The sequence below is a fragment of the Megascapheus bottae genome, chromosome X, assembly GCF_031878675.1.
Source record: "Megascapheus bottae isolate mThoBot1 chromosome X, mThoBot2.hap1, whole genome shotgun sequence".
NCBI classification, from domain to species: domain Eukaryota; kingdom Metazoa; phylum Chordata; class Mammalia; order Rodentia; family Geomyidae; genus Megascapheus; species Megascapheus bottae.
This window is the reverse complement of record NC_143547.1, coordinates 9,140,829-9,285,007: the sequence shown is the minus strand read 5'-3', so window position 1 is coordinate 9,285,007 and position 144,179 is coordinate 9,140,829. Positions and strand designations below refer to the sequence as shown.

The following is a 144,179-nucleotide window of genomic DNA, read 5'->3' as shown; positions in this document are numbered from 1 at the left end:
CAGAAACTAAAGTGGATTTCTGCAAAACTACAAAAGGATGCTGGATTTGTGAAATCCTTGGAGGATGTGGGTATTAGCACATGGGAGTTTAAGATTTCAAAAAGAGGAATTCATTATTGCTAGTCTCTGGGAGCCAAAACAAATCATGTGAAGATGTGGCCATGAACAGATGGACCATGGGAGGTGAATGAGGCCCAGGGTCCTTCATGGTGTCCTCCACAAAGAAGCAGAGTCAGGACGCTGGGCCTTGCTACTATTCTTGCTAGAGATAGCAGACCTGGAGATCACCTGCCAGCATGACAAGATTCATTATTTATTAACCCACATTCTAAGAGGAGTCTACTTTTCCTTTGTTCTTTTCTCAGCTGCCATCCTCTGAGCAGACTTTCTACCTGTGTTACATTATAGATTCAAGAAAACTGCCTACAGGATATCTCAGGCCTATTTTTAAGAAAAGAACTTTTAGAGTATAAAGACACATTTTCATTTCTTTTAAAATCAAAAAAAAGTTAGGTAAAATAGGTATGGACAGCATAAAAATGAACATGGAATATTTCAATGTTCCTAGATGGTGGAATCATGGGGATATATTCTTTATGTTGTGGGAAAGCATGTTTTATTATAAGCAATAATAGTTAATTATTCTGAACAGTGCTTTCTTGATACGTTTTACTTCCCCCCCCGCCCCCAGTCCTGGGTTTGCACTCAGGATCTGGGCACTGTCCTTGGGCTTTCTCAAAGCTAGTACTGTACCACTTGAGCCACAGCACTACTTCCAGCTTTTTCAGTATATGTGATGCAAAAGAATCAAACCCAGGGCTCTGTGCATGCTAAGCAAGCACTCTACCACTAAGCCACGCTCCCAAACCTCTAGTCTTATTTTTTAACTAACAGAATAGCAACTTATTCTTTAATTTAAAACATTTTTGACACAAAGTCTCTAAGGGAAGCAGATCTAAAATCAGTTATTGTCTGACAATGAACAATGAGTAGAAAGGTTTCAAAATAAATTAATTAGGACCCAGGGAATCAGATGAAGAATCATATTTTATGATTCAGGACATGTATATGAAAATCCAATTTCAGTGTGCTGAAATCAAATCTTCCTGGCACCCTGGCCCATCCATTTGACTTCTTTGGAGTACCAGAGCTGAGTACTACCACTATGGCCTATAGAGCCAAAACTATTTATTAGGGCTGGGAAGGTGGCTTAGTGGTAGAGTTCTTGACTAGCATGCATGAAGCTTGGGTTCCACTCCTCATTACCACATAAGTAGAAAAAGGCGGAAGTGGTGCTGTGGCTCGAGTGGTAGAGTGCTAGCCTTAAGCAAAAGAAGCTCAGGTCAAGCCCTAGGACTGGCAATAAAAAAAACTATTTACTAGGTGGTCTAAACAAAACAAAAAATGACTGATCACTACATCTGAGAAACAGATTATGGGGAGGAAAGGAGAGAGGAGAGAAAATAATTCACTTGCAAACAAACTGGCCATGGATGTACAGCCATATTGCTATACAGGTCTACTGTTCTCAGTTCTCTGAGCTGTTCCAAGGTCACCAGCAATTATTCTTACTACAAAAGCATCAGGTTGGAAGAGAGATCATCCCACAGCCTGGAAGACACAAAAGTGGTGAGGAAGGATGCTAGAAATCATAGATATAGGACTGAACTTGGATAGGCTAAAAAAACACATTGCAAAATCAATGAGGAAGCTCCTTGGAGAAGAAGAAAATCTAACTAGAATATTGTCATAAAGAAAATTGTCTGGAAGACATCCAGCAAGGACTTTGCTAGATGCAGAGTGGAGCTTTGGGGATGAGCAGTACAGAAAGGTGGTGAGGAAAAGAGGGTAAGTCTGAAATGGTGCTGAAATATTTTTCCAAAATAATGAGGATTCCTGAAAATGTACTTCCCATGAGACATGGTCTCCTGAAGCAATGCTTTTTTGCTTGCATTTGTTAAGCAATCTCCTAAAACCTCGTGAAAATGCATTCTGCCGTTGCTGCTCAGTGGACCACACTTTGAGTAGTGAAAATACAGAGGGACCACACCCTTAGCTTGCACTTATCTTCTCAACTCAGTAGAGACCCTCCTAGAAATTGGATGTGATTGCTAGGTGACTGGGCACATTACAAAGTTATTTTCTATCTTCTCTGTAGGTCTCTCTTATTTAGAATATCATTGCTGGGCTTGAACAATTTACATCACTCTAAAAACATTCACAGTAGTGTCAAAGAAACATTTTCTCTCAAAGAATTAAGAGGTGCTGCCATGGAGAAACTTCAAACTGATATGCTGTGTCCTGAGAAAGTCATGAGCAGAAAAGAGTGCACATGTTTGTATATAAGCTGATTATTTGGGGCTTGGAATGTAGCCCTGGGTTCGATTCCTTGGAACCACATATACGGAAAAGGCTGGAAGTGGTATTGTGGCTCAAGTGGTAGAGTGCTAGCCATAAGAAAGCTCATGAACAGTGCCCAGACCCTGAATTCAAGCCCCAGAACTGGCAAAAAAAATAAAAAAATAATGAGATGATAATTTGATCCAATTGCTCATGGATCATGATTTAATCCAAGCTATTCAAGAGGCTGAGATCTGAGGATCTCAGATTTGAAGCCAGGCCAAGCAAAAAGCCACACATGGAGCTATGGCTCAAGTGGTACAATGTCAGTCTTAAGAAAAAGAGCTAAAGGATAAGTGCCCAGCCAGGCCTTGAGTTCAAGTCCTGGTCCTAGATAAAAACATGATCGCTTAGAAGTATTTGCAAAAGGGAACTCTATGATGACTTCACACATCGTAAACTGTCCCTTTGCATACCCATGAAATTGCCCTTCTACTCTTGAGTTTCAATAGATGGTGGTCATCTAAACCCTATGCACTGAGAAATCTCAAAGTGATTTTCAAGAGCCACAAATGCCATTACAGAAGTAGAAGGATTCATTTCACCAGAAAGCAATAAACTCATCTAATTTCCTAAATCTTTAGCCACAGAAAACATGGAAAGATGGTTTTCTCATTTTAGCAGAATTCTCAACCACACAACCCTACCTCTTTTCAAGTTTAATTACTGGGTTTCCCCTGCCAAAATAAACAGGGACGCCTGCATCCTGTATATGCCAAGGAACATTTCCAGGCTTGCTGCATTTCAAAGTGCATCTAGAATCTTCTAAGTATAGGGCTTGTTCCTGGGGATCTTGCAAGTTGATGGAATACTATGGATCGCGTGAGAAAAACTAAAAGGGCCAAAGAATCATTTTGAAAAGTCTAAAATTTTAGGACATTTCTTGCCCCTTTCAAAGATATTGATTCTTTTCTTCTTCCCTAGGAATCCTCTTTTATCACACAGACACTCTGCATACATTGTTCTCACCATGAGTCATTAAAATAATTGGAATCATAATACCTTTCAAACCTTCAGAGGAAAACCTGTTTCCTTCCATATTAATTTTTAAATCTATTAGAAAGGCAGAGTTAACATGTCATCCCATCAGAGGCACTGGATTAAAATAGACTTGAAGAATCCTATTAAAGGTGAATTGCAGAAGATGGATTTGTATTTTGTGCATTAAATTTCATGATTTGTCCAAGCAAACATGAACAAAAGTCAAATGAAAAGAAATTGCAGCGTGATTGTTAAATCACAATGTAAAGTTGCTCTTCACAAAATAAATGAAACTGTCTATGAATTCCTAAATGCTCTATTTATGAAATATAATACATGATTTTTTTGTTCTCTTTTTGCTCAGTGCAACCAAATGCCCTAGTCATTCAAACCCTTTCTACCACTTTGCCTCCTGGGTATACATTTAGTATACACAGAAAAGCCTCCCTTTTCATTTGCATATTTGATAAAAAAAAAACTAAAGATGCACTGTCTCCTAATGCAAGCAAACAGCCATGCACCTGTATTGTGAGGAGCTTAAAGCACAAAGAAGAATCTGGCCACATTCCCAGTTCCCCTGGTCTCCAACACTCCACTTACCTAGAAAGAGGATAGAGCCCAGCACAAGAGTGCCACCGATAAACACTGCCAAGGCGATTCGAGTGGCTCTGCTGGCTCCCTTTCCTGTCTCCATACGGCTCCCGGTTTCTGCTTCCATCAGTAGGACCGGGAGAGAACACTCTGGAAGAAAGTCGCTTTTCCTGGTTTGGTAGCTGGTCTCAAGAGTTTGTTAGGTGTTGACATCCAATGCTTCCTTGTTCTACTAATAGAGAGCTTTAAAAAAAATCCTGTCAGAAAACCTCTACTTGCCACCCTCTCTCAAATAATGCTTCACAAATGAAATAGAAGAAACTCAAAATATTGGTTGCCTTGGCTCTCCTCCTGCCTAGACAAAACAAACAGCGGTTTCTTTATCTTGGTGTTCTCCCTTAGCAAAGTCTCTCTCAACTGATTGTTTGGCAGGCTCTTCTGTCAAGCGTTCCGAGTATACATGTTTTACTAGGTTGCTGAACAGATGTTTTAGCTATTTAAATGTATAGTCACTTGGGGAGGGGAAACATTGTCTTTATCAACACTAGATTTTCATCAACCTCTCCCCAACCATGATATGTTAGGTGGCAAGGAACCTTCAGACCCACTTCAAGATCTCCATTTAGTCACAAAATTCTGCTGCGATCATCATTCTGGCTTGGCTGAATTGTGTTCATCAAAGATACTCTTTTCACTGCGTGAGTCCCTTTTTAAACCTTCTAAGACTTCCGAGGCTATCCTGAAGCATTTTATTTTAGGAACTTTGTGTATGATAGCATGTGCCAAAGATCAGAGTCATAATCCAGTGCAGGACAAAGTAGCAATTAAGACAACCTACACAGGCTGATGGTTTGGACTGGAACTTTTTTTTTTTAAGGAAAAAGAAAAAAGACACTTCCTCTTTTTGGTGCTAAAAATTGTACGAGGACACATACACACACACACACACACACACACACACACACACACACACACTCACACACACACGAATTAAGCTTGTTAGCTACCACAAATGTTATGGTGAAACAACATCTTTGTCTATACATTTTGATGAAAACTTCACTCGTGTATTTTGCCCAGGTGCCCAAGGCACATATTGGTTAGTATGCTTTTGTGTTTCCATAAAGTGCTTATTTCAGCTGACTCCACAAGATAAATTCAAAGGTATCTGGTTTTGCTGGAAAGACTGATTGATCACTGGGTCTTTAATTTCTCTCATTATGATAATGATGGAAGTTGCACAAATATTTTCTTCATGGGGCAGGGTACTGGTATTCTGATACCACTAAAATGATTTTGATGCTATTATGTAACATATCACTCATTCATTCATTCATTCATGACACGATGAATTTTCTTGTGCTGGAGGTCAGCAAGTGGTAAGAGTAGAAGTGAAGGATTCAGCTACACCTAGAAAGCAAGAGAACAAAACTTGGGCACCTAACTTTTGGGGTGGCATCAGATCTCAACAGGTGCCAGTGATCATGCCATATGAGCAAAACATCCATGCTTCTGTCTGGCTAGACTGGGTCAGGCCTTTGACCCAGTGTATGGGATTCTCCACAGTTTGGGAACTTAATCTAGCTTGCATTCTTTTCTGCACATTTCATGTTACACCAAACTCAGAAGGTCTCATGTGTTCATTGCCTGTTGATAACATTTTGATGCTGCGATTCAGTAACACATTCTACTAGGCTGCTGGCCCCTAGCATAGGATTTCTCCCAAGAGTCTTTGGACATGGCTCAATAAAGCATCATCAACTGCTGAGAGCTTCATGAAATCATGTTCAGTGCTCAAGCCCCAGCCATAACATGCTCCATCATTAGCCCAAGCCACTTGTCTTTAAAAACCAAACAGCCTCATGAGCCAGACGCCAGAGGCTCACACCTACAATCTTAGCTACTCAGGAGGCTGTGACCTGAAGATTGTGGTTCAAATTCAGCCCAGGAAGGAAAGTCTAAGAGACTTTTATCTCCATTTAACTAATAAGCAGAAGTGAAAGTATGGCTCAAGTGATAGAGACCTATCCTTAAGTTAAAAATCAGAGATAGCACCCAGATTCTTAGTCCCAGCCCCAAGACTGGCACCAAAACAAAGAAATACAAAGCAGCTTCAGGAGTCTGAGATGATGGCTCTTAGGATCTTTCTGCCTCAAAATTCTTTCTAAATGCTCAGCTAATTGTACCTTATATTGACATCACTTTTGTTTTCACCTCCTGCTAAACCTATACGTTAAATAGCAAAGTCAGTTTCCAGTTCACTGTTCTACAAATGAGCCTGAAAGGCCTCCGATGACATGGGAAAATAACACACAGGAACTTGGGAAATGCTATCACAGCCAAACACTATGTATCTATCTGCAGCCTGACAATGCTGCCAGGTACTAGAAGAGGACTACCATCCAAACACAACACTGCCCATATCTTCTTTTACAAAAAAAATATGCTGGTACTAGCCTGACACCTGTGGCCCATACACGTAATCCTAGCCACTGAGAATCATGGTTCAAAAGCCAGCTCAGGCAGGAAAGTCCAGGAGACTCTTATCTCCAATCAACCACCAGAAAACCAAAAGTGAAGCTGTGGCTTATGTGGTAGAGTGCAGGCCTTGAAGAAAAGGACTCCAATCAACCACCAGAAAACAAGAAGTGAAGCTGGCTTATGTAGTAGAGTGTTGGCCTTGAGAAAAAGAATGCAGGGACAGTTCCCAGGCCCTGAGTTCAAGCCCTGTGACTGACAAAAACAAATGCTGGTACTGGGCTTGAACTCAGGGACTGTATGCTGCTGTTTAGCTTTTTCATTCAAGAACAGTTCAACCACTTAAGCCACAGTTCCACTTCTCACTTTTTGGTGGTTACTTGTCAATAAAAGCCTCACAGACATCCCTGCATGGGCTAGCTTTGGACTGAGATCCTCACGTCTCAGCCTCCTGAGCAGCTAGGATTACAGGCTTGAGTCACCAGTATCTCTGGCTTCTTCCTCTTTACTTTTGCAAATATCCTCACATCCTTCAGTCTTTGGGATTCAGTACCTGAAGCTTTCACTCACTGGCTAGCCCTCAACTAAGCCATGCCTCCATCCCCTTCAGAGTCTTGACTGACATGGCAATAGTGGTCAGTTGAGTAGTCTTTTTCATCTTGTAGTAGCAATTTTCTCCCCTCCTTCCAAGAGGTAAAGGCACTTTGGGGCTTCAGTTATGCCTATCCATCACTGACAGTCCAGAATTCATTCCTGGCCTGAACATTTATCTCCTCAAGGAAAAGCCATTAAACTAAAAACTACTTCCAGGGATGGTAATCTGGAAACTAGGATGCATTCCATTCCAATCTTCAAAAAATACATAGCAAAATGTGTTAAATTAACAAACAAAGTCTAATAAATACTTTTGTATATTAAAAATAGTTTGCCCATATAATAAAGATTTTCTTTTTCTCACGAAAAACGTAATAAAAGATTAGAGTGGGTGGGATTGGTAGAGGATAGGTTGCGGGTGAATCATTCATTATCAGATGCATTCTTCATTCTGTCATTTTCTGCATTAATTTTTCAACCTTTTGGGAGATAATGATTATCTTGCACTTAAAATAAACTGCATTCAAAAATAAAGTAGGACAGAATTTTTTTAAACAACCTCTAGGGCAAAATAAAGAAATTCAAGTCACAGAAAAATAATGAATGCTCACTAAAAACTGAAGCAGGGAACTGCAAACCATGGATCAGCCAAACCTAACCCATGTTCTATTTTTGAAAAAAAAACGTATTACATCGATTATGACTGCATCCTTGTCACAAGGCGTTAAGTTTCACCAAAATGAGATTGCCACATGTTTGCTTTCCCCTTAATAAACTCTTTTCTGCCTGAACCATGTAGCAGTCTCCTTTCAGTGAACCTTACACAGGAGAAAGTTACATAGTCTTGCAACGAAAACCTCTTACTCTCTGGAGTACACTGTATATTAGTTGTCTACTGATTCCTGAATTGAAAAGAAACAAAAGCTGCTATTAGCTCTTGGGAATGGAGCTCTGGCTCAATTGGTGAATGCTAGCCTTGAGTGAAAAAGCCAAATGAGAGGTCTGAATTCAAGCCCAAGGAAACACACACACACACACACACACACACACACACACACACACACATGCTAGCTTTTCACACAAGCAAGTGACACACATATATACAAAGGCAAATGTCCATCCACATGAACCTACTACTCAAAATTTCTCAGCAAAATTAATGGATATATCTTAGCCTGAAACTAGAATATTAAAACTACAACAGATAGGTTTGGGAGCCAAACATCACTTTTTTCGTTAAGGGAGGGTTGCCCCACACAAAAAATTACCTACAAATTCTGTGGAGCTATAAAAAGAAGTTAACTGAACAGTTACTATACAAGGTAAACCTGACTGATCTGCACCCACTCAATTGTTTCAAAGACTATCCAAGACCAACTTGAGCCTTAACTGTAATCAATCAGTGAATCAAAATTCATTTTGAATGTTTCTCAGGGCCTGGCCCGAGGCAAAATTTTATGAAGGAAAATAAGAAAGCCCTGCAGAAGATCCAGGAATGATCAACATGACTCAAGCATGAAAATACATGAAATCAGCCAGGTATTGGTGGCTCATACCTGTAATCCAAGCTACTCAGGAGGCTCAGATCTGAGGATCACAGTTTAAAGCCAGCCTAGGCAGCAAAATTCCATGAGAGTCTTATTTCGAATGATCCACCAAAAAAATCAGAAGTGGAGCTATGGTTCAAATAGAATGCCAGCCTTGAGTGAAAAAGCTAAGGGATAGCACACAGGCTCCGACTCCCAGCTCCTGTATTTGCATCACCCCCACACCAAAAAGAGGAAAGAAAGAAAGAAAGAAAGAAAGAAAGAAAGAAAGAAAGAAAGAAAGAAAGAAAGAAAGAAAGAAAGAAAGGAAAGAAAAGAAAGAAAAGAAAGAAAAGAAAGAAAGAAGGAAAGAAAAAAGCAACATGACCACAGAATCTACCCTAAAGCACACAAACCTGGCCATAAGAGCAATAAACATGGATAAATAGGAATCTGTGTGGTAAATTCGTTGGAAATACTTCCTGAAAGAAGAGCTGGGAGAATGGGCAGCTTGAAGGCAGAAAAGACATGCATCCAAATAGGCCAAACTCTACCTTCTTCTGGGTCTTCCTAGCACTTCCTGTTCTCCCCGTGGCACTCACTGGTAAGGTTATTTATCTTGAGATCACTAAATCCAGCTCTGGCTGCCACCTGCCTGAGGTGACAGGTAAAACTTGTCTTGTGCTAGGCAGGAATACATCTGGTCATTATTTGAATGTGCAGGGTCTTCTGTCTTGAACAGTAAAATCTCATGTGGGCTATCATTTCAATAAGAAGGAAATGATTCAAATCCTTAAAAATGTTTGCCTCCAGTCACTGGAAGGAGAAGGAAAGGAGAAATAAGGATGGGGAGCAGACTTATCTGGTGAAATCTGGGGGCTGTGGGGTGGTTTGATCATTTTAGACTAGGAGAGTTCAAATTCTAAGCCTTGCACTAATGAAAAACATTACTTATATCTGATTGTTTTAAACATATCTCTTAGATATGTGTTCTTATCTCCTTTTACAGATAAAGAAACTGGAGTTTGGAACTATTAAATGATTCACTGAAGGTCAGAAGGCTTGGTTTGTCTTAAGAGCAGAATGGTCCCAAATTCCAAACTCTTGTCTCTCGTACAAGTTATCTGACAGGTTTCCTTATCAGGTAATTAGTGAGCATGGGTATAGCTTCTCAAAATGACACCTGAGTGAAGAAAAGTGATAAACTGGGCTTCTTTTAATTATCTTGTTTACAAGACTAATTATCAGGTTTTATTTCCCTAACAGGGACAGAAGACATTATTGAAAATAGAGAGAAACAGGTTTTCTGTTGGGGAACAAAAGCAGTATATAAAATATCTCCTGAACATGAGAAAGGGTATCAATGTATGTGAAGTAATACACCTTCCATCTGGCGAATGTAATGTAACCCTTCTATTAATTACAATAAAAATATATGGAAAAAATATCTCCTGAGTTGTTGGTGCTGGTAACTGAAAGTTAAAATGGATACACAGCTGGGCACCAGTGGCTCATGCCTGTAATCCTAACTACTCAGGAGACTGAGATCTGAGGATCATGAGTTCAAGACCAGCTTCACCTATATAATGAAGTCTAGTCTCAAAGACTCAAAACACATACATACATACATACATACATACATACATACATACATACATACATACGCACGTACATACATACATACATACAAAAAGCAAGCCAAACACTGGTAGCTCATGCCTGCAATCCTAGCTACTTAGGAGAATGAGTTCTGAGGATCCCAATTCAAAGCCAACCTGGGCAGGAAAGTATGTAGATTATTATCTCTGATTTGTCAAGAGAAAAGTAGAAGTGGAGCTGTGGCTCAAAGTAGTAGAGTGTTGGACTTGAGCCAAAAAAAATTCAAAAGACAGTGCCCAGGCCCTCAGTTCAAGCTCCAGGATTACAAAAATATATTAAAATTAAAGCCAGGTACTGGTGGCTCACACATTGTAATCCTAGTTATTCAGGAAGCTGAAATCTAAGGATTGCAGTCGATGCCAGCCCAGGAAGAAAAGTCCCCCTGAGATTTTCTTTTTTTTTTTTTTGGTGGGTCATGTGTCTTGAACTCAGGCTGGGTGCTGTCTCTGAGCTCTTTTTTTTTTGCCAGTCCTGGGCTTGAGCTCAGGGCATGAGCACTGTCCTTGGACTTTCTCAAGGCTAGAGCTCTACCACTTGAGCCTCAGCACCACTTCCGGCTTTTTTCTATGCATGTGGTACCGCGGAATCGAACCCGGGTCTTCATGCGTGCTAGGCAAGCACTTTAACCACTAGGCCAAACTCCTGGCCCATGTTTCTGAGCTCTTTAGCTCAAGACTATTGCCCTACCCTTGAGCCAAGCTCCACTTCCTCTTTTCTAGAGGTTATTTGGAGATAAGAGTCTCAGATCTTTTGTGCCCCGGGTGGCTTTGAACCATGATCCTCAGATCTCAGCCTCCTGAGTAGCTAGAATTACAGGTGTGAGCCACTGTACCCAGCTCCCCTGAGACTCTTCTTTCCAGTAAACCACTAAAACACTGGGAGTGATGCTATGGCTCAAGTGGTAAAGCGCTAGTCTTGATCACAAAGAGACTCAGAGACATCTCCCCGGCCCTGAGTTCAAGAGTCACAAATGAGCAAAATATTAGCAGGAATAGTTTGAAATCATTTCAGGAGGTTCTGGTCTCTAGGCATGGTTTCTACTGCACTGGAACTCAATACAAAGATAGCTGGGAATGGAAAGATAGAATCCTAGACTGTAGGAGTTTAGTAACTGGAAGAAAATGTGAGGTATGGACTTAGGATTAATTGGTTCAAATATCAAAGGTAGCAGGGCACAAGCAAGCCATTTGCTATTTCTGGGAATTAGCGTCTACAAGGTTGAAAGATGTCAAGTATCATAAAACATTAGAAATAAAAAACATGACTAATACAATTACAAATTCATAATATTTTTTTTGTTTTTTGTTTTGTTTTGTTTTGCCAGTCCTGGGCCTTGAGCTCATGGCCTGAGCACTGTCCTTGGGTTCTTTTTCTCAAGGTTAGAGCTCTACCACTTGAGCCTCAATACCATTTCTGGCTTTTTTCTATGTATTTAGTACCCAGGAATCGAACCTGGGTCTTCATACATGCTAGGCAAGCACTCTACCACTAAGCCAAACTCCTGGCCCCGATAATATGTTTTCAAAGCATTACACTGTGCCACTGTGTAACACTTTTTGTAGTGCACTCACTGGACATCCGACCAGACCCACTGTGAACCCTTGGTTAGACTAATGTGTACGAGTTTTCATGCATTTGATTAGTAACAGCAATTGTTCTAAGGGAACTTATTTGGAGGCTTATGAAAGCTAGAGATTTAGGGAGTCCTCAAATTGCAGCGGGTAACAGAATCTCTTGGAGGGCTAGTTAACACACAGATTTCTGGTCTCTAGTTTTAAGGGTTTTTCACTCAGTAGATCTGGGATGGATTGAAATTTGCATTTCTAACTGTTTCCCAAATGATACTACTGCTTCTGCTGCTCCAGAAACCACATTGTGGAAACAACTTGCTTAGAGCAGCCATTAAAACCTCTATAAAAGCCTAAGAAGGTGGCCTAATGGTAAATTTCTTGCTCAGCATGCATAAAGCCTTGGGTTTGATTCCTCAGGACCACATATACAGAAACAGCTGCAAGCAGCACACTGGCTCAAGTGGTAGAATGCTAGCCTTGAGCATAGAGAGGCTCAGAGACAGAGCCGAGGCCCTGAGTTCAAGCCCCAGGACAGGCAAAAAAGAAAAACTCTATGACGTATAGCAAAAGGAACTGAAGAAGAATCAAAGTAATATAGTGAAACTAATGATGACATCCAAAACATTTAACAACTAGTATGGCAACCAGGCGTTATGGTTTAAGTAAGAATGTCCCAAAGAATGTTAGCCTTGTTTCCCAGTCATAGGAGATGGTGGATCCTTTAAGAAACCGAGCCTAATGATAGGTTTTTCAGTCACTGGGACTGTGTCCTTGAAGGAGGAAGTAGAACTGTGGCCCCTTTTCAGCTCTTTTTTTGTATTCTGGCCATTGGGCAAACAATTACATCAGCTATGATATTTTGCATTACCACAGACCCAAAGTAATGGAGACAATCATGGATTAAAACTATGAACCAAGCTGGGCTCATGCCTGTAATCCTAGCTAATCCAGAGGCTGATATCTGAGGTTTGAGGTCCAAAGCCAGCCCTGGCACTAAAGTCTATGAAGACTCTTTTCTTCAATTAACCACCAGAAAAGCAGAAGTGGCATTGTGGCTCAAGGGGTAGGGCAGTAGCTTTGAGCTGAAGAGCTGAGACAGCGCCCAGGCCCAGAATCCAAGCCCCATGACTGACTAAATAAATCAATAAACCCATGAACCAATCTCGGTTTTCCTTTTTTTTTTTTAAATTTATGATCTCAGGTATCCACTTATAGCAATGGAAAACTGACTCCTACAATACAGGAAGCAATTTTGGTGGCCTCTGCTGTGCCAGGCACTATCTCTTAGTAGAAGCTGGAGGATTTCAGGGGAAGGATGGAGTCGAGGGTGCTGAAGGGGGCCCACAGCATCAACTATCCACAGCGTGTAAAACGCTATTTCAACATTTCACAATAGCTACAGCTAAACTGGTAGGAGCCCTTGGAACTGCAGGTCTGAGTCAAATTTCAAATCGACTTTTCACAGTGCTTTAAACCTTTCAGTGGTCGCTGTCAGCTTTTAGGGAAAACATGAAAATGCTTCACATAGAGTTTCTGCATAATCAACCAATGTCATCCTCTAAGCTCCTGAATTTACATTCTACACCCCAGGAATTCTAAACCCTTTCACATTCCCAAATGCAGTAGGGGTCTCTCAACCCTGTGCTCCTTGGGGAAATGACGAGACTTCTCATTTTGTCTGGAGAATGACCTTGTCAGAAAACTTGAATTCATCTTTAAAGATTCAACTCAGGTTTTGCCTCTTCAGGAAAATCTTTCCAGCCCTTTATTCTTACCAAGGCCACAGGGTAATCCTTCAAATCACCCCAAGTATATTACAATAGTCCCTTTGTACAAGGTAGCCGTCAATGAACCACGGGTATGAGGAAGGCATGTAGTATAGCTTGTCATTTTTTTTCACATCTCTAGAATTAGGCTGCGCCTCACAACTGGTTGATGTTGCACAATTTGACAGCATATTTCTCTTTCTTAATGTTTGTGTATTGTTACTAAGACCAATTCAGAGCCTGGGTACTTTCCCTTCTCTTTTGTTCAAAGCTGGTGCTCTACCACCTAAGCCAAAGTTGCACTTCTGGCTTCTTGGTAGTTAATTGGAGACGAGACTCTCACTGACTTTTTCCTGCCTGGGTTAGCTTTGAACCATGATTCTCAGATTTCCACCTCCTGAGTGCAATAGCTAGAATTATACGTGGAAGCCAATGGCAACTGGCTACATGTTTTTCTTAATGGTACTTGATATTGTGGCAATCTTAATAAATTGTATCTTAGATTCAATGAAATAAGTGATCATCCTCTCTCTTTCCTATATTTCCTGAATGGTTATGATATGCTTTGGCATATAAGCCCCACTCAAACTTCTACTGTATTTAATGTATGGTTGGAAGCCCACAAACTATTTCCCAGGCTCCCTGGCCAGCTGTTCCTGTTATATTCTCAGTGAGATGTACTGATGGGAAATTATTAAAATTTTTATTATAAATGTGATGTACAGAAGGGTTACGGTTACACAAGTCAGGTAATGAGTGCATTTCTTTGGACAGTGTCACCTATACTTCCACTCTCCTAATGAAAGATTTTTAATTTTTTTTTCATTAAAAAGAATAAGAAGTCAGGTGGCTAGTAGCTCACCCCTGTAATCCTAGATATTCAGCAGGCTAAGATGTAGATTGTGGTTCAAAGCCAGCCCAGACAAAAACGGTGAGACTCTTATCTCCAATTAATGACCAGAAAAGTGGAAGTGGTACTGTTGCTCAAATTAGTAGAGTGCTAGCCTTGAGCAAAAGAGCTCAGAGATAGTGGTCAGGCCCCGAGTTCAAGCCCTGGGACTCACAAAAAAAAACACATTAAAAATAAACCAGGATGAATGTGGAATCCCCATTCAGGTTGTGTTATATCTGCTCGGTCTCTCCAGGGCTCAGAAAGCAAATAGGAATTCCTACCACAGGGACAGCAAGTGGAACAGGGGTGGGCAGCATACAGGCTTCAGATGACCATAGAGTCCAACAGCATCAATAAGACCCCAGCCCCTGGAAGTCCATTTGGCAGCCACATCTTCGAGTGAATGTTAAGGACTTTCAGTAGCAGTGTTTGCAGTCACCAAGTTCTGGGTAACTGCATCTCCTTTATTCCTTTTGCTCTTCCACTACTGTTGGAACTAATGTTCTGTATTAAATACACTCTGAATTGCCTGCATCAGTTTCTGCATTCCACACTAATAGCTAGAGTTCCCCTCCTCTTTTCATTTCCTGAAACTCCTGGCTGTTCTATTTATGTTAATGTACATTCCTATGCCACTAGGCAGGCTGGCACATGGTGACAGTAATGAAGGACATCATATTTGAGAACAAACTCCCTGGGTTGGATTCCTAGCCATGCTCCTTATGATGGTGTGACCTTAAGGAAATTGCCTGTTCTCTCACAATCCCAATTTTGTGTTTTGACAAAAGAGACACAGTAACCATCTGTATACAGCAGTTCTTAGAAGATGATGGACTTAAAATGTTGCCTAGAGAAAAAAAATGGTAGGCATGATTATTGCTGTGCACATTAGCATTGTATGTGATGTATCACAGAAAGATAAACTTGTAGATATTTCGCATTTTTTAATTCTCATGGAGGACTGTCTATGCCTTTAAGAGGAATTCCAGGCCAGACACAGGTGGTTCATTCCTATGCTAGCTACTCAGGAAGCTGAGATGTGAGGATCTTAGTTAGAAGCAAATAACCAGCAAGTAGAAGTGTGACTTAAGAAAAACCAAGTGAAGCCAGGCGCAGTGGCTCACGACTGTAATCCTAGCTACTCAGGAGGCTGAGATCTGAGGATTGTGGTTCAAAGCCAGGCTGGGCACTAAAGATCTTGAGACTCTGATCTCCGACTAACCACTAGAAAACTGGAAGTGGAGCTGTGGTTCAAGGGTTAGGGTGGTAGCCTTGAACTGAAGAGCTCAGGGACAGTGCCCAGGCCTAGAGTTCTAGCCCCATGACAAGGGGGGAAGGGGGGATTGAAAAGAAAACCAAGGAAGAGCAAGAGGCCCGGAGAAGACCCCACAAAACAAAAACAAAAACAAAACAACTGTAGATCCTTATCCCCTAACTTTGCAATAGTAAATCCTTCCTATACACCTACCCATACAGATTTACACCACAAGAAATGTCTTAAAGGAAAAATCTTCCGGGTATTGGAGCCTTAGTACTAAATAAAAGACAAGAAGTTTTCAGTTGTGGTTTCTTAAAGAAATTTATGCAAGCTCATTTCTTTAAGAAGACATGTTTTTCCACATGTCAATTTCTGGGAATATTTTTTGTGTTATTATTATATAAAATACATTACATGATATATGAATTTCAAAAATGTAATACATTTTGCCAACAGAAAAGACCATTCATCTTTCTAAGGAGGTGATAAATACTCCATTATATAATATGCTGCCTTGCTCATATTATTAGCCATGAATTCCATTTGAGTTTACTACTCTTCTCAAAAGCTTAGCATTATTTAACTGTAATAATTCCCAATCATAACAACTCAGATGATTGATTCTGTTTAATCACGGATGTTCCTACAATGCTAAAAAGCCTGTATTATTTTTGTTCAAAGCTAGCACACCAAGTCCCACAGTATGGTATAATTAAGAACAACTGTTTACTTTTTCTTAAATTCAACACCCCTCACCCCCACCTCAAAAGCTAGACATTAAAGAACTAAATATAATGATCTCGGTAAACCAAATTGCTATGTTACTGGCAGGCCTTCCCTGCTGTTTCCCTTAAACAGTTCTATTTGAAATGATGATGAAGAGGAAAAGAAAGGGGGGAAAAGGGAAGGAAGAAAGAGATCAGGAAAGCAAGAGAAAAAGAAGAGGAAGGAAGGAAAGAAGGAAGGAAGAAAGGGAGGGGGGAGGAAAAGGAGGGGAGGGAAAGGAGGGAAGGTAGGGAGGAAACTAAAGAAAGCAAGCTAGTAAAATATACATCTCTCCCTCATCTGTACTGACAACCTAATACTCAGAGTTTCTGTGGCAATGCTGCTAAACATTCTCTTTTCTCTCCCGTTTTGGCCATTTTAGATGTTTACTCGTATTATTGTAAATGCCATGGGGTACACCATGCATTATGAAAGCAGCTCAATTTTATGTTAGTCTGTCTCCCCAAGTAGATGGAGAGGGGGTATTCTTGAGAACACTGACCTTCAGTCCCTTCTGTGACCATACCAAGGCCTAACATACAGGATATACCCTGGATACTATTAAATCAATAAAGATCTTTTGTTCTCTACTGAACTATGTGATGCAGGTGTGCTGACATTATTGTACAAATATTCAGGCTATTACCTAAGGGATAAAGGAAAATATAAGTGAATTTTATGTTTAGACTTAGGTCTCATCTGTAAAATATCTCATGTATATTCAAATATGCAAATCTGAAAAGGTTCAAAATGTGGAACATTACTGGTCCCAAGCCATTTGGATTGAAGCACCCAACCTGTACTAACAGATACTCTGTTATCTCCAACAGTCGTGTTAACTTCTTATGACAGAAAGTCTACATATAACATCCTAGATGACGAGCCAGGAGTTTGGCCTCGTGGAAGAGTGCTTACCAAAGACCCAGGTTCAATTTCTATGTATGTACCACATACATAGAAAAAAGTCAGAAGTGGTGCTGTGGCTCAAGTGGTAGATCTCTAGCCTTGAGAAAGTCCAAAGACAGTGCTCAGGCCCTGAGTTCAAGCCCAGGACTGGCAAAAAAAAAAGAACCATATGATGCTGTCCAAATCCCACTGGGTATAAAATGGAATGTAGAGAATGTGCAGAATTTAGTAGAAGTCAAGCTCTTGGGAAATATTTTCCCCTCTTTTAATTGTGATAAAGGTGATATACAAAGGGGTTACAGTTACATAAGTCAAATAAAATGTACATTTCTTAGGCACATCTGTAATCCTAGCTATTTAGGAGATTAAGATCTGAGGATCGCCTTTCAAAGCCAGCCTGGGTAGGAAAGTCCGTGAGACTCATCTCCAATTAACCCTCAGAAAAGCATAAGTCAGTCGTGGGGCTTGAACTTAGGTCCTGGGAACTGTCTGTGACCTCTTTTGTTCTAGGCTAGTGCTCTATCACTTTGAGCCACAGCCCCATTGCTGGTTTTCTGGTGGTTAATTGGAAATAAGAGCCTCATGGGCTTTCTTTTCCTGAGCCGGTTTCAAACTGTGATCCTCAGATCTCAGCCTCCTGAGGAGCTAGGCTTACAGGTGTGAGCCACCAGTGCCCAGGTGGGAAATCTTTTTAAGATCCATTTTAATTACACTTTATAATCATGAAGAGAGTAGTCTTGGCTACATGAAACTGAAGAGAGATTGCACTAGGACCTACATAGCTCCAGTACCCATATAGCACAAATGAATGGTATACAGTGTCACCTTTCCTTGGCTTATTTGCTGAGGTAAGATCTCACTGTTTTGCCTGAAATAGCCTTGAGTCATGATCCTCCTGACCTTTATTTACCTCCTGAGTAAGTGAGATTCAAGTCATGAGCCCCCAGTGCCTGATCATGAATAAAGACAGATAAACACACACTTATCTGTGCATCGTCTGTGCAATCACACACACACACACACACACACACACACACACACACTGAAAAGCAGGCTTTAAAAAGGTTTCTAGGGCAGGTGCAGTGGTTCATGCCTGTAATCCTAGCTACTCAGGAGGTTGAGATCTGAGGATCTTGGTTCAAAACCAGCCCAGAAACTGAATAATATGAGACTCTAACTTCTAATTAATCACTAAAAAATGGGAATGGGAAGTGGGCTGTAGTTCAAGGGGTAGGGCGGTGGCCTTGAGCTGAAGAGCTCAGGGACAGTGCCCAGGCCCAGAGTTCAAGCCCCATGACCCACAAAAATAAAACGGTTTGTAAAACACAACATAATGAATAGAAACCATAAGGAAACAGACTTATAAGTTTGACTATGTTAAAGTTAAAATACCAAAAATATTAATAAAAGCAAGGTAAAGAGTAGGATTAATAAGAATTATTAGTACAGAAGGGTCTAGGAATGCGGCTTAGTGATAGAGTGCTTGCCTAGCATGCCTAGAGCCCAGGGTTTGATTTCTCAGTAGCACATATGCAGGAAAAGCTGGACGTAGCACTGTGGCTCAAGTGGTAGAGGTCTAGCCTTAAGAAAAAGAAGCTCAGGGACAGTGCCCAGGCTGAGTTCAAGCCCAAGGACTAATAAAAAGATTTAAAGGAAACAGAAGGAGAAGGAGGAGATGAGAAGAAGAGGGAGGAGATGGAAGGGGGGAAGGGAGAAAGGGGAAGGAAGCAAGGAGGGAGGACACAAAGAAAAGGAGAGCCAGAAAGGAGAGGAGAGGGAAGAAAGATAGGCCTATAGCCAAATAGAAGTACAGGCATTTTTTAAGACAAACATTTTACTGGTCAATCAACTTCTTAACATGTGCTCACCCCCATTAGGACGCAGCTAAATGAACACTGAAACCATAAAAAATAACCATCTAGACTGGCAGAAATTGTGGAATTTAACAATCACAAGTACTGGCAATGAAGCAAAGCAGCAACACAAGCTCTCAAAACCCTAGTCTAAGTGTACTAATGGGAATGCCACTTTGGCACCATCTAATCAACCTGAAGTCCAAAAAAAGCCAGGTGAAATAGCACTGAAAGAACTAGGTTTGTTTTTAAATAATTTCACTGAGGTGACCTTCTGAAGGGAATTGCAGATTTGAAGGCCAGGAGCTGGGAAGTAGAAAGCAGCTCTCAGGAAAGGACACCATTTTAGGTTACCTCTGATGAACTGAACCAAGTACCTTTGCAATTTTAAACAATTTGTGTTTATTAGCCCTTCACATATAGTGACCTTTGTGGCTGGTGGGATGTTTTGAAAGAGTTCTTCGGCACCTTACAAAAACCCATAGCAAGGTGAACATTTTTCAACTTCTCTATTTTTTTTGCCAGTCCTGGTCTTGAGCTCAGGGCCTGAGCACTGTCCTTGGACTTTCTCAATGCTAGAGCTCTATCACTTGAGCCTCAGCACCACTTCCAGCTTTTTTCTATATGTGGTACCGAGGAATCGAACCCGGGTCTTCATGCATGCTAGGCAAGCACTTTAACCACTAAGCCAAACTCCCGGCCCATCTTCTCTATTTTTTTAAATAGTAACATTGCTGTAGAAGGAGCCAGGAGTTTGGCCTAGTGGTAGAGTGCTTGCCTAGCATGCACAAAGCCCTGGGTTCGATTCCTGGGTACCACATACACAGAAAAAAAAACCAGAAGTGGTGCTGTGGCTTAAGTGGTAGAGTGTTAGCCTTGAGAAAGCCCAAGGACAGTGCCCAGGCCCTGAGTTCAAGCCCCAGGACTGACAAAAAATTACTGTAACAGTCTGATTTTGCCACAAGGAAGCTGACAGTCTCTAAATTCCAAAGCCTGCCGGGCACTGGTCATGCAGGCCTGTAATCCTCGCTTCTCAGGAGGCTGAGATCTGAGGATCATGGTTTAAAGCTAGCCCAGACAGGAAATTCCATGAGACTCTTATGTATTTAATTTTGCCAGTCTTGGGGCTTGAACTCAGGGCCTGGGCACTGTCCCTGAGCTTCTGTTGCTCAAGTCTAGTGGCTTACCACTTTACCACTTAAGCCAAACCCACTTGCAGATTTTTCTGTTTATGTGGTAATGAGGACTCAAACTCAGGGCTTCATGCATGCAAGGCAAGCACTCTACCACTAAGCCACATTCCCAGACCTTACAAAGCCTTTAAACAGCAGTTAACTGTAATCACTGTTAAATCAGGTGCCAGTGGCTCAGATCTCAGGTGGCTGAGATCTGAGGATTGCAGTTTGAAGCCAGCTCCAGCAAACTCTAGAAGATTCTAATTCTCAATTCAGCACAAGCAAACTGGAAGTGCAGCTGCAGCTCAAGTGGTAGAGCATTAGCCTTAAGTGGAAAAGCTCAAGAACAGTGTTCAGGATCTGAGTTCAAGCCCCAGTGCCACCCCCCTCAAAAAAAAAGTGTAAGCAAGTAAATTAAAGACCACCCAACCCTTTTTTCAAATATGTCCTTCCAGGACATGTCAAGAGCACCTAGCATCTGTACTGTTCCTCTTAATTATCATTTAACATAGCAAGCCAGCTTGGATATGTGGAGAAACTGAAGAAGTACAGAATATTTGGGGGGAATAAAGAAATAGGTTCATGATCATGAACACTGAAGAGGCAAGGCTATTAAAATTTTCCAGATCCCACTGCCTCCCTTCATCTAAAAGCAGCCACAGTACAATAGAATAATAGGCAATGTGGCTGCATGGGTTTAAACTGTAATGTCCTTTCACTCAAAATTTTAAAACCTGACATTTGCTAGAAAACAATAAATGAGACCATTTGAGCACTTAAGCTGTGCCAGGCACCAATCTAAACATGGATTCTTTCACTTGATCCCCAGAATAATCCAGATGGTGACGCTCTTATTATTCCTACCTTACAGATGCACTGACAGGAGCCAAAGCCAGAGCTGGAAATGTCATCCATGGGATTTCAGGCCAATGTTCTGAATTGAGAGCCTCTGCTCAAAATCACTTTTCCATTCTGCATCCCAGTAATAGTCTTTGAAAGAATTGGTGTTGTTTTGGTTGTGATGATTACGCTATAACATCACTAAGTATAACATAAGTGCTACTTTTATGTTTCAAAATTTAGACTTTTTTAAAAAAAGAGGTGTACAGGTACTTGGGCTTGAACTCAAGGCCTCTCATTCTTGCTTTTCCTACTCATAGCTGGTGCTCTACCACTTGAACCAAGCCTCCAGCATAGCTGTTCACTAGTTAATTGGACATGGCATGTCCTAGATTTTTCTGTTTGGTTTCAAACCATAATCCTCAGATCTCAGCCTTCTGAGTAGCTAGCATTATAGGTGCGAGCCACTGGTGCCCAGTTCAGAGATGCTTTCTTAAGTCTGTCTTAACCTATCCCCTGCAGGTAAGGAGAGAAGAACCAATGCTAACTGTAACTGTTATCTTCTGTATCCAAGAGCAGAATACAACTTGGTCTTCTGCCCCATACTTAACAAGTGAGTTTGATTGCCCAACACCATGTTCGCCGAGTTTCCAGAAAGTGCTCCTCTCAAGAGAGCCACAAACTTTGGCATGGCATGCCAATGAAAAATATCTGTACGCTTGACCATACTAATTTATAGATGAAGTGCCTCTTAGTGCTTTTAATTTCCTCTGTAGATTTTTCACATCTCTTTACTAATTAAGAGGTCATCTGTTGAGTGTTTTGCTTGAAGTATGAACTAAAAGGCTGAGTCCTCACTGGATTTGTTGAACTCAAGCTAGACTGCTTTTATCTCTGAGAAAGGAATTCTTATTACCTTCCGCACCATTAGTTGTTTTGAATTCAGGGCATTAAGTACTCTTATGGATTTTAGATTGAAGCCTCAAGTCAAATGTGGTCGACTGAATTCCTTTCCCCAGTTCTTCATTCTACTATCCCTCATGCCATACCATTAACTGCATGACTGGCAGATTTCCCTGAGGCTTCACCCATGCTCACATCATGACGCTTGTGCTCTTACACCCCTGCCTTTCACCAGGAGAGCAAATCTCAAAGGGCCACGGGTCCAAGGAGAATGAGACATGCGTGGAGCAACCTTGCCCCATCACACCACTTAGAGCATAGATCATCCCGACTCAGCTGAACCCCAGCCCAGCCCACAAATGAGTGAAAACCCAACACCTGGTATTATAAGCTAGTGAAATTTCAAGTTCCTTTGTTGGACAATGTTATTGCAGCAATAGATGCTATATGTATTCTCTTTCATCACTAGGGATTAGTCAGCTTCACGTTACTACAAGAAAATACCCAAGATAAATAACAAGGTTTACTTTGGCTCACCGTTCTGGAAGCTCTAATCTGAGATAAGTTAGTCTTATTGATGTGGGAAGCACAGAGTAAGAAGACCAGTGGGATCTTATAACCCCTTTTGAGGTCAGCCCCTCCCCCCTGACCTAAAACCTCTCTAGGCTCCACCTCTTAAAGGCCCATGCACACCACTTCCCAATAGTGCTATCCTGGGGACTAAGTCTTTAATCCATAGACCCACAAATGCTGTAACAAAGGACTATATCACAAAGTACTATAAATTCAGAGAATTAATCAACTAATATTTTCTATCTCATAGTCCTGAGACCCTTTGGCTGGAAAATGACATCATTCTATGCTGGAATCTCCCCTTTATTGTGTGTTGGTCCTGAGTCTTGAGCTCAGGGCCTGGGAGCTGTCCTTGGGCTTCATTTTGCAAAAGGATAGAGCTCTATACCTTGAGCCATAGTCCCATTTCTGGCTTTTCTTTTTGGGAATTTATTGGAGGTAAGTGTCCCACAGACTTTTCTGCTCAGACTGGCTCTAAACCATGATCCTCGAATCTCAGCCTCCTGGGTAGCTATGATTACAGGTGTGAGCCACAAGCACCTGACTGGAATCTCTCCTTTTAAAATGAAACATAACTGATAAGTTAAATTCTCCTCTATCCTATTTTAGCCCATGTCCTTAGAGGTAGACACTATTGCTTTCAGCCCTTTAAGTACATTTGGATGGGGGTGGGGGTTTGGCCTAGTGGTAGAGTGTTTGCCTAGCATGCACAAAGAACCAGGTTCAATTCCTCGGTACCACATACATAGAAAAAGCCAGAAGTGGTTCTGTGACTGAAATGGTAGAACTCTAGCCTTGAGAAAGCCCCCAAACAGCACTAAAGCCCTGAGTTCAAGCCCCAGGACTGGTAAGAAAAACTACATTTGCATGTATATATGTTCTCATAAAATTATAGTCAAACATTTTCAATGTACTACAGATTACACAGACCCTCCTATGGGAAGTAGTTGCTATTTTTTCTCCTGTTAAAACCAGGAGCTGAGGGCGAGGGATGTAGCTTAGTGACAGAATGTTTGTCTAGCATGCATGAAGTCCTGGGTTTGAGTCTTCAGTATCACATAAACAGAAAAGGCCTGAAGTTGCACGGTGACTCAAGTGGTAGAGCGCTAGCCTTGAACAAAAAAAAGCTCAGGGACAGTGCCCAGGCCCTGAATTCAAGTCTCAGAACTGACCAAAAAACCCAGCAGGATCTGGAGGTGTGGCTCAAGTGTTAGAGCACCAGTCATGAGCAGAAAAAAGCCACGCAAGTGAGAGGCCTCGAGTTCAGGCCCCAGGAGCAGCAGAGTGCACAAGAATATAAGTATGTGTGCATGCATGTGTGTGCGTGCACACACACAAACTGACCTACTGAAAAAAAAAGACCATTTTCTAAGGATGTAAGTCATGTCAGAAAAGGTCCACCTAAGATTGCCCAGCCATGGACACTAGGGAGTTATAAATTTAACATCTTTTGGAGGAGTGCAATTCAACCCATACCATTCCCGATTGCTTTCTGGGGATGAAGAGAAAAAGAATAAGACTAAATAGGTTTGATACCTTTTCTGGTTAATGGGAAACTAAAAAATTAATCTTCTTATATAACAGTGGCAGGGCTAGATAGTATTAGATTTGCAGTCTTTTCAGTGTTAAGTGTTTTATTGGGCACTTATAGTAAATCACCTCCACTCCTGCACACAAGTGCTTTCTTTACTGTCTTCACCTTATTAAGCCTGCCTTTCTCTTCCCGCAGTGTTACAAATGCCCCGTGACTTGTGGCCGCTGTTTTCAGCTTCCTGTCTCTCCCACCCACATTAACAGGCTACCCATGTGTTCTCTCTACACATTGCCCCAAATACATCCCAGGCTGTCTCCTCTGACTCCCTACACAGAAGCTGCAGCAAACGTGGCGTGGAAGTGCTGTTGAGGGCTCTTCTAGTACTTTGGAATGGAATCATGTAGTCTTTAATCTCTTATTATTCTTTGTATCTTCAATCAACCTGCAAAAAGACCCAAGCATGAATTGAAATTTGGTCCAGTTTTTACACTCCTCAGAAATAAATAAACTCACCTAAACCCATGAAAGCCAAAGTACCATTCAGGCTCCAGTAAACTGCATATTTGGTTGAGCAAAGAGTATAATCCTTTTATTCTTTGCTTAGACCTCTTGGTGTGTGATGTTTGCAGCCTGAACAGGGTCTGCACAACCTTTTTTGAGTCTAGTAGATTGAAAGCGATTGTACTGCTCATTGCTTCCAAGTCTTCAATAAGGCAACACCATGCACCACTGCTGGGGTTTTGGGGTTTTCTTGTTGTTGTTTGTTTTGTTTTGTTGTTTTTTGTTGGTCATGGGGCTTGGACTCTGGGACTGGGCACTGTCCGAGCTCTTCAGCTCAAGGCTACCGCCCTATCCCTTGTGTCATAGCCACTTCCCATTTCCTAGTAATTAACTGGAGATAAGGGTCTCAAGTTCTTTAGTGCCCGGGCTGGCTTTGAATGGCCAGATCTGAATCTTCAGATCTCAGCCTCCTGAGTAGCTAGGATTACAGGCATGAGCCACCAATCCCTGCCCACTGCTGTTTTCTTAAGCTTTCAAACGTTGGGAGCATCCCTGCCTTTTGATATGTACTAGGAAGTTATTTACACTAGTGCCCCCAGATTAATGGCTGATCAAATTCTCAAATGTTTTTATCTACTGGGAATAAAACCCAAGACTTCACACATGCCCTACCATTGAGCCACACCCTCAGCCTTTCTTATTACCAATCAATCAGGAATTCATGTTACCAATTACTGTGGCAGCACCTACGGCGTCTTGAGACCTCTTATAACATACTGATATTTATAACACTTTAATTCAGCAGTGATTCTTGTCACAGCTTCCTGCATTTTTTTGCAGTCCAACTCATCTGATTTTCTACTGGTTAGTACTGACCCTATATAATATTCCATTGGCTAGTGGCTAGTGCAGTCTACATTAGCCACATCAGCATCCACCAATAGATGGCAGGGCTCTATTTTCACAAGTTTCTCAAGTTATTGTCTTACACGGAAGCGCCTTCCTAATTTTCTCTTCCTCTTTCCAAATGACAGGACAAGCTCTATTGCAGTAGAACCCTCACTGCTTTTCATAGAAAACTGAAGCCTTTTTTTGCCAGTCTCAGGGCTTGAGATCAGGGCTTGAGTACTGTCTTTGGGCTTTTTTTTCTCAAGGCTAGCTTTCTGCCACTTGAGCTACAGCACCACTTAGAGCTTTTTTATGTATGTGGTACCAAGGAATGAATCCGGGTCTTCGTGTATACTAGGCAAGCACTCTACCACTAGGCCAAACTCCCAGCCCCAACTTTTTGTGGGAATCCATTCTTGTTTGAAATATTACTATGTATGTTCTTTCTCTCAGACCTTTGTTCTGTCTCTCCTTTCAGCCATGTATCTCAGGGGAAGAGAACAGAATATAAAACCATGCTCAGCAGTACCTTAGCAGCTCATGCTCTGGCACAAACAACAGGAAAGGCAGTGGTCTGAAGCAAGATTCCTTCCCTGGAATCTTTGATCTTCAAGCCAGCAGGAGACATTAGAGTGTGAGAATGTAAGGCCAACTGCCATACCATTCTCTTCTTCTTACTGGGTGTCCTTTTAATAAATACAGGATTCTGCACTAATGGCTCATGATCTCTACGGAAGCACTTAAGGTGCCACAGAGGTTCCCTGATATTTAGCCCTGTTAGGTTTTCAATATCAATAAAAAAAATGGTTAGCATGGTCCATTAAATAGATAGGAATCCAACCAAGGCCTTAAATATCCCTCCCTCCTGTGTTGTTTTAAATATTTAACATTTGATTTGGAAGTAACTCCAAAAGTAATCTGGGCACCAGTGGCTCTTACCTGTACTCTGGAAATCTGAGGACTGCAGACTAGCAGACACACCTTCAAGACTGTTTCTGAATGGCTCAGAATTTAGTATGCTGCTTAATTCTTTTAACACATAAACCCTTCTGCATTTATCAACCTTTCTGCCCCTGGAAGCCAGGGGGCAAAGTAGATGGAACTGAAAGCAAGAAGCCCAACTGAGTTGTAGGCCAACATCCTGGTCTCTGGATTGGTTGGCATTGGCATCTGAGCCCTAGATCGTCCTAGACCATGTAGAGGTTGGTGTGGGTGATGAATAGTCATTATAGGGTGATGTCAGCGAAGAGCAAATGGAAGAAAAAAGACTTAGTCACAAAAATGGCTGCCATTCAAAAGAGCTGCCTGGGGATCTGACATACTTCCAGTTTTCCAGTGGACTGCCAGACACATCCTGAGTTTCTGTTCCTTTGCAGCTAGTGGAGGCACCAAGAAATAGGAGAGGAAAATCTAGGCTTGGAACATCCCCCTTCAGCAGACAATTGAGTCTTTCACCAGTAATGGGAATGAGTGCTCATTTCAGGCTACACCACATCCTTGAAGCAGACTGTTTTTCTTCTTCAAGACCAACTCTTAGTAAGTTCTCCAAGTCAGCCTGTTTCCTCTGTGTTCTAACTTGCAAAAGAATTCCACTTAGCTGGGCGCAGTGGCTCACACCTGTAATCCTAGCTACTCAGGAGGCTGAGACCTGAGGATCTCAATTCAAAGCCAGCCCAGGCACTAAAGTCCATGAGACTCTTATCTCCAATTAGCCACTAAAAAAACAGAAGTGGTGCTGTGGCTCAAGGAGTAGTGTGGTGGCCTTGAGCTGAAGAGTTTAGGGACAGATCCCAGGCCCGGAGTCCAAGCCCCACAACTGATTTTTAATGCCTTTTTAATGTGCATTTCCACCTCCAAAGGACCTACTCCACACATATAGCATGGTCCCAAGTGAGTCGACCCCCGGGATCGAACTCAAGGCCATCTGAAATACTTGCACTGAACTTCCTGTTCATTGCTCTGCCTCCACTTCAATCCAGGTGTCTATTCCTTTCTACGAACATACACTTTCTGCAATAGGTTTGGAATACAGTAGTGTGTGTAACACTACTTAATATACCCATGGAGAATAATCCAAAGACATAAAAAAAATGTGCCATATATTGATTTCTCCTCTTAACATTGGAAGGATAGAAATAAGAGGTGAATTTTCAGATTTTTTTAAAATTTTTTTTAGTCAGGATAGTGTATAGAGGGGTTACAGTTACATTCACCAGGTAGTAGGTGCATTACTTCTCACACATTGATACCCCTTCTCATGTTTTTGTCCCCATTTCCTTCTGAAGGGACTCTTTAGATTTCCCCCTAAAATAGAGACTCCTTTGAGATCCCTCTTCTATCCTCTACAGGCATTTCCGGTTCTCATGACCAACAGTACTTGACTTGCTGAACATCAAGCTGTGGGCTGTAAATTCTCTAACAGAGCTCAGATTACAGGAGCAGCCCGACCAGGTGGAGCAACCAGAGCTCCTCCCCCACCTCCACCCCCCTTTGCCTGCCAGGGTAAGGAAAGCCCCTCCCCCTTTCCTATGTTAGTAGAGCGGTGATGATAAGTGGGCTCAAACAGCAAAGGTGTCAGTGGTTGCCCCAGCCATCACTGAAGTATGTTGAGATTCCATTGGCCACCTGTGTATGGCCAAGCCCAACCACATGGCATACCCAATGCGATGGACATGGTATTGGAAATAGAGACACAACTACATAGACATAAAAATTTATGACTATATGGGGCTGAGAGTTTGGCCTAGTGGTAGAGTGCTTGCCTAGCATGCACGATTCCTTGTTACCACATACTTAGAAAAAGCCAGAAATGGTGCTGAGGCTCAAGTGGTAAAGTTCTAGCCTTGAGAAAAATCCAAAGACAGTCCTCAGGCCCTGAGCTCAAGCCCAGGACTGGCAAAAAAATTATGATTATAGACATAATGTTTTATCACATAGATTAACATGTAGCTATGACATATAAACCTTCAGCCTAATTTTAATTATGTTCTAAAATCTAAGTGCCAGTGATGGTATATGGAGATTCCCTTCTTGAATATTTGTTTAACATGTCATTTGAAATATGATGTAAAACTCAATGTTAATAAATTCTTTAATAACAAAAAGAATAAGACTATGTAGAAAGCAAAGAACAAGAAATACACTAGAGGACAGCAGTAGTAGAGCTGGTACATGCAGTCAAAATCAGTTAGCATGAGCTAATCACTAATTAAGATAGACAAGCTTTAGAACACTTTTAGAGCAAAGATTTCCTGCGTTGGCAGGCCGAGGGTAGGAGGATCATAATCAGAAGCAAACAGCCAGCCTCTGAGAAATAAACTAAATCAAACAAACAAAAAAGAGGCTAGAAGGATAGCTCAAGCGAGTAGTTGCCTGCCTTGTAAGCAAAAGACCTTGAATTCAAACTCCAATTACCACCAAAGAAAGAAACAAAGAGGTAGAGAAAAGAATTCTTGTATAGTTAGAACTATGAATGAGCTGTGATAAAATTAACTCTAGGGTCAAGGCCTGTATCTGTAGACCTGCCCTTTCAAGTCTTAACTATTTGGGGCTTTCTATTTCTGTTTCACCAGGTGAAACAATCCCACAATCCCTCCCCCCATCTGGATACTGGAGGTCTTTGTCAGTAGCCTTCTTACTCAGGAGGTCCCAACTCATTTATTGTATTACATTCCCGTGTGAAGTTGCAGAGGGGGGCCCACTCCCTAATGTTTCATCATGAAAGAATTGACCACTGAAATGATCACGATTGGCTGCTACTCAGGAAACCTATAAGCAGTAATGAACCAGCCTAGGGGGTCCCTGTCCAGGCACATTAATCATCTGATTTCCCAGAGAAATCACATCCAAGACTATTTTTTTAAAGCTTTCCAAATGCACTGGGCTATTCTGTGCTCATGTTCCATTTCCCAGTTTTGAAATAATGAGTAAAGCAGAAATCAGTGGAATGGCTGCACCAGGTAATTGAGATTTTAAATGGTTCTGGCTGAGAAGAACTGGCCTGCCAGACTTGATTTGAGGTTCTGACAGAGGGGTGAAAGAACCTGCCTACTTTCCCCCACCACCCAAGTCCAATAAAACAATGGAAGCATGAAGGTCATAGGTTCATCATTTAGCGTCTTGCCAAAATTCCGTGCAACTATTAACTTGGATGGGAGAACATCTGCATCATGAAGTTCGCTAACTTCTCACATTTAGCATTTCCCTTATGCACAAACATAGGTGACAAGCCACGTTAACATTAGCCTTTCCTATGACTTTGTCAACAACAGAAATCAGACACCTGATCACATTTCAGTTGCCACAGATCTTAACAATATACTTCTTCAGAATTATAGCATTTGCCCTATTACATGATCCACCTACATAACAAGTTAATAAGACAGCAAAAATATTAAATCATAAATTTAGGGAAAACTAATAAAAACCGTGTAATCCCACCTACTTGATGTATTAAAACATGAGTCTGAGAAAGAACTCACATGTTCTTAGGCAGCTCCCAAGAGTCAAATATAAAGTGAAGAATTTCCTCCTCCACATGGGAAGCTGAGAAATATGGGGTCAAGGCTACAACCTCACCCCACACCCACCACCCCACATCCCAACTTGTCATACTGGGGATGCAGGCCTATTTAGTGATATCTAATAACTCATTCACAATGCTGCTTTAAGATCATGCTGGAAATGAGCATAGCTTAGTAACCATGTTATTACAGGTGAGCTGGCACCAAAAATATTCAGCAACGGGGTGATCAAAGGAGGGCAGGTGTTACAAGGTCACATCACTGCCGTCTACTAGCCAGGTAGCAAATAATGCTGACCAACTGGCCTTCTATTCCAAGAAGATATGGGAAGGAGTTTTGTGCCCCAGTGCAAATCTGCACTCCATTGCTCCTGGAGCAAGTGTCACCATGAGAGAAGTGCTTAGAAAAACAAAGCACCAGTTGATTGGCTACACTTCACAGCAGGCTCGAAATCAAGGGCCTCAAATAGAGTCAATGACATAGGACACAACACCCATACACACAATTCCCTACCCTACCCCAAGAGTCACAAGACAGAATCACATGGATCAATTTATTGACAGATGGTAGAAAGAATGCCAACTCTTGTGTCAGCAATAGTTAACGCAAACAAGGACATGACTATTCAAACTGCTCAGGAAGGAATAGCACATTTATATTTTGACATCAGTAGTGTTGTAGCCCATTAAAAAACACTGCTGACCTACCCTCCCTCTAGCCCAACTGGATCATTATTTATCAAGTTTTACAAATATTCAATCACTTTTCCAAGAGAAAGCAACATTTCATTTTTTGTCAATCCTTGGCTGGGTGCAGTGCCTCATCCCTGTGATCCTAGCTACTCAGGAGGCTGAGATCTGAGGATTTCAGTTCAAAGCCAGCCAGGGCACTAAAGTCCATTGAGACTCTTATCTCCAATTAACCACTAGAAAACCAGAAGTGGTGCTGTGGCTCAAGGGGTGGGGCAGTAGTCTTAAGCTGAAGACCTCAGGGGCAGAGCCCAGGCCCAGAGTACAAGTCCCACGACCGATAAAAAATTAACAACAATAATAATAAAATAAATAAATAATTTAAATCTTTGATAACTAATGTGTTAAGTAGAATTTAAACTATAGTCAGATTTATCTGGTTTCTCATTAAAAAGCAGCTATAGGACATACTAAAGGAGACTTTTCACACTATATAGTCATATAATCATTAAGGTAAAATAACAGTGTTAATCTTTTAATAATTATCATTAACATTTCTCTTTTTTTTCTGGCCAGACCTGGAGCTTGAACTCAGAGCCTAAGCATTGTCCTGAGCTTCCTCTGCTCAAGACTAGCACTCTATCATCTGAACCACACTTCTTTAAAAAAGAAGCAGAAGCAGAAGCAGAGCTGCTTTTCAGTTGTCCCAAGTTCAGTTTACATGCTTTCATTTGGAAACAATAGCAAAGATATTCAAAACAATCAAACATCAACCTTTCCCTAATATAAAAGAAATGAGCCAGGTCAGAATTCACTCCTACCCTCCAAGACAAAACTCGTTCCACTCATCTTGTCCCCTCGACCCTGATGAATTCCTTTACTTTCTCCTCAATGTTGCTTCCATGGCCTGGCACAACCAGACCACTTTGTCTGTCTACCTTCTCTCTGTACTTTTTCTTTTTTTGTGGGTCATAGGGCTTGAACTCTGGGTCTGGGCACTGTTCCTGAGCTCTTCAGCTCAAGGCTGCCACCCTACCACTTGAGCTACAGCCCCACTTCCCCTTTTCTAGTGATTAACTGGAGATGAGAGTCTCACATTCTTTAGGGCCCAGTCTGGCTTTGAACCACAATCCTCAGATCTCAGCCTCCTGAGTAGCTAGGATTACAGGCATGAGCCACCACTCCTGGCTTCTCCATACTTTCTTAACCGTGGATCTGTTACCTTGGCCTCAACTTAGTCACCAAATACAAGGTCACAGACATACTATGAATAGCACGTATACAAGTAGCACATATACTTGAGTTTGTTTCTAAAATAAGAAGCAAGCAATTCTATTGCCCCTGAACAGTATTCTAGCAATATCAGTGAAATCATTTGCAAAGCATTATAGAAGGATGAGGATGGCCTACATAGACTGATGAGCTATACAGGTACAGAAATATTTCAGTTTAGTCTAGTTTTAACATGGCTCTCTTAACTCCCTTTGTTCTACCTTCTTATTTCTCCTATGCTAATCTAACAAAAAAGGATAGAGTAAGTATACAATAATTTTTAAAGCGGTACAGGAAGTATACTATTTGTTCCAAACATGGGAGGAAGATTTTTCTATTTTGACCCTAATTCTATCTTGTCAAATAGCTTTGTTGCCTGCCTTTTATAAAAACAAAAAGGACAAGCCCATATTAGCTAACAATTCAATATAAGCTCACCATTCATGTAGACTATTACCCATAATATAATAACAAGTTGGTAGTTCATACACTTCCTTAGAAGAGTTCTCTACTTCTAGTTTTGCTCCATAGGTCTCTCTAGAATGTCTACTGTGTATCTATGCTACACTACAATCAACTTCATGTTTCATAACAGCTATCCCAAACTATCTCTATGACATCTAAAACACCAAAACAAGAATAAGAACACAAGTATGATTTTGGCTTTCAACTTTATACTCAGGTAACAGCTTTTGTTATCTCTGGTCAACTTTATAATACAGAAAAGGCTATGCATTATTTACCACAGTGGGTAAATAAAGTCACTACTACTGTTCAAAAAGGCCCCAAAGTCATCCATTTTTTTGTATATGGGTACCAGTTCTGAGGCTTGAGCTTAGGGCCAGAGAGCTGTCCCTGAGCTTTTTTCCTCAAGGCTAGTGCTCTAACATTTGAGCCACAGGTCTACTTCTGGCTTTTTAGTAGTTAACTAGAAATATGAGTCTAACAGACTTTTCTGTGTGGGCTAGCTTTGAACCATAATCCTCAGATCTCAGCCTTCTGAGTAGCTAGGATTACAGGTGTAAGCCACTGGTGCTCAGACAGCAATCTCATTTTAAAGAGCTAAGTGATAGTGGGTGCTGTAAAGGAACTAAGAAAGTAGTCCATGAGATAGGTTTGTTCAAGGCCGTCAGAGGTAAGAAAAGAGACCAGGCTAAAATAAAACAAACAACACATGAAATTTATCTTTTGCAATTTTAATTGAAGCATTCCTACTCATTTTGAACTCTTTCTCTTATAAGCACCAAATTTAATACCTACGTCAGTTTTGTGGGAAAGAACTTCCCTCCAGAATAAAACAAATATGCTCATTCCTCCAAATGTCCAAATTGAAAATCTGCCAAAACCAAAACAAAACTAAACAACAAAAAACCCACACAGAAATAAAAAGTAACAAAAATCACATTCTAGGGGGTCAGTGCACTTCGAAGTCTTTGCTTTGCTGTCTAATTGTCCTTCAACTGACTTGCAAAAAATTAACGCCCTAGCTCATCAAAATATACATTTTTCCATTGGCTTTTTTAAATTAAAATAATTACTAAAAAGAGAAAACTTGAAGGAATTCACAATTAATTTGCCTGACTCATTTAGATGACATATATAGAATATGGAGGTCAGGAAGGCTATTCGCAGCAGATAAGGAGGTTCGTCTTCAAGGTTTAGCTTTCTTCCAAACAGTGTAAAATACCCACCTGGACAAGGAGTCAAGGAATGAAGCAGGCCATACCAGGCATCATTTAACATAGAGGCATCATTTAACATTTGCACTGGAAGATGGACAGGAGGAAGGGGGAAGAAGCTTCTGTGGCGATGGGAATGAAGGCCTTTGAATAAGGCCACTTTACAGCCAGGGACACTTACCTCCTGGGACTGGTGAGGGGATCTGAGTAGACAAAAGGCAAAAGGAGGGGCCGAAAGTGTTGCCTAATGGTAGAGTGCTTGCCTAGCATGCATGAAGCCCTGGGTTCAATTCCTCGGTACCACATACATAGAAAAAGCTGGAAGTGGTGCTGTGGCTCAAAGGGTAGAGTGCTAGTGCCAAGGCCCTTAGTTCAAGCTCCAGGACTGTCCCCCCAAAACTAAATAAAAGGCTAAAGGAATAGGTTTTTCTACTGCTCCCAAGACCTAACAAAATGTTTGAAGAAATAGCAGGAAAGGAGAGAGGAGCAAAGGAGGGGGACAGGCCATTCTGGGATCTGGAGAAATGTGACTCCTCCCCTCCAGGCCCACACCTTGCACTGCTCTCACCAACAGCTATATGCATAGAGAGTTACCCCAACAAGATACTCTTCTCTACAGTGGACCTAATGAGGTGTGTTTGGTTTGGTTGGTGGTAGTGCTTCTGTTGGTGCGTTTTTGCTTCTAGCCAGATGTCAGGCCTCAGTGGGCAGCCTGCCTCTGCGGGCACAGCCTCAGCAGTCACTACCTAATAAGGCAATCCCAGCCTTGCTGCAGGTTAGCATCAATTCCACTCTCCCTTGAACCTGGACTTTGCTGCAGATAAGAGGCTACTCACTGCACACTCCAGCCTGTAGACCTTTCAGAAGAAAGGATGTATTGATTCTTAACAGCACATTCCTTTTAAGTCTTTTTTTTCTCCCCCTTCCTGGGGTTTGAACTCAGGGCCTGAGCTTCTTTGTACTCAAGGCTAGCTCTCTACCACTTAAACCACAGCACCACTTCCAGCTTTCAGAGTAGTTCACTGGAGATAACAATCTCCAGAGACTTTCCTACCTCAGAGCAGTTCAAACCACAATCCTCAGATCTCAGCCTCCTCAGTGTCTAGGATTACAGGCATTGAGCTACCAGTGCCAGGCTTCTGTCCAGTCTTCTTTATTTTCTAGACCTACTTTATTAAATAGGCTAATTGGGAATGCCAGGGTTAACTCAACTCCCCAGCTAGTATTATTATAGTTCTTAATTTGAGCTGCAAATTAGCATCAAGTAACATATATAGAAACTAGCATTAAGCCACAGCTCCACTTTCAGTTTTCTGGTGGCTAATTGGATTCTCCTGAACTTTCTTTCCCAGGCTGGCTTTGAATCACAATCCTCAGATCTCACCCTCATGAGTAGCTAGGATTACAGGTGTGAGCCATGAGGACCTGACATATATGGTGCCACTTTAATCCATGGCTTCCAGTTTCTATTGTGCATATGTCCTCCAGAGGACTGGTAGAACAGGCCACTGTGCCCCACCTCCCATATTCCCGATTGGGTATCAAGTCAGGATGAGGCTTGACAATTTGCATATCCAGTTCCCAGATGATCTGGCTGATTGCACAGCTTTTAAAAACCACTGCTTTGGATCAGTCCTATTTGCTTATTAAGAGCACTCAGGAAGCTATGGAAAGTCGCAACTCAAGAGTCTCTGGGAAAGGGACCCAGAGATCACTCATTTTTAAACCTTCCAGTGGTGGTCCCAGCCAACTTTGAAAACCAGGACTTTATAGACTCCCGAGTTAATTCTAAATATTATTAGTATTTAAAGTATGAAACCAGTATAGGAATGATTTGGGTGTGATAATCTCGCAACATAATGTCATGGTCAAAGGATACAATTCCAAGTATGAAGGAACACAGACAATCTCCTTGGAGAACTCCACAGGACAATACAGGCGCCCAAGCTGTTCTTCATAGAGTGACAGGGCTTCGGTCAAATTGACACAGTTCCCCTAAATCAAAGAGAGAAAAGCGAATAATGGCATTCGTAAGTCCTACTCATCTGAAGGTCTCTAATAAATGAGAACAATTCTAGCTAGAGATAAAATTCATCTTCAAACATGAGATAAAGCCTCTGTGCTGTCACAAATTGCATTGAATTCTATTTATAGATTCATTAGTTCTTTCTCCTTCTGCCTCATTTACCAAGTGATTTCAAATTATTAAGAGTATGAAGCAATAGAAAGCAGTCCATTGTAACCACACCATGCAGTTCAGCAAAGATTTATACGCATAACCCATTCAAAGTAAGTTTTTTCAATAACTGTCACCACTGTGTTGAAAATGAAGTATGAAAATGATGACATTCTTAATTTCCAAAATGGTTTCAAACTACAGCCCTCCTGAGAGACCTCATTCTCTCCCCCAAATCTGTGATTAAGACAAAAGACAACAAACATTTACTTAAGATATACATACTAAAAATATCTCAGAGCTACAGTCATTATTAAAAACTTTCTTTTGACTTGTTACAACTATTCTCTAAATTGTATGGACAACTTTTCTAGCCACCCCCACAGCTGGAGTCAGCTAAGCTTCTGAATACTCAAAGATTAGGGACCTCTTTCAGCTTAGAAAATGGATGTATCATTTGGAAACAAGGCTACCACCATGTAACCACGAGGAAAATAGTGATGAGAACCAGAGAAGCTGAATGCATATGAGGCGTTTCTCCATCATTAAGATGTATAAGAAAACACAAGATATCATAAAATGCAGATTTTATTCATTAGTATGAAGTTGGGTTTTATGATCATTTTAGCAGAGTCCCAGGTACTTCTCATTTTAGATTTAAAAAAAGCAAGGTGAATATTTAAAACCATTTCTTTCTTTTTTTGTGTGTGTGCCAGTCGCAGAGTTTGAACTCTGTGCCTGAGCATTGTCCCTGAGCTTTATTTGCTCAAGGCTAGCACTTAACCACTTGTGGCAGTTCTACTTCCGGTTTTTTGGTAGTTAATTAGAGATAAGAGTCTCATAGATTTTCCTTCCTGGGCTGGCTTTGAATCACGATCCTCAGATCTCAACCTCCTGACTAGCTAGGATTACAGGCATGAGACACCACCTCATCTTTTTTTTTCTTGGCCAGTCCTAGAGCTTGAACTGCACCTGGGCACTGTCCCTGAGCCTCTTTGTGCTCAAGGCTAGCGCTGCTGTACCACTTGAGCCACAGTGCCACTTCCAGGTTTTTCTGAGTCGTTTATTGGAGATAAGTGTTTCATAGACATTCCTGCCTCAGCTGGTTTCCAATCTTGATCCTCAGATTTCAGCTAGGATTACAGATGTGAGCCACTGGTGCCTGGCTTCACCTTTTTCTTTTTAACTACTGAAATTATATACTCAGAAGACTACCGGATCTAGTGTTGATTCTATTTCTTCTGCATAATAATTCTATTAATTTGCCTTGAAATAGCCAATAGATAAAACAATGTGGGAAAAAATTCTTTGCAAATCAAAGGCAGACTATTATACTAGAACTTTGCGAATAGTATTTCAAAACCAATCAACCAGCATGCTATGGACAGGAGGTTAGAACTAATCCAAGAGTATGTCTTGGTTTTAACTTAGCACATTCACTTAGCATGACGTCGTCCTTTAGTGCCAGCCTGTTTAATAACCCATCATCTAGGGTCCTAGAGTGGGATTTGGCCAACGTGCCCTTCCCAGCATATAATTTGGTTTCAACATCAAGTTCATCATGAGAGCATATAAACACCACATGTGTAATTTACAATTCACAAATAGAAAACGCTGCCCAGTTGTTTTTAGAATACATCACCCCTGGGGAACTTCTATAGAAGGAAAATGGCATCAAGGTGCAAAGCTAAATGGTTTTCTGCCATCTTCAAACTGATGCCCTGCTCTTTCTTTATAGAAGGCATATGCGATACTTGGGCTTCCGTTCAGACGATGTGGTAAGGAAATGGGAAAGTTTCAATTTGTCTTTTCCAACATGGTCAAGGTGTTTTTAAAAAATAAAAAGGAGAAACTCTGTAAATAGAAATCTACTAACAAAAGTCACAGGGGACACTATACTTTTCTATATACTAAGATGAAACATTTCGTGTGTGTGCTCACATGCGCGCCATTCCTGGGGCTCAAACTTGGAGCTTGGGGTGATATCCATGAGATTTTTTCCTCAAAGCTAACACTCTACTATTTGAGCCATGGCTCCATTTTCAGCTTTTGGGGTGGTTAAGTGGGTTTTCCTCCTTAGGGTGGCTGTGAATATTGATCCTCATATCTCAGCCTCCTGAGTAGCTAAGATTACAGTCATGAGCCACTGGTGCCTGACATTCCTATTTCTTTTTAAGAAAGACACATGATATAGATACAAACAAAAGTCCATTAGCAAAAAATATCACCTATTAAAGATGAGACAAGGGGGTTGGAATATAAATAAAGGTTGAATCTCAATTCAGTAGCTTTAGTCCCAGAAATTTTTTGTGGCCCTTGTTAGCTCTAAGTCAATACTACTTTGCTCTTTTACTTTATAGATTTCTATACTGTTTACATCTTTTAAATTGACATTAGTATATATTATTTTCCTGCAATATAGAAACTTAAAGGCTCAGTGTCAATGGCTCAGTGTCAACACCTTAGCTACTTGTGAAGTTGAAAAAGAAGGATCATAGTTTGAAGCCAGCCCAGGGCAGTAAAATACATGAGGCTATGTCTTCATGAAAGGAACATAGATAACGGTGGTCCACTTATGATCCCACCAATGGAGAGAAGCCTAAAGTGTGTAGCCTGCAGCTCAGAGGTGGGGATGATTGCAATACAAGGCTTCTTTCAAAAATAACCACTGAAAAACATGTCTGAAGATATATAGTTCAGTGGTAGAAAGCCAGCCTGGCAGTGAAGGACTCTCCAAATCCTGCGTTCAAATCCCATGACATTCCCCTCCTCAAAAAAGGCAAAATCCACCTTGCTAGGCACCAGTGGCCCATGACTAATCCTCCCTACTCAGGAGGCTGAGATCTAAGATTGCCATTCACAGCCAGCCCCAGGAGAAAAGATTCACTCTCATCTCCAAGTAATCATTAAAAAGTCACAGTTGAGAGGTGGTTCAAGTGAAGGGGACTAACCCTGAGTGCAAAAGCTAAGAGAGTTGGGCTGGGACTATGGCTTAGTGATAAATAGTGCTTGACTAGCATGCATGAAGCCCTGGGTTTGATTCCTCAGTATCATACAAACTGAAAAGGCTAGAAATTGTGCTGTGGTTCTAGCCTTGAGCAAAAGAAGCTCAGGGTCAGTGGCCAGGCCCTGAGTTCAAGCCCCAGCACACACACACACACACACACACACACACACACACACACACACACACACACACACACACAAGAACTGTCATACTTCCTGACAGAATCATACACTACAAATTGGTTCAGGATTTTTTTTTTATTGTTTTTGGCTAAAGACCCCAGAGCTACACATGCTTCCTCAAGCCTGTGACATGTCCTACTTAAAGAAATGTGATCTCTGATTATATAAAATACTATTTATTGAAATGAACTACAAGAAAGGGAAACAAGGGGGATAAAAGTGAAAGAGTTAAGTACCAGTGGCTCATGTCTTTAATCCTAACTACTCCAGAGGCTGACTGAGGAAACCAGCCCAGGAAGGAATCTGTTTCAGTCTTATCTTAAGTTGAGTTGTGGTTCAAGTAGTAGAGCACTAGCCTAGAGCAACAAAGCTCAGCAACAGCGCCCTGAGTTCAAGCCCCAGTACCGCCCGGCCACCTCAAGTAATACGTGTGAAAGAGAAACAATGCCACAGGTGTGCCCTACTTATGGAATACTCAGTTGTCAAAAAATAAAAACCAACTCAGTGGATCAGGGCTGCTTTTAGAATAAGAAGCCTTTGAGCAGGCTTCACCGTAGGTATAGTATAAACCACAGGTCAGCAAACTTCCTCTGTAAGGGCTGGGCAGGAAATATTTTAGGCTAGGCAGACCATACAGCCTCCCCCATAAATGTCTACTGGCAATGTGGCAGGAAAGAAGCCATAGACACTATGTAATGAATGAGCTTGGCTGCGTGCCAAGCAAATGACAAAAAGAAAAAAAAAAGGCAAAACAGCACATTTGGCTCATAGTTTATAGACCCCTCTACTTCAAACAGAACCAAGTCTCAACTGTGCTAAAAACAATCATATCTAAATATCAGAGGAAAAAGTATCCACTTGCAGACAGCTATTTACTCCTCAAAATTCTACAACACTTTCACCAAATTCAAAGTCCAGGTTGATTCTCCACCTGCAGGTTTTATAGACAGGAGGAAGAGGAAGAAACAGGACAGGTTAGAGCTGAAGTCAAGGTTATCCTGCAGCTGCTAAATTTTCAGACTTATTCACTTTAAAACCCCTAAAATGCCTAGGATAGCATAAGGTCTGCTGGCAAGAACCTCTTTAGGAGAATAAAGGCCTCATAACGACTTCATACTTAAATACACTAACATCTAATTTTTTTAAATACATTAACATCTAATTTTTTAAGGTTAAGCTAAGTGACTTGTGCCTGTAACCCTAGTGATTCAGGAAGGTGAGATCTGAGGATCACAGTACAAAGTTAGCATGGGCAGGAAAGTCTATGAGACTTACCTCTGATTAAACACCAAAAAGCCAAAAGTGGAGGTGGGGCTCAAATGGTACAGTGCTAGCCTTGAGCACAAAAGCTCAGAAGGAGCGTCCAAGCCCTATTTCAAGCCACAGGATCAGTACACACACGGACGCACATGCACGCCCATGCGCACGCGCACACACATACGCGCGCACGAGTGCACACAACCAAAAGGTTCAAGTATGGAACTGTAATTGTATACTGCATAAGTTATGTACAAAAGGTAAACGCTTCAAGTAAGGATTTTCAAATACAGAGTTAATAGTATTTTCCCCCTGCTGGGCGCTGCGGCTCACATCTGTAATCCTAGCTACTGAGGAGGCTGAGATCTGAGGATCAAGGCTCAAAGCCAGCCTGGGCACAAAAGGAACTGAGACTCTTATCACCAATTAACCTCTAGAAAACTAGAAGTGGGGCTTGGCTTGAGGGTAGAGCAGCAGCCTTGAGATGAAGAGCTCAAGGACAATGCCCAGGCCCAGAGTTCAAGCCTCATGATGCACAAAGAAAAAAAATGTATTTTGGGTGGGAGTTTGGCCTAGTGGTTAAAGTGCTTGCCTAGCATGCATGAAGACCCGGGTTCGATTCCTAGGTACCACATATAGAAAAAAGCCGGAAGTGGTGCTGAGGCTTAAGTGGTAGAGCTCTAGCCTTGAGAAAGTCCAAGGACAGTGCTCAGGCCCTGAGCTCAAGCCCACGACTGGCAAAAAAAAAATGTATTTTGCCCCTGTCCATCATGGGGCTTGAACTCTGGACCTGGTCACTGTACCTGAGCTCTTCAGCTTAAGGCTGGTGCTCTACCACTTGAGCCACAGTGGCCACTTTTGATTTTATGGTTGTTAATTAGAGATAAGACTCTCATGGATTTTTTGTGCCTGGCAGCTTGAGACAGATCTCAGCCTCCTAATTAGTTAGGATTATAGGTGTAAGCTACCTGTGCCCATTAATTATAAATGCTTTAACCTTATACACTATACAAATGCACACATGCAATTCAACATCACATTAATTTGTGCAGTTTGTTTTACATATCATCTAAAAGTTATATTTAAAACTTCTATTAAATAGTAGCATATATAGTTTATATAGTTTCTTGGGGGATAAGGATTATAGAAGCAGTGTTGGGTATGGAGTATTGCTTATGATTGAATAAACCTTCTCTGTCACCCCAAGAAAGAAATTTGGGGTAGTAGGTGTCATATGTACACTCACTCAGAACACAGAGAACAATGTGCTAAGTTAAGTGCTACAACTATTTTGCCAGTCCTGGGGCTTGAACTCAGGGCCTGAACACTATCCTTGCACTTTCTCAAGGCTAGTGCACTACCACTTGAGCCACAGCACCACTTCCAGCTTTTGTATGTATGTGGTACTGAGGAATGGAACCCAGGTCTTCGTGTATGCTTGTCAAGCACTCTACCACTAGGCCAAACTTCAGGCCATTTTTTTTTTTAGTGCTACAATTTTTTTTTATCAAGTAAATGGACTGGATTACCCACTAGTTGCCACTGTTGTCATTTTCGGGATTTAATTATTAGGATTTGTATATATTTTGTATAAATATCAAGAAATAATCCAGGCACTGGTGGTTAATGTCTATAGTCCTAACTAATCAAGTAGCTCACATATGAGGATCACAATGCAAAGCCAGCCCCAGCAGGAAAGTCCATGAGACTTTTATTTCCAGTGGAACTGTGGAGGACTGTAGAGGACTATCCTTGAGCTTAAAAAATCCAGGCTCTGCACTCAAAATGAATGAATTAATTAATTAGTTAATAAAGCAAGCTCAAAAACAACACCAAGCCCTGATTTCAAGGCCCAGGAACAACAAGCACATACCTCCAAACACACACACACACACTAAAGCAAAACAAAACAAAAAAAACCACCTTCACATTTTCTTGGAAAATAAGCATCCTCTAGAATGGAGTGGACCCCACAGTTTACTTCCACCTGGTGGCAGAAACTCTTACTACAGGTAAAGCTGTTTATCAAGTGTGTATCACTAAATGAGTTTTGCAATGAAGACTGCTTTTGTTGGGGGGGGGAGGGGAGAGAAACATGGTCTTTGTCGCCATCTTGTGGCCCAATTTCAAAATACTGCCAAAGACCAGACAAATCAGAATATTGTCTTACTATACAAACTTGAGATATGTTAAGTAATGAGAATTACCAGTTGAGCGAATATAATCTAATGCTGTTATATCATTAATACAATAAAGTTTTAAGTATAAATATGAACTTCAATTTATTAATTCTTCAGTGCCTTGTGGCAGGCGGGGTGGGAAGTGGGGGGGTTGTTACCTTAAGTAAGCCTACCTGTGTAAAGTACTTCCCATCTTGTTTCAGTACTCTCATTGAAAGGTCAAGAATCAGTCTGAGAAACTCCCATGTGGAATCTGAGTATTTAAAAAAATAAGTTTTGAATGGATACAGAAAATGTGGTATATATACACAATGGAATTCTACATAATCAACAGACAAGATAAAATAATGGCATTCACAGGGAAATGGATGAATCTAGAGCGAATCATGTTGAGTGAGACAAGTCAAGACCTAAGGAACAAAAGGCTCATGGTATCCTTAATACGTGGCTATTAAATCCAAAGAGTACAAGAGCGAGGACTCAATAACTGCATACCCAAAGCTATGGACATGGTAATGGAAATATAAACATAACTATATAGACATAAAAACCTATGACTCTGTAGACATAATGTTTTATTTCTTAAATTAATGTTTCTATGACATACAAACCCTTAGCCTAATTTTGATTAAGTTCTAAATATTAACTCCCAGTGATTGTAAATAGAGATTCTCTCCTTGAACACTTGTTTGTTAAACTTGTCATTTAAAATATGATGTAAAAATCAACATTAATAAATTCTTTTTAAAAAAAGTTTTATATTTATGAGTTTGCATGCATCAAAATACCTATCTGCAAACATTCACTCTAATACACAAAGGTCTCTCTCTCTCTCTCTCTCCTCTCTCTCTCTCTCTCTTTCTCTCTCTCACACACATACACACACACACACACACACACACACACACACACACACACACAAACAAGACCTATGAACTGGACAGTGTGTTCATGAACAATATTAGTGACCCACACAGAAACACCTAGGTCAAAATATAATAGCACCCAAATTAGCCCAGCTTGGGGATGTAAGACTCAGTGTTGCAACATGCTTGCCCTGGTTTATGCCCCAATAACCTCCCCAGGGAAATATTCAAGCCAAAGGTGACCTGAAACAAAACTGCTCCAGTGGGAAAAGAACTGTCCTAGAGAAACCACAATGCATATCAGATTGGGGCCCATTTTGTAAAGCAAGCAAGAAGGGAAGTTTACAGAGAAAACATTCACAGAGAAACCAGGAACCAGTAGATCTGGGGCATGTGAATTAGGGAGAATTGTCTAAGTTGCAGCTTAGAAACATCCCCAGAGTGTCTTGCTACAGGCAAAAAAATTATCAATTAGTCTTAATGATGTGATTATAAGTCCTTTTGAGTGAGTTTCAAATAAGTGAACAGAATAGGATTTAAAGTCAAATCCAAATCCAGCCATTTTTCTACAATGGGCCTCAGTTTAATACCATTTTTTTAAAATGAAAGAACTGCCCAGTGCTAGTGGCTCATGCCTATGATCCTAGCTAGTCAGGAGGCTGAGATCTGAAGATCATGGTTCGAAGCCAGCCCAGACAGAAATATCTGTGAGATTCTTACATCCAATTCACCAGCAAAAAAAGCTAGAAGTGGAGCTGTGGCTCAAGTGGTAAAAGCACTAGGATTGAGAAAATAAAAAGTTCAAGAACAGGAGAGAGGGAAGGGGGAGGGGGAGGAGAAAGGGGAGAGGGGAGAAGGGAGAGGGGGAGAGAGGAGAGAGGAGAGGGGAGTCAGGGTCGGGTACATGGCCTAGTAGTAGAGTGCTTGCCTAGCATGCACAAAGGCCCAGGTTCGATTCCTTTGCACCACATACATAGAAAAAAGCCAAAAGTGGAATGTGGCTCCAGTGGTAGAACTCTAGTTTTGAGAAAGCCAAGGACAGTGCCTAGACCCTTAGTTCAAGTTCCAAGACTGGCAAAAAAAAAAGAAAAGAAAACTGAGATCTCAGAATTGAGGTTTGAAGTCAGCTCAGGAAGGAAAATCTGTAAGACTCTCCTCTCCAACTAACCACGGAAAACCTAGGAGAGGATCTGAGGCTAAAGTGTTAAAGCACTAGCCTTGAGCATAAAGGCCTGAGTTTAAGCAGTAGGATTGGCACAGGAGTGTGTGGGTATGCACAGGCACATGGGCACACACGGGCGCGCTCGCACACACACACAAACATACACATACACACACACACACACACACACACACACACACACACAGAATGAAGAAAAGGAAAAAAATGGGTCATTCAAGACACAGATGCACTGAGGAAAATTTCCTTGAGCAATTATATAAACTAAAACTATGATACAAAACTGTTAGAGTATGGGAGTGGGGGTGACATTGTCCAAACAGTTAACATACTCTTTTATCTGATTTATGGAAATACAGCCTCTCTGTACATCACCTTTATAATGACAATAAAAAAATTAAATATGATACCTTCTTCTGGAGATGTGGAGATTGGAACTGCTGTCAAGTCATTAATCACATAATCAAACTCTCTCCCTTCTTTGGCGTACCTCTTCAGTACTGGAATACAGTCCTCTATTAGAACCTGTTACCCAGAAAAAGGATTATGCACATGATATAACACATATGGATGCAGTTATTAACAACAGTTACCATGGAAGGGGACAATGCCAGCTGGGGCCAAGATTCATAGCATCTACCACACACACACACACACACACACACACACACACACACACACACACACAAATTCTGATATACTCTACCTGACTTATGTAACTGTAACACCTCTGTACATCACCTTTATAATAACAATTAAAAACAAATTTTAATGCCGGGTGCAGTGGCTCATACCTGTAATCCTAGCTACTTAGGAGGCTGAGGTCTGAAGATTATGGTTCAAAGCCAGCCCAGGCTCTTATCTCCAATTAACCACTAGAAAACTGGAAGTAGCACTGTGGCTCAAGGGGTAGGGTGATAATAGCCTTGAGCTGAAGAGCTCAGGAACAGCGCCCAGGCCCATAGTCCAAACCCCATGACTGACAAAATAAAATTTTAATTCTGATGGTTTGTTCATGTTTCTACCTAATCTCTGTACTGTACACACACTTATATAATCACAAGTGTGTGTGTGTGTGTGTTGCAAATTTGGTATTTTCATCTAGCATTTATCCATGTAGTAATATGTATTTTTAATATCACACTATTCCACTAAAAAGCATCGTAGCCAGGTGCCAGTGACTCATTCCTGTAATCCTAGCTACTTAGAAGGTTGAAATCTGAGGATTAAGGTTTGAAGCCAGCCTGTACAGCAAACCCTGTAAGACTCACCTCCAGTAAAATACCAAAAACCAGATATGGAGTTGTGGCTCAATTGGTAAAGTACTAGCCTTAAGCAAAAGAAGCTCAGGGGCAGCACTTGAGCCCTGAGTTCAAGCACTAGGACTGGTGTACACACACACACACACACACACACACACACACACACACACATACACATTCTAGCTGGATGCTGGTGATTCACATCTGTAATCATGGCTACTCAGGAGGCGGAGATCTGAGAATTGCAGTTCAAAGCCAGTCCAAGTAGGAAAAGTCCATGAGATCCTTATTTACAATTAACCATCAAAAAGCTAGACGTGGAGCTGTGGCTCAAATAGTAGAATAACACTAACCTCAAGCAAAAAAGCTCAGGGACAGAGCCCAAACCCTGCGTTTATACCCAAGGAAAACAAAACAAACAAAAAATAGAAAATTCTATTCTTGGGCTGGGAATGTAGCTTAGTGGTAGAGTGCTTGCCTAGCATGTGACAAGCCCCGGGTTCAATTCCTCAGTGCCACATAAACAGAAAAGGCGAGAAGTGAAACTGTGGCTTAAGTGGTAGAGAGCTAACCTTGAGCATAAAGAGGCTCAGGGACAGAACTCAGATGCCGAGTTCAAGCCCTAGGACTGGTTCAAAAAAATGTATTCTAGTCTTCAGTGTTTTAAATTCTTGTTTTTTCTTTGGTGGGTTTGGGCAGGGGGCAGTTCTGGGACAGGAACTCAGGGCCTCATGGTTCCCTTAGCTTTTCCACTCAGGTCTGGGACTTCATCACTTGAGCCATACTTCCGCATCTGGACTTTTGCTAGTTAACTAAAGGTAAGGGTTTCCTGAAATTGTCTGCAGGGGCTAGACTTCAACTATGATCTTCAGATTTCAGCAATCTGAGTAGCTAATGGCACCTGGCTAGTTTTCAGTTTTAATAACAATTTGTGTCCCTACCAGCAATGCATGCAAAGCAGCTGGTTTCCTTTCACTGTCCCTAGGATTCTTCAGACCAGTTCAGGTTCCCATGACTTGACTCTTATCTGTCTGGTATCTGTGTCTCATTTCCTATTTGACTACTGTATCCTACAGTAACTTAACCAATAGGCTAAATCTCAAAACTAAGTTTTCCTGGTTATTTTCAAATATTTATTTTTACAAATGAAAAGCTAGGCTTAGAATAAAACTGATTTCTAATGTTTTCATGAAGTATATGCATACATATGTAAGTTGAATTATGACATTGATTTCCTGTTCCCTGATTTCCTTTCAAATTATTCAGCATTTAGCAAAGTGTTTTTAGGCTTCACCAAATTCTCATGAATCCAACTAATTGTTTAGATAAGTTTCTTACATTTTGTGAGCATACATATCACCTGTAATTATTTTAATATGTATGTTATTCTCATCTTCCAACTTTATATTTGCAGCCATATGAAACAATGTGAATGGGCCGGGAATTTAGCCTAGTAGTAGAGTGCTTGCCTGTATTCCTAGCTCTATTCAGGATGCTGAGATCTGAGGATTGAAGTTCAAAGCCAGACTAGGCAGACAACTGTGAGAGTTTTATCAACAACCACCAAAAAGCCAGAAGTGGAGATATAGCTCCAGTGTTAAGAGTTCTAGCCTTGAGCAAAAAAGGTCAGGGAGACTGTCTTGGCCCCAAGTGAAAACCATAGGACTGATTCACATGCTCACATATACACATGTATGTAAACACACACACACACACACACACACACACACACAAAATGATGCTTAGTCTCAAACTGCTTACTTGCTTGCTTCCATCCTTCCTTTTTATTAATTTGTGCCAGTCCTTGGGTGCTGCCTCTGAACTTTTTTACTCAAGGCTAGTGTTGTACCAATCGGGGCACACCTCCACTTTCTAGCTATTTGGTGGCAACCTGGAAATAATCTCACAAGACTTTCCTGGCATGCTGGATTCAAATCCCAATCCTCAGATTTCAGTCTCCTGAGTAGCTAAGATCACATGTAGGGAACACCGGTGTCCAGCAATGGAACATTTTTTAAACAACTGTTACTAATAACTGGCTATAAAACAGATACAAAAATAAAGTCTGGAGGCCAGGAATTTGGCCTAGTGGTAGAGTGCTTGCCTAGAATGCACGAAGACCCGGGTTCAATTCCTCGGTGCCACATATATAGAAAAAAGGCAGAAGTTGTGCTGTGGCTCAAGTAGTAGAGCTCTAGCTTTGAGAAAGTCCAAGGACAGTGCTCAGGTCCTGAGTTCAAGCCCCAGGACCGGCAAAAATAAATAGTCTTTTCTTAGGGGGTGCAGGTACGGAGGAGTTGATCTCAGGACCTGGGCACTCTCTTTTTTGCACAAGACTGATGCTGTAGTACCTAAGCCACAGCTCCACTTATAGCTTCTTTGCCTGTTAACTGGAGAGTATGAGTCTAATGGACTTTTCTACCTGGGCTGGTTTTGAACCTAGATGCTCATATCTCAATCTCAGTATCTACATACACATACACATACACATACACACATACTATAAAGGTGGTAGAGTATATGCCTGACATATGTAAACTTGAGTTTGACATGTGCACCAAAAATTCATTACATTGACACAGTTAATCTAGGATTTCTGATTTCTATTTTATCATCTATACACATCCATCCTAAGTATAAATATGTGAGTTAAATGTTAAATACAAATGTAATTTAATTCACATAGAGAATCTATCACCTTAACCACATAAATTAATATCTATTCTAAGAAGATATATTCTGGTCAATAACATAGTTTTGGCATTCATGTTACCATGAAAACAAAATTACCTGATAGCAGTCTCCTTTAAGATTGTCTAAGACGTCACCACATGTTTTTCGCATGAATTTCTTACAACCATCAATCACCATTTGGTCAATGTTCAAAAAAGGTTAAGGAGAATTTGAATACACCTAATAATTCTGAAGAATAACACTTAAGAGAAAGTCAATACAATCATAAAAGTTTTATAATACTAAATTGAATATGTTTCAGAAATTAGCATGATAATTTTCACACTAAGGAAATTCAAAGGGAATTGAATTTTCATTTGTTCCTTAAAATTGTTTCAAAAAGCCATTTTGACAAATGCTACATAATCATAGATAGGGTATCAAAGTTAATTGCTCTTTAATATCAGCTACACTGTGTTTGCTTCTCTGAACAAGAGTGATGGTCTTAAACTGAAATGTTTGTTCAAGGCAGTCCATATAATGGATCTGCCTGTAGTAATTGTGGCATAACTCGCGTGTGTGTGTGTGTGCATGTGTGCGTGTGTGTGTGTGCACGCGCGCCAACCTTAAAACTTAAACTTAAGGCCTGGGTGCTATGCTGAACATTTTTGCTCAAGGCTAGCACTCTAACACTTGAGCCACAAATCAACTTCCAGCTTTTTGGTGGCTAATTAGTGATAAAGATTTTCATGAACTTTCCTGCCAGGGCTGGCTTAGAACCATGAACCTCATATCTCAGCCTCCTGAGTAGCTAGGATTATAGGCATGAGCCACTGGCACCAGGCTTGTAAAATTGAATCTTAAGATTAAAAAAAGAAGGCCGGGTGTGATGGCTCATGTCTGTAATCCTAGTTACTCAGGAGGCTGAGATCTGAGGATGGTGGTTCAAACCCAGTCTCACTAAAAAGCCTGTGAAACTCTTATCTCTAATTAACCACTAGAAAATCTGAAGTGGGGATGTGGCTCAAGGGGTAGAGCAGTAGCCTTGAGTCGAAGAGCTCAGGGACAATGCCTAGGCACAGAGTTAAAGTCCCATGACTGACAAGGAGGAAGAGGAGGAAGAGGAGGAGGAGGAGGAGGAGGAGGAGGAGGAGGAGGAGGAGGAGGAGGAGGAGGAGGTATGGAGGAGGTGGTGGTGGGCATAAGCAAAAGAAGCCCACGGAACGTGTTCCATTACACAACAAAGGATATCTCTACCATAGTGACCATCTTTGGTTTCAGTTTGACTATCTCACACAATATGCCTCCATCTCCACCTCCCAGAATCAGTACATCTTTGCCAGTGTAATCTTCTTTGCCACTTCCCATGATGGCCTGGGTATACGCAAAATCACTCTCTGCCAAATCTAGGGAGGAAAAAGAGATACAAATGTTGATGCCACTCAGACATACAAAACCACCTGACATTTCCACTCTACAAAGCACTGGAATCTAATTTAAAATGTATATTTTTGTTGTTTGCTCGAACTCAGGTCCTGAGCACTGTCCTTGGGCTGCTTCAAAGCTACAGCCCTACCACTTGAGCTACAGCACCATTTCTGGATTTTTTTCTATATATGTAGTACCAAGGAATTGAACTTCATGCATGCTAGGCAAGCAATCTACCACTAGGCCAAATTCCCAGGCCCCAATTTTTTAACCTTTAAAAACTTTCACCAGATGCCAGTGGCTCATGCCTATAATCCTAGCTACTCAGGAAGCTGAAACCTGAGAATCATGGTTCTAAGCCAGCCCTGGCAGGGAAGTCCCAGCCTCGACAGTGAAAGCCAATTTCCAATTAACAAGCAAAAAGCCAGAATTAGATGTGGTGTTCAAGTGCCTGCCCTGAGCAAAAAAGGTAAGAGGGCTAAGCCCTCATGACTACATTCCCCTCATTACTGTCCCCCCCCCCCAAATCTCCACAATGTGCAAGGTTATTTTAACACTTTTTCATCAGTATTGTTCATCTGATGCCTATTACTAAAGGACATTAATCAGTGAGAAGAAAACTCAGTTTTAACTATGTGATAAAAACGCTAAAGTATCACAGATGAAATATGGCATCGGGGAGCAGCTTCAAAATGACAAGAGATGGAACTGAAGGTGCTTAAGTGGTAGAGCATCAGCTTTGAGAAAAAAAATAATAATGACAATGACAAGGTGATCTGGGGTTTATCGGAAACAAGATTGACCAGGAGTTGATAACTTGATTATATATTCATGGTGAATATATACTCATCACATTCATTTGTTTATTATGGTTTTAAGTTTTTCTATAAGAAAGTGCTTTTTTTAATAGGGAACTCAGGATCTAGCACATGTTATGCAAATGCTCTACCACTGAGCTACACGACCCCAGCACTACATGTGGTTATTTGAAGTTTAAAAAAGTAACCATAGGCCAGGAATGTAGCATAGTGGTAGAGTGCTTGCCTAGCATGCACGAAGCCCTGGGTTCAATTCCTCAGAACCACATACACAGAAAAAGCCAGAAGTGGTGCTGTGGATCAAGTAGTAGAGTATGCACCTTGAGAAAGAACAAGGACAGTGCCCAAGTGTTGAGTTAGTTCAAGGACTGGCAAAAAATAACAATAAAATTCAGCAAGGAAAGAGGTTATATTGTTCAAAAAGAAATGTACTCTTTAGCTGAGTTTTACAACTATAACCTCTCTGAACATCACTTTTATAGTAATAATTTTTAAAAGTTTTAAGAAATAAAACCCACCCACTGACCACAAGGAAAAAGAAGTTTACATAAAACTTCAGACAAGGGCCAGCACGGTGGCTCATGCCTGTAATCCTAGCTACTCAGGAGGCTGAGATTTGAGGATCAAGGTTCAAAGCCAACCTGGGCAATACAGGGCAGTACAAAGCTAAGAGACTCTTATCTCCAATTAATCAGTAGAAAACGGGAGGCAGGGCTGTGGCTCAAGGGTTGGGTGGTCGCCTTGAGCTGAAGAGCTCAGGGACAGTGCCCAGGCCCATGGGTAGGGCCGTAGCCTTGAACTGAAGAGCTCAGGAACAGTACCAGGCCAGAGTTCAAGCCCCATGACCAAATAAAACAAACAAACCAAAAAAAGAAAAAAACTTCAGACAATGGCTGGGAAGTGGCTTAGTGGTAGAGTGCTTGTCTAGCATGTATGAAGCCCTGGGTTCAATTCCTCAGTACCACATACACAGAAAAAGCCAGAAGTAGCACTGTGGCTCAAGTGGTAAAGCACTATAGCCTTAGGCAAAAGAAGCTCAGGGACAGTGCCCAGGCCCTGAGTTCAAGCTACAGAATTGGGGGAAAACACACACATACACAGACAATCTATAGGTTAAATATGATTGTGAAATTTTGGGTTTGTCTGTGTGTGTCAGTATTAGGGTTTAAACACTGGGCCTTGACCTCTTGCTTAGCTTTTTCTACCGGCACTCTACTACTTCAGCTTTTGGTCAATTAGTTAGAGGTAAGAGTCGAAAAGACTTATCTGTCTGGGTTGAGTTTTTTGCTTTGTTGTTGTTGTTGTTTGTTGTTGTTTTGACAGTCCTAGGGCTTGAACTCAGGATGTGGGCACAGTCCTTGGACTTTCTCAAGGCTAGCACTCTACTCTTGAGCCACAGTACCACTTCCAGCTTTTTTGTGAATGTGGTACCAAGGAATCAAACCTAGGGCTTCATGCATTCATGAGAGGCAAGTACTCTATCAGTAGGCCATGCTCCCGATCCCATGTCTGGGTTGGTTTTGAACTTCAGTCTTCAGATCTCAATCATCTGAATAGCAAGGATAACAGACATGAGCCACTGGCTCCAGGTGAATGAATTACTAGTGATAGCAGTAAGAACCAAACTCGGATTCTATAACACTAACATTTTTTCAGAAAAACACCATTATCCTGCTGGTGTCAGTTTGCAATATTATTGGGGCAGGGATACAATACTTACTAACATCCCCACTAAGAATGAGAATATTTCCAAACTGCTTTGAGTGCAGAATTTTAATATTCTGATAAGGTGAATCTTCATCATACACCACTTCATCTATGTCATACTCAACCAGGCGCCCATCAGCAGTGGGCCAATATCTGTCAATGGCTCCTCCTCGAACAATGGGTGGTAATCTGGAAAAAGAAGAAACAGGAATGAAGATTTCAAGAGCAGTGCCTCAGTATGGGATCTAGCCTGAACAATGTGTGAAAGAAAGCTTCACTCTGCAAGCAGACTCCCTAAGAGCACACATGAATCCACAGTTCGACCATTTATTTTTATACAATCACAGCCACTATCAAATTTCAACAGACAAAGAGAGGAGATAGGGTTTTTTTGCCAGTCCCAACACTTGAACTAAGGGCCTGAGCACTGTCCTTGGACTTTCTCAAGGCTAGAGCTCTACCACTTGAGCCACGGCACCACTTCTGGCTTTTTTCTATGTATGTGGTACTGAGGAATCGATCCCGGGTCTTCGTGCATGCTAGGCAAGCACTCTACCACTAGGCCAAACTCCCGGCCCATGAGAGGAGATACTATTTTAAAACCCTTTTTGATATGTCTAAAAGATTCCCTAATAAAAAGCAGAATGAGCAAGTGGCCACTGTAGACATCATACATCAGCCTTAAGAACATCACTGCCACTAAAGATTTATGTAACCACATAACCAGTACCACAGTCTCAAAAGTTCATGTGGACAATACCATTATCTAGTACAAGATCCATCTTCAAGTGTCCCCAGTATCCAAATATGTCCTTTATGACTGGTCTGCTTTAACTCAAGGGTCATATACTGCCATCTGCTGTATTCTTTTCTGTGTGTTTCTCTAAAAAGTTCAGATCAGACATTCTGCAAAATAATCCCTTCTCTGGGTTGACCTGATCACTTCTGATGGGAATCAGATTGGTGTATATATTTATACAGACATAAAGCAGGAATGTGGAAGCACATTTCTGCTATTATTTTTATTTGTGCTAGTATTATTGGTGATGGTAAGTGTGTGACCACTTGCATTACAGTGATATTTGCCAATTATCTCCATTTGCGAAGGTACTTTCAACCCCTTGAAACCTATGAAAAATCTGGTACGTGGTCCTCTCAAAAGGGGTAATTTGACATAAATCTTCACCAGTTTCTTTTGGCAGCTGGAATGGTTTTTGCCTATACCAAGTATTATTGGGGTGTCTGCTCAATGGTGATTTTTTTCCATTTATGCCTTTGTAAATACAGTGGTTTTTGAGAAGAGTGAATATACTTGAAATTGCCAGCAGAGGACACTAAATGACAATAGCAAAGAGACTTAAGAGTTTGGAAAAATCTAACCCAAGCCCAAAGAAAATGAGAATGTACTACGCTTAACAAAAGAACATAGGAGCTGGGCATGGGTGTTTCATATCTGTAATTCTAACTACTCAGGAGGCTGAGATCTGAGGATTACAGTTCAAAGCCAGCCTAGGCAAGAAAGTCTGCAACACTCTTACTCCAATTAAGCACCAAAAAGCAAAGTGAGGTTGTGGCTCAAGACAGAGGCTAGGCCCGAGTTTAAGCCCCAGGAGTAGTACAAAAAAAAAAACAAAAACAAAAGTGTTTTAAAGAATATACAAAAGCCAGATACTGGTGTCTCATGCTTTTAATTCTATCTACTAAGGAGGCTGTGATCTGAGGATCCCAGCTCAAGGCCAGCCTAGGCAGGAAAGTGTAAGACTCTTATTTTCAATTAACCACCAAAACAAACCAGAAGTGGAGCTATAGATGTGGCACCAGTGGTAGAGCACTATCCTTGAACAAAAGTAGCTCAGGGGCAGTACTGAGACTTGGAGTTCAAGTCTCAGCACCAAAAAAAAAAAAGTTGAAGCTACAATTAGAAGTCTTGAGGGAGCAGAAAACCAGGATCTTACTTAAAAGAAGCTGCTTCTTCTATGGGCTGGAAGCTTGCCTAGTGGTAGAGTGCTTGCCTAGAATGCACGAATCCCTGGGTTTGATTCCTCAGTATCACCAGAAGTGGTGTTGTGGTTCAAGTGGTAGAGTGCTAGTCCAGGCCCTGAGTTCAAGCCCCAGGACCAAGAAGCTTCTTCAGCCCCAGCAGGTGGTGGCAGCAAATGGGGCCATGTAAGAGAATGAGCCTGCCACCTGGCAATGAATATGAAGAAATGGAGTTCAGGGGAGGAAATTCACCTCTGTTTGACAGGCAGCCTGCTATACAGCATATTGAACTAGACATAAATCCACAGAAAATAAACTATTATTCTCAACTGTGTCAACAGTACTTTGGTTATCTTGAAGAGCTCTCTTCTTTGCAACACAATAGTTCTTAAAGACAAGCAATGGAATAAGGATTTCTAACAGGATATGAAAGCTATTACCTTGATGAAGTTCTCAACCTAGTATAAACACTATCTCCCTATAATGAGCTACCAGGAAACACTGTGGAGCCCAGCCCCAAATAAACTCATTTCAACCTTTGCTGATGAAAATCAAAAATGTATTTCAGAAAGTCAGGTAGAATATGTTCTGGTACACTATAAATAATGTGGTGTTTTTAACTGAAACATACAAATGTGTTTCCTTATTGCTTTTCATTTGAATGTACAATACAGAAATACACTTTCAAAGCTGGACCTGCGATCCTAGCTACTCAGTAGGCTGAGATCTGAGGATTGCGGTTCAAAGACAGCCTGGTCCCTAAAGTCCGTGAGACTCTTATCTGTAATTAACCACTAGAAAACCGGAAGTGGGGCTGTGACTCAGGTGTAGAGCTCAGGGACAACGCCCAGGCCCAGGGGTGCCCAGGCCCAGGGGTACGATGGTAGCCTTGAGCTGAAGAGCTCAGGGACAGTGCCCAGGACCTAAGTTCAAGCCCCACAGCTGACAAAAAGAGAGAGAAAGAGAGGGAGGGAGGGAGGGAGGGAGGGAAAAGAAATAAACTTTCAGATAAATTCCATGGCTTCTCACTCTTACCCTCTTTATTTTTTTCTAGGAGGGGAGGGAATGAAAAAAAAACTATGATAAAACAAGGATACTTTGAAATAAAAATGTAAGCTAGACCCCAATTTCACTTAGAAAACTCCTTTACCAAAATAAATAAATAAAGCAAGGCAAAACAAAAGAACCAGACTGCTCATAAAACCCAGATAAAATCAAGAGGAATTGTGGCTCATTGTGGCTTGTGGGCCTAATTATTCTCTAAGAGTGGGAACCTGTTCAATTCAGATAGTCATAGATAAGGAAAATTACAAGTAGGAACAAATGAGATGTTCAGAAAGTGGTGCAGTGTACATATGTTTTTAAGAACAGAAAAGTGAAAGAGACATGGCTGAGGACGCCTAAATTGAGTTTGAATGGAATGAAAAAGTCTTGAGTGTTCAGATTTCACCTATTTTCTGGCATCCCTTTGGCTTTCCTTTCTAACTACTAGAGGTTAAACAATTACCTGGCTATCTTACTATCTTACAGCTGCCCTGAGGAGCAGCTCACAAAATTTAACAGGGTGAGTCACTAAGTATTTAAACATCCCAGCAGCTTGCCAATAAGGATTCCCTATTCTAGAAACTATTCTAAGACTGGAGAAACAGGTATCACAATCCAACGACAGTGATTAAATAACCTTTGGAAATACCTACCAATTGTGTCTCTTTTATCTATAAGATGACCTTAATACACAATGTACAGATATGCCTCCTATACACTAGAATCTAAGGACAACCCCACAAGAGCAGACTGCTGAGAATTAAAAGCTATGTATTCAAACTTAGTTCTCCTGATTGCAGGGCCAATCCTCTCCAACAAATATCCAAACTACTACCTCTATCAAAGTTCCTTAAAGTCTGATATCACTGGCAGGCACTTTAGCATTGTCCAACACAGAAGTGCATTTCAACATATTGACATCAAGCTAATGCAAATGAGTAGCTCAAAATCACTGTGTGTATGTGTGCGCGTGCGCACGTGCATGTATCAATTCCTCAGGAGTAAATATAGGATTTGGGCACTAATCCTGCCTGAGCTTTTGTGACCACAGTCAGCATTCTACTCCATCAGTCACACACTCTACTTCTGGCTCTTTGTGTGTGTGTGTTATTAATTGGAGCTAAGAGTCTAATGGACTTTCCTCCCTGGGCTGTCTTCGGATCTCAGCCTTCTGAGTAGCTAAGATTACATGAAATGAGCCACTGGAGCCAGGTTTAAAATGGTTACTAATTTTCTTATTTCCATTTCCTAGAGTTCATTTCCATAAATATTATCCTTCTTTGTCAGTCATGAGGCTTGAACCCTGTGCCTGGACGCTGTCCCTGAGTTCTTCAGCTTAAGGCTAGCACCCTACCAGTTTGAGCCACAATGCTACTTCCAGTTTTATGGTGATTAACTGAAGGTAAAAGTCTCATGGACTTTCCTGCCCCAGCTAGCTTTGAACCCCAATCCTCAGATTTCAGTCTCCTGAGTAGCTAGGATTATAGGCGTGAACCACCAGCGCTCAGCATAAATATTGTCTTATATGATTACAGGCACAGAGGCATTGCCTACCCCTGAGAGTATCCTACTTTGGTTTCACTGTATGTGAATATCTAAGAAATTGTTACTTTTTAAACTTAAAGTAACTACATGTAGTGCTGGAGGTGTGTAGCTTAGTGGTAGAACATCTGCCTAGCACATGCTAGATCCCGAGTTCCACACACAACACCACAAAGAACAGTGAATAGTGAACAGCCCACATGGGGACAGAAAGAGCCTCAGGTTTTTTCATCACCCATTAAAAAGAATGTACTTAGCAGCTGAAAATGGGGATCCTCTTGGCACCTTGGGAAATGTTCTAACTTCAGAGCTTTGAGGCAAACTTTTATCACTCCACCCTGTCAGTAATCTCTTAACATTGTTTTTGTGCCCCCCAACCCCAGTCCTGGGGCTTGAACTCAGGGCCCAGGCGCTGTCCCTGAGCTTCTCTATGGTGAAGGTTAGCACTCTTAATCACTTAAATCACAGCAACACTTCTGGCTTTTTTGAATAGTTTATTGGAGATAAATTTCCTGCTCAGGCTGGATTTGAACTATGATCCTCAGATCTCAGCCTTCTGAGTAGCTAAGATTACAGGTATGACAGGGCCGGGAGTTTGGCCTAGTGGTAGAGTGCTTGCCTAGTATGTGCGAAGACCCGGGTTTGATTCCTCGGTACCATATACATAGAAAAAAGCCAGAAGTGGTGCTGTGGCTCAAGTGGCAGAGTTCTATCCTTGAGAAAATACAAGGACAATGCTCAGGCCCTGAACTTAAGCTCAGGACTGACAAAAAAAAATTACAGGTATGAGTCACTGACACCTATCTTTAAAACTGTTCTAATTCTACTCTGGAGCCCAGAGTCCTGAGCAGAAACATGTGTCCTTTCTCCTTTGGGGAATGGTAAGTCTGGCTTCCCTTTCACTGAAATCGCTCAACCTGGGTTTCTGCTTCACATAATGCCAGCTCCTTGCAATTCTATTTCGCCTTTCTGTTTCCTTGCATGCAGCCTTCCACTTTCCTTACCCCTGAAGGTGCTTGTTTTCGCACATTTTGTCCTGTTTCAAAGTTACAGGCCAGCGTTGCCAGAAGATTTTGATCTTTTTGACATGTTAATAAGCAGACAGTAGTGGGGGCAACACTACCACTCTGATTATTTTATCAATTAAACAACTATAAAAGGACCTTCATGAGTGGGCTCACCGTTTCACCCGATCAGAGCTGTTCTGACTCAGTTCTTTCATTCTTTCTTCTACTTTGTTCAGAAGCTACAATTAAAAGAAACAACATCAATGGGCTTATAGAATAAGCTGCATAAAACAGCTAAAAACAGAGCAGAGGCATAAGGCCAGGTCACTGAACTTGGGATATTAGCCCCTCCACCTGCCCCCTCCAGGCCTTGCCTAATTCTAAATTTTCCTGTCAACTACTCATCCCAGGAATGCCTAGCCCTAGCCTAAATTAGCATCAGAATAATTGGAAAGCATAAGACTAAAGGATATTGCAGGTACAATATCAAAGCTAAAGGTATTATATTCCCTCCAATGGAAGGTAAAATTATTCATACACAGAAAGTCAAAAGGAAGGCTGAAAGCCAGGTTCCTCAAACCAATGGAGGAACACTATTTTCTGAAACTACTTATCTGCAGGAAGTTTAAAACTGAGATAACTAAGAACTCAAAAATTAAGAGAAAATAATTTTCACATCATTAAGTATGATTCATAAAAGATTAAAATATTTAAGGTCAATAAAAGTAAAACCAACACTGTCAATTTCGTCTTTGCCCTGTGCATCGCTGTCGTAACTCTGAAGGTCCAGCAACACCAATCCATGTGGATAAATTCTCAAGTTGGCAAAGCTACAAAAGAAAGCGTTAATTTTAGGGTTAGAAATTACATCATAATTCTCCAAAGGAAAAAAGAGACCACCTCAATTAAAAGAAAGACCACACAGCTCTTTATTTCCCTGAATTACTCTTACTGCGATTTTCATTGTGTGGTCTCTTTTGAAAGAAAATTCAAATGATTTATGGAATACTTAGGAGAGAGGACAGTTCTGAACACTAAAGTTTTCAGTACTGCTTCTTGCTTCGCATAGGGTACACATCTATAATTTCAGCCCTGGAAAAGCTGAAATGGGAAGATCATGAGTTTGAGGCAAGCCTAGACAGAAAAGTAAATGACATTCTTATCTCCAATTAATCAGCAAATAGTCACAAGTGGAACTATGGTTCAAAGTGGTAACGCGCAGCCTTCAGCAAAAAAGCTAGAGGAGAGTTTGAAGTCGTGAGTTCCAGCCCCAGTAATCACACAAAATAAAATTTAAAAGTAAAGTAAAAACTGTGGAAGGGTGCTTCTGGCTTTAGAGCTGACCCACTTTGATGTCTATTTTCCTCATACAGGTTCCTATTACTTTCTGTTAGAAAAATTCAACTGTGGAAGATAGGCCTTGGCTACAATGACTCTTGGGAAATAGTAAAAGAGAATTTTTGACCTGGGAGAGAAGTCTGGCAACTTAGCAGAGTTCCAATCTGCAGTGATCCTCGAAGGATGGACCACAGGAAAACTAGTGTAAAGTGGATAGACAGTAGCTGAGTGCAGGTCTGCCTACAAGAGACAGTAGGCTGGGGAGGGTAGCTGGAGCCTCTCTGCCTCTAGGAGCTCCTCAGTTACTGGGTCAAAGCATGAAGCAATCATTTAGACAACATTTGATGTAGCTTTTACACATACTCAGAGAGTTTGGTCACATAGTTAGAATACAAGTCTAGGCTTGGCCTTTTCTTGGAGAAGTATCAGAAAAGAGAAGAGTAATTAATACCAAAGGACTTCAGAGACACTGGAAGTTCAGAAAGGCTCAAAAAGTAGTTTTTAAACTCAGAACCAATGGTTTGCATCTGTAATATTACCTACTGAGGAAGTTGAGATCTGAGGATTGTGGTTTGAAGCCAGCAGTGGCAGAACAGTCAACAGGACTTTTATGTTGTTATTATTATTGGTTAGTAGAACTTGAACTGTGGGCCTGGGCGCTGTCGCTGAGCTCTTCAGCTCAAGGCTACCACCCTACCCTTGGGCTTGGGCATTGTCCCTGGCTCTTCAACTCAAGGCTACTGCCCTACCCTTGAGCCAAGCCCCACTTCCCGTTTTCTGGACATTATATGGAGATAAGAGTCTCAGGTCCTTTTGTGCCCAGGCTGGCTTTGAACCTTGATCCTCAGATCTTAGATCTCAGCCTCCTGAGTAGCTAGGATTACAGGTGTGAGCCACCATGCCCCGACCAGAAATCTGTTTTAACCAATGTCCAATCATGGCCTGTAGTTCATATTGTTTATGCAGCCTTTGGTCCTGACCACACAGAAGAATCATAAGGGATTTTTTGGAGAAATACAGATGTCTTATCCAGGTGCTGGTGGCTCAGGCCATTAATCCTACTCAGGAGGCTGAGATTTGAGGATCACAGTTCAATGCTGGACTGGGCATGAAATTCCAAAATTCAAAATTCTGTGAGACTCTTATATCCAATTAACCATCAGAAACCAGAAGTGGTGCTGTGGCTCAAGTGGTAGAGCACTAGCTTTGAGGTGAAGAGCTCAGGGACAGTGCCCAGGTCCAGAGTTCAAAGGCCTATGACCAACCAAAAAAGAAAGAAATACAGAAATCCAGGTCCAGTAGTCTCAATCACCAGGGAAATGCTTAAGTAGGGCTATTTTATAAACGCTCTTCCAAGAGATTCTGTTGCATGGCTAGCATTGAGAAGCACTAAATCTAAGCCTCTCTTAGGAGAAAGAGGAGGAGGAGGAGGAGGAGGAGGAGGAGGAGGAGGAGGAGGAGGAGGAGGAGGAATAATAATAATAATAATAATAATAATACTTGGGCACCATCCTTAACCCACACTTGGTCCCTATCCCTATCTTTGATCTTAAGAACCCAAGTCTAATGAAGAGTCCTCAAGTCAACTCACCTGCCATTTTTGTTTGTGTATGTTGCTAAATAGCCATGATCCTGCCAGGTATGCACCGACTCTGCCATTCCTTGCTCCTGGAAAATGGACTGGAGACCTTTTAGGATAGTTTCGCCATCAGCTAGAAGACAGAAAAAAGAAAAATGGTCAAGGAAGAGACATTCAGAAGGAAAGAAAACGGTTCGGGGTGTAGCATGCTGATAATAAGAGTGCTTCCTTATCATACATGAGGACCTGGAAAACAACCCTAGTGCAACAAAAATTATAATAATGGGCTGGGAGTTTGGCCTAGTGGTAGAGTGCTTGTCTAGCATGCACGAAGACCTGGATTCAATTCCTCGGTACCACATACATAGGAAAAAAGCCAGAAATGGTGCTGAGGCTCAAGTGGTAGAGCTCTAGCCTTGAGGAAAGACCAAGGACAGTGCCCAGGCCCTGAGTTCATGCCCAAGAACTGGCAAATATATACATATACATATACATATACATATACATATACACACACACACACACACATATGTGTGTGTGTATATAATTAATAGAGAATGGTAAAAATAAAAAAAAAAAAACAAGAAAAGAAATAACTAACAGCTCAGCAAATAAGGAAAAGGTGCCAGATGCCGAGATCAGGTCCCAGTCTTACAACAGTCAGAAAGACAGAAAGACAGACAGACAGGACAGACATGCATGCATACATACAAGGAGGGGAGGGGAGGAGAAGAGGAAAAACTAGGTGCTAGTGGCTTGAGTCTGTATTCCAAGCTTTTAGGGGTGCTGAAATCTCAAGGTTGCAGTTCAAAGTTCACCAAAGAAAAAAAATTCAGAAATAGAACTATGGTTCAAGTGTAGAGCTCTGGTCTTGGGAGAAAAAGCCAAATAAGAGCTCAAGGAACAAAGTACAAGCCCCAATGATGGTGAAGGAGGGGAGAGAGGAGGGGGGCGGGGGGCAAGGGTGGAGGAGGGGAGGAGGAGGAGGAGATGGTTATAGTTTTATTTTCCAGACATTAAGGATGCTGTGCCACCAGGCATGGTGGCTCATGCCTGTAATTCTAGCTACTCAGGAAGCTGAAATCTGAGGATCAAGTTTCAAAGCCAGCCTGGGCACTAAAGACCGTGAGACTCTTATCTCCAATTAATCACTAGAAAACCAGAAGTGGTGCTGTGGCTCAAGTGGTAGGGTGCCACAGCGCACAGGCCCAGAGTTCATGCCCAACAACAGACAAAAAAAAAGATGTGCTGGTAAAGTCAGAGATTCTTATCTATAATTAAACACCAAAACCCAAGGTGGAACTGTGGTTCAGTGATACAGTGCTAGCCTTGCACAGAGAAGCTCGGGGACAGCATCTAACCCCTGAATACTGCCTCCCTCACCCAAAAAATACAGTCTGAACAGGTATGGGGAATCTAGAAGACATAAGGACCTTTTATTTGTGCTGGTGCTGGGTCTTGAACTCAGGGACTTGGGTGCTGTCCCCGGGTTTCATTGTACTCAGAGCTACCACTAAGCCACAGATCCATTTCTGGCTTTTTCTTAGTAGTTTATTGGAGATTATCTCGTGGACTTTCCTGGCTGGGATGAAGATTCTTAGATCTCCATCTCCTGAGTAACTACAATTTTATAGGCATGAGCTATGAACAATCGCCTAGATACAATAATTTTGTACAGAAGCATGGTCCTACTGTACCTTGAGCTCAGATTTCAGAACCATGGAAATAAATTAATGGGTTTTTTGTTGTTGACAACAACAGGCCCTTCAATTCAGGGCCTGGGCACTGTCCCTGAGCTTCTTTTGCTCAAAGCTAGCACTCTACCACTTGAGTCACAGAGCCACTTCTGGCTTTTTCTATGTATGTGGCACTGAGGAATTGAACCCAGGGATTCATGCATGCTAGGCAAGCACTCTACCACTAAACCACATTCTCAGCCCCCTAAAGTAATATTTTAAGCCATCCAATGTGTATAGTCCTCTGTTGTAGCAGCCCTAGCAAACTATTGCACCTACCAAAAATTCTTTCTTCAGCTTCAATCAACAAATAGCAAAAGGATGATAAAATGGCAGGGGAAAAAAATCTCTATTTAAAAACAAATCTAGGGGCCGGGAGTTTGGCCTAGTGGTTAAAGTGCTTGCCTAGCATGCATGAAGACCCGGGTTCGATTCCTCGGTACCACATACATAGAAAAAAGTCAGAAGTGGTGCTGAGGCCCAAGTGGTAGAGCTCTAGCCTTGAGAAAGTCCAAGGACAGTGCTCAGGCCCTGAGCTCAAGCCCAGGACTGGCAAAAAAAAAAAAAACAAATCTAGTGGGGCCAGAAGTGAGACCTAGTGGTAGAGTGTTTGCCTAACATGAACAAATCACTGTGTTTGATTCCTTGGTACCACATACACAGTAAAAGCCTAAAATGGCACTGTGACTCAGGTGGCATCTTTGAACAAAAAGTGTCCAAGGACAGAGCCCAGGCCCTGAGATCAAGCCCCCAGAGTGGCAAAAAAAATCTCAATTGTCAGATGCCTTGATTAGGAAGGATACTTAAAAACAGGAGGACAGAGTGTATCCCCAAACTTAGGTGAACATGTTAAAAAGATAACTGGGTCACAGTCCCAGGAATCATGCGAGAAAAACAGAGATAGTAACAGGGACTTCACACAGCACTGAGATCAAGAGGATACCTTCAAAAAATCACCAACAGCTGTCCAGTCCCAAGGAGAGGGCTTTTTCCCCCTCAGTGCCAGAGCTCAGGACAAAGCTGCAACCACAGACAGAATCAAGGTAGTTAGTGTATGACAGAAAGATTAGGTGACATGATGGCCAAAATAAAGGAACTGAGGCCACTTCGAACAAAAGCCCACCAGGGAAAATTACTAGCACAGGGCCAGGAGTTTGGCCTAGTACTAGAGTGCTTGCCTAGCATGCACGAAGATCCGGGTTTGATTCCTGGTGCCACATACATAGACAAAAGCCGGAAGTGGTGCTGAGGCTCAAGTGGTAGAGCTCTAGCCTTGAGGAAAATCCAAGGCCAGTGCTCAGGCCCTGAGCCCAAGCTCAGGACTGGCAAAAAAATTACTAGAACAGAATCCATATCACATAGCCATCCCTACATAAGCATCCTACAATCACAAGCTGAAGCACAATGCATCACTGAATTCTCATTTGCTCCTAGCAAGACGTTACCTTTGGGAAACTCATTTGGAAAAAAAAATCTAGCATGCTTTGTTCTTCTGAAACTAATTTCAAGAAATTAAAAGGGAAGGGCTATTATTTCTCCAGAATCATGGCATTTAATAGCATTTAAGAATGCCTCTCCCATCCCCCCAAAAAATTCTGATGTTAAACTTGATTAAAACAAACTAACCATGCTTGCTTCAGTTTGTGTTTTTCACTTAAGCCTGGTGGTTCAGCCTACCGTGCAGGTGACTGAGCTGAGTACAGGCCAGTAGGGAAAAGTACACCCAGCTCAGCAGAACGCTAAAAGTGAAAGCTACTAGGTCATTATACAATCCCTCCCTGGCTAGACCAGATGTTTTCTGTTTTGAAAGTGTATAAAACAAATCATCACTCTTGGTAAGTGGCCTCAAGACTGGGTTCTCTTGGCACATTATGAAACAAAACTGAAGTCCTTCATGCTGATGAATGGGGCAATCCAGACAAGGTCACCCTGTGTGGAACTCAACAGGATATGTGGCAGACCAGTAGCCTGGCCCAGAGGCCTAAGCTAGGGGCACCTCTGTTGCTTGGGCCAGGGAAGTGTGATGCCTTTGATCCATGCAAAGGCCTTGACTACAGGCCAAACCCAGCATGGCAGCCATCCCCTTTTTCTCACAGCTACAATTAGCAGAAAGGCACCATATGGGCTAAAGGAAGCCCTCTGGCCAGGTTTCAAGTGACCAAACCATAAAAAAGAAATCCAATTTAAACATTACTTATTTCTTCACTATTGCATATCTCCTCAGCCCCTGCTTCCCCATAAAAAAAATAGGCCAACTCTGAATGTATTCCAGCAGCCAGATTAGACTGTTCATTTACTCACATGCTCAGTGCATGTATGCAGCTTATTCCCTATGAGAAATTAAGAGTGCCAGCCCATGGGACCGGGAGTTTGGCCTAGTGGTTAAAGTGCCTGCCTAGCATTCATGAAGACCCGGGTTCGATTCCTCGGTACCACATACATAGAAAAAAGCCAGAAGTGGTGCTGAGGCTCAAGTGGTAGAGCTCTGGCCTTGAGAAAGTCCAAGGACAGTGCTCAAGCCCTGAGCTCAAGCCCAGGACTGGCAAAAAAAAAAAAGAGTGCCAGCCTTGCCAAGACAGGCTGCAGAGGGGCTATTAGGATCATGTCATTGTGTTCACTGTCTGCTTCAGATTCACCTTTCTCCTGGTGTAGGGTCTTCCCACATAATCCCTACTGTTCCCCTTTAGAAATGGGAGACAGAGCTAAACTAACTCCCTAGCATCTATTTTCCAGAATCATTTCCTTTTGCCAGTCCTTGGACTTGAACTCAGAGCCCTAGTGCTGTCCTTGAGCTTTTTATTTTTTCCCAAAGCTACCCGTCTACACTTGAGGTACATCTTCATTTCCGGGTTTTTGGTAGTTAATTGGAGATAAGTCTCAGGGACAACTTGAGCACAGGGATAGGAGAAGGATTAATGAAGGAGAATGATGCAACGGGTGACATAGCTCAAAATGCATTGTATACATAACGTAGCATATGAAACTCTAATGTCTTTATCCAACTATTTAATAATAAAACTTTTTAAAAAATTTTTAAAGACTTTCCTTTTAGCTGAGTGCCAGTAGCTCATGTCTGTAATCTTAGCTACTCAGGAAGGTGAGATCTGATGATGGTGGCTCAAATCTAGACTGGGTAGGAAATACCAAGTAGACATATATATTAAATTAACATACTACTACATCAAAATTGGAACATTTTAATTTTTTAAGAACTTTCAATTTCTCTTTAGAACATTTAATTTCTCTTAAGACTACATTGATAGGAGCTGGTGGCTCATGCCTGTAATCCTCACTACTCAGAGAACCATGGTTAAAAGCCACACTGGGAAAAAAGGCCTGTGAGATTCTTATCTCCAAGTAGAGGTGTGCCTCAAATTTAGAATACTACTCTTGAGCGTACCCAGGACAAGACCACAACCAACAAAAAAAAATTAAGACTACATGGGAAGATGCAGAAAGGGAGGGAGGGAGGAAGGGTGAGCAAATGCGATCATTCTATGTGGAAAATGAATTGGCTTGTGGGCAGGGATGGGAGGGGGACAAGGATTAATAGTGTCCAAAGAAAGAAATATGCTGGGCACTGCTGTCTCACTCCTGTAATCCTAGCAACTCAGGAGGCTGATGTCTAAGGATCACAGTTCGAAGCCAGCCTGGGCAGAAAAGTCCCCATGAGACTCTTATCCTTAATTAAACACTCAAAAAACTAGATATGGTACTATGGCTCAAGCACTAGAGTGCTAGTCTTGAGCATAAAGAGGCTCAGGGACAGTGACAGACCCTGAGTTCAAACCCCACAACCAAAGGAAAAGAAAAAAAAAGATTGTATTGCCCAGGCTGGCTTTGAACCATGATCCTCAAATCTCAGGCTCCTGAGTTCATTCAATTTACAGACTGAGCCACCAGTGCCTGGCTCAGAATTAGAGTTTTAAGACTAAAAACTGAAAGTCGAGCATGGTGGCTCACACCTATAATCCTAGCTACTCAGGTGATCTGAGGAACACAGTTCAAAGCCAGCCCAGGCACTAAAAAGTCCATGATGCTCTCCTGAACTGTTGTCACTATGGCCCATTACAAAGCCGCCGAATGGAAGCGTGAGCAGTTCCAGAGATACTTGGAGAAGTTGGATGTGCTGGACACCCTGACCAAAGTGTTGGTAGCCTTACATGAAGAACCAGAGAAACCTAATAGTGCTTTGGATTTTTTAAAGCATCGCTTAGGAGCTGCCACCCCAGAAAATGCAGAAATACAGCTGCTTCGCCTAGCATTGGCAGGAATGAAAGAAAAATATGAAGCTACTGTAGAAGAAAATAAAAAACTGAAAGCAAAATTTGCTCAGTATGAACTACCTCAGGAGGAGAAGCGTGCTGAATAAGATTCTTCTCAGTTGAAAAGACATTGAAAAATGGTTTTGTATGACTTGAATAGTTTGTATAGTTTATAATCTTTTCTGGACAGATGCTATAAAGCTCTTTTAATATGTTGAGTTCACTTATCACAGTTTGTTATTAACACACATATTTAGAATCACTAATAAAAATTCAATATTACATTGTTTGGGTCTTAAAGCAGGAGAATCCAAAGGACATTCTGAAAAAAAAACTATACCGCCAACCAATTAATTATCTTAAAGGATATTTTCAGTCTGATTGGGAATGATGGTACTAGTTGTGATTTAACCAAGGAATTGTAGCATGGAGCTATATTTCTTGGTTGGGCTCAGGATATACGCATAGGTACAATCATTCTTTACAATGATGATGACAGTGGTCATGTTTCATTCAGCAGCAGAAAAGATGTGTGATGTAAGATGCTTTTGTATGAGTTGCCAAGAGCCTTCTGCTATTTATATAAACGCAAAACAAATATCTCTGCTTTGTTACCACTTTGCCTTAGAGAACTCTGTGTTTCAGTGTGAATTCTGACACCACATTTCCTTTCTATGCAATCATGCCCTGTCACATATGATGGCTTTCCTGTGCTTTAGTGAATTCTAGCTGTATTATCAGCCTTTTTTTCAGTTTGCCTAATAATGCAGTTACCATGATTGCAGCTTATGTAACTTTAAACATGACCACACTGATAGGCTGCCTTACCTAACTGCTATGTTGAACACAAAACAAAGTTAATATAATTGTGGGTCCAGGCACAAGCTGGGATGGGAATAGGAATGAGCTATATATCACGGAAAATTATAGTTTGTGAATTTAATTCTGAAGTACTTTTTTCCTCTCTCAAAATGTTTTTCTCACCTTCAGTTCATTTTATCTTTATTATTCCTGTGAAGTAGGTAGGGCAAGAATGAGAGGAGTTCAGGGGGGTTAAATTTTATGCCAAAGACTAGTATTTAATACAAAGTAGTTTCTATCCTTGGCACATTGGTTAGCAACTCTATGATTCCCTTTCCTCACCTGTTAAGTGAGAAGACTGTGCTGCCTACCTCACAGGGTTGTTGTGAGGGTCAGATGAGAATGTATGTGTAAGATCTGTAAACGGTAAAGCACTAAAAAAAAGTCCATGAGACTCTCATCTCCTATTAACCACAAGAAAACCCAAAGTGGCACTGTGGCTCAAGGGGTAGGGGGTAGCCTTGAGCTGAAGAGCCCAGGCCCAGAATTCAAATCCCATAAACCATCAATAAAATAAAAAGATAACTGAATGCCAAAACTCAGAGCCCCAATAGGCTTAAAGTAGTAACTTTTGCTTAGTCATCTTGGTATCTAGTACTCAGTAAGTATTTCATGGGCAAATGAAAAATAAAATACTTGAGTGGGGTGGAGTGTGCGGGGAAGTGGGAGAAAAACATGGAAAAGGATAACAACATTCAAGAAGTAATGTACCCAACTACATGATGAATGTAACTGTAACATCTCTACACATCACCCCAACAATAAAAAAAAATAAAACCTTCATTTGGTTCAATTAATCTCTGCAAAGTGTCTATAATATCTGGACCAGTAATTTTCAATCCAAGCTGAACATTATAAATCATCTCAGGAATATTTAAAAACTCCAATGTTATATATTAGATCAGTTAAATAAAATTCTAGGACTGGGTGCTAGTGGCTCACATCTGTAATCTTAGATACTTGAGAGACTGAGATCCGAGGATCAAGGTTCGAAGCCAGTCTAGGCAGAAAAGTCACTGTGAAACTCTGATCTCCAATTAACCAGTCAAAAACTGGAAGTAAAACTGTGGCTCAAAGTGGTAGAGAGCTAGCCTTGAGCAAAAGAGCTCAGGGACAGTGTCTAGGCCTTGAGTTCAAGCCCCACAACTGCCAAAAAATAAATCTAGAGTTGGACCCAGATATCAGTATTTTTTGAAATATCTATGAAATTGCAATGGGTAGTTATGGTTGAGGAACCACTAACTGAAACCACACTAAGTGAAAATTCCGAAAGAGCTGGGAATGTAGCATAGTGATAGAACATGAGCATAGAATGAGTTGAACCCCCTGAACAAGAAAATAGAAAAGAAAAATCCCCCTACTATCCCCATACTGCATACAAGCAAGTCCAAAAGTTATTGAAAACATTCAATAAAACAGGTCTGAATTGAAGCCACAGATTTAACTCACAAGGGCCCCCAGAAAAGTGCTTTGCAATTATATTAACATTTTTAACCCTACATGCCTGTTTAGTACAAAACATGTAACAAGACTAAACAAAAGGGACTTGCTCTACAACTGCTCCTCATTACTGGAGCAGTCATTGACAAGGTTGTCTGAAAGACTATTTCCTCACAATACTCTGTCAACCCCAGCCACATCCACTAAATATCAATGATGCCATGTCAAAAAGTACACGTCTAGGGCTGAGAATGTAGCTTAGCCATAGTGTGCTTGCTTGATATGCATGAAGCCCTGGGTTCAATTCCTCAGTACCACATAAACAGAAAAAGCCAGAAGTGGCACTGTAGCTCATCTAGTAGAGTGCTAGCCTAGTTGCCTCAAGGACAACAGTAAATCCAATCCCCTGAGAACTACAGGTGCTCTACACTTAGGGAAAGAGCCTGAAATCGGAGCATGCCCAAATTTGGGAACAACAGCAGTCAGAAGAAAATGTGAAAGCAGATCGGAACAGTAAGAGATAAATGAACTGCTTTCAAGTAGACATGGCAATCCAAATCCAAGTCAGGAAAATGTTGCTTGGCAAATGTTCTTAGAAACTGGCTTCAATGGCTAGGCAAGAATGATATATTATAACCAGTGCTCTGAAACACAGTGACCTCTCCCAGAGAAAATGTGTCCTTTTTCCATTCAACACTGTTTCCAGACCACTGCCTGCTCTGATTGTTTGACAATAACTTACAATGAATCAATCAAGTTGTTCAAATTACATATACCACTACCAAAAGGGAAAAAAAAGACTCAAGACCCAAACTTCATTTCTCTGCCTCATTTTTCTCTGGTAGATCCAGTTAGAGGCCTTACTTCAAGGATCTTGTTCCTCAAACCCTAACCATCAAGCTCCAGAGGGCCTAAGTCCAGATCTGTGGGTACTGCTAGAACCTGCCCCCAATGAAACTGTGTATGCATTATTCCAATCCCAAATGAGAAATCACAATCAACTTCATTACTTCTCTTCTTCACTGTTCATTGGACATGAGATGTAGCTCCCTAATCTGAAAGCCTGAAATTCAAAATGCTCACAAATGTGCAACTTTTGAACACTGATATGATACCACAAGCAGAAAATTCCACACCTGACTGATGTGACAGGTCACAATCAACACACAGGTGCATTAAACATGTGGTACAAAGTTAAAATTTACCTTTGGCCTATGTATAAGGTATATATAGAACACAAATCAATTTCCAGTTTAAACTTTAAACTTAAGAGTCTATCTCTAAGTTTCATTATGTGTATACACATATCCAAAGGTCCCCCAAAAAAGTGCAAGCTGAATCACTTCAGGTCTCAAGCATTTCCAATAAGGACATAGCACTTAAAATACCTCCAAAATGGCCAGGCACCAGTGACTCAAGCCTGTATTCAGAGCTACTCAGGAGGCTGAGATCTGAGGATTACAGTTTAAAGCCAACCCAGGCAGTAAAGGCCATGAGACTTACACCCAATCAAGCACCAAAAACTCAAAAGGGAGCTGTGGCTCAAGTGGTAGTACATTAGCCTCAAACTAAAAAAAAATGTTAAGGGCACAGTGCCCAGGTCCTGTGTTCTTGCCCCAGGACTATCACACACATATACACAAAAGATACCTCCAAAATGATCCCCTACCAAAAATTTTCCCAGCCTTTCTGATACAGTCAAGCTCCCTAACATAGACAGATGTCACTTGTGAAGTTAGATTTAAAATACCTAGAATCTAGGTGCTGGTGGTTCATACCTGTAGAGTGCTAGCCTTGAGGGGAAAAAAAAACCTCAAAAGACAGCACCCAGGCCCTTGAATTCAAGCACCAGGACCAACACACACACACACCAGAAAAAGAAAGCACTGGTAGCTCACACCTATGATTCATGCTACTCAAATGTCTAAGATCTTAGGATCCTGGGGCTTGAACTCAGGGTGTGGGTATTGTCCCTGAACTTCTTTTGCTCAAGGCTAGAACTCTACCACTTGAACCACAGAGCCACTTCTGGCTTTTTCTGTTTATGTGGTACTGAGGAATAGAACCCAGGGCTTCATGCATGCTAGGCAAGCACTTTAATCCTAGCCATATTCCCAGCAACTTAAGGGTATCTGTACAGAGCCCAATATCAAAGTTGTTGCTTGCCTTTCTTCCTAGTCCTATACTGCTTTGATGGTACGTACAGTGGGCATCCCTACATGCATGTCTATATTAGCTATATGACCCTAATCTTCTATCCCAGCGAAATCACAGAAGCATCCTACTACAAACCCAAGACCTTAAGTACCTTGACAGAAGACAGAAAAAAATGCTTCTCTAATGTAGACCATTTTTGCCTTCACAAAGCTGAAATATTCACTACCAAACTCAAATACATTAGGGGCTGTCCTAAGGAAACAAAACAATTATGACATATAAAGGAAGGAAGGTATCATCTCTTGTGACCTTGGTTTATAGTAAACTATGTTAACCTGTGACCCTGATGCATCTTTTTAAGCTTTTTTAACCTCAAGAACTTCAGCTAGCTGGGCACCAGTGGCTCATGCCTGTAATCCTAGCTACTCAGGAGACTGAAATCTGAAGATCGGAGTTTGAAGACAGCTGGTTGGGGAAGGAAACATTTTCAGAATCTTATCTCCAATTAACCACCAAAAATGGAAAAGTGAAGCTGTGGCTAAAGTGGCAGAGTACTAGCCTAGACCACAAAAGCTCAAGGACAGCACCCGGGCCCTGAGTTCCAGCCCTAGGACAGGCACCAAAAAAGGAGAGGAGTTTGTAACGAAAAATTGTCTGCATTCCTTTCATATCTCACACTGAAGCAGCACCTGCCTTCTGAAATTAAAGGATAAATTTATATTCTAAACAAGGATATTTTTAACTAGGAATGGTGGAAATTCCACACTTCACCATCAAACCCCCACACCCATTGCTTTGCCTGCTAGATTTCTCTTCCACATCAGGGTGGCTTAATCATTGCATAATTTGTCATGCAGAAGTGATCCAGCCAAAGGCAGAAGCTGATTCCAGCCCACAGTTTCAGCAGCTGCAGGCCCAGTCACTCCTCAGATCCACCCACACCCTCAACACTGAGATGCTCTACAGCTTCCCTTGAACAAAATGCAGCCATCCTTTGTCCAAACCCCAGATTCCAATGTCAGAGAACCAAAAGCCTGGCTTTGGATGTACAAGAGTTTCCTTTTAATAGACAAACCAGTTTTCTGGCTTTCCTAGATGGAGCCATAAGCCCAAAAGAGGCAAAAAGAGACACCAAGACCACAATCCTCTTTGAAGTCATTCAGGTACCTGCTTTAAGAATACATCTAGGGATGGGCCAGGAATTTGGCCTAGTTTCAGAGTGCTTGCCTATCATGCACTAAGACTTGGGTTCCATTCCTTGGTACCACATACATACAAAAAGCCAGATATGGTGCTGTGGCTCAAGTGGTGGAGCTCTAGCCTTGAAAAAGCACAAGGACAGCACTCAGGTCCTGAGTTCAGGCAAAGAAAATACATCTGCTCATACTTTATAAATTGTACCTTTAAAAATGGTCTGACTTGGGCCAGGAGTTTGTCCTAGTGGTAGAGTGAATGCCTAGCATGCACGAAGACCCACCCAGGTTCGATTCCTCGATACCACATACATAGAAAAAGGCTGGAAGTGGAGCTGTAGCTCAAGTGGCAGAGTGCTAGCCTTGAGAAAAGCCCAGTGCTCAGGCACTGAGCTCAAGCCCAGGATTGGCAAAAAAATTTAAAAAAAGGTCTGGCTTAGGGTTGGGGGGTAGGAGGCCAATTGGTAGAGTACCTACCAAGTGAGTTCAATCCCCAGTACAGACAAAAATTTCAGAAACATTCAGAAACCTAATGAACTTCCAGTGATTAATGTGAAGGTCAAACAGGTGGTTTTGGGTATGCCTTACTTGGACAGCTTGGTTTCAGATTCCCAAATCCACTCCTTTTTACAACAGCTATGTAATTTTATCACATCAAACCAAGCTAGCATGAATGTGCAGATCAGCATGACTAGTAATAGGCAAGAACTAGAAGCAATATAAGAAAAGGTAGTGTGCCCATACCCTGTGGTTATTTGGCCATAAAAGAAACTGCCTAATGCCAGGAGCTCACACCAGTAATCCTAGCTATTCAAGACGCTGAGATCTAAGGATCATACTTGGAAGATAGCTGGGCAGAAAAGTCTTCATGAGATTCTCATGTCCAATTAATCACTCAAAAACTTGAGATGTACTGTGGCTCAAGTCGCAGAGCAATACTCATGAGCAATAAAGAGGCTAGGAAAAAAGTCCAGTCCTTGAGTTCAAGGCCCACACTGACCAAAAAAAAATTTAAGGGGCTGTGGGAATGTGGCTTAATGGTAGAGTGCTTGCCTATCATACATGAGGCCCTGGGTTTGATTCCTCAGTACCACCTAATAATAATAATAGTAATAATAATAATAATAATAATAATAATAATATAAAAAAAGAAACACAGTATCACTGGGTGCTGATAGCTGCTTGAACCCCTAGCTGAGATCTGAGAATCATTGTTCAAAGCCAGGCAAAGGAGGAAAGTCCATGAAACTTGTTTTTTGTTCAGTCATAGGATTTGAAATCAAGGCCTGGGCATTGTTCCAGAACTTTTGTGCTCAAGGCTAGCACTCTACTGCCTTAAGCCACAGCTCCACTTCCAATTTGGGAGGGATTAATTGGAGATAAAGAAAGTTTCATGGAACTTTCTACCCGGACTGGCTTGGAACCATGATCTTCAGTCACCAGCACTCTGCTTCGTGAGAGTTCAAGCCCCATGACAAAGAAAAAAAAAGCAAAATATTGATACATGCTACTACATGGATACCTGAAAACATGATGCTGAAAGAAATCACACTTCCGCACCCACACACACACCACAAATCCACAGAATGTATGTAATTCCACTCACATGAAATGGCCAGAAATGGTAAATTCAGAAACAGAAAACAGGCTACTCATTTTCAGAGCCAGGGACGAAAATAATTGGATGAGAAGAAACCAGAAAATGGAGAAGGGAAGGGACATAGGATTTCTCTCTGGAACAATGAAATGTTCAAAAGTTCACAAATCTATAAATTTACTGAAAACCACCAAACTGTGGGTAACATAGTTATTAATTTCATTCCACATGAAATCATAACTCTAAGATTCTCTCCTCAAAAACAATAAAACACTACAATCTAAACCTTCAGATTGCTGCTTACTCTATAGTAACCAGAGCTTCCCCCTCTCCCAGGTTCAGAGACAGGTGGAACACATATCAGATTAGGGGCTAGATGGTAGTGGGATGATCTTTACCATTCCTGCCCAACAGCACTAGCATGTGTCTAAGTGGCTGTGATAATGCACAGGCTCTCTCCCAGGCACTAGAGACATTGTTGAAAAGCTAATAGAGGCTCCCACTCAGCTTTCCTGCCACTAAGTGCTTGGAGTCATTTAATCACAGCAGTGAGGTATGGCTGCAAAATGCAGAAAAGAACAACTAAGAAAATGATTTGAAAGGCTTACTGTTAGAACATAGGTTCTGGTGTTCATAAAGAGGAGGAAACAAACCAGGAAAAACTTCCGAAAAAAAAAAGCAACAAGACTTACTGAAATGAAAATGAACAGCCAGGCCAACACTAACATAGAAATCATATCCAACCACTTTTCATGCAAATATGCATTAAGATAAGCCCAATGGGAAGGTTTATTGAGTATAACCACGATGACTATGTCTTAAAACTCACAATGCATTGTCACAGCAAAATGGGAATGCACTGCTAATTATTTCATGGCTCTGTCTTCCCCTAGCCAACAGAAGGGAAAGCAGTTAAAGTGGACATTTCCCAAGGACATGGAAGGGCCAGCATGTAGTCACCCTCCTTTAACCTCTACTGGTGGACAGGAGGAGCCCAGAGCTTGGCTTTAACACCGACTTAGGTTCTCCATGAGCCAATCCTCTTGTAATTTTAATTAAGGCTCATACAAAAGTAATTTATGACTCACAATCCTAAACCCTCCTTGGTTTTGAATCAAAATGATAAACATTGTTGCCATTCCTTCCCAATAGGACCATTTATTTTCTCAATAAGGTTAGAGTTTCAAAAGGAGAGACAAGACCAGTCCTTGATTTACCCTCACTATCTGTGCTTATCCAGGCACCAAGAGCCACATAGCATTTTGTTTGTTTGTTTGTTGTGCCAGTCCTGAGACTTGAGCCTTGAGTGGCAAATCCACTTCCAGCTTTTGGGGTAATTAATTGGAGATAAGAATCTCATGGACTTTTCTGCTTAGGCTAGCTTAGAACTGCCATCCCCACATTTCAGCCTCCTGAGTACCTAGGATTACAGGAATGAGCCCCGGGTGCTCAACCAGCATATTGTTAAAAGTCATCAAATGACCCAAACTATGTACTGTTCTCACCATTCTAATTTAACCCATGTGAAAGTCTAACCAAAATTTAGAAAATAACGCATTAAAAACAAGAGAGTTTGCTAAAGCCTTCCTTTTCTCACTTGGGGGTAAGGTAAATGATGTTATAAATCATGTCTGTGGTTTTCTACATTGAACAACTAGGTCATTTGACATCCCCTGGAAGAACTCACTCAAGCAGCATAAGGCATCCTACAACACAACATGGGCCCAAACATAAGGAATGTATCTTCAGAGAAGATAAAGAAGTGAACTCTGGCTAGAGGACAAAAACTTGATCAGGCCCCATAAAAAAGCCAGGCGGCAGAGTCGGGGCTGCAATGAACCTACAAACAAACAGGAAAGAGAAGGTAAATGAGTGAGGCTGGGTACAGAGCAATATAATGAAAGCCAGGAAGCTATCAAGAGGGAACGTGAATGTTTGAGGCTAAAGGACAGAAGATTTAAAAGAAGGCATCTGGAGCAGGTCAAATCCAGCTTTTCCTTTCAGGTTATCATAGTATCCTCAGTTCTCTTTGATGTTCAGGGAGGGTCCCCAGGCACCACCTCCCCTCACCCTCACCTCAGAGTGTCTGGTCTCAAGCTAGCCTACTGACAGACAAAAAAAATGACAATTCTCTTCATCTATATCCACAAGGGAGAAAAACTTCTTCTCCCTAAGTGGATCATGCAAGATTGCCATTTTTTTATGCAAGACAATGATTTTGATGACATGATAAATTATCTAGCTTTTTTCCCATTAACTTTAGGTTGACAGAACCCACTCCCTACCTACTGCTATTTGTGTTTCCATAAACAATTTAAGGGTTTGTCTGAGTGCATGAGCCAGACTGGTAATCAACAATGAAATAGCATTTACAACAGTTTGGACTTTACAAACTTTGCAATAGCAATAGCCACCTTTACATCAAAGCTGTTCCTTAAAATCCCCTCACCTTTCCCATTGTCTGTCCTTGCCAAAACCCTATCACATCTGGATCCCTCAGAACTGACCCCCAGGATTACACACAGGCTAGGGGGCATATGCAAGCATATGTCATGAAAAAGCCCAAGCAGTGCTTAGGCAGTGAATTCAAGCTCCAGTACTGGCAAAAATAAATAAATAAATGCCATGGGACTACAGCACAAAGATAAAAGACAAAGGACACAAGTCAAACCTGTCTAAACAAGGAGGGCCATGTGCTATGACAGATTCCAGATGACAAAAGGCCATGTGGAAAGCCTGAGAATCTGTACTTGAAATGTTTTCCAGATGGCTCACAACAAAACAACCAATATCACTGGGTTTTAAAGGTTGAATAGTAAACTTGTTTTGTAAAATGCCACAAAGGCTGTGCACTGGTGGTTTAGGCTTGTAATCCTAGCTACTCAGGAGTCTGAGATCTGAGAATATCAGTTCAAAGCCAGCCCAGACAAAAAAGTAGGTAAGACTGTTATCTCTACTAAACTACTAAAAAAGCTGAAAGTGGAGCTGTGGCTCATGTGGTAGAATACTTAAGCACAAAATCTCAGGGATAGCTAGGCCCACCGTGGCTCACACCTGTAATCCTAGCTACTCAGGAGACTGAGATCTGAGGATCAAGGTTCAAAGCCAGCCTGGGCACAAAAGGACCTGAGATTCTTATCTCCATTTAACCTCTAGAAAATGGGAAGTGGGGCTTGGCTCAAGGGGTAGCCTTCAGCTGAAGAGCTCAGGTTCAGCACCCAGGCCCAAAGTTCAAGCCCCATGATCCACCAAAAAAATAAAAATAAAACAAAACTCAAGGACAGCACCCAGGCTTTGAGTTTTAGCCCCAGAACTGGCAGCAAAAAAAAGGCCAGAAATGGGGCTATGGCTTAAGTAGTAAAGCATCAGCCTTGAGCAAAAAAAAAAAAAAAAGCCAAGCCAGAGCCTGAGGCTCTTAGTTCACATCCAAGTACCCCTGCACTCACACACAAAAATAATATTAAGCCAGGTGCTAGTGGGTCATGAATGAAATCCTAGCTATTCAGGAGGCTGAAATCTGAGGGTCATGGTTCAAAGCCAGCCTGAGCAGGAAAATCCATAAGTCTCTTATCTCCAATTAAACATCAACAGAGTGAGCCACTGGTGCCCAGCTAGGACTTCTGCTTTTTAAGGAATATGCAGAAGTCACGACAGTAACAACAAATGAAAACTTACTCACATTAGAACACAGGAGTATTTAAGAGTACCAGTCTCCATTTCAAAGTCTCAAATCATTTATCTGTACTTCTACACTAGGAACCAATAAAAACGCACAGGAGAGTAACTCAAGTAAAAGTACGAAAATGTAACAGAAATCAATGAAACTGAAAACATGAACTATTTTTAAAATGAAGCAATCGGGTAGATTTTTTTAAATGACTAATAAAATGTTTTAGGTATAGAGCGCTAACCAATGAGCAAAAGGGGCAAGTACCAAGTTCAAGTTCCAGTCTTGGACCTAAAAAAGGAAATACAATAAAATAATAAACTTAACAAGGTGGGAGGGGGAGAGACACATTGGCAACATTGGAAAAGCAAGAGCTATTGGTTATTGTTACAGACTCTACAGACACCAAGTGGATACGAAAATACCACAAACAACAGTACAAATTTGGCAACTTACAAATGAAATGGACCAATTCCTCTAACATCGCTAATAACCACAACCCAGCTAATATGAAACAGGGTAACTCAACAGCCCTAAAACTCAAGGAAATTGATTTTGCAATTTAAAACTGAAAAATAAAATCCAAATGTTTTTGCTGGTGAATTCTACCAAACATCTAAAGAATTAACAGCATTCTTCCACAAAAACAGCAGAGGCCTCCCAGTTTTACAAAACAGCATCATAAACCAAAAGCAAGAGAAGATAGTCTAAGAAGAAATGTACAGTCCAAATTCCCGCATGAATACAGACACAAAATCTTAACCAAATAGGACTCAATAATAAAGAAAAATACATACCATGACCAAGTAAAATTTACTCCAGGTACACAAGGCTAGCTCAAAAAAAAAAATTTTAATTTGATCCACTTCATTAAAAGGCTAAAGAAAAATCACATGATCATATTAAATAAAGCCAAAAAAAGTATATGCTAAAATTCAATATCCATTCAAGATAAGAGACACAGGCTAGGTGCCGATGGCACCCACATGTAATCCTAACTACTCAGGAGGCTGAGAGCAGAAGTACATGATTCAAAGCCAGCAGGAGCAGAAGTTCTTGGGATTCTTATCTTCTATTACTTACACACACACACACACACACACACACACACACACACACACACTAGAAGTTAAGCTATGGCACAAGTGATAAAGCACTAGCCTTGAACACAGGCCCAGAGTTAAAGCCCCAAGACAAGCAAAAAATAATAAGAAGAATTTTAATTAAAAAATAGACATAAAGGGCCAGGAGCACAGCCTAGTGGTAGAGTGCTCCCCTAGCATACACTAAGCCCTGGTTTTGATTCCTTGGTACCACATACACCAAGAAAGCCAGAAGTGGTGCTGTGGCTTAAGGGATAGAGTAGTAGACCTGAGTGAAATGTGTCCAAAGACAGTGCCCAGGCCCCGAGTTCAAGTCCCAGGACCGGCAAAAAAATAGACATAAATAAAATTATGTTTTAATAGTTTGGGAGTAGCATTAAACCAAGCCTTCAATTCACAAGCTTTCCCATTATTTTCCACTTCTTTTGCCAACCAAACTTTCCAACTGTTTCAGGAGTTAAATTCATACTTCTTTTAACTAGGGCATCTTTGGCCACTGGCACAATCTCAAAGCATTCTGTCTTTAAGTATTACAATTAGTGTTAAGCATTTTATGTATCATTTGACACCTTTCCACACATATTATTGGCCATCCTACCTAAAAACACAGTGTGTGGGATTTTTTTTTCTATCATTAGCACCTTCCCAGGGAGAGAGAAATGAAGGTGAATGTGTCAGCTCAGGGATCTAAGCATATGCAATTCCTTTCTATCCACTCCTTTCAGTGTTAGGCTTAGTACTTAAAGTACTTGTTACATGTATTGCCACTAACTCAGTAGTCTGTACTGGAATACAGACTACAATACTAGCACAATAAATTTCAGGCCCATCACACCTTAAGGCAGTAGAGTTGTTTTTGTTGGAGTCTGGAAAAGTGCAGGGCTGTAAGGGCTTAAAAGAGCATTTGTGCATGGTTTACATACTTGGTTTATATATTCAGTTGAGGAGGTTTCCTTGCTTTTCAAAAGCACTGGGCCTGTAATTAAACTCCCATGAAATGGTGGTTGGAGTCACAAGGCACACCAGCAGGCTTGGGTTACAACTGCAGTAAAATGGTGGATTAAAAATGTGTGGAAGGCCTGGGAACATGGCTTAGTGGTAGAATGCCTGCCTAGCATGAAAGAAGCCCTGGGTTCCATTCCTCAGTACCACATACATGGAAAAAGGCCAGAAGGAGTGCTATGGCTCAAGTGGTAGAGCGCTGGCCTTGAGAAAACCCAAGGACAGTGCTCAGGCCCCAAGTTCAAGCCCCAGGACTGGCAAAAAAAATTAAGGCATGGAATAACTAATGACTCTGCAAAACCAAACTCTGTAGTGGCCTTATTGAACACATTTTTATATAGACAAGCACAATCTAGTAATTCTTACATGTTTTTGGATACAAGTTCTTACTATATAACCTAGTCAAGCCTCAAACTCTCCATCCTCCTGTCTCAGCTTCTGGAATGGCTGGTATGAGATGTGCCACCCCATAACACTCCAGTAATTTCTATAATTAATCCCTAACCTCCAAAGTGTTCTTAAAATTGAGTTCAACTGCTGCAATTTAATGATACAGCTCAGTAATTCCAAATCTTCCAGATACTAAGTTCAAAGCCTAAAGCTCTTTCAAAGCTCCTAAAGGCCACAGCACTTCAATCTCCATCTCCTAAGAAGCAAGCTAAGGCTCGCAGCTGCCAATTCAAATACAATCAACTTAATGGTATACAGAAAGGATAAGAAGTTTCCTCCCAAGCAAAACCAAACCAGCTTTCTCGCCTCAAGAAAACAAAACAAAAGAACACAGGACTAATTGTCTACCAGTTATTGAACTGGAATCAGCCCTCCTGAATGTTTCACACAGGCCTTCAAGCTTCCCTGTAAACGCATCACTTCACTGTTAAGCATCTCTCTCCCCTTAGTGAGGGTAGGGGGGGGGTGTTAATAGCTAAGCCTTGCTTAACTCAATCAATTTGTTCAACAGTTTCCTTCTCATGCCATTTAAATCAAAAATTACCCAGTAACAATTGGAACAGGTTGTTTATACAAGATACTTTTATAAAATAGGCTATCCCTACTGGCATAAAACAATGGACACTATCCATGTACCACAATTTATATAGTTTGAACAGTTGTGCTTTTTAATGGCAAGCTCACAGAACAAATTCCAGCATAAGATTATTCTGTCTGGAGAAAATCATAATCAGTGCAATTGAGAAGCATGATCAGGCCTGGCTCATGCCTCTAATCCTATCTATGCAGGAGGATGAGAGCTGAGGATTGCAGTTCAAAGCCAACTCAGGTAGGAAAGTTTGTGAGATTCTTATCTCCAATTAACCACTAAAAAAGCTACAAATGAGCTATACCTCAAATGGTAGAATGCTAGACTTGAGCAAAAGAAGGTCATGGATAGCCCCCAGGCCCATTAGTTTAAGCCCCAAGAGCAACACAGGCACAGACACATGAACATACACACAGGCACATTTTCAAACCCAATTAACATAGGATAGAAAAAGAAGCTTTTAATTAATTTTATTTTATTGTTAGGATGATGTACGGAGGGTTAAAGTTACATTCATCAGATAGTGGGTACATTTTGAAACTTGTTACCCCTTCCCATGTTTTTCTCCCACTTTCCCTTCCCCCCACCCCTCCCACTCATCTTGCTTTTCCCTTACCTTCTCATTTTCAAATATACAAATAAACGTGTGTGCAATATACCAAATAACAAAGTCAGATACAGAAATAACGTGAGAAAAACCTTAAAGGGGAAAAAAAGACTTGGAAAAGATATTATTAAGTGAAGTAAGCCAGACCCACAGAAACATAGGCTTCATCATTTCCCTCATTTGTAACAATTAGTATATGTTTAGGATAATAGCTCAAAAACATATGCATATATCCATATAGGATGAAGCTAAGTGAAATGAACTCCAAGATATGTAAACAAGAAAAAGAAATCTTCTCCAACGCAGTCAATTGTGGCCATTAAAAAGCAAGGAACAAAACTGAAAAACTTATTCAGGTTTATGTTGCAAGAAGAGGAAGAACTGGGTAGAGATGGATCTAGTATGTACTTATATGAAGTTTAGACTTAACTCATAAGGTAATGGGAACCCTTGGGAAGCTTTTAATATGAGATTAGGGTAGACTGGGTATATGGCTTAGTGGTAGCTCGCTTGCCTAGAATGCATAAGGCCCTGGATCAATTCCTCAGTACCACATAAACAAAAAATAAATCAAATGAGTTTAAGAGATCATGGGATTCTGTGAATCCAAGGATTCAGCCCTTACTTCTCCAAAAATGGTGTTATATAGTGACATTGTAGACAACAAATATAGCCAAAAACCAGGTGAACAATCTAAACAACTGAAAAGATGACTAGTGTTTGGGGGCAAAGTTGATGTTTCAAACATTTGTGATATTCTGTGGCTTATTTTTGTGTGTGTGACTGTCCAGGGGGTGAAGTCAGGTCCTGGCACTGTCCCTAAGCTTCTCCTGTGCAAGCGCTCTACCATTTGAGACACAGCTTCACTTCTAGCAGTTTGGTAATTATTGGAACTAGGAGTCTCACAGACTTTCCTGATTTGGCTGGTTTTGATCTGGGATCCTTAGGTCTGAATCTCCTGAACAGCTAGGATTACCGGTATGTGAGTCATCCAGTGCCTGCCAGTTTTGTGGTTGCTTTGTTTTTATGAAGGACCAATTAGAGTGGTCCCTCACAGGTTTAATAGCATCAGAATTAGTGTAAGAAAGATATTCTAAATGCAAATTTCAGAAACTCAAGCTCCTACACCCTGACAGATTCTATCTAGATTCAATGCAGATTGCCCTAGTTTGCATTCAATTCCCGCCCCTCCCCCCAAGGAGTTCCAAAGAGCAGAGATAGGTAGACTCCATAGAAAGGGCTACAGCACACATTAGTAGAACAAAGAGAAACAGAATTTAATGAAAGAGGGAATGAGAATGCTAAAGAAGCCCTCTTCTTTAGGACAAGAAAAGTGCTAAATGCAATCAAAACTTGACTTTAAAACTGCCAGGCACCCAAGGCTCATCCCTGTAATCCTAGCTATTCAGGAAACAGACCTGGAGAACAGCAGGGAAAAACTAGCTAAAAGGCTGGGCAGAAGGTGTCACTCAACTGTTAAAAGTACCAGCCACAGCCATTTTTGTCTTCAAGGCAGGAAAAGGTGAAGTCCCACCTCCCAGGTGAAGGGCGTGTCTGGATTCCTAGAGGCATGGGAGGGGACTTGAGACAATAGGTTACTGGACCAGCCAGTCCAGTATCTTGAACTTGGGAGAGTCTCAGTTTCCTGTGACCCTGAACCCGGAACTATTTAATCTCACACTACCTCAGGTACCATTATACCATGCCTCTTGTCTCTATTTCCTGTCCCTCTTCTGGTCATCATGGCATCCTACTCCAGTGATCCATTGGTTGATCTGGTTTGTTAGTATTGTTTTGTCTGCTCTCTGTTTCCAAACACTGTTAAGTGTATTAGAGGGGTTGCAGGTCTTTGAGACCCAAGTTCACCTCCAGGCAGCAGCTTTCAAATAAAGACTTCCAATTCGACCGCTAAAAAAAATAATAAATAAGTGCCAGCCATAAACGTACAAGCCCAGCAAATATGATTCCCTGAGTAGAGTCCCTGGTAATAAGGCCTTCTTTATATTTTAAATGAGAGAGAGAAGAGATAACACTGTCTAAAAAGAAATGCACTTGGAATTGGCACTGTGGCTTAAGAGGTAGAACCCTAACCTTGATCTGAAGAGCTCAGGGAAAATGCCCAGGCCCAGAGTTCAAGCCCCATGACCAACAAAAGAAAGAAAGAAAGAAAGAAAGAAAGAAAGAAAGAAAGAAAGAAAGAAAGAAAGAAAGAAAGAAAGAAATTCATTGCCCAACTTACATTAACTGTAAACCCTCTCAGTACATGACCTTTATGATAACAATAAAAATGCCTAAGCCCTGAGGCTCAAGCCCCAGAACTGGCCAAAAAAGAAAGTAGAAGACTGCACATCTGGTATAGTTGCACCTGTAATTTCAGCATTTGGAAGGACAGTAAAGAAGGATCACCAGGGTTTTGGTTTTTGTTTTGCCAGACCTGGGGCTGGGCAATGTCCTTGGGCTTTCTCAAGGGTTAGTGAGTGACAGCACCACTTCTGGCTTTTTCTGAGTATGTGGTTCTGAGGAGTCAATCCCTGGTTTCATGCATGTTAGGCAAGCACTCTACCACTAGGCTAAACTCTTAGCCCCATTCACCTCTAGTTTTTGAGTGTTTCATTGGAGATAAGAGTCTCACAGACTTTCCTGCCAAGGCTGGTTTGAACCACAATCTTCATACCTCAGTCTCTTGAGGAGCTAGGATTACAGACATGAGCAGCTAAACTCATTCATAAGGAATCTCTGAGGCAAACTGCCCAGCCCAAACACACACAAAATTAAACAACCATCCCATTAAAAGATGGGCCAAAAAGACTTAAAGAGTCTTCTCTTAAAATATTTTTTCAGTGAAAAAAAAAGTTGATCAGTAGAGCTCAGGGACAGTGCCCAGGCCAAATTCAAGCCCCATGACCCCCCCAAAAAAGTTGAAAAAAAAGTTGGAAAAAAAAATCGCAGAGCCAGTTTATTATCTTTAAAATAGCAACAAGACCTACCACAGACCCAGTAGCAATTAATAAATAGCCAATTGTAGCCAGTCGTATGTTTTCAATGACATAGAGGAATCAGGAAGGTTTGCATAGTAACTACTCCTAAGAGAAACACAATATACACAATGGGAAGTCCCAGCTCTCTCCTTCCAGATTAGGGTCCAAATTCAGAATCCAATGACTCTCAAGGGACCAATAGATCCAATTCAAGAGGCTTATGAACTTGGGTGGGACCATATATTATCAACTACTCCTAGGTCATTATCACCAATGAAATCAGATATATATATATATATATATATATACATTTTTTTTAAATCTGAGGCCTGCACTCAAACTCAGTGATGCTTTTGCTCACTGGCTAGTGCTCTACCAACTGAGCTATGCCTCCAACTCCAAATCACAGCTCTTCATCCTATACATCAGGATTAAAATACTGATTTGGGTCAATTCTCCATTAAACTCATGTAAGTTGTTAGCACTACTGCTACCTCTTGTTACTTCATGTGTTAATGAAGAAGCACATGTTACTTTGATGCGGGATCTTACTCTTAAACTTGTATTTAAGTAACTGTGAAACTATGAATTTCAAATACTGTCATCCAGATACCAGTGGCTAGTGCCTATAATCCTAGCTACTCAGGAGGCTGAAATCTGAGAATCTTCAGTTTGAAACCAGCCTGAGCAGGTAAGTCCATAAGACTTTTACCTCCAGTTAACCACCCAAAAGCCAGAAGTGGAGCAAACAGAAGTGATAGAATGCTAGCCTTGAGCAAAAAAGAAAGAAAAAATAGAGGGGGGAGGAAGGGAAAAGGAAAGGAAAAAAAGGAAGGAAGGGATGGCCTGTGAGGTGGTGCACCCCTGTAATCCTAGCTACTCAGGAAGCTGAAATCAAAACCAGCCTGGGCAATAAAGTCCATAAGACTCTTAACTCCAATTAACCACTGGAAAACCAAAAGTGGGGCTATGGCTCAAGGGGTAGGGCAGTAGCCTTGAGTTGAAGAGCTTAGGGACAATGTCCAGGCCGAGACCCAGGGGTAGGGTGGTAGCCTTGAGATGAAGAGCTCAGGTACAGCGCCCCATGACCCACAAGAAAAAAAAAAGGAAGGGAGACTGAGAGAGACAAACAGAAAGATGGGAGGGAACAGGAAGGTGAAAATGAGGGAGAAAATAACACTTCAAAAAGAAATGTACACGCTCTTACCTCTACATCACCTTTACAATAACATTTAAAAACAAAACAAAAACAGGGAAAGAAAGAAAAAAGGAAAGAGAAAGAAAGAGGGATACATTTTTAATCACATCATAGAACCACAGTATTAGGAAAGATTACTGACAATAGGGGGAAAATACTTGAATCCAGGCTCCACAGGCATTTGACTCACCCTTGAGTCACTTCCAAAACTCACATGCCAAGAGTAATGCCTTTTGACTCATTATCACCAATTAAAATAAATGTTTTCAGAGACCTCACACATAGATTTCTTACTAAGTATCCCTTTTATTGAAAATGAAAGGCATTTAAAAGATTCCAATCTAGAGAGATCTCTTATTCCCAACTGTGAATTTAGAAGAGGATGGCTGCTTCACCTCAAATGAAATGACCATAGTGATGAAACATCAGTTCTTCCAGAACATATTGTAAGGACTCAAGGGCCCATACAGCCCTACATGCTCATGCCTTTACCAAAGCTGTATCTTCAGTTAATAATACACTAGGAATTAAAATATTCAGTAAAATAGTCATTAACATATTAATTGAATATTAAATATTATTGTTTGATTTTTCCCTCCTAAGACTCTTCTATCCTGCTTTATATGCACACTCAACAAAATCATATATCCTCAATATTTATTTGTTTATTTATTTTGCCAGTCATGGAGCTTGAACTCAGGGCCAGGGAGCTGTCCCTGAGCTGTTTTGCTCAAAGCTAGCACTACACTACTTAGAACCACAGCTCCACTTCCGGTTTTTGAACAGTTAATTGAAGACAGAGTCTCCTGAGGAGTTTTCTGCCCAGGCTGGCTTTGAACCATAAGCCTCCAGATCTCAGATCTCCTCCTCCTGAGTAGCTAGGATTATAGGTGTAAGTCACCCGTTCCTGGAATCCTCAGTCTTTTTTACCTTACTTTCTTTGCACGAGTGCATTTAGATGCCTGATTCACATCTTTCCAACAGAGAATCTGACAGTTTTTCCTCCTGCCCTCCAAATTGAGTATCCATGGGTTCTCTTTTTGGAGCAGTGTAAGCCCCAAAAGGTGAAATTTTTCTTGCATGCTAAATCTCTCTAGCATGTTTAGTGAAATGTTCCCCCTCTTGTAGAATAGCATGGCAGAGGCAGCCCACTGGAGCCAGCACAGCAGGAGGCAGGTTTAAGGCTTCTAGGAAAGGAGAAAAGGAAGTATTGCTAGAATCTTCCCGGCCCATGCTGAGATCACTCTCAAGTCTAGAAGAAATGTATGCTGGATAAATAGAGCCGAATGTTCCCATGGTGCTTACCCCAGGGATACTTCCCAGACTCACCCCTTACCAGCTAGGTACCATTTCTCCAACAAGCCTCACTCTCCTCACCAATAAACAGAGCATGATAAAGCTGTAAAGTTGACAAGGCAATTCTCAACAAAGCACTCACAATCTTATACTCCCCACTCCAACTCCACCACCCAAACACTATTTCATCTCCACATTCTTTCCAGCAGTCTCCTTTCACCCTCACCTAAGAATTGTGATAACTTGAGAAGGTGTTGGTAGCTCAGAGCTATAATCCTAGCTACTCAAAGATGCTGAGATCTTCAGATCTCAGCTAGAAATTAGTCTGGGCAGACAAATCCTTCATGCTCTTATCTCCAATTAAACAGCAAAAACATCACAGAAGGAGGTAAAATACCAGGCTAGATTGAAAAAACTAAAGGAGAGCAGGGCATGGGTGGCTCATGCCTGTAAACACTAGCTACTCAAGAAGTTGGTATCAGAAGACCAAGGTTCAAAGCCAGCCCAGGCAGAGAGCCCCCATGAGTCGTGTATCTCCAATTAACTACTCAAAAAAAGCGAGGAAGCCGAACTGTGTCTCAAGTGGTAGAGTGCTAGCCTTGAACACAAAGAAGCTAAGGGACAGGGCCCAGGCCAAATTCAAGCCCCATAAACAACAAAAAAGCTAAGGGAGGGTGTCCAAACCCTCATTTAGTTCAACTCCCAGTACCAGTGTAGAAACTAACCCAGGCACTGGAGGTTCTTGCTTGCAATCCTAGCTGCTCAGGAGACTGAGATCTAAGGATTGTGGCTGAAGGCCAGCCTGAAAGGCATCCCCTAAAGACTATCTCAAAATCAGGAGAATGCTAAATTGAAGACATAGTTCAAGTGGTAGCGCACCAGGCACATGTGAGAAAAGGCATAGGCAGAGGGACCTAAGGGACAGAGTTCAAGTCCTAGTATCACCATCCTGGGGGGGGGAGACTGGGAACTAACTACAAGATACCTTTTCTCTAAATTACTTTTTAATGCCAGGACTGACTGAGACTGGAACTCAGGGCCTTAAGCTTTTTCCCCTCAAGACTGGTAATCTACCATTTGAACCACACCTTCACTTCCGGTTCTTTGCTAATTAGCTGGAGATGGGAGTCTGTAGGACTTGTCTGCCTTAGGCTGGCTAACATAATCCTTGGATCTCAGACCCCTCCTTAATAGCTAGGGAATCTGAGACCGGTTTTCAAGTCATTCCTAACTACTCACACTTGAGTTGCCTAACAATTCTCATAGTTTGCTGTTCCCATTCCTATGGCTTATGAGTGTGCACTTTTTGCTTTTTTTCCCCCCAAATAGAAAAGATGCCCAGAAAAGCCTTAATATCAAAGATCATATACATTGCCAGAGGAAAGGAAGGAATCGAAATCCAAGGTTTGCTTATAATTCTCTGTCTTTTCTTTATTAATCTTGTGCCTTCAAAGGTCCTTTGGATTTTGGAGGAGAAAATGCAGAGTCGTCAAGCTTAGAAATAAAGTGGATTTTATACAGTAACGGAAAAAGATGATTTTCATATAAGTGGAGAAAACAGTGAAAATCCTAGGTATGAGTAATGAATCTATGCATGGGGCGGGAATTGCAACCGACACAGGTTTAAAGGCCACCAGAAAAACAATTGGCAAATCCTATCCCTCCCGCCCCCAGCGTCCGCCCACGCTAGAGGCGCCCAAGTACAGAAAGAAGCCTGCAAAGCCCCCCTCCTCTTCAAAATCCCTGTGCACTTTCCACTTGCCCCAGCTTTCTGTGGTGTGGCCGGCTGTCTTCTGAGCCTCCCCTCATAATTCCCGCGCCCAGAACTCATCCCACTCCAACCTTAGTAATAATAATCGTTTCCTTTATCCGTTCCCCCCCACCCCTTTCCGGGGGCTCGAGCTCTTAGGCAGTAAGCTAAGAAGCTTCGCAAGCGCTATGCTGGGGTGCTTCTTTTCTCCAGCCAGAGCTCCCCACGAGGGAAAATCCCCGCCCCCCCGAAAGGGAAATTTACCCGCCTGTAAGCACAGGAAAAGGTGGCGCGGGCAACCCAGCTTCAAGCCGTGCACACCCCCAGCTCGGGGGCCACCGTTGCGGGGGTCACACCTCGCTCTCCACACTGCACCCCTGCTCCATGGGGGGAAGGGAGGGGAGAGAAGAGGTCCACCCTTGCCCAGAGGCCTGAAAGGGATCCCACTCCCTCTCCCCCCCCCCCGCCCCGCCACCCCGCGACCAGTCTTAGGGCAGCAGGGAGGGCTCAGGGAACAGCAAGTCCGCGTGGACCGATAGCCCAGGCCCAGAAGGGCGGTGCGCCTAGCGAACACAGACGGGGCCCCTCCAGGCCCCGCATTGCGGCTAGGACCGAGCACCGGGTGAAGCCAGGCGCGGCATGAGCAGCCGGGCCTCCGCCCGTTGCCGGTGCACGAGGCGCCGAAGCATGCCCGGAGCAGCAGCAGCAGCCCAGGAGACACAGGCGCCGCGCGGTCGCCCGCATTGTTTAGCCTGCCGCGCGCGCCCCGCCTGGCCCTGGCCCCAGCCCTGGCCCCAACCCCAGCCTCAGCCAGCCTAGTAGCGGGGGTAGCTGGGCAGGTGGTGGCCGAGCACCCTTTTACCTTTGGCGCTGAGCATGAAGTCGAGCGTGCTGTGCCGTGCTGCTGCCATAGTGAGGAGAGGCCCTGTGCCATGCCTGGGGGAGGCGGCCGCAGGAGACTGGGGGGCCGCACGGCGTGTCAGGCTGCGGCCGGCGGGGAGTGCTCGGCGCCGGGGGAGGCCAGGAGTAGGAGATGGGCGTGGCCGCGGGAGCGACCCAGAGAGCGGGGGCGGGGCCAGCGCGCCCCTGGGGAGGGAGCGAGAAGCAGAGACGCCTCCAGCCCCCGAACTTGGAGAGCTTGGGTGTGAGGCCTCCACTAATGGTGGAAACGTGGGCGCTATGCTCCCCAGTATGCGTCACTAGAGGCCGCGCCCTGTGCTGAGGCTCCTGGTGGGCTCTCCCGCCATCCCTTCGGTCACCTTAGCTTTAAACAGCGCTGCGCAGACTTCCGGGGAGCCCACCTCTTATATTTCCCCCATATACCTTCATCACCATCCCCAAGATTCTTCTTTTTGTCCTAGGCAAGAAAATAGAATGTCAGCACAGCGAAAATGCCCGTGAAGTCCAAAAGTAAAACAGCGTTTTCTTCTTTCTTGAATATGCTACGGTAAGAATCAATTGGGATTCTTATTGCCACTGTTATTAGTAAATGCCTTGCTTTGCATTTGTGGGCAGAACAGAATTCTTGCACATTTAAGTAATCTGCCTTTGCCCACAAAATAGGAAGCGAGGCAAAAAAAAAAAAAAGAAAGAAAGAAAAAAGACAAAGAGAGGATAACATTGTTGCTAACTTTAAATTGAGAATTTACAATTTTGCAAGCTCTTCTAGGGCCCCTTGTCCACGTCGAGTGTTTCACACCACCTTCTGTGGTGGCTTTATTCTTTTTACTTTAGGTCTGTGGCTAGTACGCCACAAGAGTAGACAGCTGAAATGTCTGTGGGCTAGAACCCTACTTTGTGGCACTAACAAAAACCCTGGGCAAATGCTTCCATCATTCTGCAGACTGCTCTATGGTTCTCCATGACCAGAATTGCTGCAATAAGTACACATTTAGTTCACTTCAACAGTAGGAAGAACCCAGATATTTTACTCAGCGTATCCCATACACCTCTCACAGTCCCTAATGGCAACTTTGTTGATTCTTTAACTGTCTTACAATAACCCAACACTATGCATACAACCCAATAAATACTAACCATTGTCAGGAGCCACCACAAAATAGACAAAGAAGGACTCTTACCTGGGGTTTGAACTCAGGGCCGGGGCACTGTCCCTGAGCTTCTTTTACTCAGGGGTAGCACTCTACCACTTGAGCCACAGCTCCATTTCTGGCTTTTTCTGTTTATGTAGCACTGAGGAATCAAACCCAGGGCTTTGTGCATGCTAGGCAAGCACTCTACCACTGAGCCACATTCCCAGTCCTTTAAACACTTTGAGAGAATAAATTCTATTTTTAGCTACCGAGTTTGTAGAAATCTGTTATGGTAAATATCATCTGTATGTGCAGCATTGAATTGCTTTGTCCTCTTTCTTTGCTACAGCAAATATGGAGGCTTCCTATTGAAATGGCAGAGTGAGAAGGAAGTAAGTCAGTGAGTCACAGAATAGAGACCAGTGAGACTGAAGTGTTAAATATGCCAGCAATTGTATTACTATGAGTGAGAAATAAAGCTTTCTAATGTTAAAAAAAAAAACCCAACACATGGCTCTCAGCTATAATCCTAGCTGCTTCTTCCTGTGATATTTTCCAGTTCTAGTTGTTCCTCTAGACTCAGGTCACTGGAATGAAGTGGTTCTTTTTCCTGTATGTAACCAGAAATCCAGAATATGAAAGGATACCTCTCCAAAATCTGTACTGCTGTGAGTCACATATCTACACTTGGTTTCATTATGTCTGACTTTTTAAAGTTTTAAAATTATTATTTTTCTGTTTGTGTGGTACTGAGGAATTGAACCCAGGGCTTCATGCATGCTAGGGACGCACTCTACCACAAAGCCACATTTCCAGTCCCAAGACTTTATTTTTTAACATTGAGTTCATTGTTATTTTGCAGCAGACCTGAAAATTAAGTAACTGAGCTGAGCACTAGTAGTTCACAACTGTAATCCTAATGGCTCAAGAGGCTGAGATCTGAGAATCGTGATTAAAACAAGTGGAGGCAGGAAAGTAAATGATTCTCTAATCTCCACTTAACCACCAGAACTATAGTTGTGGCTCAAGTGGTATAACACTACTGTTCAGCACAAAAGATCAGAGACAACACCCAGGTCCCCAATTTTTTTTGGTGGGGGGTTGCAGACTTTTATTTTCAGAATCTACAACAGTTAGCTAAACAATGTTGAGATGGTACAAAATAAGTCTCCTTTTGATAGGCACTGAGCAGAAATCCTACAAAACAGATGGGACCAGATTTTCAGGGTCCCTGTTCGGGCGCCAGTTGCCGGGGCCAGCCGGCAGCAAACCAGGGTTCGCAGATTGGGATTCCTGAAATAGGGGCAAGGACTAGGAAAAATTAAAAGAGAGACAAACAGATGGAGTTCGGGAGGACTACAGCCCAAGTCAGCAGTCCAAGAAGGCTGTGAGCTCCAGACTGCCGCCTGTTTATTTTAAGTTCCGACCTTAAATACTCTTAAAACTAGGGAACTGCCAGAGGCTACATTCATACAAAATAGTAAACAAGTCACATATAGGATAAATGAGAAAGGATTAACATTGCTTAAAGTTATCCTGATAAGAACTGATTGACATTGCTTAAAGTTATCCTGATAAGAACTGATTGACATTGCTTAAAGTTATCCTGAGAAGAGTTACTTCCTTGTGTATACAGTTGTGTAGGTCCAAGGTGAGGTCCAAGGTCATTGACCCCACAGTCGGTCCCCAACAGTATCTTGATGTCTGTGGAAGAGGTTTCATCCCATACCCACAATTCCCATATTGTTTTCCAAATAATGCAAATCAAACCCATTAACACAGCCAACTAGCCATTTTCAGTATTACTGATTTCTTCCCCAATCCCAGAGCAGGAAGAGGGGAAACGGGGAAAGGCCATACTTCAATGAGCACCAATGGTTGGCATGTAAGGGTGGGGATAAACCATCTAAGAGTAGTCTCAGTTCCTTCAGTGAGATGTGTTCCTTGGTGAACTTCCCATCAAATTGGATATGGGGTACCTAACTAGTGATGATTCACCACTCTCTGTCCCTCCAATTAAAACATGATAAACCCAGAAAGTTTGTTTGTTTGTTTGTTTTTAAATATATACCTTCAAAAATCCACTCCCTCTTGAAGGAATAACCTACTATGTCACCTCTATGCCAAGAACCACTTTCTTCCTTTGAATACTTGGGGCTCCCAGACTGCCCTCAGGTGGCCTACTGATTCCATTCTCAACTCATAAAATGACTTTTTTTTCTTTTTTTAAGAAATGGAGAAGTTAGCCAATTGATAGGAGGGCACTGAATAGACAACACTCCTTTCTCAGCCCTATGGAGTCCATCCAGCCCTCCTACTCAATACCCTGAAATCTCCAATGCTACCGAGTTCCAACCTGGGCCCAAGTGCCTCAAGTGCTTTCCTGTGATTCCTACATAAGCCATCATTCATTCACAGGGATCTGGGGGTAAAGAAGAGGAAAACACCCCACCACCCCCTTCCAAAGAAATCGCCATGGCCAGAGGGAAGTCTTCTGGAGAGGCGGTAAGCTTATATCGTGTAGCCAGACCTGAGACTAGCATCTCAGATCTTGGACTTTAATAATAATAATAGGGGCCAGGAGTTTGGCCTAGTGGTTAAAGTGCTTGCCTAGCATGCATGAAGACCCGGGTTTGATTCCTTGGTACCCCATACATAGAAAAAAGCTGGAAATGGTGCTGAGGCTCAAGTGGTAGAGCTCTAGCCTTGAGAAAGTCCAAGGGCAGTGCTCAGGCCCTGAGCTCAAGCTCAGGACAGGCAAAAAAAATAATAATAGCAGCACTTGATACATGGTAAAAACTTGGGGGTGACATAGGGGTAAGACAGACAGAGCTCCCAACTCTCTAGCACCCCCCAAAACACCCAACAGGTTTGCCCATTCTCCCCTCTGATCTTCCTTTTTAATTTTTTCCTTTCTTCTTCTTTTTTTAAAATTAAAAGCAGAGGTAGTCCCTGGAATGATTTAAAATAAAAAAAAAAAACAAAACAAACAACCCTACCTATTTTTGACTTAATGAAGCAGTTCAAAGTCTCCAGGAGTTTTTTTCTTTTTTTTATTAAAATAATTGATGAAGTTGAATAACGTAAAGATCAGGGGCCATCCCACACAGATGATTCGATTCTCAGGCTTTGGTATTCGGCCAGCAGCACAGCAGTATCGTCTCTCTTGGTTGCCTTGTCTTCAAAATGGCCGCTCTGTGACTGGGCCTGTGGCACAAACAGCCTTGGCAGATGGTTCTGTGGGTCAAGGAGACACCATCTAACAGGGGTAGCCTGAGATGGTCAGATGTCACAGGCAGCAGATTGCCCCCAGGGAAATATGGGAACTCTGATATAAGGCTTGAAAACCCCAGGCCCTCTCTCTCTCCAAATGTCACACAGCCAGGTGGCTTTGTTCATGTTTTTTCCTTGCACCAAAGAGGAAGAAAGGAGGGACACTAAGAAGCTCAGCCAGGCCCCAAATTTAAGCACCAGGACCAACACACACACACACACACACACACACACACACACACACAGAGTTTAATGAGAATGCTTCATGATGTTACCATAATAGAGATAAATGAGCCCAATATGGAATCAATGTTGTTGGGGCAATGTTAGGAATTACTGTAAAAATTTCTCAATGCATGCTAGTGACACAATCTTGGCAAGACTTAAAAGTAAGACATGGACAGGAACCAAAGGCTCAAGGTCTCTTTTAACACCTCCAGCTGGGCTATAAATACCTATTGAGGCTCCTTGCTTCCAGGGTTATTTCAAAACTAATAATCATTTCAGTTGTAGCAATTAGTTGTGTTACATTGCCATGTGCAATGTTATTACACAGCTATTTTCACATCACAAAATTCAACTCATCCTGCAACAAAAGACACAGGAGGGACCTGATCCAACTGATTTGCTTTGGATATGAAATAGCCCTCACAGGTTCATGCCTTAAAGGCTTGGTCCCCAATGCTAATGTATTATTTGAGAGGTAGTGGAAACTTAAATGGTGCTGCCGAGCTGGTTAAAGTAGATGTGCCATTGAAAAGTATATTGTTAGCCCAATGCCAGTGCCTAATCAGCCAACTGTGATTCAAGTGGTAGAGTGCTAGCCTTGAACCAAAAAATTCAGGGACAGCAACCAGGTCCTGAGTTCAAGCCCCAGCACTGGCACAAGAAAAAGTAAGAGAGCAATGTGTAGCTAACCATTTGAACTATTTATTGAAATGAACTACAGGAACTGGAAATAAGAGGTTTTTAAAAAAAAAATTGCTGAGGTTTTTGTTTTCTGGTCTTTGGGAGGGTAAAGGGGAAACTGAACAGAAATGGAAGGACAAAGGTTGAACAAATTCAGCCGTATACTCACTAGACATTATGTTGAAAATAAACTATACAACTTATATGTGGGGACAGGAGAGAAAAACATGGAGAGTGCAAGGGAAGGGGTGAGGAAATGTACTCATTACCTGACTTATTTAACTGTAATCTCTATCTATCTTTATAATAATAATAATGAGGAGGAGGAGGAGGAGGAGGAGGAAGAGGAGAAGGGTGGGGGAAGAAGAAGGAGGAGGGGGGAGGAAGAGGAGGGGAGGAAAAGAAGAAGGAGGAGGATGAGAAGGGGAAGAAGAAGGAGGAGGAGGAAGAGGAGGAGGAGGGGGAGAAGGAGGAGAAGGAGGAAGAGGAGGAGAAGGGGAAGAAGAAGAAGAAGAAGAAGAAGAAGAAGAAGAAGAAGAAGAAGAAGAAGAAGAAGAAGAAAAAGAAGAAGAGGAGGAGGAGGAGGAGGAGGAAGAGGAGGAAGAAGCTGATCTTGTCTCCTGTCACTCTCTGCTTCCTGGCTACTATAAGCTGAACAACTTTGAACTGCCATGCCTTTGTTTTTTTTTTTGCCAGTCCTGGGCTTGAGCTCAGGGCCTGAGCACTGTCCTTGGACTTTCTCAAGGCTAGAGCTCTACCACTTGAGCCTCAGCACCACTTCCAGCTTTTTTCTAGGTATGTGGTACTGAGGAATTGAACCCGGGTATTCGTGCATGCTAGGCAAGCACTCTACCACTAGGCCAAACTCCCGGCCCCCACTGCCATGCCTTTCTACCAGAATGTTCTTTCTCGCCAAAGTCCAGAAGCAATGGAGACTGCCAACCTTGAGTTAAGACCTCGAAAAGCATGATGCTATAAAATAAATCTTTTCACTTTTTTGGTTTTTGGTGCCTGACTTAGAGCTTGAATTCAAGGTCTGGGCACTGTTGCTGATCTTTTGGGCTAGGGATTAGAGCTCTACCATTTGAGTCACAGCTTCCCTATCAGATTTTATTGTTTTTTAATTAGAGAGAAGAATCTTATGGACTTTCCTGCCCAGGCTGGCTTCGAACCAGGATCCTCAGATCTCAGCCTCCTGAGTTGCTTAGGATTACAGGTATAAGCCAACAGCTCCTGGCTCTTTTCACTTTTCAGTGTTATGTCAGGTATTATTATATCATTGCAATTTCTTTTTTGCCAGTCTTGGGGCTTGAACTCAGGGGCTGGGTGTTGTCTCTGAGCCTCTCTGTGCTTAAGACTAGCACTATACCACTTGAGCCACAGTGCCACTTAGGCTTTTACTGTTTATGTGGTATTGAAGAATTGAATCCAGGGCTTCATGCATGCTAGGCAAGCACTCTACCACTAAGCACATGCCCACCCCTGCCATTGCAATTGAAAAGCTAATAGACCAATGATAGCCTGAATTCTCAAAAGCAGCTTCTTACTACACAAAATTGTGCCAACAGCGAAAATGCTGATATAGTGTCCTCCAGCCTGTCCTTTCCTTGTTTTAAGGTGAATCCAGTTGGGATTTAGTCAGGAGAAAACAGAGAAGCCATATTATGAAAGAGAGAATTGGGAGTCTACTAGAAGGCCAGTAACTGCATGGTAAACTCCTGTCTCAAAGACCAACAGCCCCCCCCAAAAGCTTGCACCAAGCCCTTAAAGACAAAACCACATGCTTGAGGAGGAGGCACTCAAGCCTTAAAAAAAAGCAAAACCATATCTGGACGTACTTAGGTACAAGTTCAGGTTCCAGCAGAACTTTTCCTTCTAGGGAGGATGCATCTCAGCCTTCCATATAGAGTATACTAGGGAGGTAATCAAGGCATAATCAGATCATTCTGTGCACAGCCTTCCTAAGGCTATGACATCTGCATTTCTAAGAAGCAGACTTCTCCTGTCTCACCTAGAGCTAGGTATCTGCATTCAATGAGTGACCTCTTTCACCTCTAGGCTTTTCAGGCTGGGTGAAGAGCTCCTGCCACCTAGCAAGAGGCACTAGGATATTGTAAGAAGTTACTTAGAAAGCAGGGAGTATGGCCTAGTGTTAGCATGCTAGCATGCCGGAAAGCCCTGGTTTTGATTCCCTGGAACCTAGGTTCTATCCCTCAATACCACACAAAAAGAAAAGGCCAGGAGTGGTGCTGTGACTCAAGTTGGGGAGTGCTGGCTTTGAACAAAAGAAGCTCAGGAACAGTGCCCAGGCCCTGAGTTCAAAACCCAGGACTGGCATAGAAGAGGAGAGGAGAGGAGAGGAGAAAAGGAAAGGGAGCCAAGAATTTGGTCTAGTGGTAGAGTGCCTGCCTAGCATGCATGAGACCAGGGTTCAATTCCTTGTTACCACATACACACACACAAAATACCAGAAGTGGTGCTGTGGATTAAGTGGTAGAGTGCTAGCCTTGAGAAAGCCCAAGGACAGTGCCCAGAACCTGAGTTCAATACCCAGGACTGGCAGAAAGAAAGAAAGAAAGAAAGAAAGAAAGAAAGAAAGAAAGAAAGAAAGAAAGAAAGGAAGGAAGGAAGGAAGGAAGGAAGGAAGAAAGAAAGAAAGAAAGAAAGAAAGAAAGAAAGAAAGAAAGAAAGAAAGATACATTTACTCACTTCACCCAGTTTTGGGCCAAAAGGAGAAACCAAAAAACGTAAAGAGGCACTGCCTACCGGGAGCTGGTAAGGTACCACAGAGGGGATACAGAATACAGATTCAAAGCTGGCTCTAGTTTAAAAAGTCCATGAGACTCTTATCTCCAACCATGTAGCAAAATAACAACAAAAAAGCTAGAGGCAACACAATGTGCCTATCTCTCTGATCATATAACTAATATTTATCTAAATGAACTCCAGGAAATGGAAACAAGTTTTTTCTTTGTTACTGATTTTGTTTTATTTCCTTTTTGTCTTGTTGGTTCATTTATCTGTCTTTGAGATGGTAATGTTGTAAGAAACTGAGGGATATGGAGTGAAAAATGCAGCAATGATACTTACTAGACACTATGTTAAAAACTTGTGGGGCAGTGGGTGGAATGGCAAACCTGGGAGAAGGCAAGCAAGTGGATTACTTATGTAGTGGCAGTACCTCTGTACATCACCTTTATAACAACAATTTTTTTGGCCAGTCAAGGGCTTGAATTCAGTGCCTGGGCACTGTCCCTGAGCTTCTTTTGTTTAAGGCTATTGCTCTACCACTTGAGCCACAGTACCACTCTCCACCTTTTCTATTTATGTGGTTCTAAGGAATTAAATCCAGGGCTTCATGCATACTAGGCAAGCACTCTATCACTAAGCCACATTCCCAGCCCTAAAATAACAATTTTTAAAAGCCAGAAATGGAGGTTTAGCAGCTCAAGTGGTAAAGCACCAGACACACACAGACACCCATACACAAAAAGGAAGTATTTCTCCAGTATACCAGCATCAGGCAAGGCTATTCTGTGACCAGAATCAGAATAAGACAAGACACAAATAAACAACTCCATAATCACGCTTGAAAACACACAAAACATCAGCCTGGTCTAAACCACAAATGTGAAAAGACACTCACCAATCCTGGCTCATATAAGTGCCTGTTTCTCCTCTACCAATTCAGATTAACTAGGCTCCAATTTTCCCTGCTTCTCGAGAACCCTTGGTAAGGCATCTGTAACATTAGCCAGGTGGCTCACACCTGTAATGCTAGCTACTCAGAGGCTGAGATCTGAGGGTTGCAGTTCAAAGCCAGACTAGGCACAGAAGTCCAACTTGCCACAAGAAAACCGGAAGTAATGGTGTGGCTCTAGTGGTAGAGGACTCGTGTTGAGCTGAAGAGCTCAGGGACAGCGCCAAGGCCCAGAGTTCAAATCCCAAGACTGACCAAAAATAAAAATAAAAGACACCCCTTAGCCAAGCTCAGTAGAGACTGAGATCTGAGGATCACCGTTCAAAGCCAGCCCAGACACTAGTCCATGAGACTCTTCAATTAACCACTAGAAAACTGGAAGTGGCGCTGTGGCTCCAGGATTATGGCAGTAGTCTTGAGCTCCAGAGCTCAGGGACAGCTCCCAGGCCCAGAGTTCAAGCCGCACGACCAACCAACCAAAAAAAAAAGAGAGAGAGAGAGAGAGAGAGACATTCTTTGCATCATCCAATCCAGAGCATCCTCTGGTTTCCTTGAACATTTCACCATGTGACACAAGCACCTGTCCTCTAAATCAGCCTCCCTCCCTCCCTCCCTCTAGCTCAGATAGTATGCACGCTCCCTACAAGGTAAAGAGCTTGTAACTTTCTAGGTATGTTCATGAGGTTACAGGTTAGATGGCAGTAACCACCTGTATAATAAGATAATGTCAAAGCTTACAGTAAAAATTCCTAGGTGAAAATGCTTAGTGTTCTACTTAACAAATGGGCAGGCTAGGTTACTAGTCTTTAGGGCAAGGTGGACATGTGCTGTGGGGTTTTTATCCAGTCAAATAAAGAGCCTCACAGCCCCGTATAGCTAGCAACAGTAACTATCTACAGAGTAGGAGGAAGTCAAAAGCCAAAAAATTAATAAATAAATAAAACAAGAAAAATCTGTGCCTTTTGTTGAAAAGGAGATGCTTGTGGTTGTACGGGATCTAGGGCATTTATAGAAACATCCACAGGCTGTAATATGCACAAGTAGGTTGTCCATATATATGACGTTGTGAAGGTCAGAGAGAGAGCTGGCTGTCCTTAGCTGTTACCCTGGCCACCAAAGCCTTTCCATTTTTTGTCATCATTTTATTTATTTATTTTTGCTTTTACATCGTGTCATTTGGGGCCCTTGAAATCATTCTGCCTCCCTGCCTCATGTGTGCAGCTGTGGTGAAATCATTTCCTCTTTTAAAAACTTGGCTTTAACTATTAGGGTTAGAATGGTTGTCAAAAAAAATCTGGATCACTCCCTGACCTATTTTTCAGATGAATTTGGGACTCGCCCAGCTATGTGAACACTACAGGAATTTTTTTAACTTTTTTTCATATATTTTTATTGTAATGAATAGAGGGGTTAATGCACCAGATAGAAGGTGCATTACTTCACACACATTGATTCTTCTCATGTTTTTGTCCTTACCCCTCCCCCCCTGATCTTGTTTTGCCCCCTCCCTTTCATATTTCAAATAAACAAATAAACATATATACAATATACCAGGTAACAAGGTAAAATGCTGTAATAATATGAGATAACCAAGGGACAACAGGAGATGAGAAATAACATAGTACATTAAGAACAACAATCACACATTATATAGCTCCTGTTTCCATATCCTGGAGTTTTAAAGTTTGATTTCAAAGACCTTGTTGTGGAGAAAGGAGCTTAGACTATTAACTCAATGATTCATATGTGAGTTGCACACTGGAACTACTTGAGGGACTTTAAAACATACTGTTACTGCCTGGGCCCTGGCCTGAGCATTTCATAGAATTGGACCTAGGTACACTGGGCTATTAGGATTGGTAGTTATTTCCAATTAATCACCAATAAAGCTGGAAATGGAGCTATAGTACCAGTGGTAGATTGCTAGCCTTAGCCTTGAGAAAAAAAAAAAGCTCAGGGGCAGCACCCAGTCCCTGACCCCAGAACTCACACAAAATTAACTAATTAATTTAAAAGTGCTGTAAAAGGTGGAAACAACCCAAAATCTGTATTGATAGATGAATAAATAAACAAAATGTAATATATTACATTTATACCATGGGGTATAATTTGGCAAAATAAAGAAAGTCCTGACCTGGTGATTGTAGCTTATGCCTATAATCCTAGCTACTCAGGAGGCTGAGATCTGAGAAGCTTTGTTTCAAGCCAGCCCAGGTAGAAAAATCCATGAGACTCTTACCTCCAATTATCAGCAAAGGACAGAAGTAGAGCTGTGCATCAAGTGGTAGAACACCAGCTTTGAGTAAAAACACGCTAAGGGACAAAGCCCAGGTCCTGAGTTCAAGTCTCAGCACCATCACAAAAAGGAAGGAAAAAAGATCCTGATGCATGTTACAACATGAGTGCACTTCAAAAACAATAAGGTAGGCACCCATGGCTCACACCTCTAATTCTAGCTACTAAGAAAGCTGAGTTCTAAGGAAGCCATCCTGGGATGAACAGTCCCTGAGACTCTTACTGCCAATAAACTACTCAGAAATATCTGGAAGTAGACCTGCGACCCAGGTAGTAGAACATGAGCCTTAAGGATGAAAGAGGCTCAAGGACAGCACCTAGGCCCTGAATTCAAGCCCCAGGACTGGAAAAAAATAAGTGATAGAGTTTGGAAGGGAGGGGTGAGAGTGTTAAAAGGAATGACATTGTCCAACACTAACTGTATTCATAAACCGCTTTGTTGAGGCAATACTTTAGTACAATTACTTAATGATATAGTATATGTGTGTGTGCATATGTAATAGAAGCCAGTTATAAAATACTACCTAGTATATGATTCTACTTATATTGATTAAAATACCTAAAGCTACAGAGTGATGTTAGAATAGGAAATTTGCTATCTTATCGGTACAACTGCCTCCTTTTGGGTGATAGCATGAAACTGAATAGATAAAGGTGATTTACAACATTGTTAACACAGTATGTGCCACTGTTCTCACTTAATTTAAATTATTTTGTGATTCTTCTGGGGTTTCAACTCAGGGCTTGGGTGCTTGTCCCTTAGCCTTTACCACTCAAGGCTAGTGCTCTACCTCTTGAATCACAGCTCTGCCTCCTGATTTTGGGTGGGTAACTGAAGATAAACCTTTCTTGCCTGGACTGGCTTAGAACCTTGATCCTTGAATCACAGCCTATTAAATAAACTATGCAACTTGTGGATGGGGATGAGAGGAAAAAAACTGGGAGAGAGCAGGGGAGTTATAACATTGTCCAAAAAGAAATGTATTCTATACCAGACTTACATAACTATAAACCCTCTGTACATCACCATTATAATATAATTAAAAAATTAAAAAGTCCCAGCCTCCTGCGTATACTCAGGAATACAGGTGTGAGACACCAGTACCAAGCCCCAGGTCACTTTTGTTGTTGTTATTATTGGTCATGGGGCCTGAACTCAGGACTTGATTGCTCTTCCTGAGTTTATGTGCTCAAGGTTAGTGCTCTACCTCTTTAAGTCACAGTACCATTTCCAGTTTGGCAGTGGTTCATTGGCGATAAAAGTCTCAGGGACTTTTCTGCCTCGGGGTAGGCTTTGAACTGCAATTCTTATATCTCAGCCTCCTGAGTAGCTAAGATTACAGGCATAAACCACCCGTGCACATAGCACCCGGCTCCAGGTAATTTTTTTTACAGTCCTAAAGCCTAACTCAGGGCCTGAGCACTGTCCTTGGGCTTTCTCAAGCCTAGCACTCTACCACTTGAGTCACAGCACCACTTCTTGCTTTTCTGTGTATGTGGTACTGAGGCATCAAACCCAGGTCTTCTTGAATGCTAGGCAAGCACTCTACCACTAGGCCACACTCCTGGCCTGAGGCTATACATTTTGTGACAGAACAGGGCATGGTTTATAGGTCAGTCTTATTTCAAAGTCTATAGAATTTCTGATGCTATTGCTGTACAGTACTGGAAATAAGTGCAGAAAAGAAAAGCAATATGGCTCAGTGGCTTCTTTAAACTCTACTCATTCAGCATGCAGACAATGTTATTTCAAGAAAAGGACAGAAGAAAAAAAACGATTATATTTTGGCATATAAAGTCAAAAGAATAAATATTCTTTTTCCTGTTCTTGGATCCTCTTGAAGCTTCTTCAAAGCAAGGAAATTTAGACGTGTTGACAAAAGCTCTTATTTAAAAATCTTTGGCTCCCTTTGCAGCTTCTCCATGGCATAATCAGTCTCATGACTTCCCTCTGTAAGGCCCTGAGAGTCTGCCTAAACCCTTGCCTCTGCAGTTACTATAGGATTCCCACCACAAAAGAAGATTCACTTCCCTCTATGCAGCCACATGTCCTGTCTGCTTGTCTTGTATATTGCCTGGCATGTTACAATGTTCCTTATCAAAGTTCTGCACTTTAAGGATATGGTAATAAGGCTGGGAGTGTGGCTTAGTGGTAGCCTGCTTGCCTAGCATGCATCAAGTGCTGGGTTCTGTTCCTCAGTACCATATAAAGAGAAAAAGTAAGAAGTGGAGCTGTCTCAAGTGGTAGAGTGTTAGCCTAGAGGAAAAGAAGCCCAGAGACAGTGCCCAGACCCCAGTTCAAGCCCCAGGACTGGCAAAAAAAGGATATGGCAATAATATTAAAATGTGTCTGTTCGGGGTCAGGGAGTTTGGCCTAGTGGTAGAGTGCTGTCTAGCATGCATGAAGACCCTGGTTCGATTCCTCGGTACCACATACGTAGGAAAAAAAAGCCAGAAGTGGTCCTGTGGCTCAAATGGTAGAGCTCTAGCCTGGAGAAAACCCAAGGACAGTGCTCAGGCCCTGAGTCCAAGCCCAGGACTGGCAAAAGAAAGAAAGAAAGAAAGAAAGAAAGAAAGAAAGAAAGAAAGAAAGAAAGAAAGAAAGAAAGAAAGATCTATTCCCAAAAACTTAGGAGAGTGAGATCTGAGGATCAATGTTCAAAGCCAGCCCAAGAAAGGAAGTATGGGAGCCTCTTATCTCTAAACACCAAAAAAGAAGCCATGAATGAGACTGTGGCTCAAGTGGTAGAACACTAGCCTTAAGCAAAAGAAAGCTCAAGACAGGCCTGATCCTGAGTTCAAGTCCCAGGACTAGCTCAAAAAGAAAATATGTATATTCATCATGTCCAGAACTTTGTCCTTTAATAATCTACAACTCATATTTTCAAACTTCTTTTTTGTGTCAGCACAAGGTTTGAACTGAGGGCCTGGATGCTGTCCTTTAGGAATGTTTTTGCTCAAGATTGGCTCTCTACCACTTTAGCCATAGATCCATTTCCTGCCTTTTGGTAGTTAACTAGAGAGAAAAGTCCCAAGGACTTTCCTCCTGAGCAGGCTTCCCACCTCCATCCTGAGACCTTAGCCTTGTGAATAGTTAGGATTACAGGCTATGAGCCTTAAAAATGTGTGTGTGTTGCGCCGGGAGTTTGGCCTAGTGGTTCAAGTGCTTGCCAAGCATGCATGAAGACCCGGGTTCGATTCCTTGGTACCACATAAATAGAAAAAAGCGGGAAGTGGTGCTGAGGCTCAAGTGGTAGAGCTCTAGCCTTGAGAAAGTCCAAGGACAGTGCTCAGACTCTGAGCTCAAGCCCAGGACTGGCAAAAAAATGTGTGTGTGTGTGTGTGTGTGTGTGTGTGTGTGTGTGTGTTAACAGATTTAGATAGCCCCTCCTACATCTCAAGGTAGGAGACAGCTTTAGAAAGCCTCCTCACTAATCTTCTAATCTTGTAAATTAATGTCCAGAAGAACATTATTATGGCATGATCTCTAACTAGTTGGACCAAATCGGTATCCAGGGCTTCCTGAAGTGATGGACTGAGGGGCCCAACATCATTTCTTTGATCAACTTGACAAAAATGCACAAATTGAATCTAATAATGACAAACATCAGTAAATGCAAACTATGGAGCCTTCCACCAAATGAATAGCCTATACTCCTTATTTTATTTTATTATATTTTTTTGCCAGCCTGGTCAGGAAAGCCTATGAGATCCTTATCTTCAATTAATCACCAAAAAGTCTGAAATTAAGCTATGATTTAAGTGGTTCAATGCTTGCCTTTAGCAAAAAAAAAAAAAGCTAGGGAATATTGCCCAGGCCCTGAGTTCAAACTCAAGTCACAAAAGAAGGAGGAGGAGGAGGAAGAGGAGGAGGAGGAGGAGGAGCTTCCCACTATAATAAAAAAAATAATCTTGAATTACTGTTGAGTAAAACTTTGTAAAATTCTTTGTGGCTCAACTAATGAGCATTGGTAATAAAGATTAAATTTAATTGTCTGAAGCCAGGCACTGAAGTCTCAAGTCTATAATCCTAGAAACTTGGGAGGCTGAGATCTAGGGATCAGAACATGAGAATCTTATCTCCAATTGGCCACTACAAAACCAGAAGTGGAGCTATGACAGTGCTAGCTTTGAGCACAAAAGCTCAGGCTCTGAGTTCAAGCGGCAGCATCAACACACACACACACACACACACACACACACACACACACACACACACACACTCCATTGTCTATTCCTCTCCACAGCTGCATAAACTTGGAATGAATCACATCATTTGCATGTATATGGTAAGCAATTTTAACAAAAGTATCCATGATGCTTTACATAGTCTGTTTCACAAAATAGAAGCCAGATACTTTTGGTATGAATCATACAGTGATATGAAGTCACAAGAAAAGTATTACTCTCTTGTTTTAAAATTCCAGTGACACTGGAGTTTTGACCTAACATCATGGGAAAATCATGTATTGTGGTGTGCTGCTATCATAACCAACCATAATTCTTGTTTGACAAGTATAAAATATTTTAAAAATACCTGTGCTATAGGATTTTAAGGCTACAAGTTGGCATTTCTTGATAAGTATGTGAGTTCTTTTATGCTAAACATACCCAAAGTGAAGTAATGTCACATATTACATGAATCCTCTATAGCTGAAGAAAAGTATTTGAAAGTCTTTAACTCCATTGGGGAACAGGAAATTCTTTTTTCTCATTTTCTATTTCTCCCTACTCTGACCCTGTTAAACTAAAATAGATCTTTGCTGAAACTTTCCCTTTGTGAGATTCTCCTTTTTGTGAGACACCCTGAAATGCTTTTCATGAGTATATCTCAGGGACTTGTGATTTTTTTACATGGAAACAGGGAAACTGAGAGGACTCAACATTCATTCTCCAGTGACAGAAGGTGGTAAGTCTGGGGTTGGAAACATGGCTCAGATGGCAGAGCCCGAGCCAATGAATATAAGCATCAGATATCAAGTTGAAACTTCAATCTCAGATGAAAAAAATACAAAACATAAAGAAATTGGTAACTGGATGCTGGTGGCTCATGCCTGTAGTCCTAGCTCAAGAGGCTGACTTCTGAGGATTGGGATTCAAAGGTAGCCTGGACAGGAAAGTCCACAAGACTCTTAACTCCAATTAACTACTCAGAAAAAGCTGGAAGTGGCACTGTAGCTTACGTGGTAGAGTGCTAGTCTTGAGCAAAAGGCTCAGCAACAGTACGTAAGCCCTGAGTTTAAGCCCCAGGACAGGCAAAAAAGAAGAAGAGGAAGAGGAAGAGGAGGAAGAAGAAGAAGAAGAAGAAGAAGAAGAAGAAGAAGAAGAAGAAGAAGAAGAAGAAGAGGAGGAGGAGGAGGGGGGAGGAGGAGGAGGAGGAGGAGGAGGAGGAGGAGGAGGAGGAGGAAAGAAAGAAAGAAAGGAAAGGAAAGGAAAAGAAAAGAAAAGAAAAGAAAAGAAATTGGTAAGCCTGAGTTAGGAATTGAATCTCACAAGTTATGGACAACATTTTGCTTTGGGATTTCTTTCTCTAAATCTGTTAGCCTTGCTAGAACAGCTTTCTGTCTCCTCTTCCAGACTGGCCATTCAAGGCAGAACAGCAGAGGCAGAGATGGGCAAGGAGAAAGAGGGAAGGAAAAGGAAGTCCTGCTCCAGCCACTACTTGAACCAGCTATAATTTTCAGCCTTCCAAGTAACTTAGATAGGATCTTGGGACTTCAAACTGAAGAGCTAAAAAAAAGCGCCCCCATTCTGAAGCAGCAACTGTCTTGTTTTTTATCTAAACTGTGAGTGACCCAAAAGTGCACCCAAATTAAAGAAACAGAATTGTGGTGCCATTAAGTCCCAGGAACTGACCTGTCTGTGTTAAAATTAACCAGAACTCTGTGTAAATTCAAGGGATGGCATTTGTTTTCCAAAGCAGAACTCGCACGTAAATTCAAGGGATGGCATTTGTTTTCTAAAACCATAAAACTACCCTTAGACAGCTAATTAGGACTCTACTGGTATAGGAATCCCCCTTAGCTCCAACCGCCCTGAACTGTCCCTAACCCCTACCTTATCTCATTCCAATAGCTGATTGCTGTGTTGATGTAAATCTGTAGTCTGCCTTTAAAAGCCCTGTAGAAAAGCTGTTCAGGGCTTCCTCCTGGGCTCCCGCTGTATGGGAGTGTAGGACGGAGCCCGGAGCTAGCCCGCCTGAATAAAGCCTTGCTTTTGCATTTCGGAACGTCTGACTCTCGGTGGTCTCTTGGTGGTCGTCCTGAGACTTGGGCATAACAGTTGGGGGCTCGTCCGGGATACCCCCAAAGACCCCCGAGACCCTAGACCCCGAAGGTAAGGAAACAGCGCTGTTGATTTGTCGTGTCTTGTCATCTGTCTGTCTGTCTCACTCTCGCTTGAGGACGGCCGCTCCAACTCGTATTTCTCGAAGGGATTGCCGAAGCGGACGCGCTTGTACGGCAACCCAGGAGGGACTGGGAGACGTCCCAGACCCTCCACTCGTAGAAGGGGGTCCCTGGAACCCCTTCCTAGTAAATTGGTACTCGTAGGGCGTAAGTCAGTCTGGTTTTTGACCAGCACTGACCGGGAAGTCTCCTAACCGAGACTAAATTGGCCCACCTTGATCTTGGGTCTGCTCCTTCTGTTTCTCCACAGGAGTCAGCAGACCAACATGGGAGATCTCCATCTAGTAAGTCTTGTAAAGCTCAGGCCTGTGTGTTTTGTGTCTTCTTGATATTTGTCTTGCATATTGTTATTTTGTGGACTGAACGACTGACGAGACTGAAAACCCTGGGTGATACTCCATCTAGCCCTTGGACTTGACACTAGCTCACTGGAAAGAAGTTAAGGAAACAGCTCAAAACCAAAATGTAACTATTAAGAAAGGAAAAAGAAAAGTTATACCCGCCCGTCCTCCAGGGAGGGAACGCGGAGGACGAGACATTTCCCCCTTCCTACTCCCCACCCCAGTTAACTCCACCTAAGGCGATGAAGGAGAACTTTGAAAATGAAAAGACTCCAGCTGTGCCCTCCGCTCCAGGGGGTCCCGCCCAGTCAACTCGCCAGAGCCTAGGAGTTACACCTCCTCCTAATTCTGCTGCTCTTCCCCTTCGCCCTTTAGGTCCTGAGGATGCAGATGGTCGGCAACAGTTCCATTACTGGCCTTTACAATTGGCATACTCAGAACACCCCTTTCTGAGAAACCCCAGGATTTAATTCATTTGCTTCAAACTGTTCTCTTTACCCACTAGCCAACCTGGGATGACTGTCAGCAGCTTCCGGGAGTTCTGTTCACCACCAAGGAAAGGAACAGAATCCTAGAAAACATCAAGAAACTTGTCCCGTGCCCCACGGGAGACCCCATCACAGACCCTACCCAGAGCCTTCCCTTCTGAACACCCCAACTGGGACTACTATGAAGCAGGAGGTAAGGAGCGGCTCCAGGTCTATCGCCAGGCTCTGTTGGCAGGTCTCAAGGCTGCAGCTCGCAAGCCTACTAATATGACCAAAGTTTAGGATGTTAAGCAGGGTGCTACTGAAAGTCCAGCAGCTTATCTAGAGAGAGTCATGGCAACCTTCAAGCAGTACATCCCTTATAATCCTGCGCTGGAAGAGAGCAGACAAGCAGTTATTTTAGCCTTTATTAACCAGGCAGCACCAGACATCAGGAAGAAATTGCAGTCCTTAGAATGACTAGGCGATAAAGGACTAAGAGAACTAGTAGCTGTGGCACAGAAAGTATATAAGAGAAAGAGATTTTCTTCCACCAATGCATCCCTTTGTAGCAATCAGGCAAGGTGTGTCTTTACAAGAGAGACAGGAGACAGGAAAGACAGATAAAGAAGAATTTAGATAGACAGCAAAGCAAATGGAGCAGGTGCTCCTAGCCATTATTGGCAAGCCAGAGGATAAAAATAGAAGACTGAAATTAGGGAAAAACCAATGTGACCAATGTGCTTATTGCAAGAAAGAAAGGCACTGGGCCAAAGAATGCCCCAAGAATAGAAGGAAGGACTTTCAACCTTTGTCTCAAAAGTAAGTCAGGGAATAGCCTCTGCCCTGGGGTCAGATTGGAAGTTGCATTGTGCTTACTGACCCCAGAGTTCAGGACAGGTAGAAACAATGAATCGGACCCTGAAAGAGACTTTAACCAAATTGGCCTTAGAGACTGGCGTGGACTGTGTGTCACTTCTTCCTTTTGCTCTATTTAGAGTAAGGAATTCTCCCTATCATCTAGGCTTTAATCCTCTTGAAATAATGTATGGACACCGCACACACACCCATGGTTCCTAGTCTCCAGACTGATCTATTAACTGACCTGGATGATGTTGAATTTTTGCCTACGTTTGATTATCTACAGCTCGTGTACAAGAGAGTGTGGCCCCAACTCAAAGCCCTTTATGATTCTGCCTCTGTCCCTACCTTTCCATTTGTTAAATTCCTTATGTAATTAAGTTGTCTTGTAAAAAAAAAAAAGTTTTGTTTCAAACCGGGTTCTCACCTGCAAGGGAAAAATTGGCATAAAACTGCCCCTCAATTCTAGGGGCCACAGTTGAAAATCATATGACCGTGTATGGATGGAGCAGCAGCCTATTGGCAGAAAAACAATTGGAGCTATTAAAATTAGTATAGAAACAGCTTCAAAATTCCCTATTTCTGTTACCAAAAGGGCCAGGAAAATACAGGTTTATGCAGCCAGGCCAGGGCTCCCAAGTCTTTCATCAATTCCTGATAATTTGTATGCTATTGAGATAAAGGATTGTTTTTGTTCCTTTTTTTCCCATTCCTCTTAACAAATTTTTTTTTTGGGGGGGAAAGATGCCCAGGGGAAAAGCAAAGGCCTCCAGAGGTAAGTAGAAATCGGCCGACCTCCTGTATGTCTGTGTTTTGTTTTGTTTTGTTTTGAAAGTGCACTGTGGGCCTAAAACAGAGAGGAAAAAGTTGGATGCAGCAAGCTCTCTAAGGCCTGGGTGGTCAAGGGAAACCTTAACCCCACTTCTGGGTTTCTTGTTGGTAACAGAGCTTGTCTGAGAGTCCCACCAGCAAGATAAGTCTGAATCTAAGTAAGCTGTTTGGTGAGAACATTCTTCTGAGTTCATGTTTTTGTGTTAAGTGTATCTGATGGAGTCCAATTTTCTTGTTATAAGTCAATGTCTGGTTTTGTTTGAGAGCCTTTTGTAGGTAGGTTAGGATGGCCCCTGCCTGCGGGGTACCAGGGAATGGAAATCTCTGTAGGAGAGGCGCCTTCTGAGTTCAGGGCACCATGGTCTTTCCAGGCATGTCATCAGAAGTTTAGGAGTTACTTAAAAGCCTCTGCTTCTCTGTCTTGTTCTGGTTTTTCCTTGGGTATTTTTCCTTGTGCAGTTTTGTCTTTGAAATTGTACCAGTTCTAAATATGTGGTTTTTTTGTGTGTGTGCTCACGCACACATCTTTGTTATCTATTTGAATATTTCTAGGAAGTAAAAGTTTTGGCCCCACCGGGGGTAGGTCTAGGGCCTGGTATGGCCCCTCCCCCTTGCTGCAGTTGACGTGAGCCAAAGTCAGACAAAGCAGCTGCAGACTTAGTCCAGTTACCTTTTTCCCAACAACCTGCTGAAGTGACAGTCTGGAGGCAGTTAGTGGCAGGACACAGACTGCAGTCTTAGTTCTCCTAGGTTTAAGACTCCCACCCAACTTTCATCTGCAAAAAGTAATATGTCTGATATCAGAAACAAACTCTGGAAGAATAAATTTCAGCTAAGTTGCCTTGTTAAAAAGCTTTGTTTTAAAACCTGGTTGTCACCTCTAAGAATAAGATTGGAAAAAAAAGAAAAAAAAAATCCTCATGATACTAGAATTTCCGGAAAATGAACGGCCGATATTAATTTTGCGCGCTTTAAGATCTTTGAGTATGAATGTGTGTGCGAATGGGTGTGAGTGAACAAGTTCAAGGTTAAATTGTCAGCATGCTGTGTAAAACAATGGATGAGCTCATATTTGAAACACTAAGGCAATTGAGTAAATCTAAGTGTAAACTTCAAGAAAAAGTATTAGCTTTCAATGTTCTACAGTGTCTCAAAGGATTATTGCATTATTTTAAAGAGAAACTGGTTAATAGGATTTTTCTAAAGATTCTGAAATCTGAATTAAAAAAAAAATCTGTTATTGTAATGCATTGAACTGTTTACATTGTAAACATTGTAACTGTTTAGCACAGAGGTATTAGGGAATTTGGAATTTATTACCTTGAGGTCCAATTTGGAGATAAGTGTCAGAATTTGTTTATCATTGTCAGAGGTGATGTGATTAGTGTTTCTTAACTGCCCCCTAAAATGTATTAAATTGGGAAAAGAGTTTTTAAAGGAATGTTTAAAAGTTTATCTTTGTATGATTTGGTTTTATGCCACCGGATTGCAATTGAACGTATTTTAGAAAAAGAAGAAAACTAAGTCCAGACTTGGACTTTTGGTGTACTGAGGATGTTTGTAGTTCTTGCATTAAGGAAAACTTATTTGAGTTTAAACTGTCGTTGGAGTTCTAGGCAGTAATCTAGACTGCAGAAAAAAAAGAGAGAGAGAGAGAAAGACTCTTCTAAAAGGAAGCCTGAAGGCAAAGGGGGGTTTCTTGGGCCCTTAAAGATTTTTCAAATGCAAATAAAGGCTAAAGTGTTAATTGTTCAAGCAAACATCAGTAAAAGTTTTAAAGAACATTGGAAATGGGTTTCTGAACAAAATTTGAAAGTGAAGTTGTCCTAAATGCTTGTTTCAAGAAAAAAAAAAAGGGAAAATTAAGACTACCAAAATGATTGCTTAATTGCTATTTAGCCTGCTCTTGCAAGTCTTCTTACAGCAGTTTCCAGCTGGCCCATGGAGAAGGACAGCAATCCTTATTCAGATGTAACTTTGGCTCTTACCAAGTTCCAGGTAAGCTCATGCTTAGAGACTATTTCTATGTTGACCACTTGTTGCCTTAATTGGAGTAAAGTGGCCTCTTGTAAGACTCATTGATTTGAAAGCTGCAGTTTCAAGCCAGCCCAGGCAAAGCAAAGTCCCTGTGAGACTGTGGTGTCTAATCTGCCAGCAGAATACTGGGGCAGAGTTGCTTTGGAGCTCAAAGTGGCAGAGTGCTAGCCTTGAGCTGGAGAGTTGAGGGACAGTACCCAGGCCCCGAGTTCAAGTTCAGCAACCAACAAAGTGAAATGCCAATGGGATGTTTATCCCTGCATGGAGAGACACTACTGGGACAAAAGCCTCCAGGTGTAGAAAGCCTCTACTTGGATGGCAGAGATGGTGTCAGATCCTAGAGTCACTCGTGTTTGGCCATTCAAAATTAATCAGAGCCGGGAGGTCATAGAATAGTTTGTAAGCATGCCTTACTAATGCCCGTGCCTTTCATAACTGGGCAGGAACTTGTTAATCATCTGTGATAGTGGGTAGTTTAAAGTCCTAACTGAGCGAATTTTGATTTGACACCAGCCACAAATTCAGGAAAGTTTGTGGATGTGAGGCTTGTGTCCTTATTATCTGTTTAGATCTGGCAACTGAAGCATAGATAGAGTCGCAGGGGTTAAGTTCCCCAGACAATCAGGAAAATGCCTTTGCAAATGGGTGCTAAGTAAGCTACACTGTTGTAGCCAAAGAGAAAAAGTTTGTGCAGTTGTTAAATGCTTTACATGACCTCCAATTTGAAGTAAAATATCCCTCCTGATATGTAATCTTGGCAACCTCTTGGTAAAATAGGCTAAGTTTTTAGGGTCCCTGGCTAGGTATAGAGACAACGCCCCTGAGTCAGCCTGAAGAAGTTATAGAAGACGGATCGTCGCCCATCAATCCTCTTTAGATAAAGGGACCAAAGAGTTGTGGTTGTTGTTGTTGTGGTTGTTGTTTTAAAGAAAAAAATTTTTTTAGACAGCATAAGTTAAAGGCATGGAGAAAAATAGTAATAGATGTGCAAGAGTAGAGACTGCACTTGTGGGGAATGGCTACAGTTTCAAGTCTTCTGTGCCTGTCTAGAGAATCCTAGCCTTGTTTAATCTAGTTACTAAAAGTTGTCACCCTGGTATTACTTTAGATTCTCAACCCTATACGGTCTTAAAAACCAATGGGGTGCCAGCCTGCAAAAATGAGTGTGCTCAGGTAAAGCAAATAGGAAAGCATTGGGAGAATTCACCAGAGTCAGGCCTTAGGTTAAACTTCTTTAGAAATTTGCAGGCGACCCAGCAGGAGGTGTGACATTCCATTGGAGCTGCTGTGCTGCCTGATTCCAAAACCACCTCGAAGTTGTTTCCTGAGAGGACTGGAACTAAACTCTTGGTGATGGGACATTCTGTACTAAATTCAAAGTCCCCTAGGTTTTTGCAGCCATTATGATGACTGGATGGGTGAAGGGAATTTTCCATCCAGTGCTGAACAGCCTAGGTGTGAGAGGTGCTAAATGTGAATGAGGGCTATAGTCAGGTAAAGAAGAGAGAAAACATTTAGTAAATAAAACCTTTGGAAAGGAATTGCGAAAACAGAAGAATAGTTTATGGATAAGGGGGATCTGGAAAGAATTGTCTTATGTTTGTTCTACAAAAAGGGAGAAAGAAAAATCCTAGAGAATTCCTGTATGTAGTAGACGGTATGAGCATGTCTTAAGAATGGAGCTTGCAATAAAATTGGCATGTAATTGAGTTAGCCATAATACAAACCGGGTTAGGATTGGTATGCTGATGTGGAACTATTCTTTGTGCCCACCTGAGGAGTTGCTATGCTTGGATGTATATTTCCTGGTTGTGAGGGCTTTCTTAGGTGCAAAACTGGGAGGATATGCTCTATGCCCCTCCAAACCAGAGAATGCCGTCTGCCCAAGTATAACAATTGTTAGCCCCCCCAGCCATATGTTATCTTGGCTGGCACTGTTAACCATGATTCAATCCAGTCCTTACAGGCCTTACAAGTTGATCTGCAGACATGTTCCAGTACCCTGGCACTCAAGTGAACCTGCACTGTGATTCCCCACACTCCAACCATTGAGAAGGTGGCAGGAAAGAGCTACTGGGTTCATCACTCCAAGGTGAAGACGGCTTGTGAGAATCCTGGACTTTCAGACTCCCAGAGGAATGGACTTTTGACATTTTTGGGTCCCAAACAGATGCTGACCTGAGATGTATGTCTAAGTCAATTGACAAGCTCACTAACTCACTGAGGTCCTTAGCTAAAGTTGTCCTCCAGAACAGAAGAGGACTAGATATATTGTTCTTAGAGGTTTGAGTGTCACCATGGGAGAAGAATGTTGCTTTTGAGCAAACTACACTGGGGTAATAAAAGACAGCCTGGCAGCTATAAAGAAGAGACTAGATGATCGAGAAAGGGAGAGACAGGGGTCCCAAGGATGAGATGAGAGGCTGTACAACTGGTCCCCCTGGGCAACTTCCCTAATCCTCAGCCATTATTGGACCTCTGGTGGTTATTTTAATGTTATGTGTAATTACTGAGGTAAATAGTCAAAGATTTGACTAGTCTAAAAGAAAAGGGGAGAATGAAGAGCTAAAAAAAAGCGCCCCCATTCTGAAGCAGCAACTGTCTTGTTTTTTATCTAAACTGTGAGTGACCCAAAAGTGCACCCAAATTAAAGAAACAGAATTGTGGTGCCATTAAGTCCCAGGAACTGACCTGTCTGTGTTAAAATTAACCAGAACTCTGTGTAAATTCAAGGGATGGCATTTGTTTTCCAAAGCAGAACTCGCACGTAAATTCAAGGGATGGCATTTGTTTTCTAAAACCATAAAACTACCCTTAGACAGCTAATTAGGACTCTACTGGTATAGGAATCCCCCTTAGCTCCAACCGCCCTGAACTGTCCCTAACCCCTACCTTATCTCATTCCAATAGCTGATTGCTGTGTTGATGTAAATCTGTAGTCTGCCTTTAAAAGCCCTGTAGAAAAGCTGTTCAGGGCTTCCTCCTGGGCTCCCGCTGTATGGGAGTGTAGGACGGAGCCCGGAGCTAGCCCGCCTGAATAAAGCCTTGCTTTTGCATTTCGGAACGTCTGACTCTCGGTGGTCTCTTGGTGGTCGTCCTGAGACTTGGGCATAACAAAACATGGTCAGTTGGTACTTTTAGTGGGATGTGGATAGGTATTGATTGGAGTTGCTTTACTGTCCCAACTCCCTGAGTTTGCTGTACCTAAGGCTAATCTCTTTCTCTTTTGTGTGTGGGTATGTGTAGGGATGCAGGTGTGCGGGTATGTGCATGTCCAAGTGAGTGTAAGCAGAGGCCAAACACCAGTCTGTCTCTTCTCAGGGCCAAGGAATTGTGGCAGGTTATCTGATGGTCAAGTCAGTCTGTTGTTACCACTCCTCTCTAGCCAAATGCTGGTGGCTCATGCTTGTAATCCTAACTAATCAGGAGAGTGAGATCTGATGATCCAGATTCAAAGCCAGCCCAGGCAAGAAAGTATGTGAGACTCTTATCTCCAAATAACTACCAGAAAACAGGAAGTGGTGTTGTGGCTCAAAGTGATAGAGCACTAGCCTTGATCACAAAAAGTTCAGTGACAGTTCCCAGGCTCCACAACCAACACAAACAAGAATAAACAAAAATCCTCCTCTCTAGAGGTAAAACATGTTGGGTCATTTCTAACTACATAGAGTCACATGCCTAGTGGAGACAGGCTTATCTGATGATCTCCATGATGCTAGCAGCTGAGGTACCCACCCACTAAACCTTCTTCAGTGGGACATGGATCCTAGAGGACAAAGAGGACCTCAAACTTTAACTCTCTCTTCCCTAGATCAAAGTTGATTAAACAGGATTCCCACCCACTTTCTGAAGCTGCTCTTTTTCTACTTCTCTCAGACAACAAAGAAGGAATCCAGTTTAGCCACATTTTTTTGTGTGTGTGCTGGTACTGGAACTTGAACTCTGGCTTGGGTGTTGTCTCTTAGCCTTTTTTGCTCAAGGCTGATGCTCTTCCAGTTGAGTCACATCTCCACTTTTGGAATTCTTTGCGAGGGGGTACGGTATTGTTTCTTGGAGATAAAAGTCTCATGTACTTTCCTATCTGGCCTGGTTTCAAAGTGTGAGCCTTAGATCTTTCTCCAGAGGAGCTGAGGTTACAGATGTAAACTCTCCAGTGGCTACCCAGCTTAAGTTCAGCTACATCGTAAGGAAAGGCAACTGCTTTGAAGTGTGCGTGTGTGTGTGTGTGTGTGTGTGTGTGTGTGTGTGTGTGTGTGTGTGTAAGGAAAGGCAACTGCTTTGAAGTGTGCGTGTGTGTGTGTGTGTGTGTGTGTGTGTGTGTGTGTGTGTGTATGTCTCAGTCATGGGGCTTAGACTCTGGGCCTGGGTGCTGTCCCTGAGCTCTACAACTCAAGATTACTGCTCTACCACTTGAGCCACAGGGCCACTTCCTGCTTTGATCTAAATAGCCTGGCCCCAATATCAGCTGGAGGAGCCAAGAAAAATAGCCCAGAGATGGGTATCTACATTTTAATACCATCTTACAATTAGAACAATTATAAGAAAACAGGGAAGAGAAGTGTGCCTGATGCCTTTAGCTAAAGGACTGGAGGGCATATTCTCTGGGTTTTATGAGGCATTTGGGCTCAGGATACTCTCTGTTCCCTATAATTAACATGTCTATCTTTTGTGTGATTAGTAAGATAGCCAGTTACCAGCGTCAGCAGTGATACAACACCTTTCACAACAGTTTTGCTCTGTCCTTTCTTGTCTGATTTGCAGATTCAGATTTCAGAAATCTGGATCTTCAAAGTAACTACTGAAAGTTAACTTAATTAGATAGTGAACTAATGTATCTCTCTCTCTCTCTCTCTCTCTCTCTCTCTCTCTCTCTCTCTCTCTCTCTCTCTCTCTCACACACACACACACACACACACACACACACACAGAGTGAGCCACCGAGTGCCCTGCTGTTTTTTTGCATTTAAAACCATTTTTTCTGAGAAAACTGCATTGCTTAGAGGCTAGATGTTTGAAAAACAATGATTAAAATCCTTGAACTGGCCAGCTGGTGGCTATGCCTATTATAAGCCTAGCTACTCAGGAGGCTGAGATCTGATAATCCTGGTTCAAAGCAAGCCTGAGAAGAAAAGTCCATGAGACTCCTATCTAAAATAGACTACTCATGGAAAGTCAGAAGTGGAGTTGTGGCACAAGTGTTCAGAATCCTAGCAGTCCTCAGATTTCAGTTATCTGAGTAGCTAGAATTACAGGCATGAGTCACTGGCACCTGGCCTGTATCTTACTTTAAATTTTGCTTCTTGATCCTGGGACAGTCATTTAATATCTGATTCTCATCTGTAAACTTTTTCAGCTCCCCTTCCAGTTGTACAATCTTTTGTGTGTGTTGGTACTGGGCCTTTCACTCTTGATTGGTATTTTTGCTCAAAGCTGTTGTTCTACTACTTGAACTACAGATCCACTTCTACTTTTTGCTGGTTAATTGAAGATAAGAGCCAGATGTGTCTGTTTGGGCTGGCTTTGAACAATGGCCCTCACATCTCAGCCTCCAGAGTAGCCAGGATTTACAAGTGTGAGCCATGAATGTCAGGTATCCAATCGTAAAATTCTGTATTTTTCTATTTGTCTGACTTTCTGCAGAATACCTGTGGGAATAACTAAGCAGATGTTAGAGAATGCTGGGAAGTACGCCATTGGGTTACATATAAGCTGGATTTTGAAGATTGAATAGCAGTTAGCTAGATTAAACAGTGTGTTAATTCTAGTGAGGCTATTGCCTATATAAGGCTCTGTGTGAATAGGGAACTTAGTAAACATACAAAAAAAAATCAGACTTATTCTGATCCCATGCTCCCTATTGCAAAAGAAATCAGAGAAAGTATATAAATATAGGAAGTAACAAAAGAGTATGTACATGTTTTCTTTTCGTGCTGGTCCTGGGGCTTGATTTCAGGGCCTGTGCACTGTCCCTGAGCTATTTTGCTCAAGGCTAATGCTCTATCACTTGAGCCACAACTCTTTTTGCAGCTTTTTATAGTGGTTAATTGGACTTAGGAGTCTCATGGACTTTCCTGTCTGGGCTGATTTCAAGTCATATGCCCCAGATTTCAATTTCCCGAATAGCTAGAATTACAGGCATGAGCCACCAGCACCCAGCTACATTCATGTTTTCAAGAAGTGTCGAGACCATTATTAGGCTTGACAGAGATTGCAAGGGGAGAGTTGAGAGTTCAGAATACTGTAGCATTGAGGTAAGAAGAGAAAGACCCAAATCAAGGCAGTGGCCCCATAAATTCAGGGTAAAGCACAGTGGTAGGCCATGTTTATGAAAAACATGGTAAGAAGAGAGGACTCAAAGGTGGTTATGTTTCTGCCAACAGCTGGATGAAGGGTGATATTGAAGAATATAATCATTCATCTGAATAGGGAAAACAGGAGGAAGAAAAGACTCTTTGAGGAAGACAGCTAAGCTTTAAAATGTAGAATTTAAGGAGCGTATTTGGCCTCCGGTGAGAAATTCTATCTAGCCTTTGGAAATCAGGGCCTGGCATTATGCATAGAAGTACACTCCTCATTCAAAGATTCTACACCTCCTACAGAAGGAAGCTGAAGCCATTTCATAAGCTTTCCCAGAACCGACAATGTTACTGTCACATGCTCAGTCCTCAGGGTAAGGTTTCATGTTCCCTACCCTGCCAAAGGTTTCAGAAAGTACTTATACAGTTATCTTGACCCCAAATCCTCTGGTGAAACCAATTACAAACAACAAACAATCCAAGTTATAATCTTAGACTAACAAGGGTTCTGTGATAAGAATCTTTAAAGTCGTATCTTTTATAGCAATTATAAATAATGTTTTCCATTCCCCAACTCTATTGGCTCATGTCTGTAATCTCAGCTCTAGCTGAGATCTGAGCATCACAATTCGAAGCTAGCCCAGGAAGGAAAGTCCACCAGACTAAGGTTCTCTAGTTAATCACAAAAAAAAGCCACAAATGGAACTGTGGCTTAAGTGGTAGAATGCTAGATTTTAGCAAAAAAAATTCTCAGGGAGAGTGCCTAGGCCATGATTTCAAGCCCCAGAACTGGAACAACAACAATGTCCCTAAACCTCTTATCTCCAGTTACCCACCAAAAAGCCAGAAGTGGATGTGTGACTTAAGTGGTAGGGACTCTTTCTTCTTCTTCTTTTTTTAAAATAAAGTTATTGTTACCATTAATGTGTTGTAGAGAGGGACAATCATTTCATAAGTAATGATCACATTTCTTTTTTTGGCCAATGTCATCCTTTCCTTTCCCTTCCCCAAATTTCCTCTTCCCATCCCTGCCCACACAGTTACATAGCGGGGGACTACGGGCGCGGCCTAGTGGTTGAATGCTCATCTAGCATGCATGAAGTCCTGGGTTTGATTCCTTGGTACCACATACACGGAAAAAGCCGGAGGTGGTGCTTAAGGATACTACCTATCAGGCCCTGAGTTTAAGCCCCAGGATTGGCAAAAAACAAACAAACAAACAAACAAAACAATTATATGCCTGAGAAATCCGTAGGTCTTCAAATTCCTGATTTATAGCTTCTCAAGTGACTCCAAACTGTAATATTCTACAAAAGTACTTGGCCCATCTGCTAAAGTCTCTGAATTCCATGCTGTCAGGGACATGATTAATTATGTAGTTGGAATAGCCAACAGAATTTATGTTCTTGTGTTTCTGTGACATGGTCACAATTTTTATTTTTGGTCATGCTGTTTTTAAGTTACTGTGATTTCTGTAATATTTGTTTGCTTTCCGGAAAAACAAAGAAATAAAGAAACAAGGCTGGGCACTCGTGGCTCAGGTCTGTAATTCTAGCTACTCAGGAAGCTTGAGACCTGAAGATGTCAGTCCAAAGATAGTCAGGGCAGGAAAAGCTATGAGACTATTATCTCCAATTAACCACCAAACAGCCCAAAGCGGAAGGGTGGCTCAATTAGTAGAGCAACAGCCTTGAGTGTAAAAAGTCAAAGGATAGTGCCTAAGCCCTGAATTCAAGCACCAATATGGACTCCTACACACAAAAACAAACAAACAACACAGTGAACAAGCCTTAGGTTTGACATTTGGACACCAACATACAGTGGCATAGATTTTATTAAATTTTTAAAGGAAACAGGAATAACTTTTAAAGGGGAAAGCTTTGTGTGAGTTCTTATGTTTTCCTCAGCTGAATAACTTAATATGAATATGGACTCAAGTTACACACCACAGCTATGAACACAAAGTCTCAGAGAATTGGAGCTTTTTAATCAGAGAATCTTGCTCTGCCTCAAAAAAATAAAATTCCACAGGGAACCGGCTCTCCAGAATATGCTTTGTTCTATTATAATATTCGTTTTCTTTGATTTTTCTCTCACCAAGAGGATACTTTGTAAAAACCATCTGAGGCGGGAAGATGGTTTTACAAATAAGCTTTTATGAGATTAAAAAAACAAAACGGATCTACTTGGGAAATTTCTGTCAGTAGTTAAGCCAAGTCTGAATATTCAGAATCTGTTGGTCATTTCAGTAACTTAATAGGTTAGCATTTAGTTCATGGGCTGTGGTAACCTAGGTAACCTATGAACCTATGATGATTGAGAAGTAATTATCACATGCCCATTTAGCCAGATTAATCTGCTTTGGTAGGCCTAGTTAAGTTTATTTAGATGATTCCCAAAGAAAGGTACTCTAAATAGCCTTAAAATCTGTAGGTATACAGTCAAAATCATAAAGGTTAGTGATTTTTTACAGCCAGCCATTGTGTTTTTAAGGCAGAGGCTTCAATTTGCTTTAAATCCTGTAATTTTTTTTCTTTTCTTTTCTCTTATTTTTTATTTTTATTTTTGCCAGTCCTGGAGCTTTGAAGTCGGGTCCTATGCACTGTCCCTAAGCTCTTTCGTTCAAGGGTAGTGCAAAGTTTTCCACATCTCTTTATTACTTCAGCTCCTGACAGACTAGGTTTATATCTGTTAAGGTGGGTTGACTATTATATGTAATGTTTGACTAATGTTAAGAAAAATTACCTAATGCTTGGAAACGAGGCAAAAGATGATTGCTTGTCCTTTCAACACACTGACTAGAAGCCTCATTTAATGGCCTTTATTTACAGAGCCCACCCAAGGATTACTCAGTACTCCAGAGGAATAAATTAACTGTTGCTTAAGGCCTAGACATGTTAACTTCTTGGATTTTGTCCATTCTATGCACATGATCTTTGTGCAATAGATATGATAACTTTAAACATTTTATATAGTAAAAAAAAAATTGAGGTCGGGGCATGGAGTTTGGCCTAGTGGTAGAGTGCTTGTCTACCATGCACAAAGATCAGGGTTCCATTCCTCAATACCACATACATAGAAAAAAGCCAGAAGTGGTGCTGTAGCTCAAGTAGAGCTCTAGCCTAGAGAAAGCCCAAAGACAGTGCTTAGGCCCTGAGTTCAAGGCCCAGGGCTGTCAAACATTTTTTGTTCAGTTATGGGGCCTGGGTGCCTTACCTGAGCATCTTTGCTCAAGGTGAGTGCTCTACCAGTTTGAGCCTCAGGGCTACTTCTGATTTACTAATGGTTAATTGGAGATAAGAATCTCATGGATTTTCCTGCCTGAGCTGCTTTGAATGATCCTCAAATCTCAACCTCCTGAATAGCTAGGCTTACAGATGTGAGCCACCAGGGTCCAGCTAAACTTTAGGTTTATTGACATGTTTTATCACTACTCTCACAAACTTATTTCAGGATTATTTTCCAGTACTGGGGATTGAACTCTGGGCCTGGGCATTGTTACTGAGCTCTCTTGCTCAAGGCCAACACTCTATCACTTAGGCCACAGAACCACTTCTGGCTTTTTTCTATGTATGTGGTACTGAGGAATCGAATCCAGGACTTTGTGCATGCTAGGCAAGCATTAAGTACCACTAGGCCACACTCCTGGCCTCCACTTCTGGCTTTTTCTCATTAATTGTAAATACTAACCTAATGGCCTTTCTAGATCAGGCTGACTTCAAATTATGATCCTCAGATCTTAGTTTCATGAGAAGCTAGGATTACAGGCATGTGCCACCAGAGCCTGGCTTTCAGGATACTTTCCTTCTGAAATCTCCTTTGTACCAGATTTACCATGTTATTTTTTCTCATTAATTCATAAAGCCTGTGATGTGTTCATTCTATATTTTCATCAAGGCTATAGTTCTGAAAATTAGCATTAGTCTTCATAAAGAAAAGAGACAGATCTTACAAGACATACAAAGGCCTTATAAATCACATATTCATAACTTTAGTTCATTCCAGGGAACATATTTATGAATAGTTAACCAAGGCATTGAGATTTTTTCCTCTAATATCTCACCTCTTTGTAGCCTTTTGACAGAGTCATTAGGCTTATTGTCCTAGGAAAGAAAAGGCTGAGAGGTGCTGCCCAGTAGAGAGAGGCCATTCACCAGCTTTCAAATTCAAAGCTAATTTTTCTTGACCTATTTTCAGTAAGATAATGCACCTAAAACCCAAGCTTTTTGGAGAAAGATATTTCGTGTGTGTGTGTGTGTGTGTGTGTGTGTGTGTGTGTGTGTGTGCATGTGCACCGGTCCTGGGGCTTGAATTCAGGGCCTAGGTATTATCCCTGTGCTTTTGTACTCAAGGTTAACATTTTATCAGTTTGAGCCACAGCTCCACTTCTGGCTTTTTGGTGGATAATTGGAGATCATAGTCTCATGAACTTTCCTGCCCAGGGTGGCTTTGAACTTTGATTCCTAGATCTCAGCTTCCTGATTTGTTAGGGTTACAGGCATGAGCCACCAGTGTCTGGGGGGAGGAACATGTTTCTCTTTTCTCTTTTTCTTTTTTTTTTGCCAGTACTTGGGCTTGAACTCAGGGCCTGGGCACTGTTCCTGAGTGCCACTGCTGGCTTTTTCTGTTTATGATACTGTAAAATCGAACCCAGAGCTTCATACACGGTACGCAAGCACTCTACCACTAAGCCACATTCCCAGACCTGTTTTTAATTAGAAAAATTTCCTTTACAAATCACTGTCCTTGTGCATAAATCACTCGTCCTTTGCTATCAAAGAAGATGAGGCCCCAAGGATTTGAAAAGGATCGAACAAAATATCATCTCTCATCCTTCAACCTCTACTGGACTCAGTTTGTGGGGGAAAGAAAGATTCTAGTCTGGGAGGCCCATCACAGACCCCTTTGTTATAATGTCCTCCTTATAGGTTGAAATATCAGAACAGAAAGCATGGCAGCTAGGTTGCTGCCAGCTACTTAAACAGCAGAGAATTAGAAGAGGAGAGGTGTGGGTCTTTTTCCTTTCTTTGAGAAGATTAACATCTGCCCTTTGTCAGTAGGATTTCTTTCTTTTTTTGTCAGTCCTGGGGCTTGAACTCAGGGCCTGAGCACTGTCCTTGGGCTTTTTCCTCAAGGCTAGTGCTCTACCACTTGAGCCATAGCACCATTTCCAGCTTTTCTATGTATGTGGTACCAAGGAATCAAACCTGGTTCTTCATGCATGCCAGGCAAGCACTCTACCACTATGCCAAACTCCCAGCTAGGCACTAGGATTTCACAGAAGCCACATGGTTTACTTTCTCTGAAGAAGCATATGGGGTGGGTGGGTCTTTTACTGGATTCAGTGCTTAAATCATCTAAGTAGACATTATTTAGTTCAATTATGGGGCCACATTACAACTAATATATTGAACTCAATCTTGTCTACTTCCTCTTTTTTGTGGCAGTCCTGGAGCTTGAACTCAGAGCTCTGTCCCTGAGCTTTTTTGTTCAAGGCTAGCTCTCTACCATAAGAAGCCACAACTCCACTTCTAGCTCTATTTTGATGGTTAATTGGAGGTAAGAGTCTCACAGACTTCACTGCCTGGGGCTGGCTTTGAACCTGGATCCTCAGATCCCAGCCTTCTAAGTAGCTAGGGTTACAGACATGAGCCACTGACTCCTGGCTGTTTTTGATTTTTTTTTTGCTCAAGGAACACTTTACCACCTGAACCACAACTTCACTTTCAGCTTTTTATTTGGGTAGTTAATTAGAGATTAAAATTGTCCTGGACTTTTCTACCTGGGCTTGCTTGAATTTAGATCCTCAGATCTCAGCCTCCTGAGCATCTATGATTATTACAGTTGAGTTACAGGCATCCAGATACTACACCCTGCCATGTACCTGCATGTACAAAACTTAAGAGTGGCTAAAAAGAAAGTTATGTTTTCTTGGCTGTCTGTGTATTTATTTTGTGTTCTTTCATGTTTTTTTTAAATATGTGTGTGGGGGGAGCACATATTTGGAGATAAGTGTCTTATGGACTTTCCCACTTGGGCTGCTTCAAACTATGATCTTCAGATATCAGCCTAAGTAGCTAGGATTACAGGCATGAGCCACTGGTACCTGGATTCATGTTCTATTTTTTTCATCCACAGATAACAAATGTGTTGTGTTTTCCTTTTCCCCAGTCCTGGGGCTTGAAGTTAGGGCCTTTGTGCTTGCTGGCTCTGAGTTTCTTTTGCTCAAGGCTAGCACTATACCAATTGAGCCACAGCTCCACTTTTTTTTCTCATTAGTTTACTGTGAATAAGAGTTTCATGACTTTCCTGCTCAAGCTGGTTCAAACCATGATCTTTGGATCTCAGCCTCCTGAATAGCTAGGGTTATAGGCCTGAGCCAAAGGGCATTCTGCAGACAAATGTGTTGTTCCCTTTTTTTGGTATTGGTATTGGGCCTTGAACTCTTTTTTTTAGAATGCTAATATTGGGCAAAAAAGCTGAGATGATGCCCAGGCTCTGAGTTCAAGTGGGGCTTGAACTTTTGCTTGGCTTTTTTTTTATTAATGGCTGGTGCTCAGCCACTTGAGGAAAGCTCCAATTCAGTCTTTTGGCTGGTTAAGCCAAAATAAGCCTTTCGTATTTGTCTGTTGGCCTGGCTTTAACTCATGATCTTCTTAGCCTCCTAAATAGCAAGGATTTTACACATGCACCATTGGTGCCCAGTTTCTTTGCACTGTCTTAAAGGAACAATAATTTGATATCTAGAACATGGGTTATTCTATATATTTCTAAAATTTATCAAATATTTCGGTCCCTGTGGATCATCTAGTTGCAACAACTCAACTCACCTATTGTAGAACAAAAAGAACTAGAGATAATAAGTAAATGAATGCATATGGTTCTGCTCCAATAAAGTTTACTTACCAAAATTGATAGTGAGCAGGATTCGTCTTGTAGGCTTTCTTTATTTTGTTCTTTTTGGTGCAGGTCTTGCAGCTTGAAGTCAGGATCTGGGCATTGTCTCTAAGTTTTGTGCTCAAGGCTAGCACTGTACCACTTGAGCCACAGCTCCACTTAGGGCTGTTTTGGTGGTTAATTGGAGATTAGAGTCTCACAAATGTTCCTGCCTGGGCTGCCTTTGAACCTCAATCCTCAGATCTCAGCCTCCTGAGTAGGGAGAATGATAGGCATGAGCCACTGGTGCCTGGCTTTGTAGGGTTTCTTGATGACTAATCTAGAATGCACAGGAATTTCCTATGGATTAATAAGAAAAATAGGATTTTTACACATTTCTTTTTTGCATATTGATAGTGGGGCTTGATCTCAGGGCTTGGGCACTGCCTCTCAAGTTTTTAGACACAGTGGTTAGACACGGATGTCTCCTAGCTGTTATCCTAGCTACTCAGGAGGCTAAGATCTGAGGATTGTGGTTTGAAGCCAGATATGGGGCAGAGAAGCCAGCTTGGGACTGCCATAGTCTTATCTCCAATTAAACATTCAAAAACAGCAAGTGGTGCTGTGGATCAAAGTGGTAGGGCATTAGACTTGAGCAGAAGAGCTCAGGGACAGTGCCCAGACCCCACATTCAATCCCCACAACAACAACAAGACTTTTTCCTTTCTGAGGCCAGAAAAAACTCTGACATGTAGATTATATGAATGAAACACAAGGCCACTTTTAGGATCAAGAAGTTAAAAACAACAAAGATCAGAAGTGGCGCCGTGGCTCAAGTGGTAGAGCTATAGTAGAGCTATGGCTTTGAGCTGAAGAGCCCAGGGACAGTGTCCAGGCCCAGAGTTCAAGCCCCATGACGGAAACAAAAACAAATCTAAGATCTTGTTCAATGTCAAGGGACTAATTTTGAGAGAGAAAAAAAGTGCTAATTATAAAAAAATAAGACAGAAACAAGAAACATAAAATACTGGTACACATTTATTCTTTTATTACTAAACATCAAATGTGGGCAAATAAAAGCTTAAGAATGAATTTCGGCACAGTCAAAGATTTGTAGAAAAAACTACCTGTGTACTACTGCTACTTAACATTCAATAAATACCACAGGACAGAATGATGACCAAGGACCAAATAACTATGAAGCATGTTTACAATTGGCTGTTAGAACAATAACCTACAAGAGAGATTATCAAAAGGTTATGATTAATTGCACGTCTTTTCAAACTGAGATTCTGAAAAGAATATATACATTCTTTAAAGGTTCTAGGTGATTATTTTAAAAAACCATCAAAAATGTAAACAATGAAGAACAGGAACACTGGAATCAAGTTTACTATTGAACAAAGTGACAACACAGAAAGAATATCTTTTCCAAATCCTCAACGTGATTCCCTTTTCTAATTTCTCTATGGAAATCGAAATGGATTCTTTCCATAAAGATGATGATACACCAGGGACATAAAGACCTTCCAAGTTCTTTTTTATGTTAACATATATTTACAGTAAATATTCAAGAATCCTTTTTACAGCTCACTTAAATAGAAACATGCTTTGCTAATCCATAAATAACACTAGTCACCATCTATTCAACCACATTAATTAAGTAGTTACGATGTCTCATGCACTGTGCCAGGGACACAAAGCTGACTATGATATGGTCCTTGCTGTAAAGAGCCCACAATCAAGCTCAACAGAGAACACACATTTCCTTTCTTATGCAATAGGCATTTCTATGCAAATGCTATTGATCTGCTACTTTTGTAGCAGGATGATTCCTAGACCCTCATCCAACTGAAAAGCAGACCAAAAGCTAAAATAAAATGCCTTTTTTTCCTATAACTCAGAAAAAGAAGTTAATGGATAGGATTTCCTCTTACTGTTTTCCCTCCTTGGGAGAGGGGCGTGGCTTAGTGGTAGAATACTTGCCTCACATGCATGAGGCTTAGTACTGCATCCTTAGTACTGCACAATTTTTTTAGTTTTGAAAAACCAATGTGCACAATATATAACATTTTCATTAATAAGCCTCTTAATACATGTAATCAAATTAGTTACATGAATATTTCATGGCATTTCCCCAAGCTCAACTTCCAGAACATGTCTAAGCATAACCATGCTTAATACACCTTGGTCCTCAATGACTGTCTAGTGAACATGTCATTATTTTCTGGATGAACCAGCAATGTGTATGATTTTTTAATTCTGACAACCTGGGTCATTACTAAAATGTTAAAATGATATCCAATATATATATACTTTTTGTTTAAGAAGGAAGGCAGATTTGTAGTACAATCTACAAAAGTTTCTAAAAAAAGATTTAAAAGTTCTAGTGCTTAAAGAGCAGGTAATAATCTGAAAAAGGTAACTCCATGGAATATCTCAATTTGTGAAGAAGGCGGGTACCTGGCTAGTAATGAGTTATTGCTTTTGTCACCTCTTGAGTATAAGACAGAAGTGTGCATTCTGCATGGAGAAAATAGCTTCCTCACATGTTTCTCAGAGCAACAACTTTGCACAGGGCCCATTGACTAGGCACAAGCCTAAGCAGAGCTTTGTCAGGTTTAAGAGTCTAGTCCTAAGATCTGGCAAATCAACCCTTATACCCTCTTATGTGCAAGCCGTTCTCACCATATTACCAAGTCCACAGAGGTAGCTCAGGGGAGACATTAAAAGTAAGAGCTAGGTGACTGATCACCCAACAGAGAGAAACACGAGAGCTGCTGGTGAGGACAGAGTGTGGATTAGGGTTTAGGGTTGTTGCTTCAGGAACATAGGCCTTAGATGGCCTTAGCAGCACAGGGGACAATATCTACCCTAGAGAATGGTAACCAGGTCTGCTGAAGATCCTATATTCTGTTTTGTGATCAGAGAACCCGGCTTATTTCTGAGGTTCAATTCTAAGTGCCTGAGCTTACATGCTGCTGTGTGAGTTACTTCCTGCAGCACACATTATCAAAGAGGCAATGCTTGTGGTATAAAACTGTCTCATGAGATAATAGGCCCTCCTTCCATTTTTTTCTGTTTTCATAGTGATATCTAACAAATATTTTCTGGTCCTGTCAGCAGATTCTTGTATAGAATTTTATTAAACTTAATTTTAATCAGACTTCAGTTTTCAGAGTATAAAATAATATATCATTCAACTTTAAAATACTCCTTAAATATGACAGAGAATAAGAAATATAGGCTATGAACACATTTACCTTTCAACTTGGCCAAAGTTTCTTTGAAATCTTTAGTAATGATGGTGTGCTTTGTTTGGTTTGCTTTTGAGACAGGGTCTTGCTAAGTATGTAGGCAAGGATAGCCTGGGACCTGCTATGGATCCCAGGCTGACCTCAAACTTGCAATCCTCCTTCTGAATGCTGGAACTACAGGTGTGTACCACCTCATCCAGCGTAATGACACTTTTTAAAGAAGTTTTCCCTGGGAATAGGGCTGTGGTGTGGTAGTAGAGCACTTGCCTGGCATATGAGGCTATGGGTTTGATCCCCAGAACTACGCACATAAAAAAAAGATGTTTCCCAATTATTTCTATGCAATTCTGCTCTCCTTTATACTACTTCAGGATGCTATGTAGTCACAGAAAATGGGTACTATATGAATGAATTTGTACTCATTTAGAAATTGTTCCACAAACAGGTAGAAATGGAGTTGGGGCTATACCTTTCATTTCTTCTGCTCATCCTCCAACAAAGAGTTTGGACATTCTAGATAGAGGAGGAACTCAATGATATTGGCCATGATACAACTGGAAAGAAACACATTTTATACCAAATAAGGATGTTAATGGCAATGGATATTACCACACAGATGTAGATGGGAACTCCGAGATTCTGTCAGATGAGAACAAATATTACCGTGCTGTAACCATCCAGAGTCCCAGTGTCACATTGGCAGCCAAAAGTACACTGCCACCAAGCAAGATGAAAAATCCTATCAGATCTTTGACATCATTGTCTCCAATCACTGAGGTAAGGGTAGCATCCAGAAACGAGTTTAAAATCCACTGACCATCCAAGGCAAAGCAGGGGACGGCATTCACAATGGCCAGAGCTCCAGAGAGGGAAATCAGGTACCTAGGTTAAAATCAGTTAAGGAGCCAGCTGTGAGGTCCAACTGGAAACCATTTTTGGTATATAGTGGATTGGGAACATAGAGTTTAGTCTAGTGGTAGTGTGCTTGCCTAGCATACACGAAACCCTGGGTTCAATTCCTCGGAACCACATACATAGAAAAAGCTGGAGAGTGGTGCTGTGGCGTAAGTTGTGGAGTGCTAGCCTTGAGAAAGCCCAAAGACAGTTCCTAGGCCCTGAGTTCAAGTCCCGGGACTGGTAAAAAAAAAGAAAAGAATATACTTGACTGGTATAGAGTCTGAGATTACAATACAATTCTCTGCTTTATCTCTCTAATATTACTTCTTAGGTCTCTATTATTTCAAAACAGAATTTGTGGGCTGGGATCTAACCCAGTGGCAAAATGCTTGCCTAGTAAATGCAATGTCCTGGATTTGGTCCCCAGTACCAAAAAAGAAGAGACTGTGCCAGGTGAAAGTGGCCGATGCCTATAATCCTAGCTTATCAGGAGGCTGAGATACGAGGATCCTGGTTCAAAGCCAATCCTTGACAGTAAAGTTCAAAAGACTTACCTTTAATTAACCATCAAAAAGCAAGAAGTGGATCTGTTGCTCAAGTGGGAGAGTGCTAGTCTTAATTTAAAAAGCTCAGGCCCCAGTTTAAGCCCTAAGATCAGCATATATCTAAAAAAATAATTTGAAGCAGAGTGCTGACTAAAATTTGCAATCCTAGCTCTCAGGAGGCTGAGACCTGAGGTTGTGGGTCAAAGCATGTCTGTGGCAGGAAAAGTCCTAACTAAGAAACTTATGTCTGATTAACTACCAAAAAGCAAGAAATGGAGCCATGACTCAAGTGTTAGAGCACTAGCCTTAAGAAAAAAAGCTCAGGGATCATGGCCAGGCTCAGAGTTCAAGCACTAGGACTGCCATATAAAAGCACACATGAATATACATGCCCCCTTCCCCCAGAATTTGCATTATTTTGAAATTTGTATTATTTTGAAGCCATAACTAACAAAAAAGGCAAACCACTTATCCAGTCTATATAAACCCCAAGGAAGATTCTAATCATTTTTTTGTTAGTCATGTGGCTTCAACTCTGGGCCTGGGCATTGTCTCTAAGCACTTGAGCCACAGCCACACCTCCTGTTTTCTAGTGGTTAATGGAGATAAGAGTCTCATGGACTTTAGTGCGTGCCCGGGCTGGCTTTGAACCATGATCTTCAGATCTCTGGCTCATGATTAGCTAGGATTACAGGTGCAAACCACCATGCCTGGCTTCTAAACTTTTTTTTTTGCCAGTCCCAGGGCTTGAACTCAGGGCCTGAGCACTATCCTTGGGCTTTTTCAAGGACAGAGCTCAGTACCACTTCCAGCTTTTTCTATGTATGTGGTATCCAGGAATTGAACCCAGGCCTTCATGCACGCTAAGCAAGCACTCTACCACTAAGCCACATTTCCAGCCTCAGCAACAAATCTCTTTTCTTTCTTTTTCTTTTTTGCCAGTCCTGGGCTTGTGCTCAGGGCCTGAGCACTGTCCCTGGACTTTCTCAAGGCTACAGCTCTACCACTTGAGCCTCAGCACCACTTCTGGCTTTTTTCTATGTATGTGGTACCGAGGAATCGAACCCGGGTCTTCATGCATGCTAGGCAAGCACTTTAACCACTACGCCAAACTCCCGGCCCCAAATCTCTTTTCTTTTCTTCTCTTCTCTCCCTCTCCCCCCTCTCTCTTCTTTCTTTCTTTCTTTCTTTCTTTCTTTCTTTCTTTCTTTCTTTCTTTCTTTTCTTTCTTCCTTCCTTCCTTCCTTCCTTTCTTTCTTTCTTTCTTTCTTTCTTTCTTTCTTTCTTTCTTTCTTTCTTTCTTTCTTGTTTCCTTCCTTCCTTCCTTCTTTCTTTTCTTTGCCAGTTCTGGGGCTTGAACTCAGGGCATGGACACCGTCCTTGGGTTTTGTCAAGGCTAGTGTTCTACCACCTGAGACACAGTACCACTTGGCTTTTTCTGTGTATGTGGTACCGAGGAATCAAACTCAGGGCTTTGTGCATGCTAGGCAAGTACTCTACCACTAGGCCACACTTCCGGCCCCAAATCTTTTATCTGTTATAAACCTCCTGTAAATTCAATTCTGTTTGTATTTTGAATTCCTTCCCTTCCATGTCTGAACATTACTCCCTTCCTCATCAGTCTTTCACCTCTCACTCCAAAATACTTGGGTGTGTGTGTGTGTGTGCTACTGAGGAATCAAACCCAGGGCCTCATGCATGCTAGGCAAACATTCTACCACTAAGCCACATTTCTAACTCACCACAACACACTTTTAAATCTTTTTTTTTTACTCTAAAAGGATACTTGACAAATGTCTCCACAATCACTGGCAGATCTATGCTTAGAAAGTTGAAACGTGGAATAAAACTGGTGATGCTCACTAAAAAAGGAAAAAAAAGAAATTATGAATATTTTTCATAACAGATAACCAGAAGTACTCACAATTTTTTTTGCCAGTCCTGGGCTTGAGCTCAGGGCCTGAGCACTGACCTTGGACTTTCTCAAGGCTAGAGCTCTACCACTTGAGCCTCAGCACCACTTCCGGCTTTTTTCTATGTATGTGGTACCAAGGAATCAAACCTGGGTCTTCGTGCATGCTAGGCAAGCACTTTAACCACTAGGCCAAACTCCCGGCCAGTACTCACAATTTTACATAGTAAAAATTCAGGCTAACCTATTAAATTGGCTGAAAAATCCTTTTAAAATATGTATGACCAGACTATTTGCCTCACAGATAAAACCAATGAACAAAACAATAGCATTGACGGCCAAAAGTTTGGCCTAGTGGTTTGCCTAGCATGTACAAAGACCAGGGTTCAATTCCTCGAAACCACATACATAGAAAAAAAAGCTGAAAGTGGTGCTGTGGATCAAATGGTAGAACTCTAGCCTTGAGAAAGACCAAGGACAGTGTTCAGGCCCTGTGTTCAAGCCCTAGGACTGGCAAAAACAAACACACAATGGCATTATTGACATGGGTGGCTAACACCTATAATCTTAGCTACTTGGAAGGCTGAGATCTAAAGATCATGATTTCAAGCCTGGACAAGCAGACAAATCCTAGATACTTATCTGCAAAAAAAAACCCAAAACAAACTGGAATTGGAGGTGTGGCTCAAGTTGTAGGATGTCAGCTTTTAGTGCAATAGCTAAGGGAAGATTCATAGGATTTGAGTTCAAGTCCCAGTACTGACAAAAACATACAGATATACTAAAAAAGGTGGGATAACAATTCATATCCTAGTGTCTACTTGTTTATTTTATTTTCTGTTTTTTGGTCATAGGGCTTTATAGGTTCTCTCCTTGAGCTCTTTTGCCCAAGGCTAGAGCTCTACTGCTTTGAACTACAGTGCCACTTTTGGTTTTCTGGTGGTAAATTTGAGATAAGAGTCTCACGGACTTTCCTGGCTGGGCTGGCTTCAAATCATGATCCTCAGATCTCAGCCTCCTAAGTAATTAGGATTATAGGCATGAGCCATCAGCGCCTGACCCTACTATGTTTTGAGGTAAGGGTGAAATAAAGCTAACTATGGACCAATTAATACTTCCAAATACTGAATTCTTAATTTTGATTTTGTCCAAAATCCGTAGAATCTATCCTGTAACTGGGGTAGCACTCACAATACACATTTCTATGTTTATTTCTTTATTTTTTTCCCAGTCCTTGGGCTGAACTCAGGGCCTGAGCACTGTTCTTGAGCTTTCTCAAGGTTAGCACTCTACCAGTTGAGCCATAGGACTACTTCCAGCTTTTTCCAGGGTTTGTGGTACTGATGAATCAAACCTAGAGCTTTGTGCATGCTAGGCAATCAGTCTCCCATTAGGCTACACCTCCCAGCCCGCACACATTTCTGAATTACTCAAAGTAGGGCCATTTCTTCATGTGTTGAGACTATTTAATATTCCCAGTCTAGGGTCAGTAGTGTCAAATCAGTAAGAAAAATGAACAAATTGTTTCTCAACAGATGATTACAAAGCAATGAAAAAGCCTTTTAGAGTAATATAAAACTCATATGCATTAACTGATGGATGAATCAAGAAAATATAATCTGTTGTGGATGCCTTGAAAACATTATGCTACATGAAATATGGTAATCATAAAAGATCCCACTTATATGAAATGCCCCAGGGAGGCATATTTATACAAACAGAAATTACATTAGTGATTGCCAAGGGCTATAGGGATTGGGGAAGCTATGGGAGTTTAAAAACCACTGAATTATACACATTGAATGAGTGAATTGTATGGTAAACTATTAACAGAAAAAGCATTATAAGGATTCCTTGATTCCTTCCTTCTTTCCTTTCCTTCCTCTTTCCTCCTTCTACTTAAACCATAGCTCCACTTTTGGCTTTTTGGTAAGTATCATTTGCTTTTTCTGTCTGGGCTGGCTTCAAATTGTCAGATCTCAGCCTTGTAGGCTAGACACAATTATAGATGGGAGCCACTGGTGCCTGGCAACATAGGAAATGGAGAAGCTTCTTATTTAATCTAATCATACAAAATCCATGTGTTATTCATAAATTAGTCATATCTCATACATCCTGGCTTTCTAGAGGAAATGCAGCTATAGACACTCAATTGGAGAACCTGGATGAATTTATGAACTCAGAGATAGTTTGAGAGATCATCTATTTGTTTTGGACATAAATAGTGGGGAAGGAAAAAATGCATCACTTTCTACAGGTAAGATCTCTACATTGCTTCATAAATAGAGGTTATTTTATGCCTAAATTTCACAAAATCTTAAGCATTTTAAGGCTGGGATGTAGGTCAGTGGAAAAGTACTTGCCTAGCAAGTGTAAGGTTCTAGGTTTGATCCTCAGTACAGAAAGAAAGCAAAGCAAGCAAGTCAGGCACTGATGGCTTATATCTGTAAACCTAGCTACTAGGGGTGGTACCTGAGGATCATGGTTCCAGGCCAGCCCAGGTGGGAAACTCTGTGAGGTTTCTTTTTCTTTTCTTTTTTTTTTTTGGTCAGTCCTGGAACTTGAACTCAGGGCCTGGGAACTGTTCTTGAATTTTCTCAAGGCCAGCACTCTACCACTTGTGAACCACAACACCACTTCATGTTTTTTCTGTGTATGTGTGTACGTGGTACCAAGGAATCAAACCCCCAGAGCTTCATTCATGCTAAGCAAGTGTTCTACCACTAGTCATACTGTTGGCCCTATGAGTTCTTTTCTCCAATTAACCACCAGAAGACCAGAAATGGCGCTGTGGTTCAAAGTGGAAGACACTAGCTTATGCAACAAGAGCTCAGGGACAGCATCCAGGCCCTGAGTTCAAACCCCATGACCAACCATACCCCCCTCCCTGCCCCTCAAAAAGACAAAAAATACAGTTAAAAAAATAAAAGCTTACGCTCTTTAACAAATGACCAAACATAATTTTAAAAAATCGATGCAGCTGGGTGCTGGTGGCTCAGGTAGGTGTAATCCTAGCTACTCAAAAGGCTGAGATCTGAGGATGGTAGTTTAAAGCCAGGCCCCAAAGTCTGTGAGACTGTTATCCCCAATTAACCACCAGACAACCGGAAGTGGAGCTGTTGCTCAAGAGGTAGAGCACTAGCATTGAGCTGAAGAACTCAGGGACAGTGCCCAGGAAGAGTTAAAGCCCCACAAATGACCCCCCCAAAATCAATGCAGGGATTTGTATTGTTTCTACTGAAGAAATTATATGTGGCTTTTGTATGTGTATGTTTGTATGTGTATGTGTATGTATATGTGTGAGTGCATGTGCCGATCCTGAGGCATGAAAGTAGGACCTGCACACTATCCCTAAGCTATTTTGTTCAAAGCTAGCACTCTACCACATGAGCTACAGTTTTATTTCTGGCTTTTTGGTGGTTAATTGGAGATAAGGATTTTATAAATTTTCCATTCCAGGCTGGTTTAGAACTAAGATCCTCAGATCTCAACCTCCTAGAGAGCTGAGGTAACAAGCATGAGTTAAAAATGCCTGGCAATGGGCCAGGAGTTTGGTCTAGTGGTAGAGTGCTTGCCTGGCATGCACAAAGACCCGGGTTCGATTCCTTGGTAACCTATACATAGAAAAAAGCTGGAAGTGGTGCTGAGGCTCAAGTGGTAGAGCTCCAGACTTGAGAAAATCCCAAGGACAGTGCTCAGGCCCTGAACTCAAGCCCAGGACTGGCAAAAAAAAATGCCTGGCAATAGATGTGATAGTAATGCTTTTCTAAGGCTCTACCATAATATTTAATACTCACCAGTGTAGTGAAGATGTAATGGATGTCCTACATACAACATGTCAATTTGAGGTGGGTGCTTCACTTTAATTAAGCGAGTATGAGTTTCTAAAGAAGGTATTATACAGAAACTTGAACTTGAACTTTTTTTACAATCTTTATTGCTTCTACAAACTTGAGTGGCTTCAACTGCTTTCCGGGCAGGTAGACATGTATGCTATAAATAAGAAAGTAGTCAATATCAAAACTGATTTATTTAGTAACAATAAATTCAAGCTACACTATTTTTTCATGTCACAAGGAATATTAGAAATAAAGCTTATAAAAAGGAAGTGCCATTTATGTGCATGGACTTACATATAAATATCCCAACTTGGTCATAGAAGATATAGGCTACTATAATATTTTTTAAAGACTTTCAGAAAAATATGACATCTGGAATGCTGAGATGATCAATTAAATATAGCAAATAGGAAAAGGGTTGGTAGATAACACTGCAGCTTTTTTTTACATTTTTTGCCAGCCCTGAGGCTTGAACTGAGGGCCTGAGCACTGTCCTTGAGCTTTCTCAAGGCTAGCACTCTACCACTTGAGCCACAGCACCACTTCCAGCATTTTTTCTGTGTATGTGGTACCAAGGAATCAAACCCAGAGTTTTGTGCATGCTAGGCAAGCACTCTAACAGTAGGCCAAATCCCAACCCCCCAACCATTTTTTACTATTTATTTATTTATTTATTTATTTATTTATTTATTTATTTATTTATTACCAGTCCTGGGCTTGGGCTCAGGGCTTGAGCACTGTCCTTGGACTTTCTCAAGGCCAGCACTCTACCACTTGAGCCTCAGCACCACTTCCGACTTTTTGCTATGTATGTGGTACCGAGGAATTGAACCCGGGTCTTCGTGCATGCTAGGCAAGCACTCTACCACTAGGCCAAACTCCCGGCCCCCCACCATTTTTTAAACTTATTTATTTTTTATTTGTATTGTTATATACAGTTGATGTACAGGGTGACTTACAGTCACATCTTTTTTAATTAACTTCTTTTGTAAAATTAAATCATTCAGGCAAGGTTGCCTTAGGGACAACTTACCAAGCGCTTGTTAAAATTATTTCTGTAGGAAAAACACACATCTGTGAGGCTATGATTGTTACAGCATTCAGTGGAACCATCTAGCCGTTTGTATGCTAAAGAAAAACACAGTGCTAATTAGGATCACTTGAATATAAGTATATTTACAATATAGAGAGTTCCTGGGCACCATTGGCTCACATGTGTTATCCTAGATATTGAGGAAGCTGAGATCTAGGATCATAGAAGCCAGCCCAGGAAAGAAAGTCCTTGAGACTTTTTTTTGTCAGTCAAGGAGTTTGAACTCTGGGCCTGGGCACTGTTCTTGAGCTTTTTCAAGGCTAGCCTGCTACCAGTTGAGTCACAGCACCCACTTCCGGCCTTTTCTATGTGTGTGTGGTACTGAAGAATCAAACCCAGGACTTCATGCACACTAGGCAAGCACTCTACCACTAGGCTACATTCCCAGCACCCTCTTTTCAAGCAGAGTATTTTTATTGACTTCAGTTGTATCAAAAGAACATTTTTTTCAGTTGTTATCTTCAATATGAAAGCCCTAGGCTGTGATTGTAGAAAGCAATCCTTTCAAGTAATAATAGCTGTGGCAATCATTTATTGAATACCACATTCTAAACACTATGCTCAGGAATTTTCATATTTATCTGAATTCAATACATTGCAAAAATTCATTTGCAAATAACTATCAGTATGGATTGTTATTTTTTTATGATGATAAGCCAGGGACAATGTAGCTCACATGGTAATCTCATCTACGTGAGAAGCAGAAATATGAAGAACCTTGATTTTAGGCCAGTCCAGGCAAAAAGTTAGAGTCCAGTCCCCCCAAATAAGCCAGGTGTAGCAGTTTACACCTGTAATACCAGATATGCAGGAAGCATAGGAAAGAGGATGGTGTTCAAGGTCAGACCATGGAAAAATTCAAGACTTGATCTGAAAAAAATAAAACCAAAAGGTTGTGGGCACAGCTCAACTTGTTGAGCACTTACATAGCAAGTGCAAGGCCCTGAGTTCTAAACCTCAATATAACAAAATTAATGATTGGAAAAGTATAGTAGAAGTTAGGCAAGTTGGTATACACCTGCAATCTCAGCCATTGGGAAGAGGAGGCAATCAGGACTATATAGTAAGACCCTGAATAAATACTCAACCTCCCAAAGTCTGGAACTGGAATGGCATTACATATAAAAAATAACTTTAATCTGAGCTCTAGCACAGCTGTATTTCCTAATTCATACAGATGAAGTATTTATTATATTTTTGTTCGTCGTGGGGCTTGTTTTCAGCACCTGTGTGCTGTCCCTGAGGTTTTTCATTCAAGGCTTAACTCTCTACCACTTTGAACCACAGTGCCACTTCCCCAGGTAAAGTATTAAAAACTGTTTTTATCAAGGATAATTCAGAGACATGCAGTGTAAAGGCTACAATTCCAGCACTCAGGAAGCTGAAACAGGAAAATCTTAAGTTCTGGATAGTCTCAACAATTTTTGCCTTCCCCAAAGAGAAATCTAATCCAGGTCAGTCTAACCAAAAGGCCAAAAAAGATAACTCACAGGGGGTGGAGGTAGGAACAAGAATGGGGAGATCTCCACCCACTACCCAGGTAGGATGGGGGGGCATGGGCAGGGGTGAGGATAAGTCACTAGTTTGAGGCTTGTCCTAGACAGCTGGCATCTGTTGGTTTCTGTGGGATGACTCTTCTCAGGGGGGATTTCCCAGGAGGCCCCAGGCAGGGGAGATGAGAGGGTGGGGTGTGAGAGGGGAAAGGGCTTGTGAAGGAATTGAGATAAAGAAAAGAAGGGAACCAAACCCGGAAGTGGAGAAAAGGAGGACAAGGGGAAATCAGAAGGGGAACAGTTGCTCAGAAATCCCCACCGAGATTCTTATTTCCAATTAACCACCTAAAAACAGGAAGTGGAACTGTGAGTTAAAAATGGTAGAGTGCTGGCTGGGAGATTGGCCTAGTGGTAGAGTGCTTGCCTAATATGCAGAAAGACCTGGGTTTGATTCCTCGGTACCATATACATAGAAAAAGCTGGAAATGGTGTTGTGGCTCAAATGATAGAGCTCTAGCCTTGAGAAAACTTAAGGATAGTGCTCAGGCTCTAAGTTCAAGCCCCATGACTGGCAAAAAAAGTGGTATAGTGCTAACCTTGAGCAAAAAAAGCTCAGAGGCAGCATGCTGGTCTAGAGTTCAAGTCCCTACATTGACTAAAAAAAAACAAATACAAATAAAGTTTTCCAAAAACATAAAAAAGTTATATACTAGAGTTCTGAAAGTCACATATGATATAATATAAAAAGGAATTTAAGAACAATATATATGCTGGGGGTGGCTCACAGTTGTAATCTAGCTACTCAGTTGACTGAGATCTGAGGATCAGAGTTCAAAGCCAGGCCTTGAGACTTAGCTCCAATTAGCCACTAGATAAACCAGAAGTAGACCTGTAGCTTAAGTGGTAGAGTGCTATTCTTGAGCCTAAGAAGCTCAGAGACAGTTCCAGCCTCAGGACTGGCACACATCCAGAAAAGGACAATATATAACAAAGAAAATGTACATATTAATACCCAACATATCAAAGGGAATATCAGTTTGTATCAAGTTATTTTACGCCTGTCCTGGACATGAACTCAGGGCCTGAGCACTTCCCTTGGCTTTCTCAAGGCTAGAGTTCTACTACTTCAGCTACAATACCACTTTTGGCTTTTTTTGTGGGTCATGGGACTTGAATTTGGCCTGGGCTCTGTCCCTAAGTACTTCAGCTCATGGCTACTGCTCTACTCCTAGACCTGGATGTTGTCCCTGTTCTCTTCAGCTCAAGGCTACTGCCCTACCCTTGAGCCAAGCCCCACTTGCTGTTTTCTAGGAGTTAATTGGAGATCAGAGTCTCAGGTCCTTTTGTACCCAGGCTGGCTTTAAACCTGGATCCTCAGATCTCAGCCTCCACTCTCCCACTAGGCCAAACTCCCGGCTCTACTGATTTATTGGATATATTTGTATTTGGTTATTTGAAATTGGATAGGGAAAGGGGGAAAACTAAGATGGGGGGTAGGAGGAGGGTAATGGGGACCAAGACATGTGAAAGGGTATCAATGTATGTAAATTAATGCACCTTCTATCTGGCAAATATCATGTAACCCTTTTATTAATTACAATAAAAATATTAAAAAAAATCAGAATGAGTCAGGTGTGGGTGGGTCACATCTGTACATCGAACTACTCAGGAGGCTGAGATCTGAGAGGTTCAAAGCCAGCTCTGGTCAGGAAAGTCCATGAGACTCTTATCTCCAATTAACTACCAAAAAGGTAGAAATGGAGCGGTGGCTAAAAGTATATATAGTACAAGCTCAGAAAGCCTTGAGTTCAAGCCCTAGGACTAGTAAAAACAAAACAAATGAAAGAGAGAATAAGCCAAGTGCTAGTGGCTCATGCCTATAATCCTAGCTACTCAGGAAGCTGAGATCTGTGGATTGCAGTTTGAAACCATCCCAGGCAGAAAAAAAGCCCATGAGACTCTTCTCTCTAATTAAACACAAATAATAACCACAAGTGGTGCTACGGCTCAAGTAGTAGAGCATGATAAATCTCATGGACAGTGTTCAGGCCCTGTGCTCAAGCCTGAGTATCTGCAGCAATTGAAGGAAAACAGAAACAGGGTGGGGATGGGGGGAGAGACAGAGAGAGAGAGAGAAGCAAATGGTTCATGCCAGCCCAGGCAGACCAATCCTAGATAGTCCATCTCTAATTAACCAACAAATAGCCAGAAGTGGAGGCATGGCTCAAATGGTAGCGCATTAACCCTGAGTGAAAAAGCTTAGCAAGAGTGAGAAGTCCTGAATTCAAGCACTGCTACTGACACAAACACACAAGAATAAAATAAACTATAGACAGGGTCTGAGTTAGTAATAGAAAGTTCTGGTGTTCAGAGCATTATATTTATATAATATGCATACCTCTCACTGGAAAGCTTAATTGTTGTAAAGTTGATGCACTTATGCAGTAACCAATTTGGGGCTCATAGGCAATGGTATCCAGGCATTCATTCCAGTCTTGCACATTAGTAACGGGACAGTCCTGTAAATGAGTCACAAGGTCCCCCACAAAAAGGCCTCGGGGTCCAATGGCAGGTGAATCCTTGAAAAGGAGGCAAAATCAAATCAGACAATATATAAAGACTATCTATAGGGCCAGGAGTTTGGCCTAGTGGTAGAGTGCTTGCCTAGCATGCACGAAGACCTGGGTTCGATTCCTCAGTACTACTACATACATAGAAAAAAGCTGGAAGTGGTGCTGTGGCTCAAGTGATAGAGCTCTAACTTTGAGAGAGCCCACGGGACAGTGCTCAGGCCCTGAGTTCAAGCCCCAGGACTGGAAAAAAAAGACAAGCTATGATTAAGCAAGTGATAGAATATAAACGGGGTTATCGAACTTGGATTTTAAGATCTATGTATCTAGATAAGTAACAAAATAAATATCTAATAAATTGTCCAAGCGTTAAAAATTATTTCAGGTAAAAAAAATCCAGCTGGACCTGGATGCTAGTGGCTCATGCCTGTAATCCTAGTTACTCAAGAGGTTTTGATTTGAGGATCAGTTCCAATCCATCCTGGGGAAGAAAGTCCATGAGATGCTTATCTCCAATTAACTGGAGCTGTGGCGTAGGAGGTTGGGTGCTAGACTTGAGTGAAAAAAAGTCTCAGAGCTAGCACCTAGGCCCTAAATTCATGCCCAGGACTGGCGTGCGCATACACAAACACACACACACAAAAAAAAAAACAAAAGAAAAAGAAATCCAGTTGAGAGCTGAGGTATGGTGGCTCACTCCTGTAATCCTAACTATTTAGGAGGATGAGATCTAAGGATTGTGGTTCAAAGTCATCATGGGCAGGAAAAGCCCATGTTGTTGTTGTGAGACCAGAACTGGAACTTAGTGCCTGACATTTTACTTATTGGCTGATGCCAACTGAGCCAGACTTCCAATCCCAATAAGACACTTTCAATTAATCAGCAACCACCCCCAAAAAACCCAGAAACAAAACCAAAAACAACAACAAAAAAACATGAAAGTGGATCTATGGCTCAAGTGTCAGGTACCTAGTCTTGAGCAAACTCAGTACTGCACTCATACCTTGAGTTCAAGCCCCAGGACTGGCAAACGTGCACACACGCACACACACACACACACACACACACACACACACACAAATTCAGCTGGTTACCAGTGGTTCATGCAAATCCTAGTTACTTAGACGGTTGAGTTGGGGATCCCTAGACGGAGGAATATATTATGTCTAGTTAACTAGCAAAAAGCCTTAATTGGAGGCAAGTGGTAGCGTTCTAACTATGAACAAATAAGCCCAGCAAGAATGAAAGGCCCTGAAATCAAGCCCAAATATTGGCACCAATAAATAAATTAAATAAATAAAAGTTACATGATATTAAATGTTAAGTATTATATCACAAAATCTGGTGAAAAATGTCCCATTAGAGATCCATTATTTACCTCAGCAACTTCTGTGATAAGCACTCCCACTCCAGTGTAGTAAAAAGGCAAGAGAATTATTGGGAGGAGGACAAGAGCTAAAATACCCAGGAGGGCAAGGACGAAATTATGCCAGATACCTGAAAAGAGACAAAAGCATTAGTAATTAAGTTCATCAGAAGCAAGAATGATATAGGTAGCCAGATTTATCACACACATGTATTCTGAGAATTAGTAAAGTGATGAGAAGCTGTGAAGCAGAGATGTACTAACAAGTACAGCAAGCGGATACTCAGTTAGAGGCTGCCTTCCTACCAGATACTAAAATCTAAATATGATTTAGATTAACCAGCAAAAAACTGGAGCTGGAGGGATGGCTTAAGTGGTAGAACACCAGCTGGTGAGTGGAGGAAAAAAAGAAAAAAAAACCTGAGAGCTCCCCCAAAACAACATCAAAAACCAACCATCTCAACTTTTTTTGTTGTTGGTCATGGGACTTGAACTCTGGCCTGGAAGTTGTCCCTGAGCTCTTCAGCTCAAGGCTACCACCCTACCCCTTCAGCCACAGCACCACTTCTGGTTCTCTGGTGGTTAATTGGAGATTAGTGCCTGGGCTGGCTTTGAATCGCAACCCTCAGATCTTAGCCTCCTCAGTAGCTAGGATTTACAGGCATGAGTCACCATGCCTGCTTCAACCATCTCAGCTTTTAAACACACCGAAGTCATTTTTTACGTCACCAGAAGACATAGTAGATAAATAAAAGCTCACATTATTCCTAGAACCACCCACAACCATAAACTATAACTTATTATATATATAGCTTAATATAAAATATTTTTAATTTAGCCAACTAACCCCTTGATTCCTGCAAATGCTTTGCTTCTGTGATTGGCAAGGCTATACATTTACCATTCAACAGGAAAAAAACAGGGATGATCGTTGGTAGAATGCTGGATGGGAAGACGATCCCTTAGGGAAGCTGTGCCTCAGGTCCTGGGCTGAAACACCTCAATGGTGTCCTCGTCCTCCACTTCTAGCTGTGCCAGTCTGTTTCATTAATTGGTTGCCTATCAAATCGGAATCGAATCTAATTGATAAGCCCAGCTTCTTACAGTAGGCCTTTATCAGTTTGCTCAAGGTAGGCCTCTTGATTTTGAACTGCATCACAGGAACCCTTCCCTCCCCCACCTTCCACTTGCTATGGCAGTTTTCCATTTTTTTTCTTCCCTCACATAAGACCTCACAGCAGGGGCGGCGGCAAGACGCTGTGACAGCTGGGGCAGCAGCTAGGAGCTCACAGCAGCTTGGCTTGGTGAGAACAAGCCCTGGGAATAAGCCGCCCCTGGTTAGGAGTCTTGCTTCACCACCCCTGGGACACGCCCCAACTATGAGGGCATTTCTTTTTAGTGTGTCACCCTTTCCCTCACTGTATCCTAGGTTTTCCCTCCTGGCCCCACCAACATGCTGCACAGGACTGTGTGAGACTTTTGGGGGGGGCAGGGGAGAGGGGAAAGTGGGCCCATCCTGGGCGCTGTCCCTGAACTTATATTTATTTTGCTCAATGCTGGTGCGCTACTACTTGAGCCACAGCTCCACTTCTGGCCATTTTTTGGTGGTTAGTTGGAGTATCTGGGACTTTCTGGCCCAGGATGGCTGTGAATCATGATCCTTAGATCTCTGCCTCCTGAGTAGCAAGGATTATAGGAGTGAGCCACCAGCTTCTGGCTTAGTTGGCATTCAAGAAAATGCCTAAAACTTACATGCCGATCAAAAAATCCAAACAGTATGAGACAAAGCAAGAAAAAGAGAAAAGGTAAAATCATCTTCCCTAAAAACTAATTTTTAGCCAGGTGACAGTGGCTTGTAGTGGCAGGTAGTCCAAACTATTATGAAAGTTGAGATCTGAGGACCCCAGTTCAAAGCCAGCTCAGTCAGGAAAAGGCCTTGAAGCTCTTCA

At 41.8% G+C, this 144,179-nt stretch overlaps 3 protein-coding genes and 1 pseudogene across 3 annotated transcripts in view; 1 reads left to right on the top strand and 3 right to left on the bottom strand.

Annotated features, from left to right (window-relative positions):
* Phex (phosphate regulating endopeptidase X-linked) overlaps positions 1–4,099 on the bottom strand; it is a 207,322-nt gene extending 203,223 nt beyond the window's left edge. Inside the window, exon 1 of the mRNA XM_090326178.1 lies at positions 3,982–4,099. Within this exon, the coding sequence (XP_090182304.1) occupies positions 3,982–4,099 (118 nt within the window). The remainder of the gene's footprint in view (positions 1–3,981) is intronic.
* A 29,219-nt stretch (positions 4,100–33,318) lies between these two features.
* Sms (spermine synthase) lies at positions 33,319–90,102 on the bottom strand. Its single transcript, XM_090326210.1, has 11 exons — positions 89,795–90,102; positions 61,056–61,176; positions 58,863–58,956; positions 58,301–58,365; positions 52,567–52,742; positions 49,852–50,006; positions 48,718–48,807; positions 45,076–45,190; positions 42,793–42,872; positions 35,697–35,812; positions 33,319–33,829 (listed from the first exon to the last, which is right to left on the bottom strand). The coding sequence occupies exons 1-11, from the start codon at positions 89,841–89,843 to the stop codon at positions 33,790–33,792; spliced, it is 1,101 nt and encodes a 366-aa protein (XP_090182336.1). The 5' UTR covers positions 89,844–90,102; the 3' UTR covers positions 33,319–33,789.
* On the top strand, positions 66,840–67,151 carry LOC150040460 (c-Myc-binding protein pseudogene; annotated as a pseudogene).
* A 37,927-nt stretch (positions 90,103–128,029) lies between the features above and the next one.
* Mbtps2 (membrane bound transcription factor peptidase, site 2) overlaps positions 128,030–144,179 on the bottom strand; it is a 39,842-nt gene continuing 23,692 nt past the window's right edge. Inside the window, exons 6-11 of the mRNA XM_090326944.1 lie at positions 142,243–142,361; positions 140,693–140,873; positions 136,742–136,836; positions 135,667–135,862; positions 131,744–131,819; positions 128,030–129,397 (exon numbers count right to left, since the gene is read on the bottom strand). Of these exons, the coding sequence (XP_090183070.1) occupies positions 129,175–129,397; positions 131,744–131,819; positions 135,667–135,862; positions 136,742–136,836; positions 140,693–140,873; positions 142,243–142,361 (890 nt within the window). The 3' untranslated portion in view covers positions 128,030–129,174. The remainder of the gene's footprint in view (positions 129,398–131,743; positions 131,820–135,666; positions 135,863–136,741; positions 136,837–140,692; positions 140,874–142,242; positions 142,362–144,179) is intronic.

Coding starts and splice junctions, on each gene's coding strand:
- Sms (XM_090326210.1), bottom strand. CDS start 89,843: ATGGCAGCAGCACGGCACAGCACGCTCGACTTCATGCTCAGCGCCAAA. Junction 50,007..52,566: donor CATTCTTAGTGGGGATGTTA/GTAAGTATTGTA, acceptor TTTCCTCCCTAG/ATTTGGCAGAGAGTGATTTT. Junction 48,808..49,851: donor AGATGGTCACTATGGTAGAG/ATATCCTTTGTT, acceptor CCTTTTTTGAAC/ATTGACCAAATGGTGATTGA.